Source organism: Ascidiella aspersa, chromosome 1 (assembly GCF_963924565.1).
Source record: "Ascidiella aspersa chromosome 1, kaAscAspe10.2, whole genome shotgun sequence".
Taxonomy (NCBI): Eukaryota; Metazoa; Chordata; class Ascidiacea; order Phlebobranchia; family Ascidiidae; genus Ascidiella; species Ascidiella aspersa.
In genome coordinates this window covers 35,021,032-35,138,214 of record NC_139447.1, presented here as the reverse complement: position 1 = coordinate 35,138,214, position 117,183 = coordinate 35,021,032, and the positions used below count along the sequence as shown (strand labels likewise).

The following is a 117,183-nucleotide window of genomic DNA, read 5'->3' as shown; positions in this document are numbered from 1 at the left end:
TAGGCAAACCATGTTGTCTCACTATTTTATTGTCAAATCACGTCCATTACGTGATTTTAAAGTACAAGTTAAAATAAAGTATATGAAAAATATTAATCCTACATCTTAAAGCAGAACTTGAATGCAGAAACAGAACAAGCACTGATAGCAGCAACTTTATCATAATGACAATGTTGTGTTTGCTACAATATGTGCCTGAAAAATAAAAAGAATGTTATACACCAGGGGTCAACAAACTAAAGCCCGCAGGCATGATCCAGCCTACACATTCTATTCTCACATATTTCCTTATTGTACAGTTTGAAATGTCGACTGTTAAAATGCAGTTAGGTTGTCAGATGCAATCCAAAACTACAACTTCGTAAACTTTTAAACTGAACGACACCTTATTAAAGCTCACTACCGTTTTTGTTGTATATATATATATATATTATTTTTTTGAACGGTTATAATCAAGTATAGTTCGACACAAAATGTTTTTCCGGCCAATACGCGAGACTTTAAAGCTTTGATATGCCTGTATACCCCGAACACGCACAGAACGGATATAGTTTTATTAAAGCTATGCAAAACAAGGCAACGTGAAAGTGTTTGGCAACTCAGCTTATAAACTAAATAACTGGTTTACACATGTCGCTATCGTATGTTTACTTAAGGAATGTACGATACGCGAAGTATACAATAAACAGTACGTCTTAAAAACTGCGAATGACAATACTTTACAACTCGTTCAAACTTTAGTCGTTTTTGTGAAGTTTCGTCTCCATGACAAAACTAAAACTGTGTCGTAACAATTTTAAGTTATTGGGCTCCTCTTAGCTTAGTGTAAATATTTCACGAAGCAAACTCCTTTTTTCGTGTTTTGACACCTTTTTTTCGTGTTTTCTTTGAGGCTATAGCTTAAAGAGCCTTAGGCGGGGAATTGGTACGGAGTTTAGGCGACGGATCATTGCCGAGCCTGCATTGAATGACTTTAATACTTTGCGGGTGACAGGCGGGCGAATCGTCGTTTTGTTTCAAAAACTGGGACACATTGCTGTTTTACTGGTCCGGTTTGTTTAACTCTGTCTGCTCTGATGGAAATGCGCACTGGCGTGATGATGACATCAGAGCTGCCTCTGCAATTTTCAGACATTTGATGTTGCGACTGAGGCGTGCATTGATTGCAATTAAAACTCTCCCGACCCCGAAAAGCGTAACTTATACACTGAATAAAAATTGCACTATTCAGTGTCTAAATATGCCAATGAGTGAGACATTGAGATGTTGTCGACGGCGGTACGTTATACATTCATGACTCGGATTTTTACGTAAAGCCCATGCATCTTGTTTATTAAACCTTATTTGGGGGTAATTTCGTCAACATCTTTTTAGGGTAGTAGTCTTTTTAGGTAGTATTTTTTTCTGTCGCATATCACATACTTTTTTATCGCCCTGGCACCTAATTCGGGATTTTGCAGCATTCCTATATCAGGACTTAGGGCTTTTTAGGTTTTTTTTATACCGTAATTAAGAGAAAACGGTATTTGCCCCTACAATAACGATTAGACTTTTTGTTCCTTGCAAGAAGGTTCCTAACGCAAAAATATACCGTTAAACTATATAGGGCCTTCCCTGAACACTTTTGCTGATTGACCTGAACATTATTACCTTTGCTTCGCATGTATTGTTTAAGTTGCTATACCGCCCACAATCTTACATAAACGAACCTAAACCCAAGGAATTAGAAAGCAGCCAAAAATACTCACTGTTTATCACAGGATTTTCGGCTCGAAGTCTAATACTCTACAAATCCCACCCCAAAAAGTTAAACTTCAGCTTTCATTTGTCTTTTGGGAACGCGTTAAATGCAAAATATATAGCACTACAACATCAGTAGTTATCGACTTTTATTTTACCGAAATGCCCGTCTTACCAAAGGTTCACTTCCAAATACTGCTCAAGACATCGCAGCTGGCCATTTTAGTCCCTAAATTCAGAAAGCACCGAAGTAAGAAATTCCATGTGGGCGGCCACCGCTCCTAATGTAATTTGTTTTGAGCAAAAGAAGAGAAAAACCCGGGAAATAACCGCTCATCTCTTTCTCTTAATATATATATATGTTTGATTTAATTTGTCAGAGGAATGTCATAAGTTTGTCATTCCGTCATATTTGCAAAAAAAACTGAACCAATGTGAGCATTACGAACGGCTTTTTCTATAAACCTAATAAACAAACTCTGCACTATTAGTCGTCAATCTGAAAGGTTATATTTGTGCAATGTCATCTCATTTGCAAAAGTGCACTGTAAACAGATGAAAAGGCGGTTGCAAAGGTTTCCCTACAAATTATCCAACTGTATTGTTAGGCAGGGCCATTTTGTACAAGGCCTATTTCCATTGACGAAAGTATTCGATTACTCCGCGTATAAATCATACTATGGCCAATCCAGTGTTCGGCTTATGCGTTCGTGAAATAGTAGTCATAAATCCGTTTATTTGTTTTGTTACACAACTAAGTCAATCACGTTTTGTCGGACAAGTAGCTAACTCTAATAAAGTTATAGGATTTTTACGTTTTTTATATTATCGTGCTTGGCAAACCTACAAAATTTTGGAACTCAATACACGGGTTTCTTTAGTAATTTTTTTTTATCGAATATTATGGCTTTGATATTTTTATTGAAGCTACAAAATTTTGCTTTTTATAATCGTTTATTTGTCTATAACACAACTAAGTCAGTTACATTTGGTTGGACAAGTATAGCCAACTGTAATGAAGTTACACGATTTTTATTTTTTGTAATATCGTGTTGTATAGACAAACCTACAGGATTTTCCTCTTGCCAATTCAAGCAGTAAAGCTTGTGGCTAAACAAAGCTTGAACGCTCGTTTATAATTCTAGACTCGCGTGCGTTCGACGTGAGAATATTCAAAGTTTAGTGTTGCCCGGATAACCGGAAAATATCAACACACGCGACTACACAATATACTTATGGGTGGTTTGGCGAAAATGCTCGTAAAAACACTTTGGAAAGAGAGTCAAAACACATTATTGCTGTGAACACGTGCACGATAAGCAGGGGAAACGGGTTTATAGCATTCGCGTAAAAATATTTGGTAACATAACATTACAAACATAGTAAGCAAATAACGGATATATTAAACTCGGCAATCCATACAATGAGTTGTTTTTTTCATTCTGCTTTGGCACAGTTTGTATATAAAATTATCGACTATACCTACATAACATACTCCTCATATTCAACGGGTTATTATAAAGTTGAAAAAATATCTGTTTGAATTGCTACAAACGTTTAGAGCAAAGCTAACTTTCTGCGTTTCGTATTCAATTCCGATCTTAATTAAGGCGAAACTATTTTACTCTTCCTACACAATGCATTGCTTTTTTCGCTTTTTTCAATTTTACAAAGCCTATACTTTCAAAATGGCTAACCAAGAGCATTCTGTCGTTGCTGCAAAAGCCGTTAACTGTCAGGTTAGAAACTTCGCCGAATAACACCACGTATATAATGGTATATCCGCCACTCCGTGTCTTTATAGCTTTTGCGTAGGAAAAAATGCCGCCCGTATATGCGTATGTACAGTCAACAAACCAAAAAATGATCACAATCACGTTAAAGCATACAGTCTGCATCATAGCCGCGTTTTTCTAACAACTCTATATAGTCGCGACGTGCAAAAACTGCTGGGTTTGCACTTTTCACTAAAGCTACATTAGGTATTTGAAAGCCTTCAACAAATCGACAACGTAATATACTCGAAGTTTGCAGCAATATCTATCAAAAAGCAGGAATAACACCAAGTAAGAGCCTTGAGGCTTCTGATGGAATTTAACCGGGTGCGAAGTGTGTTCCGAAATGTAGATGGTCGCAAGAAAACATATTGAATAGTATTGCTTTGGCAGGCACCATACGAGGGCTTCATGGCATTATAGAAGGATTATTTTATTTACTATGGAATATATTTATATACTTTCCTATTTTTCAAGGCAAGGCGGTTACAAAATATTGTTTTTCGGCAGCGTAATTATTAATCGACGGCCGCAGGTTGAACACCGCTGTCATAAAGGATAACTATATGTCCATATACTTGTAGTGGTCTACAAACACAAGCATGTTTCTAGATTTACCAAGGGCCGCATGAGAAATAAAAAAAAATGTCTAGGCCCAAGTACAAAAGAGTCTCTAATATAACCTGGCGCATTGAGAACACCCCGAAATAGCAAATTTCTCAACATAATGCCATTTATTTATAAAATCGTAACAAAACGAGTTATGGAGACCATTGGATGCACAATTTGCACATAAACTATACGCTGCACAAATCATGTTAAAGTGTTATAACTATGGGCAGTGGGCACAACAATAAATACTCGGTTATTGTGTTTCATTATATACGTGCTATACCACTTTGACAAAATAATTCCCATAATGAAAATACAACAATGTGCCTTTTGTTTAAAGAATATTTACTTAAAAAGAGCTAAAACATTTACATAATTTTTTAATTTTGGGTTATGCCGGAGTCCACCCCCTGATAAAGTAAGATAAACAAGCCCTATACTCTTGTTTCTACTCTTGTGTTCTAATGTATCTTATTACCGTCTATCTAGTCGACACTATTTTATAACTTCAGACTACAAAAACGTCAAAATGGCGCAAAACATAACGCAAAAAAGCGGGCGTATTTGGCCCAGGTCTGTCCTATGGAATATTCATGAAGAATACGTTATGTCGATTCATAGGCCCTACTAATTTTCAATTAATATAAGTAAAATAAGCAAAATAATCCTACATTTTTGCTAAGCCCTGCAGAATATAACAATCTCGTAATAAGGCTGATAACATATAATTTTACTGCTGTCGTGCCTTACAGAAATATCACCAAATTAAAACCCTGTCATATTGTCCGTCGCGTGCCCTTACAAACGCAACCTACACATTAACATCCGCGCTCAATGTGGGCGTGAACCCAACATGTTATTAACAAGTGATATTTCCACGCCTCGCTATTATCACAATGAACTAACGAGGCAACCCTATGATACGTGAGTTTTCAGTGTTGTAAACAAAAAGTCCCATTCAAGTCATTCGTAAACTAGTTTAAGTTCAATTCTTTCGAATAAGTCACAAGTTCCCAGTCCAAGTCAAGTCATTATTCTTATTATTATAGCAAGTCAACTTCAAGTCAAGTCCTTTCCATTAAAATTAAACTTGAAACTATTAAAACTGGTAAACTCGTCCGATTATGAGCAATAACGCAAGTAAAACATAACGTAAACGCAACATATAGCAAGCAAATTGTTTTAAGTGCAAATATAAGGATAAATACAAAAATTGCAATGAAAGCAATTAATTTTTTACCCAAGTCATTTCGTTAAGACTTGAGTCCAAGTCAAACCTTTTGTTCAAAAGACTTAAGTCAGGTCAACTCATTTTTGCAAAAGAATTGAGTAAAGTAAAGTCATTTAAAAACAATGATTTAAGTGCACTTAGGTCAAGTAATTGGCTTATGCCTAAGCCATTACAACACTGTGAGTTTAAGGTTTTTTATTCTGGCATTATAACACAATGACTGTTTTTAGTTGTTGCAATGGTGTGAACTTTCTTCCAAAAATAGTGATTCGTTTTCAATGGCTATATAATACAGTAATTGTATTGGCGTCAAGTGTGTGCCATTTGTTGTTGCGTATGACGTGCGCCAAAATTTACGCCGCTACATTACGTTAGATTCAGGTAAAGCACAACGACTACATAATGTTATAAAAACGGTTACAAATGCCCTGCAATCATGTTTTTCCATTACATTTATAATATTTCTAACCAAACGTGAAGTAGGCTTTCATTCTAACAAACAAAAATTGCAGAGTTCTTAACTGTTAAGGGAGGGCACAGCGTTTAACTTTGTTTTTAAATCGGCCACAAGCCTATGTTTTTAAAACGAAGTTTCTAATGCTGTCTACAATCCAATTTTGAAACGGATTGTTTATTTACACAGGTCATTCACAGTCTATAAGCCAAAGGAGTGGCAACGAGCCAATTTTATTTGCTCCTAAAGAATGACGTACATTGTGCCCGAATGACACACAGTGTTTCCGCTGCGGACTGTTGTTTCTTCAGATTTATTAAAAAATTGCTGCTCATGTTGTAAAAAACAAAGCCATCTTTACGTTGGTGGCGCAATTGCAATTTTTAGAGGCTGCGTTCGCTTGACAAATTTTGTAAAGTAATTTGACCTTCCTTGACCAATTTTATTAAAACAACTCTTGTTTGTTGTTAGTTAGTCAAACGATTAACCTAAAAACAACATTAAGAAGAAAAGCAAAAACAGCAAAATTTACGTCGAGTCGCATATCGCGTGTCGCTCTCTTGTAATCTTTTTCGCGCTAAACAACAAAACTACTCAACCGTATCACGAATAAAACTTTCCTTACATAAACAATTAAAAGCTTTAACGCTTTTTAAAAAGGACATTTAATCAAATATTCATTGTATAACAATGTCGAAACGGGTTCGTTTCGACGAGGAGTCGATTGCAACGAAAGCCGCGCGATTAGAAGATAATGTTAAGCCCTCCACCTCCAAAGTAAGTTAAAGACCTTAGAATTAAATTCTTTATTTTAAATAAACTTTCAAGTCTATGTTTTATATGTTATGACTAACAGTAGCTCATAAGAACCGTTATAGAACCGTTATACAGCAAACAACTTTATGTACTTTCGTATTTGTAGTAAACTTACATCCCATTGTACTTATTGAGTTATGCATGTTACAAATGACATGTTTTAAAACTTATTCTGTATAAATATTATCGATTTAAAAATCCTATTGTTTTTAGGTTGACCCAACAATTGCTGGCCCAGGTTCAAGGTTTAAGGTAAAGTATTTTGGCGCTCTTTCACTATTGTACGTGAAAAGTTATGCAAAAAAAAAATAAATAATACCGCATACCACAACGCATATTGTTTGGGTTAGCGTTTGGGTGAGGGTGGGTCAAGTTATTATTAATAATAAACATAATATTACTTGACCCACCCTCAACCAACGGCTAACCCGCACCCTAACCCAAACAATATGTGTTGTGGTAAACGGCATTTGAAGAAAACAATTTTTTTATTAATTTTTACTTACAATAGTGAAAGAGCGCCAGTATTTTATTCAAGTAGTTTTTAATAGGTGTTAGCATTTATATGCCAAGTTATCTTATCCAAAAAACACATATCTACATTACTTTAAATTTTGTATACCACATAGCAAAGTTTTAATTCATAAAACAGTTGCCCACTCTGCTGCGTTTCCAGCCATGCATTTTATATAAAAAATTGCCGTTAAATTACACAAACTTTTAATTCAGCAAACAAGAGCCATTTTAATAGTTTTCGGTAATAAGTCATTTTGGATATTTTCTAACCAGTGCAAAAATACTTATTAATCACACAAAAAATTGACCTCTTAGATAACTGGTTTTCGGCTGTTGCACATTATCACTGAAACAAACCATTTAGCATAGTATAACTTACAGTGCCTTTGGGCAATAAAATTGCACACAAATTATGCGCAAACTTGGTCATTAAGTTTTGACACCCTGCCAGAAATCCAGAGTTTCTAAAAAACGCTCTGCACACCCACGTTCGGTGCCTTGGTTTGTAAAATTTGCAAAATTATCTGAAATATGACCGTCCCTATAAATATGTGAAGGAAACACGTTTTTTCTCTTGGTTGTAGGAAGATCACAGTCTTGACAGCGATGAGGAAGATGAAGATCGCAAGAAAAAAGAAGATTATAAGAAGCTCACTGAAGAAGATGTTGAAGGTGGTTATAGTTAATTTATGAGTGTAAAAAAAGTACTTTACCCACTTATAGACGAGGCTTAATTTCTAATTACATTCCAGTTGATTTTGCCTACAAATTTTCGGCTATCTCAAAAACTACCAACCGGAACTCTAAATTCCCAGCTGATTTTTTTTGAAATCCATTTGAAGTGGACTTTATCGGCCCTTTGAAAAGTAGAATTAATTTGTTTGACTACGAAAGGAATATGGTTTGACTGCCTACTGTTTTTGGTAAAGGTTAATTTTTTTTAAGGTTTTACCAGGACTGTAATCTAACTGTCAAAATTCACAGAGTCATAGGCCTTGATCCCAAATCAACCCCTGTATTATTCCTAGTTTTTTTAGCAATGTTATATATATGTCTAACAATGCAACCGTTGTGTTCAAGCTTTTAATTTTTTATTTCTTGATTTCTACACCAATTATTAAAATGTACATCTATTAATTCACCAATTTCCCCCCAAAAGAAAATGCTTACTGTCCGTCACGATGGCAAATGTGACCATGATTTTTTTCAACAGACTAGGCCTGCACGCTTAGAAAATAAACAAGCACCCATTTTTTCCATCATAGGTTATAATGGCGGGGTGCACTTTTGATCTTTATTACACCTAGTCACCCTGATTTTTCCGGCCTACATCCATTCTTGAAGTATATATATATATATATTAATTCACCAATTCCCCCCCAAAAGAAATTGCTTACTGACAGTTAGTTGTGGTTTAACCTTCTCACCAAACCAGTAAATAGTGATTGTCCTTACCCGGTGACTGCCCTCTTAATTTTTTTTTTAAAGTTCTAAATATGTCCAAAAATGCAACCATTTTGTTCAAGCTCTTAATTTTTCATTTCTCAAAATCTACACCAATTATTAAAATATGCATATCTTATTTTGCCAATTTTCCCCCAAGAGAAATTGCTTGCGGACCGTTCAAATGGTTTAACCTTCTCACCAGACCGGTAAATAGGGATTGTTCTTCTCTTGCTGAATTCCAGGTGCTGAAGATGAGGAGAATTACGAAAAGGCTTACGAGGAGGACGAGGGATGCAGGATCACTCCATTCAACCTCAAGGAAGAAATGGAGGAAGGGGACTTTGACACGACCGGCCATTATCACTTTAACAAAGATAAAGAGATCCACGACAACTGGCTCGACAACATCGACTGGGTAACTACAAACATGTTTTCTATTAACATAGACTGGGTAACTACACATTGTGAAATGTTTTCTATTCCTTTACCATCGGCTATATGGGGAGATTCAAGCAATGTTTTTTCTCAACCTTTTTTTTCTGGTCCTGGTGGTACTGGAGCTGGAGCATCTTTTAGTCCTTAATGCAATTTAAAAAAAAATTAACTCAAGTTAAAAAATATTTTGTTGGTTTGGATTATGTTCTCGGTTTCTTGCATATTAAATCATTCTATGCTCTTATATCTGTCGCCTGCGATTTGCATCAGCTAATTTATTTATTTTAAAACCGAGAAAATGAATTTAGAAAACTAAGTGCAGTGTTTTCATTGTGTGTCATTAATGTGGATATATTTAACCGCAACCTCGATAGTATTGCACTTGCATTTTTGTTTCAAGCAGCATAAGACCTAAAAACCTCTTGTATACCATTTGTGTTAAATGTATCACAAGTTAAACCACTGGGCTAGATCAATTAGTAATTCTCTAGAAAACAAGATTGTTCTGATCATCTTAACTTTAATTTGTTTTAAAGGTCAAAATCAAGAAGAAGAAAAACAATGAAAGTGAAGAAATGATGACTGATGATGACAAACCGGTCGACTTTGATGAAGTGAAGGTAGGACTTTGTCATAGATTTAAAGAAAATCTCTAAAATTTAAATCAATAAAATTGGTATCCCTCAAAAAAAATATATGAAAAATGTTTGCAAGGTGTTAATGTCCCTTTTTTCCACAACAACTAAATAAGTTTGGAGCATAATGGTTGGAGGTTGTAGTAGGGCGTAATACGAATATAAAAGCCCAGACAAAAATAATAAGTATCATTTTGAACTTTTCGAATAACTCTTTATTAATTTATGTACGTCTAACTAAATAGTGTTTTTCATAAATGAAAGATTCTTGAAGAAATGGTAAAACTGATGAACAAGGGAGAAACGGTGAGCAAAAGCCTCCGACGCCTCGGCGGATCCGATAAAAACAAGAAGAAATCGAAGCAGAGATCATGGAAGAGAGAGAAGGTTTATGATCTTGAAGCTGACGACGAAGTTCCAAGTATGAGTTGTTGATATTGTAGATTAATATTTATCTGGAAAGCTTCTGAAGTTGTTTAAAAATATATTTTTTGGATGAAAGCTTAAAATTGAGTTCTTAATTGGCTTACACGTTTCATTTGTCATTGAAAATATTCTACAATTTTTTTTGGAATATATATTAAAATAAGTGTATTTGACAGGTTTTTTTTGCCAAAAAATCATGGAACTCTGTCAATAATTTCAAGATTTTTATATTTTGAGGTAATTAAGAAAAAATAAAAGTCATTTTGGCTGTAATTAAGAAATACGAAAAATTATACATTGCAGACTTTTATGGTTAACTTATGTAAATAAGTACCAAGTTGATTTTTACTTGTTTTGCTACGATGGAGACATGGAAAATCCTTCTTATATCAGATTTTCGCTATAATTTTAACAGCTGTGCTCTGATCTTATGTCAATTACTATCGTTGTGTTTAGTGGAGGACAGTGACAAGACTGGAGCTGACGAGGAAGAAATGAAAAATCGATTCCTGCAACTGACGGAGCTTGCGGATCAGATGGCAGGAGCCGGACACTACGACGTCTACACTGACACCTTCGAGAAACTACAGCACAAACTAAACTCGGTGAGAGGGGCTACGGCAGTTTTAGTTTGCCAAAGATTTTTCATTGCCATTGTATTTTTAGTGTGTGGTCATGTTTACCGTTATACCACCTCTACTTTCAAAATTATACCAAATTAATTAGAGTACGTATTTTTTTTTATCAGAAGCACGTAACATTAATGCTCAAACAAATTTGCTAAACAACTGAAAAACAGATGGCTTCTTTAATAGGCAAATATGAGACGCCAACTCTCATTAGTATCAGGTTAACACAGTGTTCTTAACTTATAGCTTACGACCTAAATTTAGCAGCTGTTTAATTTGGCCAGGTCGCCGACTGTACTAGCTCATGGGGTTAGTTTCATTAAGATTGGTTTTAGAAGATTTTTAATTTCGGAAAAGGTTGGGTAAATTCGTAAACATGGTTCGTGTTATTTAAATTCGAATTTATTTATGTTAAGGGCTTATGTTTTGTTAACTTATAAAAAGTTTTTTGGATCGCCAAAGCTTCGCTGTCATACTTAAGCCTAATGTTTGTGTTGCCACAAAAAAGTTGAGGAACCCTGGGTTAACGCATCGTTCAATAAACGCCAACTAATCTAAAAAAAACACTTGCATAAAAAAGTTCTAAACTAGAGTCCTAGTCCGCGCCTCTGTAAAACGATCAGCTTTATTCGCACCACACCTTAACATTTTAAGCAAACCATTTTCTCTCTTAGTTTAAAGTGTCCAAGTCGGCCGACATTCCCGATGACGTCGACTCCGATGACGCACTCGACATTTTCGCCGACAATATCGACTCGGCCAAACTCGACAAACCCGAAAAGAAGGACGAGTCAGAAACAAAAGCCGACAACTCGGGTGAGTAGCAAACGTTCGACACCTGTGTACTGAAATTCAGCGTACATTCTGCGAACAAGCGATTGTCACTTTAAGGGATGACCGATAATATCGGATCGGAGCCGATACCCGATGCCAAGTGCTAGTATCGGTACTCGTCCGATACTAGAGTGGTATCGCTTTCTCTACTGCAGGGGTTCTTAAACTGGGGTCCATGGACCCATTGGGGATACGTGAACTAGTTTTAGGGGGTCCATGGACCCCTTGGGGATACGTGAACTAGTTTTAGGGGGTCCATGAAGGTCTAATCGAAATACCAGTGCCTTTTAAGAAGTAATCAATTTTTTTAAGTAAGGGGTTTAACTAAAAATCAAAGGTTTTTGCACTGAATGCATTTTAACTCTATTTTATTTTTACATTTTGTGGACTGAAAACTACAGATTTCTGAGGTCTATTTGTATTGTGACGCCAATTTATGACGTCGCTTTTAAGAATTTCTGGCCTACCGTGGTCCACACGAAGCAAAAAAATGTTTAGGGGTCCGCGTCAAAAAAAGTTTAAGAACCCCTGCCCTACTGTAATTAACATAAGTTAATTAGAAACCAAGGTCGAAAACCAGAGTGAGTAGCAAACGTTTTACACCTGTGTACTAAAACTCTCAGTGCATTCTGCATATAGTCACTTTTAAGCAGGGCTGCGAAGTCGGTTTGTTTTGCTGGAGTCGGACTCGGGACTCGAGTAAGGCCACGTAAGACTTCCCGAGTCCTTCGTTCTCATGCGCAGTAGGAAATTTCGAAACTGGTATGGCCGCAATTCGTAAATTGTAAAGGTGGAATAGAATATATGCTTGATTATTTTCCAACCATGTATTATGTGTTGGAGTTGTATGACACCCTTATAAGTGGATTGCTGAATATCCACCTAATTTTAGTTGTTGTTAATGGGTGACATACAGGCTGTATAGTCGGACTTGACAAAATCGCACAATTGGCTGGAGACAGACTCGGGTTTTTTTGGGGGGGGGCGGGGGGGGGGGGGGTCGTAATCCGATTCGGGTTAATTTTAACCGACTCCGCAGCCCTGATTAGTGCTTAGTGATGTCCGATAATATCGGATCGTAGCCGATAGCCAATGCCAAGTGGTAGTATCGGTGCTCATCCGATACTATAGTGGTATCACTTCCCATCCTAATTAACTTCGGAGCTTTGTCCATGATTTGCGATCTACCACAGTTATTTCTACATTGAAAGGTGTTATTATCAAACAATGGTAGGTTAACACCTGGAGGTAATTGAACTTCTACCGCAAACGCAAATTATGCCTTAAAAAGTCTGAAAAATTCGTTTCAATTTCACATGTTTTGCTTGTTTGGGTGTAGTAATGACGTCATTCGGTATCAGATCGCGATAATTTTGTCTAAAATATCGGGGATCGAAATGAAACTGTCAAGTATCGGATATTCTAGTTGTAAGCTACTTTTTCATTGACTTGATTGTGGCTCGCACTCTCAATTTGATTTTCTGGCTACGGATTGCAATTGCTCATCTCTCGGATTTTTTGTGCCTTAACCGTCTCACTATAAGGCGCTCGATAAATGATGTTATGCGATCAGACACAGTTGTATCTACCTGGAAAGGTAGTATTACAACTGAAGGTAACTGAACTTCATAACGTTAACGTAAATTGTGCCCTAAAAACCCGGAAAAAATGCAAATACCAATGACGTCATTTCTAGTTGTAAGCTTTTTTTATTAAAAAATGCGATCTGCTTGATCTTCTGGCTACGTTTTTCAGTTGCTGTACCCTCGGATATTTCTGTGTCTTAACCGTCTCACTATAAGGCGCTCGATAAATGATGCTTGTTATTTGCAGGTGGAGGCGACGAAGCAGTGAGATGGGAGTACAAGTGGAGTGAGGAAGACAAAGAGGTCTACGGTCCCTTCACTTGCGACCAGATGACGGTAAGAACCAAGACACTCGGTTTTCGCCTGTTGTTAGATCAATCGCTATAAAGGTTTTTACAGATAAAACCCGCAACGACCGACAGTACAGTGTGTATAAACCTCCTGGTTATCACTGGGTTTTGATTTAACCCTGCCTTTTTTTTCACAGAGCTGGAAAAACGAAGGATTTTTCAACGACAAGGTCAAAGTTCGGAAGTATGGTGGTGGGGATGCCCCTTTCTACAACGCAAAAAGAATAGACTTCGATCTTTATGACTGAAACAAGCAAAACTTTCTCAGTGCCTTGCTTTGATTAATTCATATTCACTGCGTTTGTCACGTGATCGCTACCCGCCCGAGGGCGACTCCTAGCGACAGCGCCAAATCGTGTTTTGTACTTTTGACATTTTGTAAAAACAAAAACGAGCGGATTTCGTGTGGCTTTGTCAAGGTTATGCTATAGGATGTGAACTTAAGTTTATAAGACCTAACAAGGAAGTCTACCATTTGCAATTTTCATCTATTAAAACTAATTTTTTTGTGAAAAAATATAAAGCTCACCTTTTATGTACCAGCTACAGAGTAAAAATTTACAAGTTATTTTTTATAAAAATTATTATTAATTTTTTTACATGACAGGTAATGTACCCTTAAAGTTGCCAAAAATCGCAGCAAAATTTGCTTCCCTTTTCATTACATATATTAGCCTCAAGAATGATCCATAAACCAGAAGTATGTGTGAAACCTTGGAAGATTACTAAACTAAGAAAATGTTGTTGGACAAAATGTGAACATTGTTAGTTTATTGGTAAAGCTTACGCTTACCCTGTATTAACTTACAAGTTTTTTAATTCTTTAAAAACTTTGCTCACATCGCCTTAAGATGTTTATTTCCATAACAAAAAACTGTCGAAGGGAAAACTAAGTAGAATAACGATAAAAATTACTACCATTTTACCTAGATGAAATGTTTATAGTCTCAGTTACTAAAAAAGTAACTTTGTAGCGTTTAAGTCACACGGCGCAATTAACATTCCATAGTATGCATAGTGTCTTTGGTCTTAAACGATTTAATAAAGTAGATTTTTTTGGAGCGTGTGTAGCACTCTGGCCCTATGATGCAACAAACAGCAAAAATAAACCTTAGCCACACCATTTTTAAAATACAACAGTGAATGTACTGTATCACGCGGCCCACGGCTACATTACAAAACTATAACTATTACAAAATAGTCCACGGAACACTAAAAATTGCTCAAAAATCCACAATTGCCGACCACTGGCATACACAAATCAAAAACCTTAGCAAAAAGACGAAAAGCGTATCTTCTTCCCATACGATGCATAAGAAGTAGTTCCTGTAGCTTTGAAGTCGTGTTAAAAAGGGGACCTTTAAATCCGAAGAGGGCGGAGCGTCCCTGTGACGTAACAAAGCCGAGCGACGATCGCGTTTCCCCCCATCTCGGATGTCCGGGGCGATGCGTCGGTGCCGCGAAGTAAATACTGACGAAACAATGGCCGCTATGCACGCGTCACAATACCGTATCTTTCTACGCTGGAACGGGCTGATCTCTTGTCTCGTAGTTTCTCAGCCGAGGTTTAAATGTAGTTAACGGGCAGAATTTTGTGCGTAATAGTTCAAGGTTGTGGCAATGTGAGTTAGACAGAGAAGAAATTAGCACTTATAGTCAAAATAAAGGTATTTAGCAAATGTTACGTTTTAAAAAAACTGTGTTAGGGCTTTTATCGCAATGCTTTGATGGTATAGTCAGCTGTAAAATATTGTTGAACCCCTGACGTAAGTAGGTACACGTGTGAAAGTTTTATTAAATTACAACAGCGGGCATTTAGGGACAAATTAGTCCTCGCGTTTGTGCAAACGTAAGGGGTGTATGTTGCTCGTGCCCAAAATAGTGCCGACTGCCATATGGTTAGTTGGAAATAAAATCACTTGGATGTAGCCTACAAGAATTGTCGAGTGTTTTCTCAACACAGCTTTTTTTTAGATTTTTTTTAGGTTGTTGTGAGTATTGAAAACGTTTATGACATGTATCCAACAGTTATATATTGTTATTTGACTTGTTGCGGTGTGTAGAAAGGAATAGCTTACCCATCTCGAAAGGATTTGCAACCAAAAATTATATTATGCTGTTATAGATTCAAACCTATGACCTCGGCCATGACAGAACTATCGGGCTATCGGGGAAAAATCGCCCAGCACCCTTTATTTCCGTACGCATATCTTGAAGTTTCCATAAGTTAAATCTAACTGTTTGGACGTATAGCTTATTCGGTTGTATTTTTTATGCCTGGAAATTTGTAGGAATAATAAAGCTTTTCATTTAAAGCTGATCTCCGACCAAAACACAATCACAGTCTATGGCAGGGGTCGGCAACCTACGGCCCGCGGGCCGGATCCGGCTCGCCGATGTAATTCATCCGGCCCGCCAGCTTTTCACAAATTAGACACGAGTCGATTTCACATGCTTTTTGACTATTTTAACTACGTAAGTGCAAAAAATTTACGCGCGAACCATCATTCTACGTCCTGTTTGTTTACGTTTTGCTGCTGTGTTTTTCATCAAGGCCAACGCTTCTTTACCGTTGCGCCGTGGAAGGCCGCTAAGTGCGTCACGGAAAACGTATTCAAAATGTTGGAGATATATTTTTTTTACCATTTTTTTTTATTTTCGGCAATGTAATAAAAACTTGCAAGAAATTTAAAAGAAATGCCAGAATACCCTAAAAAAATTCGCTTGACTTAAAAACTAACAAACATCGACCTAGATTAACTTTAAATGTTATCGCGTTTCGTAAAATTACTCCTATTACACTTTTATTAGTAGTATGGATGACGACGTGTGAACTCAAATTTTAAACCAAACCAACGCTTTTTTTCACGTTTTGCGCCAACACTTGACTGCCTTCGTAAACGTAATTAAACACATTATTTTAAGGGCAAAAACGATCCGAGGCCCGGCTGATTTACAGTTGTTCTAACATGAAAATAACACAATTCTTAGTTATCATTTTGTGCGGCCCGCGGAGACCTTTCTGAGTTTGGTTTTGCCCCGCGACTAGAAAAAACTCGCCGACCCCTGGTCTATAGTATATTTAGGACAATAGGAGGTGGGTACATTTCTGGATATCGTCAAGACTATAATTTACGAAAAAAATGCCAGACTCTTATCGGAGGTTTGTCCTTAACGTTAATCACACGACCGCCTGTTTACACCGCTAACGGTCCAAAACCGCCGGATGATTCCATCAGCTATCTCGCATCGGCAACAATTCGCGCCTAAGTCAACAAAAACGACCGCAAAGTGCGTCAAAGGCCCAATACACTTGCTTGCCATCGTCGGTCGGTCGTGTGTCCCAGCATCATCTGCCCTTGTTATGACAAGGCATGTCAACATAGGTGCGCAATGGTCGGCGTGCGGTTTGTTTGGCCTTATGAAGGCCTTCGTATTGTGGTAGCCAGGTTGAGAACGTGATTTTTTTCCAACCGGCAGTCGTCTTTGATCGCGCGAGCTTTTTACAGCTGGTGCGGCTATTTTGTGATTACAGGAAGCTGGTTTTAGCTGTTAGCACAAAAAAGCTTGTATGTAAGGGTGTAAAATATATATCAAAGCCCGTACTGAAGTATATTTAACGCTTTGTAATCAATTCGTATAAACTTTGATTTATTCTAAAAATCATTGTGCCTATAGAAGTCGAAAGGCTTTATGTTAACGGCAAGATTTATCGATTGAACAATTTAATATCGCTTCCGCCAGGTTTATCGATTAAATACAGCGGTACGATTCTAATTGCTTTTACTATTTCGTATTTTTAGTTTGCTATGACGCCGGATATTTAAAACTTTTATAGCTTTAAATCAAGCGTGTGTAATTTACAGCCCACAGTCTAGACTCGTCACGTTTTGCCTTTAAATCCGGCCTTCAGATTGTTCTACAAAACATTTTAAGCTAAATTAGCCTAATTCAGTTACAAATTTCGGTTAGCAGCTTGTTAAAAAGCAGCGAGATACTAAGTTGCAGTATACTTGACAGTATTTGGTTTTCGAAACAGGTGAGCGAAACACACGAAGGTCTACAAAGAATTTGAGTTTCTAAGGTGCTTCTGCCAGCTTGTAAAATAAATAAACTACTCGTCCTATACTCCGAATCTGCTATAAATTGTTTTTCGTCACGATTTATATCTAACTTAGCTGTGTTTTTTGTTCGTTATTAAGAAAATTTAATTTAGTAAATTTATGGGAAAAGTAAGTAAGGATCCCAGAGAAAAGGCCACCGACATTTATGTACAAAACAAAAACTAAGCAATAAATTAAGTTTGCAGCAGTGCAGACATAAAAAAACCTAAGGTAGTTTCCTAGGGGAGGGTTTATGTACTTCCAGGAATTATTTACAATAACTGTTTGCATGTGGGAACTTTGTTGTAAAAAATGCCAGTCGTGATTTTTTTCGCACAGGAGAACCAACAACTGTTTAGTAATTAAGCTGACTATAGGCAAAGGGGCTGTGTGCTTGTAAAAATTATAAGCAGTATTAATCATGGATAAAAAAAAACTGTTTAGCGCTTAACGATTTCTATAGGTCAAGGGGTTGTGTGTTTTTAGAAATTACTAGCAGTTATCAGCCATGGATTTCTCTTCGCACAATAGTACAAAAAAACTGTTTAGTAGCTTAAGCTGTCAAGAAAAGGGCTGTGTGATTCTAGAAATTTCTGGCCAATATATCCGTCATGGATTTGTTGTCGCACACATGTACAAGTATAGTTTAAGCTGTCTATAGGTGAAGGAGTTATGTGCTTAGAAAGTATTAGCAAATATATCGGTCGTGGATTTGTTTTTGCACACATGTTCAACTTTATGTACAAGTTGTAGTGATGATCAACATTTGTTGTTGCATAGCAGCGATTACTCCAATAGCTGTCGTTGAGAGGGGCGTTATGTCGCTCAAGGGTGCTTAACTTTCAATGGAGGTCGCTTTAGCGGTATAAGCCAAAAAGAGATGCGCCGATGATAAGGGTTTCACAATAAATCCCGACCGAATTACAATACTAGTGTTGTTGTGTGAGGTGTTTCGCGCATACAATGGTCGTAGTGGCAGAATGACATCAGGTCTTGCTCGTTCATCATCGTTAATTTGACGATTCAGGACAAAATAGCTTTAAGAACGTTACATGTATACTTCAATGAGTCAGTGTATTTCAGACCGTACTAATTGGGTTAGGCTGATACACATAAATAATATCATATGTATATTAAAAGTTATAAAAGTCAGACATAGTGATTTTGTCGCAAGGTAAATAGGGACAGTTTTTTATTGTTTTTTGTTATTTTCGGCATTTGGGACGCGACAATACAGGATTTTTATACTCTTGATTCCCAGGTCACTCTAAACAAATGAACCACATAGATCAGTCAAGTTTGGTTTATTCATAATTGCATCATAGATTCATTTCAGTGAAGTTTGAAGGCCAAACTGGTCACGGAGTTTCCAAAAATGATGACTTAACTCTCCCTATTAACAAACTGGTTACAGTTCAACCTTAGACGCCGATGGGTCATTAGCTAACATGCCAACCGGCGAGCCAATTTCTGAGTTCCAGACCAAATTGATACCCTTAGTCTGCCCTAAAACGGTCCACTCTTAGTCGCTTTCGATTGCCATAGGATTCGCAAGTCGTATGCGTGATAACAATGGAGGGCATTAGGTTACAATCTGGCCAGCGATATGTGACGACCGCAGTAACCCCTTATTTACAGATACGCTCGACCCGAACTGTTCCTAAAGGCGCATTCGCTACAAAGCGCACCCCTATATACGCTCTCCGCTACTGAACTGTGATTGTATCCTATCGCAAGTTATGGTTGCGCGATTCTAAATTGCGGCTTGGATGTCGCCGGCTCCAACATCAAAGTTACAATTTACTTTCGATTTGCCTGTAAGAATTTTAACTCAATTAGGAAATGCTCACAGCTTATTTTGATTCTATGTTACCTGAAGTCGAATTGGTCATATATTTTGAGAGACATAAAAACGGCGTAGTTATAAGAGTTTTACGTAAACGCAAATCAATCATTTTTAACGCAAATCAAATCATTTCAGTAGCAAAATCTAGAAAACTTTGTAATATTGCAGATTTTAGTCTTTTGCTTTATACACAAATGAATGCCTTTTCAGATATATATTTGTAATTAAACAATTTGTAATTTAAAAACGTATAAGTAAGATTTAAATTTTATATTACATTGTTAGAGGACGCCTAACCCTTCCTGTATGATAAACACGTTGGATCTGTCAATTTTAGGCGTTTTATTGGCATTATTTATTAGCTTTCGTTTTCCCAAAGTGTTAAGTACACAGAGAGCTGTGACTTTATGTGTTGGATTGTTGGTGTACTGTGATATTCGTAGTTGAATGAGAGATTCTGCAGTTAAACGCAGTGTCTGAGTTCATCCGTTTTAATCCTTTTTTTCCCTTATTAACACCACAAAATATTATTACGATAATTTCAGCTGTTTTATAAGAATGAAAACAAACTTAAAGAGTGGTAAACACTGAATTGAAAAACCTACCTGGTGAATTTTGGAAAAATCTACCCTGGTAAAACTTTTCATTCAGCAATGACGTAAACAGAAAAATAAGAATAACCTCAACATATAAATCATGGCGCCAGACGAGGTCGAACACTTTGCGGACAGCCAGTTTGCGGAACAGCTCATGGAATGTGCGGAACACTGTGGACCGAGGCTCCCGCGTCCGCGGAACAGCGGAAGACACAGATCCGCGAGTCCGTTCGCTCCTTGGAACGACGAAGAGAGGATTAGAGAGAAGAAGAGGAGAAACTCGAACCAAAAGGGATCGAAGAAAGTCGGAAGTAAAGAAGGGACGAAAAAGAAGGAACGCAAGGACAACGGAAGAAACGGCGTATCTTTGCGGAAAACGCGGAACTCGCCAACGGAAAGCGGAAGCAATTCCTCTCGAGGTGCGTATGTGGTTAGAAGTTGGTGAAATACTGGCATATAGAAATTTTATCAAAAAAACAAGTCTCAGACGAGAGGCTTTTAAAATATACCTAAAATGTTCAATGAAAGATGCACACACATATGTGTGTTAACCATTGTGATCTAGCCCTTCTGAAGTTGCTTTTTGACCAACGATTACGGCTTACGTATCATTAGTACACCGAAAGCCATCACAAACTCACCGAATCTGTCGATCAATGAAGCAAGCAAGGCAGGCTAGAAAAACAACTAGCCTGTAGTGAGGTTCGAACTTACGACCTCCGGTCATTCCGGGACCGTATACCTAAAGTGAATTATTTTTTCTGAGCGTGTCATCTAAAAAAAATTCCTTTTTTCCCAGGTGCGTATGTGTTTAGAAGTTGGTGAAATACTGGCACACTAAGATATTATGTAGGGAAGAAAAAAGAGACTCTTAAAATACCTATTTGGTTGTTCTTCCTTAGTGTGTCATATAAAACTTACTCGCGTTTGTGTCCTACCTCTAACTTGGCGTATTTTGATTTCCTTCATTTCTACTTTGACCCGCTAAAGCACGGTTGTGCGAAAGCTTGTCAAGTCGTTACATAAACAGTGCACCTGATTTTCAGATTTAAAATTAGTCAAATACGACAAACAAAGATTGTCATAATGGGTGCAGCTAAAAGAATGCTCGCAAAAATACTAGACATATATTTCTTGATGAGCATAAACGTAGTGCCATAAACCTATTTTATTAATTTTGGAAAAGATTAAATATTAAAGAACATGAGATTCACGTGTATCAATTATTTTAAAACACATCGGCTGCGGTTTGGCCTTAATGCCCCAGGGGGAGATGTTCATTGTATTACAATCGCGTAAAGATGTAAAGTCTTATTATAAAATATAACTCTAGAAATGTTTTATTGTTTCTGAAACTGTAAAATTGTTTATTTATTTATTTTGAAATCACAATTGTTTTAATTTTGTTGTAGATAGCAGTCATCAAGTAACATAATGCCAAATACCAAGGAACCGACTGAGTAGCTATGATGCTCATGTGTTTTAGTGTTATAAGATCATATAAACTTTAAGAAGTAGTTAGTAAACGTAAGTTAGTGTAAAAAAAATCACTTCAAAGGTATTTAAAAATAAACAATTTCGTGGCAGGTTCTTTCCAGCACCACAGCGACACCTCGCGGTACATTCGCGAGTATCGAGAAGTCCGGATGCGGATCTCCTCCTGCCACCAAGAGTGCTCCTGCCACGGATGCTTCAACGAGGAGGACGTGATGAGAATCTACAGCAGTTTGGGCATCAATAGCAGCAGCCGCTTTTCGAGGAGATACAAGTGAGTTGGGGTTGGAGGGTTACATTACTTGGAATAAAATGTGCAGAAAAGATATCAATACACTACGCCCCAAGAGGTAAGAAAGAGAGCATAGACTACAGAAAAGTAAAACAAAATAAGACATCCTGAAAAGGAAACAAAACAGCTCATTTTATGAACTTTTAACGGTCGTATGATCTTTGAATGTACCACTAAACCTCAAGTGACGGTTAACAACATTATTACATAAAATGTTGACAATGAAATATCAATAATCTGCAGTCTTTGTCAAAGTTAACATTTTAGTCGAAATGAAACATTTTTGCACAATATTTTTATTATCCACGTTTTGTTTGTACTTCCGTCTTCTCAATTGCAACATGACTGCTCAAAATAAACATTAAGGCGATGTAAGGAGAAGTTAGTGGGAACACAGTACTTTTCAAAGCCGAAATCCCGATGTTAATGTCGTCCAGCATAGGATAATATATAAATATGAAAAGGAAATACAATTATAGAAGATACGAAAGTTTTTCTTTAAGAGTGTATCTTAACTGTGCAACTGGCGTTAAAAAATCCTGATAAGAAAAATAATAAATAAATATCCTTTAACGACAATAGAGGAAAGATAAATTCTGCATTCACCAATAGGTCAGGGTGAAAATATCTAAATAATACAACTCTCATTTTCATTCCGTTTATAATTCAAAGGAAATAGCCTTCTCAAGATAAGCGGATATGCATGTTTAGCGTCAAATAAATCGTACATTGTGTCCTCTAAGTCTAAAACAACTTGAAAAAGATAAGAAAAAGTAATATTTGATATTTTTTGTTTTAAATAACAGAAGAAATTACATACTTTTGAGGATAAAAACATAGTTACTGTTGGTTCATTAAGTGTAGTTGAACACAGAATCCTGACAGCTTTGATCAAGACTGGCAGCCTTGTAATGTCTTGATTTGTTTTACAGACGCTTAAATGCGTCGCCTGAAGAAGATTCTGCCGACTCGTAAGTAATTTCATTCTTACATAAACATATTCTGTTGCACTGTTATGTTTTATATACTTTTTAATAATGTTAAAATATGATGAAAGAGTTATTCGAAACGTTCAAAATAATACCTACGTATGTATTGGCTGTGATATGTTTACTACGACTTTTAAATTACTTTACCGGATACAAACTTACAGGAAACGACAGTATGTTACACGTGTACCGGGGTACAGAATATGCTTTCAAATTCGCCTGTAATTTACATTTATGTAAAAATTCGCTTATAAAAATTGTAATTTGTTTCAATGCCAGTGTCTACAGCGGTGTTTTGCAAACTTTTTTTGGCTCGCGGCCCCTACAGAAATTATAAATAGTTCGCGGCAACCTTGCTCGTATTTCGTTAACTATAACGTTACAATAAACGAGATTGAAACAGCACATTACCGGTATAACAAGATAACAAAAAATGGCACTTTAACGTACACAAAAAATTGTATCAAGAAGCTTACCAATAGAGCAAAAATTGGAATCCCAGGTTGAGAGCCACTGCTCTACACTATATACGACTATACGTGTGTTTATAGATGTAAGCTTAATGCATAGAAGGCGCACCAGTGTCTCGCTAAAAACTCAACAAGTGATATACGAAAACAGAAAGTCTTCTCCGTTGGGTGGCGGTGTTGCGGACGAGGGAGAGAACGACGCCGAGGACCCGGATTTGGAAGACGAGAGAGAGCTGTCAAGTCCCGACGCCAGACTGAGAAGGAACAACCTTAATCTCTCGCCTCTTAGAAAACATGTTCGCCTGCCGGACATGAGCAACTACCCGGTCCAAACAGTTTCAGGTCTGGGAGTAAAGGAGCTCGTTAGACTTGCTACGGCGAGAGGGGAGAGTAGACAACAAGAGAGGGGAAACGGTAAAGTTGCTGGTTTTGTAGCAATGAAAAAATAAAGTATTTAGGTACACTGTGCACGGATCTGCAACGTAGCTTGAAAACGAATGTCGAAAATGGGTCGAGTAAATGGACGTCATTTTAAAACTATATGCACTTGTACCACATTAACTGATGATGATACAAGTAGTGAGTACGTTTTGAATCGTCTTTTTTAAGATATTGTCAATTTTCTCGACCTATTTGGCTTTGACATACATTTTCAAGTTTATATTTATACGTTTAATTGATCTGATTTTGCAGCAAAGTGAAAACCGTGAAAACCTTGTAAGTTTATATTCATCGCAAAACTATTCATTTCTTTGACACAGGATTGAGGACGCCCAAGATCACTTACTCCTCCTCGGGCGACAAACGGAGGCTTTCAGATCTCCCGATCCACCTCCAGGAAAAGACTCTCTGCCGCGTCGTGGAGCTAACGATCCCGGAGCACCTAGGATCGGACACCAGCCACCTGGAAGTGGGAGATAAGGGAGCAGAAAAGGAAGAGGAAAAGAGCAAAGCGCACAGAGAACGGGAAAAGGAAAATCGCGCTTCAGGAGAATTGCAAGAAAGGAGGGTTTCGAGGCTGTCGAAGTTATCGGAGCGTGACGATGACGCGCTAACACTGGCGATCGGGACGAGTCGGAGCTGTCAATCATCGGTCCTCTCGCACGCAGTCAGTCCCCTTTCCGAGTCAGGTCATCTCGCCAAAAGGTCTAACACCGTCCGAGAGATGCTCGCCGCTTCTGTGAGGGAGCTGCAGCCTTTCGAAGGGAATTCACCACACGGGAAATACCTCGGCCACCCCCCGGGCGGCGCCGACGGAACCAAGCCGCTGTTGGCCGAGCCCAGGCCCAAGCAGGTGCTTCCCCTCAAGTCGTACAGGAACCTGGCGTACAAACCGTCGATGCGCAAGTTTTTACAGGTGTGTTTTTCTTGTTTTGATTTCTTAGTATGAAAGGTTGGTACAGCCAAGTATTATGGACTTGACAAATTTTATTGCAAATTACTACAAATATGTGTTGTGCATTAATAGAGTTTTTAATTAGTGCATTGATAGAGTCATTTACGTATCTATCGATTATTGTATTACATGTTTCTTGTTGGTTTATTACGCCTGAAATTTTACATTATTTAGCATTTTCTGTAACTTGTTTTTAAGTCATTTTTCTACTTTTCTGCGCAAAAAAATATGCTTTATCGTATTTGTTTTGCTCAAAGCTAATATTGCACAAAAATCAAAAATGTGAGTGTCGATTAATTTTTTTACTTAAAACACTTGTCATTTGCGCTGACGTTACTTTGAAATATTTTGAAGCTCACCTGTTGCGGCAACATCTTGACCATTTTAATTTTATGTAAGACAAAAACGACATAACCCAAAAATATTCCGAAAAAGCACAATCCTTGAAACACTTTCTGATCTGCTGGAGCATAACAACGGTTTCTCTTATTTCAGGAAATATACACCACAGAGAGCTCCGTGACCACAAGTAACCAGCACCAAGGCTGCCACATCAGCGGCACGCCGTTGCGTCGCCTAAGCACCGATGACGTAACCATTCCTGACGTCACCAGGCGTCGCGTCCCCTCGCCGGGGCCGGGGATCGAACCGCCAACCATCGATCTTCCTCCGGTCCACGACAATCTCTGCGCCGCTCGGCTGCTTAAGAGAGCTCGGCAGCGACAACTGGCGGCAGAAACTTACGAGTCGTTTCGCCGCGTGGTGACGCTCGAGGGCCAGCACCGTCCGAAGCTGGCGATTTTCTCAAAATGTCATACGGTGGTTAAGTCACAAGTTTCAGTGCGAGGTGTCGCTCTCTAAACACGTATTAATGAAGTAAATAGACCCAAAAACGCTAAGCTGCCTTACTTTTGTAGGTTTAATTGAATCGACCTTTTCCAAGGTTTTGTCTCTCGTTTTTCTATATTGCGACATTCCTAATTTTTAAAACAAAAATGTCTGAACTTTGTTTGTCTACTTCCTTCCACAAAATATTTAAGAAAAAACAACAAAAACAAACATATTTTTAAAGAAGTAAAGGATTTGGGATCAGGTTGGTTTAGGTGTAGCTATATTGTTTTAAACTTATGTTTTATTCCCTTCTTTTTACTCTTTATACAATGAGATTTCCTGTGCGTACCCACAGTAAACGGTTTGTGATGTGCCACGATCACACATATTTGTGTTGAAAATACGCAATACATTGCCGGCTTTAAGCCCTATTAATTTTGTTTTAAACCAACCTTAAAAAATATACCTTGTCGAAAATATTATTGCTTGGTTTAATTTATCTTGAAACTTGTGCACTTGATTGAATAAACTTTTCATAATATGAAAAAACTTTGCAATCTTACCAAATGTTCATCAATCTTTCTACGAACCCGGAATTTTTTTGCCAACTAAAACGATTTGCAAACTAATGTTTCTGTCTTATTAATTGAAAGCCCACATGCCTTACTTGAAATACTTTACCGAGTTGTATTGAACACCTTATGAGCCATGTTTTACAACGAAGCCACTTTATTAGTGAAGGGATCATTAATTTTTTTTATAAAGAGACGGATCACTGTAAGGCCTGGCCATCGCTGGCCGGATAACTGTTAGGATTATATTCGCAGGCTGGATATAAAATCATTATCAAACTATCGAACTTGATTAACTTAATTGTCGTTGCACGAAGGAAATGCAACAAAAACTAAAGTAAACTTTAATAAATTGTCGTTCAGTTAGAATTTCGTTAAAATTTAGTTTGGAATTCCATCCGTTTTTTTTAATCTTTATTAAGGAAATAGGTTGCGGGCCGGTTAAATTAACTCTTCGTGCCGATTGGAACCACAGGCTGTAGTTTAGTGACCGCTGATTTAGAGGGTAAACTTTATTTACGGCGAAAGTGCACATGTTTCACAAAATCTGTTTGTATTACATTGTTTTTGTGTTACACAGCCCAGATTTACACATTTTTCGTCTGAAACCAAAAAGTTTTTTTGTAAAACGACTCTAAAAAAATCAGTGAAGATATCAAAATTACGATATCAGCGAGCGGTGGTTTGCCAAATTATATACCCTTGGTTAAAATTCATAGAATTTAGCAAGACGTCCATCATCGTTTTTACACTTTGCTGCAATTAGACATTCTATGTTCATAACCTTGAAGACCCCTGGCCCAAATATCGCGTTTGAGTCTAATCCAACTCGAAGCTCGTATTTGGATAACCCTAGACTTGTTGACAAAACAACAGTTCATATGCATTAATGGTAATCTCTTGTTTTGAAAAAAAAAACAGCAACCAACAGTACAAAGACGGTGGTCAACGTTTAAGCTTCGTTGCACGTGTAATTAGCAAATCAATATTGACAAGGACGCACCAACAGTCACTTTTTAGCAATAAAACCACCGATGTGTGAACGCAGCCAAAGGTATAGTGTAGTTCAACCAACAGCGAACCAAAATGGTCAAAATATTGCGGAAATGAAAATATTTGGCATGCATACAACTTCTGAAAACCGACAGAATTAATTATTTCACTTTTGAATTAAAAGAAGCTGCACCTTTTCGATTGTGTTTTTTAAATGTTGATTAGTTGATTACAAATCTTTTTACGTAAATTTAAGGGCACTATGTACAGATCTGTGATGTAGTTTGATAATAATTCCTACGCCTAATAGGTCGTGTAAATCGACATCATTTTTATACAGACGTTTCGATGCGTACTTTTATCATTACCAGTTAATGTGACTGAAATTTATCCAAACCTCACTTATAAAAGGTGAAACGCAATTCTTATCAATCTGAGTTTCTAATCTTTTAGAGCGTCAATTCGAACCTTCAGGTGTTGAACAGGTTTTAAAGTCAGCTCTTGCGAAGGTTGCTGTTTAATATTTTCGTCATTTTCCTTTAAGTTCCTTTCGATTTTTATGTAATTTGGTAAAATGTTGCCAATAATGGCACAAAAAAGGGTGCTGGCCGTTTCGCAATGGGTCAGGTAAATGGGCCAATCGCCGCTTTCACGTTTAAGCTTGCAACAACAAGGCCCCCCAGCCTGTGGAACAGCTGACACGCAGCCACTGTTTGTACTGCGCGTTTGTTTGCTCGACTATATCGACCTGGGCCAACCACATTTAACCCGTCATTTCATGGCCTTTGGTGGCATAACAACAAGGGGTATACGTACAGGGCAAAAAATCGTTTTTTAGGATTTTTTTGCGCTTTGGTTATTAGTATTAAGTGAATCGGAGAAAAAGTAGTAGTTTTTTTTTATAAAGTTGTTTTAAACGGCGTTTCGTTGATAAGTACCACACGGGTTATCACAAACAACTTACAATTATATCACAAAATTATTCCAGCCGCTTTACATGGTAACTTCGAATAAAGGTTTACATTTTTTTTTACCCTTGACTAAGTTTATGATAGACGACCCATTCTGCACGTTTCTAAACTTTTCCACCTGTTATAGGGGCGCCTTAAGTCAGAGGAAATTAAAAACATGGTTTACAAAACACGCTGATATTTACAGAGTACCCGAGCAAATAAAACAACAATTGATATGTTAGAGGAAAGCCGTGTCGATTCTCACTTTTTCAGATGAATTGTTTCCGATTCCAACAACGAGGTCCCTGGCTTGGTATTGGAAAACACAACTATATATAAGACTCGAAATGTCACGGGATGTAAGGAAGCCGTAAATTCATTTGACCGAAACTTTTCTGGTAATCTGGCGTGGCAAGTTTGAAGAAAAGTTATTCTGGTTCTTGGGCGTCCGGCCGATATGTTTAGACAATGTGTTGTAACTCGAAAACACCGATATAGTTAGTACATATACGTTTTGAAAGTCAATGTCAAACACACCTGGCTTCTTTCTGAAGTTTACTATTTGATCTGTGCCAAACTTTTATTAAAAAAGAAGTGTTTTGTTTCAGGTAATTTACTTTATGGTTTTGCCTTTCAATGCACTTGCAATACCACCTATATAGGGTAACGATTTCGAAATCTTTACTTCAAGCCCTTTCAAACATTCCTTCATAAACAGAGGTTACGAAATTAGCCATGACTGAAAAAGAGAATGTAATGTATATCCCACTAAAAGTGGCTTGTATGGTTTTTGTCGAGATTTGCGCTGTAATACTTTAATAAAATGCGTGAGTGATTTATCAACATTTAAGGGTCCGTGACAAAACACAACATCGTGTAAAAGTCGAATTTAATTATACTAGCTAGAGTAACTAGTACAAAAACAAAATCGTATAATATTGTTCCATTATTTTTCCACAAATAGCCTCTTTGTTTTGTAAATTTCTGGGCATTGAAGAGCTATTTTGAAATTATTTTACGTATAGCTATGAATTTGTGGGGTTCAGACAAACTTCTAACTTTAAAAGAGCTGCACAAAACTTTCTTTCACATTTTGACATTTACAGTACCTGGGCTTGTTTTAAATGGACATCGACAAGGCAAACATAAGCGGCTGGCTAAAGCAACATCAGCAGAACTTGACAAAGCAGAGTGGGCTAAAACAGGATATGCCGAAAATCGACCGGTCCTTTGTGTTAAAAAGGCTCAGTCGAATAAATCCCCTGCCACATTTATGACATATAGATATATATTTTGGCATTCAATTAGTCCATGCACCAATACTAAACCAGCCTTTCTTTGAATTAAATTTACCCCAGGGGTTTACTTGTTTTGGGGAGTAAATGAGCTATCGTTAAAAATATCCACATCGATTGACATTTTTGTTGTGCATTGTCTACTACTTTACTAAACATTGAGCATCTCGTTGCCAAAGAGTAAGGGCAGCCGTTGCATTGAATATAATTGACTTAGCCTACGTTTTTAATATATGAGCACCATTTTTTATATTGGGGGTAAATCTGATAATTATTTTTGTTAAAAGTATTAGGTAAAACATACAAAAAGGGGTTAAAGAACCCATGTACTAAACGATGGGGACGAAGTCCACCTCCTTTCAAATGGCCAAGATAACTGTCCAAAGCATGAAGAGAAGTAGGGACGCCAATAGTCACATAAAGGCGGTAAATGTTCTAAAGTTTTAGGAAACTTCTAGAAAAAGTTAGGCATGCGTCACCAATATTTCGTGATATAGTAAACAGCTGATTTTCTAAAAAAATAAAAAAGGTAAAACTGCGAATAAAGCATACGGTTAAGTAATTGTCGCCGGGTATTTCACCATAATTCTTTACATAATTCAAAAAGTTGTAGCCTACAGCAGAAGCCTTGGGTCTGGGAAAAAGACAGGTTGCCTGTCTAGGATTTCCATGCTAGAAAGGCAAGAAAAATTGTCTTTGATGAGATTCAAAACCACGTCTTGGTTTCCCTATGGGATATTTGCTCTACCAACATATTTTGGTAAATGATGAGGAAAATCGACAAACGTATTTATATTCCAGCAACGTTTTTCATAATACATATATACCCGAAAATTCAGCATAAGCGTAAGGAACTGTAGTGCTAATTTAACAAGTATTACATCTAAAGCAGACGTGGGCAAACTGCTATTCTCTGATAGCCTACATATAATTTTGTTGCTCTTCCGTTTAAAGAGTAATATAAAAGATCAATACAGAGATGAACCTCTTATAACTATATGTTTTGTTTATTAATGTGCTTCTTTGTGACAAATCTAGTTTACCCACAACAAACCATATCACCCTTGTGATGTAGCATTGCAGTTTTGCTGCTTCAAGAATCAAAACATATTAAAAATCAATATTATTCTGCAAATGTTACCATGTTTTCACAATTTCTATTGTGGCCTACAGACCAGCAAGCTCACGTGATGGTGCAAATATAATTTGTTATCCATTTTACAAACTTCAACTTAGTTCATGAGACTCTTTAAACTCTGTCAAAATGTGACTCACGTTTGTAGAAAGTTTTCCAAATCCTGATCTAAAACTTAAAATAGGTATTAACATCTCAGGGTTAGGCCTGCAATCCAGATGAATTTTTTTTATTATGCAGTTATTCAATTGTAATGGGAGGCCTGAAAGCATTTGTAGCCCAGCCGAAATACATCGGTTTGAAAAACATTAGGTATATTGTGGGCGCTTTGTTCTTCAAGACCTTAGATCGAAAACAACCCGCTCCTGACAAAGGAGAGGGCCAGACGAATCCATTTGCTATGCAAACTCAAGCTCATATAGCCCGGTTTATTCGTCTGTGAGAGCCCTACCAGGTCGCAAATGGACCTTTATAGTTAGAGAGCAAATCGAGAGGCGTTTACCGTCAGGGTATATAATTTTATGGGATATTTAAATTCGTGGACTGTTCAATTAAACAGGCGAAAAAGAAGAAGAATTTTATTTCTTCAAATACCCTAAAATACAATTTTGCTGTAAAAAAATAGACATTCTTAGTTTCCTAACTTGATGTTAAGGTCACATAATACAGTTTAAAGATATTAAACAAGTGAACCCGGACTTAAAAATTCAGGTATGCCGAAACCCAGTTGCAGGCATTTTACTACGTGTTTCTTATATACTGGAAAAATTAATTTATGTTTTTTGCCCTTTAATAAGCAGTCAAAATATTCAGTTGTCAGAAGGGGGAATCTTTTGTTTTAGATTTGTTGTCTGCTGAAGATTACTGTCATACACAACTGTTTTATATCATTAGATATTGCTGTGAAAGGTTTATTTTTTATGTTGTTTTAAACTTTGCGATGCTCCTTAAACGATATCGTTCTCTTTCTATTGAATCTATAGCCGCAGTACCTTGACATTACTCCGTTTAAAAACTCCAAATGGATTTTGCTAAATTTTGACAGTTCTAGAATTTTGTAGATTGCGGTTTTGGCAACTCTAGTTTAAACAGCTTGTATCAGGTGTATTAATGACTGATATAAATTATCGCACGCCAGGGGTTAATTTCTGGCAGGGATCTGAAAAAAAATGAAGTGCAACTAAAAAGTTGCCGGATGCAATTCAAAACAAAATTTTGATGTAATTGTCAACTGTACCACAATTTATTTATGGTCCCTACAGTATTTATTGCATATTATTTATTTATATTTCCCTCGTTTACCATTTAAAAAGTTAATGAAATTCGAAAAAAAATTACATCTGGTCCGCAAAAGTTATCTGGCCCGCGACGGTCCGACTCCAGAATAATCTGGCCCTTCATGGAAAAAGTGTGTTGACCCATGATTTAGGGGGGAACACCAGGACATAGCCCCTCCAAACGTATATTGTTTGCCGACCAAGTCCATTATTTACCAAATATTTCGGAAAAATTTCGGAAAATACAGCAAAAAACAGCAAAAATTGTCCGTTTCGAAAAATACTTACGAACTGTGTTTAAAGTAGTGGCGAGAAATAAAAATTATGTTTTAACACAATACAAATGTACATAAAGAAATTCCCTTTCAACGCCAGACGCGAAAACTTTTTTTAACGCCCGACGCGAAACTCAAGTCTCGTGTTTTTTTTTGGTTTTGTCCGTTATTGATCGTTTTAGTCACCTTTTTTGCAAAGATCAGGATCAGTATTCTTTTGTGAAAAACGGTGATTTCCAATGCGGTTTCAGTTACGTGACAATTTCTCTAGCTTTATGCCTGTAAAAACAACCATGTCGACCAACGGTAAAATTCAAATCTGAACGTCTTGTTGATTTAGGGATTTTCACTTACAAAAGTTTAACAAGCTGGGAAAACTTTTTTTTGTTACATTACAACAAAACAAGTGAAAATCAGCATCGAAAACTGGAAAATAAAAGTCATACAGTGTAGGGCAAGTTTATGTCATCAGCTGACATGTACACAGGTTAATCACAGAGATGTTTTTGCCTTTATTTGTTGCTTACGTCAATTTCTGACTTTCTCTTTGTATTGCATCATTTTTACAGCGTTTGCAAGGTATAATATATCTATTTTGGACTTAAGACAGTCTTTGCAGGTTCATTAGTAAAGCAGTTCGCTTTTGTCGTTTTTCAAGTTTACTTTTACCTGTTCAACAAGATTATCTTTAAAACCGGTTAAATTACTGAGAAATTAAATCTTATTTGATTAAACTTCCAGCGGATGTACGTCGGCTTTATTCTAGTGCAGAGTTAATCGCGGTTATTCTGAAAAAAACTAGAGTCAAGTGTCGCAAGTTTTTCCTCGAAATGACGAGCTTTTGCATCCGTTTAAAGGTCAGATATGTTGTGCCGTTGCGTAGAAGTTTTTGTGCAAATGCTGAAAGGTTAAATAGGTCCATGTTGTCCTAAGAAACCTTCGATTTTACAGCGAGTTGTTTCGACGGAGGCAGATCGGCGTAACTGTTGTGTTTTTTACACTGCAATTTAAAATAGAGAAATATTTTGCGAATTTTGTCTTTCAATCGTGAAATAGTAAGTTTAACGTTGTGTAGATATGGGGCATCATTTGCAAACCGAATTCATTATTGGCAGTTAATCACCTCGACTTTAAATGATTTTCAGTTTTGGTAATAGACTAAGCTCGCCGGAATTCGATCTCCTCTTTACGTCATAGAAACGTGCTTACTTATACCAGTGTTGCTCAACCTCTTTTTCGCTGCGATCAAAATACTAAGCAAAAATATACAGCGACGATTTGGCGAACCAATTCTCTTCACCGATTTTATTGTAGGGTTAAAGTGAACAAAACACAAATAAGACAATATCATAAATAAGTTTTCATCGAACTAACATAAGCAATATCCATGTTGCTTCCGCAATTGTCTTAAATTTTGCAAAAATCTTGCTCGGAACCACAAAAAAAATCTAGCCATATGAACTGCTGCAGTCGAAAGCCCAATTTTGAGTCTCAAACAATGATTAAGGAAAGTAGAACTTACAAAACACAATCACATATTTTTTTATGCAAGCTAAAGGCCATGAAACAACCCCCCAAGAAAGCTCAGGGCAGCTCTGAAAACGATCGCAATATCCTATGCAAATGTAAACTATAAACTGAACTCGCAAGAAAAGTCACGAAACGATGAATCAAGCGAACTTACACGAAGTGTAACCACCGATAAAGTCGACTGTTGTGACTATTCGGTCTAGTTTAATCCCCGGATAGCCACAACAAACAAAACTGCTCGGTATACGCGTTCGCAAACATTGACGCGTGGCCTAAGGACCGGAGATGGTTGATTAAAGAGCGAATTTCCGACCGCGACGTTTGTTGACCAGCTTTTCGCTTTGTTTAGGTGCGTTTCGGCGATTGTTTCGCGCTATAGAGACATTTTCACTTTGGGGCATTCGGCACGCTAGGCTGTTTAGTGCAATTAGATAAGAAGTTGCACTGCTACAAAGCTGGAATTTTTACGCAATCCTTGTAGTTGCTTTTGCAATCCAGCGCACACACTTTAAAAAAAACTATTATAAAAAGTATATTTTTTATGAACGTAAAACTTAACGTTCAGCTATATCCAATCTTCGAGCAAAAGGTCTAACTTTTAACGATTTAAATTGCATGATATTATACTCTATAAAAGGAGCCAATATTCGAAGGTAATTTTATTCAGAAAATAATTTCAATAATCGTTTAAAAATTTATAACTGAAAACTTTAAAAGTTTAGAAAAAATTATATCAAGTTAGACCATAATATAGTACTCTGCAATATAAGTTCTCAAACACCAAATATTTTATACGTTAATTTCACGTAGTTTTTTTAGTTTTTGTTTATTATATTTTTTATGCAACTCGAAAACATTGAAAAAACAAAGACACAAAATAGAACATGGACAGATAAAAAACCTTACGGTCATGGGGGTCGAGCTGCCCATAAGATAGAGACCTGAAAATGTTGCACAATCAGGGTTACCACACAATTGCATAAGAAAATTCAAAGACATTAAACGACGTTTTCAATTCAAAAATTGTTTTTTTAGACTAAAAATTTGATCACTCGAGAATTTTTTAAAGTAGTTCGGATTTTTGAATAACACCAAAACAGCATAAAAGTCATTTCTTTAAAAGTTTTTCAACGGCAATTTCAAAACACTTAATTTAAGCTTGACATAATTATTTAACTCAAAGACTAATCAACAACCTTTAGAAAAAACTTTTCAATATGTAAATCAATTTAAAGAATTTCATAGATTGTATGGGAACCATGACAATCGTTGCATTCCCTTTAACGCGCAATCGGGTGTTAAAAATAAAAATAAAAAAGCAACGCGAGCGGTTTCAGGTCCCAATCGGTGCCACTACCGGTCGGTTCCAGGCCGAGTTTACGCATGGCGTGGCGCTAAACACCTCTGATCCGCTCCGGTGTATTGACATAACGACGGTGGTCCTGTTTAGGCCACACATGCAAAGGATTTAGGTGGCGCTCGAATTAGATGGCGGTTTCGAATCGGACAGAGCACATTGGGCGCCTTTGTTACTCTGGGTCGATGCAGAATTCGATCGCCGTTTGTCAGTGTTTCTAGCCAAAACAAAACGAGAAATTTCGGATCGCAGACGGATAAATTTTAATTTGCCGAACCAAAATTGTCCGCGATTCTATTTTTGGTTATTTACGCAACCAGAAAACGATTTGCCAGAAGACAACACACGAAAAAACACGTTACCGTGCTAAAATGGCAAAGACTCATTATCAGTGTTGTAAGCAAGTCGTCAAATCCCAGTCAAGTCATAATAAAATTTTTTATGCGCGAAAATTTAGATAGATAACCCTTTTTTTTCATTTATTCAAAAGACTAAGTTAAGTCAAGTTATTTGTCTGAAAGACTTTAGTCAAGTTAAGTCATTTTGCCCTATCAAGTCGTTTAAAAACAATGACTGATTTAGGTCATTACAAAACTGCTGTTTATTAGTTAGGTCAACTTCAAATCATTGTTTTACGAAAATGGATTAATGTGCTAGTTTTGCTTCAAAGACATCTCAACGTTTAAATACAGCGTTCTTTTACAAAATTTACGAAGTTCAATTTTAGCAGATAAGGCCACCAAATAAGGATCCAAGCCCCACCACGGCATTTAGACCACCATGTTTCACTTTTTCACAGACACGCTCCTTGAGACATATTTTCACTAAACTGAAGTGTCCACGCCCACTTTTCGGCGGATATCTGACCAATCGATCATCGGCACGTTAGACTGGTCGAAAATCGGCACGTCTAGGGTCGAGAAGGTACATAGGCGGAGCCCAATTTACAAGGTACAAAGACGGTTTCTAAATGTAATGCAAAACAACCCCCCCTCCATGCGAAATGCAACCCACAAAATAACTTAACTGAATTACACGCATTTATAGACCTAGAAAGTCTGCCGATTTTTTACAAACAACCGTAAAACATTCATTGAAAACAAATGAGAATATTGTTTTACAAAAAATGGATTAATTGTCTTGTATTACAGAGCGACAATGTAACCAATCGTATCAGCTCTGGTTACTTGTGTTCTGACTTTTACTATAATATAGACAAGAGTTTAAGTTGATGCTAATATTTAAAACAATACAGGATAGATAGCGGAAGATTTACCCAGGAGATAAAAACTTTTACAGTGATATGCTGTAAAATGGTTCTGTACCAAATACTTCCTTTGAAGTAATACCAGTATCTGTCCATCAAACTTTCCCAAGATTTTTGTTGTCTCAGATAACCGCCAAGAACAAACACTACAACAAACAGCATTTTTGTCCAGCTTTAGGTAAATTGAATTTTTAATAAAATCTGGTTAATACGGCCAAAATCAGCATGTTAAAATAACTCAAGTGGAGGTCCATTGTTTGCGTTCCAAATGGGAATAATGATTTCTTGCCAAACAATGGCGATTGTTGACATTTCGTTCTTGAGTTGATTGTTTCAGTTGGTCGCTAAGAAAGCAACAAATATACTGGTAAAGAAAATATTTTCTTAGACAGTGTATGTCTGCTTCTTTCGGCTTTCGCTGAGAGTTTTCAAATGCGTACTCAAAATATATTACAGCTACAGTTTGTGAAGTGCAATTGTTGTTTGTGAAATTGGTCTTCATTTAGAGTTATGCTGAAACGTATATTGACTCGGCATTAATGCTAGCACTAAACTGTTAACATTCGACTGGTACTATAGATGTTTATATAATTGAACATAGATGTGTGTTGGTGTATTTATTTAAACCCCTAGCTGTAACGTAATATGCGTTTATGGGTGTTAGCGATAAAAAAAGCAATTAATGCATTCTCTTTAAAGCAGCAAAAATATTTTTGCCAATTTAAGTAAGGGATTGTAGGGAGAATTGGCTTCACTGTTATAATATTTTGATTATTTTACAGAAAAGAGATTTTGGTATGTTAGCATTTGCTATATGAAACAGAAACAAATAGTTGTTCTTATTGGTGCTGCATAAATTTACTCAAATATACTCAGAGTCAAAATGTATCGCCTATTTACATATAATGGCTAAAGATGTTTGACTATTTCAGATTTATGTTGTGCAGTGCAGTTGTAATGTTGTTGTAGTAAACAACCGTGTAAATGTAAGACAACTGTTGTTAAAAATATAAAGCAGGTTAACGAATGAAACACAGCAAACTTAATGACGTTATCTCAGGATAAGTGCAGCTGAAGAATATTGTAGTATTCATAAATGTAGTATATGGTAACCAGTTTTTTTAACACGGGGATAGTACATAACGTTTTTTCTGAACGGACAGCGGTAAAACCTGAACACTGTGATAGAGTATAAGATTTACTTTTTTGACAAACACACTTGGCTGTGTTCATTTGTGATGTTATAATATATATAACAGCAATCCGTATTTTCTTGACTTAAGTTTAGTGCGGCGCTAAATGTTATACTGTACATACATTTAAAACTGCTTTGTAGTGGAGCAAAAAATCTTAACTAGCGATGTCCGACAATATCGGAATAGAGCCGATACTTGATGCCAAATTATATTATCGGTACTCGTCCGATACTAGATAGTGTTCTACATTTAAGGGAAGTTTCCTAGAAAATGTGACATTGAAAATGGAAGGTAATTAGGCTTTTCAGCGCAAAAGCTATTTTCGGCCCGATATTCTGAAAACCATTACCATCACACTTCTCAGTTCGATCTCTTTTACTTTAGACCTTAGTAATGACGTCATTTGGTATGAGATCGGATCGCGATACTTTTTTCTCAAAATATCGAGTATCTGTATCGTAATGAAATGTCAAGTGTTAGAAATTTTTTAACTTAACTTACAAACAGTTTTAATACCCCAAGTTCGATGGCATGGAAAATAGTGTTTTATTTTCAACTTGACGGAATGCATCATAAATATAAAACAAGCTGAACAAGACAAATATGAAGTAAAAAAAAAATTTGCGACTATTTACACAATGACTGTCTCAAAAATGTACGTACACTCGCCGACTATAATTTTATACAGCGAAAAGGTCGCTGCAATTTACAACTTAAGTGCACTTGGTATTCGTATTAACATACGTCTTTTCAATTTAATTTCATCTTCGCAAATCAGGAAAGTCGCACTTGGAACTTGATAAATACCTCGCCGTTTAAAAACGAAACTCTCTAAAAGTATAACTATGTATGTTTACGTGCGCGTATGAAGAACAGTGAAATAAATACAGCAGCAGAAGGGTGGGCGACAAAAATATCGAAACAACAACAAAACAAACAAAGCGCGGCCTCATCGCCTCATTCTGATCCCGCGAGATCCAGCGTCAGTTGTCAGTACCAGATAGGGGGCGCCATAAAGCGTGACCCCGTTCCTGGCGCAAGAGACAAAGGCCCTCCGCCGCTGGCACAACACGGACATATGGAGGTCCGGAATGGCCCAGGAGGCCAGAGTCGGCAGTTCCCGGTCTCCCCGGCGCCCCTCGGTCAAATTCGCGTCGATGCGTCGATTCTGTGACGAGGCCGTCGCTTTTCCGAGCCCGGTAATGTTGAATACGTAACGCTTGATGACGTGGCTTGACCTCAGGCGCCCTGACCTATTGACCCCTGACTCCTGGTCGCTCAGCTGCTCGTCGGTCCAGTGTTTCGCTGTAGCGACTACAGTCCGACCGTCGGGCGCGCGAAGGAGGAAAGCCAGGATTGTGACGTCACGACGGAAATCGGTGACGCGCGTCCGGTTGATGCGGCCATGACGTCGCGATGATGACGTCATGGGCTGGAAGGCGCCCTCGACGACGAACTGGACGTAGATCTCGGCGAAGCGCAAGCGGACGTTGGCGTCGGCCGCTGTGACGTCAGAAGTGTCGAAGGAAATGACGTTGCGGTGGTTTGCGTCTGTAGAAAGATTAATAATTTAGCGGGTTTAAAAAAGTTTACTCCTTAAGCTTTTGTTGCACCTAAGAGTAAAAAATTAAAACTATATAGCTTAAAATTTTAAGATTAGGGAAAAAAGTTTACTCTTTAAAGCCTTTGTGGCAGCTAGGAGTAAAACAAATAAAGTTATATAGCGGTGTTTTGCGTCTGACCGAAGATTATAAATTTAGCTTCCTTGAAAAAATTGCTCCTAAAGATTTTGTTGAAGCTAAGAGTAAAAAATTAGTTGTGACAGCTCTTCGCAGTGAATGGAGACATGCAAAGTCTAATCCTGGACATTTAAACCTTTTTTCATTTATAATCATCTACTGATTCATAGGATGTGGTGAAACAATGAGAAATTTTCTTTTAAGCGGTTTTACATTCTGTTTGACATTTGTTGCGCGATTATCTCGTCGACACAATAAAGATATCTCGTATAACATATTATATTTAAAAGACAAAAAACTACTTGTGCTTTTGCACGTGACCTTAACTCTCAGTTGAAAAAACGCGAGTTTTGTAGAGAAATTTATATGCTACAAAGTAAAATAAAAATTCACATTCCCTTTTAAAGAAAATGAATGCTGATAATAAGCGTTTCCAAACAGCAAACTATGAATATTGCTTCCTGTACGCTGATGGTACTTAGCTCAGTATTTCCTAGCGTGCCTCTGTTACGCATGGCGGACATGATTCTGCACAAACTGACATAAAACTTAATGAACATTAAACATTAATATTTCTTATTAGGTTGACAGCAATCCCATTAAACAGTGAAAATTGTCTGTAAGAACAGAGAGCTACAAATAAACCAAAATTTTACATTCCTTCTGAAGAGAATGAATGCTGATAATGATCGTTCTCAAACGGCAAACTATGTCAATTGCTTCTTGTCCGCAGACTGCCAAACACTGATCTAATGCAATGGTAATATCATATTTACCTTTCGTTATGATTGGAAGCGGGAAAACAGTGATTGTGTCGCCCGAGGTTGATGGGAATCCGAAAGCGGGAGCGTTAAGTATCGTGCTGTTTGCGATCTCAGTTCGCTGCTGCAACTTCCTCCTGGCCGCTGAGTGTCTTCTCCGCTCCCTCCTTCGCATTTTCCTCCTGCTCTTCCGCCTCTCACTCCGACTGATGCTCCCGGATCTGACGTGGGACTTTTCGGCGCCGTGATAAGCGGTAACGGATGCGACGCCGTGGCCGAAACGTCGCTCGCCGATTTCCAAAGACGCCGGGCTGAGCGGCGAATAGCGGTATGCGCGGACGGAGCTCAGCAGACGTTTGCCGCCCACCGCTCTTGGCGAGTTGCTTCTGCGGGGATACGCGGCCCCAAACGCCGCCAAATCGGCCGCGAAAGTCACGACGGCCAGGCAGAGCGCGCTCCGCAAAATCTCCATCGCGGATCGGCCGCACTATAATCTGATAAGCCGGAATTCGGAAACAATCGATGCTATTGTTGTTTGGCGCGCGAGCTGGATCGAAGCCTGTGGCGTTGACAAACGGATCTCCTCGTTATTCTTCTATATCGCGCGCTCTGTTTGTGACGTAACAATAGCTTGGCGCCCGCCGCAAACCGAGTGGAGCAAAATGGAGGCTCTCAACGCCTATATAGAATCTACAAGTAAAATTTCCCTTTTTCTACGAAAATTTCGTTTTGAAAGCTGAAACAAGTAAAAATGAGAAAGTTAGTGTCGGGATGGTCGACTGGTACTTTAAAGTTGATACACCAATCTTGCTCGATATTGAAGAAATAACGCATTTTTCGGCTGGTCTAATAAGACATTAAGTTCTGGTCGATTCATATGCCTGATGTTGTCTATTCTAGCGATAACAACTTATTTTCTTCTTCCAAATGCTGAATGAAGAAAGCCAAGTTAATGGAAAGTTGATTTTCTCCCTCGCCCGCCATGCCCTTTACTACACGACGTATTGCGGTTGGAGAGACTGATCGTTACAACTGCTTTCCGAGTTCGTGTCACACAATACCTTGTAACGGCTATAGCTTCAAAAGGATTTTGATTTTTAGAAAAACGCGTCAGTTTATGGACATCAAGTGTACACGAACGATCAACACCGTCGATTGTCTCCAATCAATCGTAATGTCTTAACTATACAACGTAACACGGCCAAACCTCAATACACGACATGGGTTCTCAAACTTCTCATACATGTCAAACAATATATAAACCGTTAAATCACACAATTACGTTATTGCGAGTTTTTTTGCATTGCAAATAGCACCTAAATTTTCACGATCTGAAACCACAGAGTCATGAAGTTGTGGTCTTACCTATACAAATTGATAATATACAACAGAGACCTCGCCCAGACACGACATGGTGTAGTTTTAATTTGTGTTCAACTAAAACTCAGAAAACAAGCAATTCACTGTGATATAAACTTAACTATATGAGACAGATCTGATTGTTTAAAATAGTTTGTGTTTTTCTTTATTCGAACACCATTATCCCAAAGCAATTTGTATCAGCGACTAAAAAGTCGAACTGTAGAGCGACTTATAAATATTATAACAAACAAATATTTATATCTATTTGCGCAAATCGACAAAACAAGCCTGCGGTGAGGTTCGAACTCAAGACCTCAGATCATAATATAGAAGTAAATTGTTAAATAACAAAATCGCATTAAAAGCTTGTATTTGCGAAGTAATATGCCTAACCCAGAGCCTTGATTCACAGCACGTCTTAATTATCAGGGATTCGCAATATCACGTAAACGACATCATAAACTAATCAGAAACCTGGGCGGCAACACGAATTACAAACTGCCTTATATAAACCACACCCTTTGCACATATACAGTAGATGGGAGCCGTGCAAAGTGTAATGTGGCGATTTCGTCGATCGGCGTAACGCTTAAATATGCTCCGCGCGACGCAAAAACTCATCGCGATATTATCGCCTAAACACGTCACGACCGCTACCGAAGGAAGCGTGTGGGGGGAGGCGCCGCCACTCTCGATTGTTGACGTAACAAAGGCGAAACCGATAAGCGCAATGGCATGTGTGTGACACTATCACTTGACGTTCACGCCATCAAAATTCTGGCCGCTAAACGCCAGATAGATTCTGGCCGCTAAGTTAGTCACCCTGGTTTGGTCTAAGGTGTTTTTTTACCAGGCCTGTATTTCGCAGTGTTATTTGCTTCTCGAGCACTTACATAACGAGCAATGTAAGCCATTAACCTTGACAACGTTTGGAGAAGTTGTGAAAAGCATAAAAACAAAACGCTTTACTTTGGAGCATATGTAATTAATGTTTGGAGGTTTTAGTAAGACGTAATAAGAATATTAAAACCCATACAGAAGTAGGTATCATTAAAAAAATATGTGGAAAATGAATAAAGAGCTATTTTAAACGTTCAAAATGATACCTACTTCTGCATGGGCGTTGATATTCTTAAGACGTTATATATGTATTCAGTGTTTTTTTAAGGTGTTTTGGGGGGCCGAAACGTTCCCCAAATTTCTCCAGTGGTTTCCCAAATTTTGGACTTGCAACTTTTTGGTATTTAAATGAAACACTTGCGGTCTCTTAAAACTACTTAGCGGTCACTTAAACCAAACTTTAAAAAAAAACCTGTATGTATTAAACAATATTTGGTTCGTTTTTTCGTAAAACTTGTGCTAATTCTACCTGTTCAAACATAGTTTGCAATTCGTTTATGATTCGCGAAATCCTTCATAAAAAAATATCCAGTTCACTGAAACAATCATTTTCAAAGCACAAAAATATCGTTATCGGTAAACTGACAGTCACCCAGTTTTCGCCTGCTTAATGCTTAGCGCTGTCGGTGTGCGGGATTTAGCAACACCTGTTCAGGCGTACAACCGGTTCCCGCGTTATTTCACGCATCTTGATTTGCTGTGATTAGCACCTGGGCATCTATATGGGATGCTTTATCACTGATCCAAGTCTCCGCTGATACACTAAGAGTTTAAGGGCTGATTCAATTGGAATTTTGAGACTATGAGTTAGAAAACAGGGAAACCGTTGTTAATGAGCCGATTATAACGGATTTTACCAATTAATCAGTTGGCATTATTGAGGCGGCCGTCAAAAAAAATTAAACCGCAGATTAAAAACAACATATTTTTCGAAAATATATATTTTTATTAGTGCAAAATTAGGACCCGGCAAATGTACGCACTTCGTTGTGGGTGACAGTTCATTATTTTTTTTTATTAAAGTCTGTCACAAAGTTCTACAAGAAACCATCGCAACGATTACATTGCTTGCGTGCATTATTGACGCCGTAACGCACTCATTGACGCCGTAACGCACTTATTGACGCCGTAACGCGTCTTTTCGTAACTCATTAACGTAAAGTCGAGGGTGATATTGTGGGATTATTGGGTTCATTACATACACTGGGGAGTTTCTTTGGATATGCCCTTTACCGTTGTGATACTTTAAAGCTAAACGAACCAATCTCTTGAAAATGCCATTTTCCAACGCTTAAAATGTCACATTAGAAATAGCGGCATGTGACCTTCCTTACATTTTAAAATGAACTTTACTGTTGAGTCAAAACATGAAGAGCAAGCACGCCAAAACATGGAAAACGATCATTCTTGAAAATGTCAGAATGAACATTTGCGCAATATTTACACGGAAACCTTTACCTTGTTTTAACCTCTTGAAAGAACTCCCCTGAAGTAAAAAACTGAGAAACATATCCAATTTATTTTTGCTAAAAAGGCAATTCAAAGTAAAAAAAATATAAAAGAAGGCAAGTTGGGCCATTTGAGGCCCATAACTCACGTGGGGTTCGAATTTCTGGGTGTAACCCCTTAGACACGTTCCGGAACCACTTTGGGGCGCCCCTGGGTTTCCTAGTTTGGGGACGAGTAGCTCCACTGCAATGCGGAAGCACTTAGACACGCAAATGCCGCCAAACTGCCACTGTGTTGATGCCGTATAGTCATTGAGGGTTTCTCCTAACTGAGAGACAGGACGTGATGTTACCATTCCACCAACTACAGTGAATCAACAGCTTGCTTAAAAAATGTAAAATCGACAAACAATGGCGGGTCGAAATGTCTGGCCACAGCGAAAATGGTGTTAATTAGCTTTTGTTTTCACCTTTTTATTCTACTCAACCTGCTTTAATTATGGGGTCCTATTTCTTAACTTAAGTTAAGAGCATGTCTGAGTCAGATAGCAGCACACTGTAGCATGAAAACTCGCTCTGGCAAACATTTTGACCAGAATGTTTTGTATTTTGCTACTACAATTAACTGCTTCCAGAGTTAGTGACCTTTACCTTAGTTTTTTCGCTTTTACCCAAGTATCACAACTGTATAGCAACTGCAGGATAATACGTAGCGGCCACGCAACCGACTTTGAGGTATCCAAAGTATCAGAACAAATTATAACTTCAGCTTAGCCGGAAGTATTTAAAATTGCAATGCGATTAAAACCACTTAACATACTTATTAGTTAACGGCGTTAATTTGGCCAAGCGTTTTGGCCAAGTGCTTAATTCGTGGTGATGCAGCAATCCAATCAAATATTGCTGATTGTCCGACGGACAATACTTAGTTGCGCATCAATGTTTCCCAATGAATGCAAAAATACATCCAATTAGACTAATGTTGCGGTCTACCTTACCGCAAAACAAATTCAAACTGATAAAACAGGCCTCGTTAACGAATAAACCCAAACCTGCTCAAACTACGTTCCCAACTATGTAAAATTGGTCGATTTAACGTGGATTTTATTCATAAAGACTCACAGAGACTAACAAACACACGGATTGGTTTTGTCGACCACTGCTATTTTTAAAGTGTTTTATATCATTATCATACAGATGTCAAAACTTAAGACTAACTTATCAGGGCGCCTAACTAAAACTGCGATTTTCTCGTTCGTTAGGATAAAGAAGATGTTCCAACCAGCTCGAAAACCGGACTTTTATAGCGACGCGTATTGCTTGGTTTATTTTGGTTGAACCGCGTAATAAAAGACAACATTTCTTTAAATTGAAAATATATTTCCGGGGCTCAATTATAATCTTTGAAGCTTGTTTCGCAAAAATGGTTTATTTGAAGTAGAACCGAATTGAATCAAATGTTCCTTTTATGTGCACGGATCTAATGTTTCGTTTGGCGGAGAATGGCTCTATTGTGGCAGCGGCTATTTATTTGCGTGTGTTTCTCCTGTCCTATTCGAATGCGCTTAGAGTCTTGCAACTAGGCATGGCCGCGCAAAATCGCGATCGCAACAAGGCCCAGCTTTGATGCAGTTTATTTGTTTTCGTTCAACCCCTAATCAAGCAAAACAAGTCATGTTTATCCAGCGAATTTAAACCGTTTTAGTTTCGCGCTCACACAGCGCTATTAATAGCTTTGTTTAAGTGATCTCTTTTAAAATTGGCAAGGCTTGTTTGCAATAGATTATATCGTTGTGCCTTTTTAACTTTGAGGTTGTTCAACGTGTTCGTTTTAAAAAATGTATATTTTTCTGCCCTTATTTTGTGTTTTTGTGTTAAAAAAACGAAATCTGGAAGCGGGGTATTAAACATAGTAAACAATAGCGATGATCGATATTATCGGCTCGGATCCGATACTGATGCCAAGTAATAGTATCGAAACTCGTCCGATACTGGGGTAGGGTGCTATTTTTTCGGACCAAACCAAATCAAACGGCGACTAAGTATGTCCGATAATATCGGATCGGATCGGAGCCGATACCGAAAGCCAAGTGGTGGTATCGATATTCCCCCGATACTAGGGTGGTATCGGCGTCGATCCGATACCAAACTAATACAAGAATTTTAACCATAATTTGCGCTCCAATTAAGCGATTCTATCTTAGGATTAATTTATCAAAAACAGTAGGTTACCAACTGAAGGAAACTTCCTAACGCTGAAGAAAAGTTGTGCATAATAGGTGCAAAACAATGCATTTCAACGATTAAACTTTTTTCTTTTAGCATAGTAATGACGTCATTTATTTAGTTTCGGATCAAATCGCGATACCTTCTCCAGAAAAATATCGGGTATCAGTATCGGAATAAAATGTCGAGTATCGGACATCTCTAGCCGCCCCATGGGTGAAAAACACTGCGGTGTAGATATAGAATAAATAACACAAACAAATATGGGTCGAGTAAATCGACATCATCTTTAGAAGAACGCTTCGATGCGTACAGTTGCATCAGAATCAGTTAGAATTGACTATATTCTATAGTGTAACGTTTTCTTTCAAATTATTTCGATTTACTTGACCGATTTTGACTTGTTATTTATATTCAATTTCTACGATATCTTTACCAAAAACAAGTAAAGCTAAAAACGTATAGTAACTATTTATTTGACGCAACCACGACGCTCTAATTTACATCGAATAAAGCTTATTTCATAAATATCTTAATATAGGATTATTGCGGGCACATTTCGCTGTTTAAGAACCACGCTACAGTTTTGATTGCGATGGACGATATCTTAACACGCTGGCCTGATGTGTATTTATTAGCTTCGCCGCAGACGCTAATAAGAAAACTCCTGCATGAACAGCAACCGCGCCGGCCGCAAGGTCGCCAGGGTTGTACACGTTTCTGCTCCGCTCAGTTTATTTACACCGGAACTTTTGCATGTTTACGGGAATATCGCCTTAGAGCGCCGTAAGAGAAATGAACGTGAACGGTTTGGCGTTCGGCGGCGGTTATAGGATTTTATTTGCGTACACGAAATGCCACTACCGACCAATCTGTTTTGGATCTCTTTATAAGCGCGCCAAACGTAGGTGTGTTGTCTCCCCGTTTCATCTTAAAGTAAACTAAAAATTTAAACGAGAAAATTCGGATACATATGCTTATCAAAACAAATTTGTAATTGTCTATGGTTTCAGAACAAAACGTTTTGGCTTTTTTACGTTTCTAGTTGTTAATTATTATTATCTAAGACTCTAAGTCCAAGTTATAGTAGATAGATAGATAGATAGATTTAACTAGAACGCAATACGAATTTACCAAAAAAATTACAGTTGTTTGTTCCAGGATGCAGCGAAAGACCGTAAGGTACATCGAGTCAACTGCACCCTGAAGTAGGTTTATTCATTTACATACACATTATAAGTACACTGTTATTCTAAAGTTTGAGAAGAAGTACTTTCGTGACCAATTTTTAAGGTTGTGATTTAATTAAACTTATATATGTTTCGGTTTGATTTTACATTCTTTTTCCAAGGTATGACTTTCAAAGGTACAAAAATAAATCTCAAAATCGAAAAAATAGTGTGAAAAACTTAAACGCGTGTGAAACTATAGTGCTAATAAACCCAACTTTTTCCCCTGCTTATTTTGCCATAATTAAACCAAACGCACTGGCGTTAAGCAAGCCTAACGTGCTTTAAAAAACTTTTCAATAAAACGTTTTTAGCGAATTATTTTGATATTTTTAACATATTGTTTAAGCGGTATACGCATGAGTAATGATGCTTAATCAAACACGGGTTTTAATTAAACTTTTTCTTTCAAATTTGTTTGTATTAAAGATAAAACGCGCCGGCTTAAGCAAATCATAAAGATTCGAAAGACGTTTTTCAATTAAACCTTCACACTGCATATATTTTTGCATTTTCACAACCGTAAACCTCAAGACCGGTGTATTCTGACTGATGTATTTTAAAATTTAAATAAAAAAATATGCGAGTCCCTTTTTTGTGCTTAATGCGTCAAATACCATTTAAAATGAAAGTTTTACCAATTTAATGCACTATGTGTCCCGCTTAATATACAGCAGACTTTATAACCGAATTCGATTTAGCGTCTTTTTACAGCCTTTCTATTGTTTTATGTCTCTATATCAAATCATTTATGAATATAGACATTTAGATTTTTGCGCTAAAAAGCAGTCTGCAAGAATTTGTTTTTACATTTCCAAAAGCGTTCAGCAGACGGAATACTACCTCGATGCCGCGCACGTGACACATCTCTCGGCGGCGATTGGTCGAAATTATCGCGAGCTAATCGCCGTTCGAGTCCTAACGCGATAAGTGCTTCCCGTTTACAAATGGGCGGCGCGCCTAATCCGCAGAACCGGAAATCCGGAAAAGGCGGAATCGCGTCCATTGCAATCTCATCTGGTTCGGAATGCTCGCGCGCGCGACGCATCTTCTGTGAGATCACAAACAGCCCTGACGACAGACGACTGCGATAAGGCCAAAGGTGCATTTCCATGAAAGCGATACAATCGCAGTTAATTCCCGAACCGCACTGGGACTGTTTTTTTGAGTTTAGAGCCTCCTGCTGCCGTAAAAACAAATTCAGTAAAAACTGGGAAAAACACACTGATTGGGATCTTTTAAAGCTGCGCCCAGATTTCTGAAGCCATCGCCCCAAACGAAATATTACAAAATGTGATAAGGTAATGGAACTTAATGACGAAAAAACAAAACTTATTGGAAAATGGCTTAAACTATGGAACTTCCAATCAATGTTTTTCGTCACAAACCGGACCCAAATCAAAAAGTCTTACAAGTTACTTAAACGAAATGAGTAACACTTCATTTAAATAGCCCAAAATGTATAGTTTCAACTATCAATTAAAAATGCTTAATTCTAATTTGTTAGCGTTTTCGTTAAAAGACGTTCAGTGAAACTCTTCCAAAATTCGTTGGTCAAGATTTACGGCGAACGCCGACAAATCAGCTAAAAACTTTTGACTTTTTGCATATAGAGCGCTTAAAGAAAAACACATTTAAAACTCGATTTGCCTTCTATCGTGTTTTTAGATTCAAACATTCATGGAACAGAATTGCTGAGGTGTCTTTATTTGCGCTTGTGCGTTAAAGGGAAATGTTTTCAGCCTTTAAAAGCAAACTCATTATTTATTATCTGCGAAGGCAGAGCTGTATCTGTTGATAAACATCTGCGTTATCTGCAGGGTTTATAACTGTTGACAGTGCGGCGGATTATTTATTGTGGAACTCTTTTGTCGATTCTTATTAAGATTAAACCCTCAACCGAAGTGTCTTCATGTTATGGAAGGTGTATGTACGTTTATTTTTAGATTAAACTTGCCCATGGTAAGGGTTTCTAAGTTTCAACAAAACTGCAAAACTTTTAGAATGGAAATAGCGACTAATGACCGGAACACAGCTACCCTTGTCTACACTAAAAAAACACATTGGACAGCCTAAGCCCATATTTCATTGAAATTATAAACACTACTTTCCGGCGTCCATCAGGCAATCTCACCCCGAAACTATCAACTCCTTGTCTTCACAAATAGTTAAGAGTACAACAGCCGTTAAAAATGAACTCTAAAAACACAAACTCTATCGCAGATAGCGCACAACTCATTAAATAGCGATCAGGGGACGTACATCCAGCATCAGTCGGTAGACTGTGAGCTCATTGTGTCCGATCAGGCGAACCTCCTCCGCCCAGTCAATGGCTACAACTAACCGATGGCGAGTAACTGCTGGTGCTCTGATGAGCGCTAAAACAAGTTGACGACTTGAACCTGATGCTGATCTATCATTAGCGAGAGGTTTGGACGGCAGCAACAGCGGCATCACACATAGAGGATGTCTATGCATCCGGAGAGTGTTTGTATGCACAACACAGGACGCCTATCACAGACGGACGTGGCCGCCAGCGCCTGTAAACAGCTTTGAGGCCGCGCGATTTTGCCCGGACAGCATACCGGCATGACGTCATCTTTTAATCTGTAGCGTCACAATGGAGGTGCATTGTTACGCGCAAGTTGGATTTGCTTCGGGATTGCTTTGGGCCCGCGCAAAATCTTGCCGAAAAGGATTGCGGATGTTGACGTTTGTTGAAGGCAATACAAAGGTCGCGAATGAGAAGAAGCGTCGTTTTAATCTCCCAATAAGCGTTAGGTCCGATTTAATTACGGTATTAGTTGGCCACATACGCGGAGAATTTGAGTAATTAAATGATTTTTCGGCGAAGTTGCCTAGCTCTGACAAACTAATACTCGCTTTTTAATGTTTCTTTGCGAAATGATATTCTATTTTTTATTCTGATAATTACCTGGTCACATATGTGAGCTGAGCAACAGACGGCGACTTTCTTCATCGATATTGTCAAGGTTTTTCAGGAATTACGTCAGGGGAGTTAGAATACTGAAAACCAAAGTAACAAATTGGGTGATAGGTTTTCCAAATTTATAACAATTCTTTATTTCTATTTCTTCTGTACAGTTCTTCAGCATTTACACAAATATTGTAATCTAGTAGGGTAATATTCTAAAAAATATTTCCTTATAGTTGATAATTCCTTTAATAAAAAAAAAACAATGTAAAAAATTAACCCAACAGTAAGAACACGTAAGACTACCCGAGTCCGAAGTGCACATGCGCAGTTTAAAATTTCCAAACAGATAGCGCCACAATCTGCAAATTGTTATGGTGGAATTGAATACATGGTTGAATACTTTCCAATCATGTGGTGTGGTTGGATGAGGTGGGTATATCTACCTTAACTAAAATACGTAAAAGGGTAAAATACAGGCTGTAGAGTCGGACTCGACAAAATCGCACATTTGGCCGAAGTCAGACTCGGGACTCGGGTTTATTTATTTGGCCGAAGTCGGCTTCGGCTTATTTTTAACCGACTTTACAACCCTGGCGATAAAGCTGTATAGGCTGCAGATCGAAAAGGCGAGATAGATAGTGCGGAAAACTTTCAAACAATGTTGTGGTTGAGTTGATTGCTATACACCTATCTGTTTTTTACGCGGATGCGCGGAATAACAAGGCTATGGAGTATAAGCGGAAGACACAGAACCCAATGGAGTGCGTTAATTTGGCTATAGGTCGATTTTATTTATTCAACCAAAGTCAACCTCAAGCCTCGGACTTAGGCTGTTTTAAATTTAAGCCGACTTCGCCGACAATTGGTCTTTATTATTTTCCAATATTTTCCAGTTATTTATTTTCCAGTTTTTTGTTCTCATTTGCATCACACAACAATAAAGCAGCCCCCTTAATGATTCGCCAACTTCCTTGGCATTTGGTGATTTTTGTCCAGTAATAATCAATTAACGTCACAACACACGAATGCGTGAGAAATGAAAAGGCAAGATAAAACAAATATAGGATAGCGACGATTTAATAGGAAGGCATCAAATATAGATCTTGATGGCAGTTGGGTTCATCAGGGTACACTTGTGTAATGGAGGTGCGAAACATGGTATTATTAAATTCTTGAGTTAGAATCCAAATAGGATTCCCATTCAAATTTGCCGTTTATTTCGGGTGATTTAAGTCATTTTACCCAAAAGACTTAAGTCAAGTCAGATAATTTGAAAACTATGGGATACGTGCACTCAAGTTAAGTCATGGACTTAAGTAATTGTTACGGAAGGTAAAAAACGAAAATTCAAAGAAAAATACATTGATTTGCTTGAAAAACTGATTTTTCCATATGAAATACTCTGCAGTCTTTGAAGTTTAATTTGGTAGCTTAGATATTTTTAATTAGGGTGGCTCAAACTTTACCTATCCTGTCGGCTTGGAGCGAAAGTCATTCATTTGAATATTGTTGCTTTCAGTTCTTTTTTAAATAAAGAAAACGACGAAAATGGCTAAAGGAAAACAAAATATAGTAGGAAAGGTCTCAGGCAGCTAACGACCATTTACTTTTGTGTATCGCCATACTTCGTCTTTTTAAAGTCGAATATTGCTCGGAAGTTCGCACAGAAGATAACAACGTAAAAAAGCGTAACATAGTTTAGTTTTCTGTCGCATTGTCGCTTGACGGCCTTTGTCACCTCTAGCGGGTAAATAATTTTTAGTTTCTGCCATAGGGTGGCGATATATCGTCATTTATTCGTTATAACTTATCGTGCAATAAGCTTGTCGAAAGAGTGTTGATAAGTGAGTTTTCAGGGAATTTACTGATTGGACATGTTTATAAACTCGAAAAAAATATTTTTTAATCTATTGAAGTAAGCTAACTATCTTTCTACTGTACTAAAATATACAGTAGGATAAATTTGTTAAAGAGGACAAGTTTATAAATCTGTTGTAACTCCAAACGACTTAAATTCAAACTTAATAAGAATGAAACAATTTCTTACATTGACGATTGTAAAGTAACAATTTCGCGTTGTAACGCACCACAGTTTTTCAAACGCTAAACGAACGCCTTTGTTTTGGCGCTGACAAACGAAATTCCCCATCGACTGGTTTTCCGGACGCTTCCTGGAAGACAATAAACAGACAGAACAAAAGGAAATAAAATTCATCAGCACTACTGCTCAGTTATAATATTCGAATACTTTACCGTTGGTATTAATGAAGTGATAGTACAATGATCAGAAACCATTCAGATGTTAGAGTTTAGCAATGTTATTGGCGTTTTCAACTCTTCACTTAGCAATAATATTAGTTTGGATTTAGAGTTACTGGTAATTCTGTTGGTGTAATGTTAAGTAATAATATAAGCGTTAAGCTTTAGAGAACATATTTCTGTTATGCTTAACTATAATAATATTTGTATAAAATACTTCAACTAGTAATGTAAGCGTTACTTCAGTCAAGGAAACCGAAAATATTTAAGTTTGTCAGGTAAGAGAGTTTTAATCATATAAGCTTAATTGATATACTAAGCTTAAGTATTAGCGCGAAGCTTTGGCGATCAAGTTTACTTTACTGAAATTGAACACTGCATAAAAATTGCATAAAGAATTTCGAATTTAAATAATGAGATCATGTTTTCGTATTTGTCCCACAAACGTTAAAGCAATCTCGCCCGAAACAAATCTAAATAAATCTTACTATGTGAACAAGTGCAGTCGGCCAGCCAATCAAATCAAACGGCGACACAATTTTCGCGACTTTTGGTCGAGTGCTTATGACATGTTTATAACCGAACGATATATGGTGTTCCATTTAGCGAATGAGTGAAGAGGTTGTCAAAAGCTTTATTTTGGACCGCTTTTGATTAACTAAACTTTTCGCGACCCTTTTGGTCAGGGCAGGGGCGTATCCCGGATTTTTCTTTGAGGGACCATGGAAGTTTTTATGTAACACGACACAAAGCTAGGTCATGACGTAACGTCACAAAAAGCAATTAATCACAAAAACACTTGTTGGTCTCGAGCAAACCCTATTAATCGTGCGAAGCTCGTGGGGACTTTGAAGTTAAGTATTGCATCTGGTTGTGAGCTACGACATTATGCGTTGGTTAAGTTCTCGAGAAATCTTCGTGATTTTTTCTTCGCTATATTTAAAGTAAACTAACCCGGTGTAGGAATAACCTAACAACTGTAAAAAAAATGACGATTATTGTGTTTCCGGTGGTTGGCGGCAAAGTTAGGTTCCTAACTCGACGGCCACGTACAAAAAGAGTACAACCTCGTCGATCACTATATGTTTGGTTTTATGATGAAATCAATAACACATTCTGAGGGTATCTGTGCTTTAAATTTTTAGAAACTCGCAAATTCTAGAAACTTTAGTTTAGTGGGCAGGCCTTTAGCGGTCGTTTCGATACAAGTGTACGATAAAAGTGCCAATAAATAAAAAGGCTTTTTTCAACCTTGTTGCACAGTTAATGTGTTGTTTAAATCTCGTTTATTGTAAAGCTACAGTTAACCACTCAGCAAAAATACGAGCAAGGGTGCCGCGAACTATTTATAATTTCAGTAGGGGGCCGCAGGCCAAAAAAGGTCGCGAAACACTGCCATAATTGGTAACGTTAACTTGGTTTAACTGCAACAATTCAACCCAATTTTCCTGGAAAACAAATTTGCATACTCGACTGACTGGGAACAGCCGGCGTCATTAGATCACTGTTTTTCTTCCAATAGTATCAACACAATTGCAGCGCTTATCATAGCAGCCCGAATAAACGCACGGCTGTCGTTTCCGCGTGCCGGCTTCATAACCCCCACAATCGACCTGTTCCAAAGAACAATCCAGCGCATTGTTACCGAGTCTATGACGTCAAGATTTCCGTAGCTGGAAGTATTTCTCAGTCGTTATAGCTGTATGCTGTATACATTGTGTATAGACGGCAAATTACCTTGTATTGGGTCTATCCGATCATTGATTAGCCTACTATACAGCAGTGATTCGCAACCTGTGGAACGCCAAGGTGTATTAAGGGTGGTATGCGACCCCTCAAATGTATTTTGGTGTTTTAGCGAAATCAGCGGCTGGCGCTGGCAGTAAGATTTTTTTTATTTTTTGTAAGTAAATTTATGTTCCTTATAAAGTAAATTTGAGCAGATTTGAGTTTTTGTGGGAAATTTAAGTGTTGATGTAAATTTTAATAGTCGACTAGAAAAGGTTGCAAAACACGGCTGTACAGAATGTAATGAGGCAGTAATGGGTGTTACAGCGTTTCTTTAGCTTTTAAAATGGAATGCTTTTAAGCAGTTAGCAAAAAATATTGGGGTGGCTATTCAAACATGCCGTCACAAAAATACGACATATTGTGACATCATTAGACAGGTACCTGAAAAAATTGTTTTGACATTTACGCCCTTGCACAATTGTGCATTTAGCACGGTGAGAAAGCCAAAGCAATATCACGCACTGCTGTACAGGTCTCAAATACATTGTGGCTTGCTAAGCGCGAGCTGTCACACACCTGTGAGTGCAGATGTATATCCGACCAGTGTTGTTTTGTTTTGTATTGCAAACGGACATTTAATCTATTTTGGCACTTAAAAGGAGATTTTTTTTACGTATTTACGAAATGTATGTTAATTGGTGCCGTAGAATTTTTCTTAATTGCTAAAAAGTTTACAGAAAAAAATACAATTGTATCTTGAAAGTTTAGAAGTTGTAGTAAGGTTTTATTTACCATTGAGAAGTAGGTAAAATAGGCTATGTTTAACAATACTTTTTAATTGTAATAAAGTTAGTAAAACTTTTCGAAAGTTTAAAGTGATTTTCGCATTGAGAACTCGTTATAACGGATTCGAAGTAAAGTTCGATACATTTATTGTATAGTGAAGTTAATGGCTTAAAATAAAGACCGAAATACTTCTGGCTTAAACTGCACGACAGATATTTTCCAAAATGTTCCCCGGTGGGATATCCGCAATTGAAAGAAGTGCCCTTCCCTGTTATGGGTCAGGAATCAGGATACTGGGCGAGTCAGTCAAGCAAGATCAGGGAAACTTTACACTTATTGTGTTTGGAGCGGCCACTTTTGTCGGGGTTGGTGATAGTTTAAGCAGAAGATAAACACTAGAGCAAAGTGCATAGAAAGATAGAAATATGTTTACCCAGAAATATGTTTAGCTGTTATGTACAAGAGAGTTTTGGTTTGATCAATGCAATATAGTTTTTAATCAGTGATTCCCAAACTGTGTGCCTCTAGAGATTGTCAAGTGTGCCGCGAAACTTTTTGTAATTTCGGAAGAGAAAGTATTTATATTACCAATGGCATACACGCAAGCATTTTAGACTTAAATACGCACTATCCATTACAAATTAAAAAGACATTTCATATACTTTGACGTGTGTCAATGGCGATTTTAAAGTTACTCTATTGTTGTTCGTTAAAAGCGTACCGCGTACATATTTAGGATTTTTTTAGTGTTGCCGCGATATATAACAAAGTTTGGGAACCACTGTCCCAACCGACTGTTGAAGATAAATGTGTTTACTCTTTCAATCAGCAGCTAGTAACTGCTGTGAAACCTAATATGATCTGCTTTTAAAATCCCTTTTAAGTAGAGTTTTTTGTCGATGCAGTTATGTATATTATTTTCCGGCCTACACAGCGTATAGTTTACAACTAAAAACGTAATGCTATCCTATGAGGAATGTGCATATGTTTGCGGTGATCCGGCCTGTAAAGCCAAACACTAACGGCACAAACATAACGATAGACACGCACCATTGTGTACGTTAAGTGCTTTTTAATATTTGTTTTCCTGTTATGATAAAAACGGAATTTAATTGTTTAAGCACTAAATGCATCGTATTGGCGTAAACGACAACCGTCTAGCCTTAGAAAATGTATTTTTATTGTATTTCTAAAATAGCTCGATGTAATTTTCCAGTGCAAAAATGTGTTTTAACCAACACTGAAAAACATATATAGTCTTTTTATATCCACGGCTAACATGCCTGTGAACTTAACAATATGTTATTCATAACCATAATGACAGGAATGCATTGCGAAAACATTAGGTTTTTATGCCTGTAAATAGAATCCCAAGTATAGCAGCTTAAAATGCCCTTTATTCAATTGTCGGAATGGTCTCTCTTAAGTAAGGCGATTCTTAAACGTTTATTAACGCGCACCCTTAAAAACATTTTTGGGTGACGTCATAAATCGACGTCATAAAACAAAACGACCTGATAAACCTCCTGTTTTAGCGCCAACAAATGTTAAACTAAATCAAGTTTAGAAATACACTCAAGGAGAAGGCACTAAAGTGATTTGTTGATTTAACGATTTTTTTGATAAAAATTATTCTATTTTATTAATTACCCACTAAGAATCAATTCGGCCTCCCCCAGGTTAAGAACCCCTGCTTTAAAGGCAGGCCAATTTCATTTATGGTCACTCAAGCTAGACCAGGGTTTCTTAACAAAGGGTGCGAGATCTGTCCCAAGGGGGTGCGGGGATGTTGAATCAGACACAGAAAATGTAGTGAAATTTATTCCTTTGCTTGGTCAAAGGTAAAACTAACTCGCAATTTAAGAATTGTGTCAATGTGTTATCAGTTAATTGTATAAAAATATAATTAGAATGGTTAGTTATTTAAGCAATTCTAGAAGGGGTGCGAGTATTGGCTGCTGGTATGGTGCATCAAGGCAAAAGGTTAAGAGCCACTAAGCTAGACAAACAGGTGAGCGTATCGTACAGCACCAGTCACAAGTTTGTGGAACTATTTGCGTGAATATAGCAAAAGTCACGAGTTGGAGAACACGAAAGACCACAGAAAAAGTCACGCCGGTTCCTGGTGTGTGCGTGCGTCTGCATTTGGCGCTATTACCGTTTTCTACTTTGTCGATTTCCTTTAAACGCCATGTAAACAGTAAAACCGCGGGTCAAAAGCGTATGCATTGGAGGCCGCTAGTCTGCACTCTGCTTGACAGATAAAAATTTGCGTTTCTACAGCCACATGGCGCATGCGGGGCGAATCCGGAGACGTTATAATAGGCCTTGTCCCCTTCAAACTAAATGTTTTTTACCAACTTTTACTACGTTTGCTATGCTTTACATTAAAATCGAACGTATTCAATTTTCTAGTATGTTTTCCACCGTTGCAAGGCAACCATTTCAAATTAAAGGCATATTGTGACATGCTGCGTCGTATGAATTCATGAACTCCATAAAAAGTGCACTTTCTGCCAATCAATTTTATAAACGCCATTACCTATGTAAAAAATATGCGAACATTATTTATGTGCGCAATTGTCCTTTTAAATTAAAATTGTACGCAACTTAAACTAAACAGACGAAATTGTTTTATTAGCCACTTGCGTATTTATGCACGAATTCGTTGGACAACAGTTTGTGTATTTTTGAAATTAGTTGTTTTGTGACGTTACGCTATGACGTAACATGTTGAAGTCATCTCTGTAAATTGTCAATTCAGTAAGCTTTTTGTGGGGACAAGGACACAAGTGTTAACTTAAGAACCACTACTCGATGATGTATAGATCACAGTGCGAGAGTTGCAAATGAAAGAATGAACCAGGGTAACAATTGGAAAGCACTCGCGCAAATAATGATAAAAAAGCAATTTGGAAATAAAAACCATCGAATTGCGCACTCTATTTAAGTAACCACGAAAGAAATAACGCACGGGGCTTGAATTGATCGGTTACGGCAAAATAAAACGCGAAATTACTGCGGCCCTATAAAGATATAAAAAAAAGCAATTGTCATCACCTAATACAAAAAACAGCCCAGTTGACACAGTCGATGCGGGTCATGTTTTTTTAAGATACGTTATAGTTCGTTAGTTGGTTACTCCCGTAAAAACGTGTCACAGCTAACTTAAAAAAACTACATCTACACCCACGTTAGTAACTGGAATCAGCAGTATCCAAAATTCGAGGCCAGAAACGCTCAGTCATCAACACACTTTGCGTTTGTTTATCGCGTTGAAATATCGTTTCCAGGCGTATCTCGCTCGTTACTCGAATCGGCCATTGATGACAATAAGCCGGTAATAGCCGCCCTAAGACAGACGCATTGTGCTCAGTGCCAGCAATAGGTGTACTCAACAAACACAATTGATTGTTCTGCTTGTGCTGGTCGAACTCTTCTTTGTTTGCGCTTTTCTTGGTTTGTTTTGCCTTTGTTACAAAAAACAGCTTGTGGCAACGCAAACGGTTTTAAAAGTATGTTGTTGTTTCGTGTTACCGAGGGTAATGACTTAAGTTAATGACTTGACTTAAGTGCACTTAAAATGACGTAAGTCTTTTGAACAAAATACCTTGACTTGACTTAAGTGCTTCGGACAAATGACATGACTTGGACTTAATTTAATTATAAGTGTTTGAATGAAAAAAAATTCAATGAAATAAGGGTATTGATTTCAATTTTTCGCACGTAAACCAATTTGCTAGCCATTGCGTTTTTATTATTTTTAGCCACCGACTCCGAAATGAATTTTAAACACCATAATTTAAGCCCATACAGAGGTAGGTAGCATTTTAAACAATATTTTTATATCCATTTTTAACTCTTCTTTATTCTTTTTTTTTGTTTTTTGGACGGTTTTATTTAACGTTTTTTCAATGTACTGCTTTCCACTGATTTATTTTTAATATTTGAAAATGTAAACTTGACACAACACCACGGTCCTTGTTACGATATTAAGTAACACCACATGCGACAGCTCGGGTGGACATATAGTGTCCGCAAAAGCGGCCGTTTGCAGATGGTCATTACTCTTTTAGTGCAACTTTTTGCGACGTGTTTCTAAGCAATTCGAGCAATCTGCAAATATTTCGCTGCCTCTGCACAAAACTATGATAACGTTCCATCAAATGTTTTCGATTGTACGGGCCGCGTTTTTCAAGTATTTCCGGCAAAGATCTTTCGGTATGGGCATGTACTTGTGGCGAAAACTACGCAAATTGTATATGGACGATTGTCTGTTGTCTAACGCCAACCGTGTTTAATTCATTTAGTCAACGTGCTTGTGTAAAAGGCATTACGTTGTTTTCTTCGCAAGGACGGCCAATCAATCAAAACGAGCTGCCTTATAATCTGGAGTTCGCCTACATAGAGTTACAGCGTAAGGGCTTAGTTTGATATAAAGAGGTCGAAAAATTATTACCAGGTTTAGTACCAACTATAGCTGGGTTTGCTTTGCTTAATTGTACAGGTGATAAAATACCCTTTATTTGGTTTAATAGACCCTAATTCTCATTTATATGACAACTCAGAATATGGGCTCGTGCTAAGTAATATGACAAAGCTGTAAGTACTGATTAAGACTACTTATAATACGATTACTTTCCTGCCACAAGAGAGACATAGTTAAGTTTAAAATATTATAAATTAAACTCCCGTTTAATCGAAGTTTAATAGTTTAAAATAATACAAAAAATACGTTAATTTAAGAAAAGTGTTGGAGGAAAAGATTACTGTAGGCCAATAGTGTAAGTTGTATTATTTGGGAAAAAAGTTCAATGAGTATCCTCGATTCAAGTTGGTTGAGTAGGCTGCAAGCGGGCATTTATGATTTTTGTTTGTGGGGGGATATGGAATTTGTTTTAGAGATGACGTCACAAAGTTATAGTTAAACGTGACGTCACACAGTAATGTAAACAATACTACGCACAGTACGTTAATTTTGTGTTTTAGTTTGGCCAGGTGTCGCTTTTAATACAACAGCTATGCTACAAAGATGCAAATAGAGAACCCAGCAACGACTGACCAAGAATAGTGAACTTACACAAGTTATAAAGAAAGGATTGGTGGAAATGTAAAACAAGACGCAGGACGCATAATGACAATTACGGAGAGAGGCAATAATGAAAGGCGAAACGCTAGAAATGCGCAAGGCATTTAATACCATAGAAATCAGAATTAAGATAGAAACATAAATCTTTACAAATAAAGAAACACCTTTTATACCGTAAAATTATTTATTTTCGCGCACTTGAAAAATTAAGCTATCCATCCACCAAGATTAACTAAATGTTTACTTAATGGTGTTTTGGAACACATTTTACATGAAAACAGAAGTTTGTGATTTATTAAGGACCGTAATTACTCGGCCTTAAAATGTTACTAAAACCAACGTTTGCACAGTATGACAAATTTCTAGAGGAAACATTAACACAATGCATTCTGTGAGACATACCAGTAAAGGTACCGGAAAATTGCGGATCGATAAAAGAACAAAACGACCGAAATGCGAAACAAGTCAACGGAGCCGCAAAAATCGAACTAATTTCACGCACTTCATCGAATTGGCCAAGATGCGGTCTGTCGCACAGCAACCAGCGCATCTAAACCGTTGGCGCGGTCAGATAAGGAGGGAGATTAACCGGTATCAGTCGCGCAAGCCCGGCGCTTTGTAGCCTAAAGCGTGTTACGCCGCCGCTGCAGCCCGAACGCCGCTTTTTCTCCGAACCGCGGCAAAACGGGAAAGCTATGGGCGCGGTTTCAGAGTCGCGGCTGCTTGTCGGATGCTGAACGTTCGACGCTTTTTAGTTTTGTGCGCGAAAGGCGACGATGTATGTTGGTGCTTTTTGGAAATGACGTGTATTATAGTTGTGGACGTGAGATGCCGATGGCCTAGTACGTTGTTTTTTACCTTTATCGGCTTGGTTTCAGAGACAATTTATCGGTAATAACGACAGTGCTTGAGAATGGTTGTCACCGTTTTGGTATAATAACGGTTTGTTACCGTTTTGTGGCTATGGAAGTTGAATACAGTTTGCCTTTTCATATAAATTGCTAGTTTTAGTACATTGTAGAAATTGTCAGCGTTTAGTTGTAGAATTTAGTAGCCTACACCTCTATGCAGAAAGCTGCGTTTTTTTTATTTTTAAACATCTACAGAGTTGCTGAAATGTACCGTTCATTCAAGTGTGGCAACTAAAGAAAGATGCCCTTTTTATTGAATTTTTTTCTTTCGCTGATATTTGCCACTTCTTTAGTATTGAAATTATAAAAAAGTTGACATGGCTTTGTCATGAAAGTGCAGAAAGTTTTCATTGTATATCAGTGTCCGTTGTTTTTATATACTTAGAATTATCTTTTTTCAAATAAACTGCCGGAAGGTTGCCCATGTTTTGATATGAATTGGCAGAAAGTTGCCGCTGAATTGTATGAAACATTTTAGAAAGTTGTCTTATTTCGATCGATTAATATAATTACAGAAAGAAGCACTCTTCTTTAGTTCTGCGTGGAAAATAATTAAACGTATTATCCTTAATCTGTACTTTCAGTCTTTCCATGACCTGGTGTCCAACCAGGTAATGAACGGTTGTTGGATCTATTTTTAGCTAAAACAACGGTGTTGAAAGGCCCAATGGAGGGTTCCGTTCAGCGTGACAGGTTTGGATGATTTATCTGTGCTTTTGCGTTGTATAGGTTGCTTCTAAGTTCCACATAAGCAGTCTAGACAGCAAGATTAGGTACGTTTATGCTACTGCATGCCTGAAAATGATTTGCAGAAATGGCACCCTTCGGTTGCAATCTTTTGTCTTGGACGAGTTTAAGTCATTTGTTAGTTGTATACGCAATAAAAGGTTGCTTTTAGTGATTCCGATATTGTAGTTTGAATTCAATTTACGTTTGTTTGTGTTATGTTTAGTTGGAGGACGAATTACCATCAGAAATTGTACAATTTACGTTGTTATTAGTCAGTTTTGTAATACTAATGACTTAATGATTGACTTAAGTGCATCTAAGTCACTTTGTCAAATGACTGGACTTGACCTAAAATCTTTCGGACAAATTACTTGATTTTTAGGCATTTCTTATGAATATTGGGTCATTTATCTCCATTTTTGCACAAACAATTGGCTTGCTATACGTTGCGTTTTTGTTGTTTTTTAGTTGAGTTGTTGCTCATAATCGAACGAGTTTACCAACTTTAATAGCTAACGTTTAATTTTTAATACCTGGACTGGACTTGGGATTGACTTGCTCCTATAATGACTTGACTGGGCCTTTACATTTATTTAAAATGACTTGACTTGGACTGTTAGTTGCTAGTTCGACTTTGCGTCTTTAACTGCGAATATAACGCAATAATCAGTAATGTATGGTAAGGGCAATTAAACGTCAACCGAGATTACTTTAATAGCATTACAATCTGATTGTTGATCAACTTATGACGAACAGTTAATTGCTCAGACTGTGCGGATTACAAAAGCTGACGACGTGTTGGTATTGGCTGAAGTTTGGCAACGTTTAGGAGTAGCACTCTGGTTGTTTTGTACAGTGCTTGGTATTAGTTCGCGATTAACGAGGAAATGAACTTTGCTGTTTTTTGTCATCAGTGGTGTTTCAAGGCATTTGAGGCAAGCATTTTTCACGTGCTGCAACTTGTTAATGGATGAACGATAACGCCAGGGCATTTGCAATTTTAGAAGTGCACTTGTCAACAACCGCCAATGTTTGCAGGATGCAGTATGGAAGTGCGCAGAACAATTTTCGAAAAGCGATTTTTCAAATACCATTTTGTTTTTATCAGGTAATAATAATGTTTAGTAAAGCGATTTAAGTATAAAATAATGTTTAGTAAAGTATAATAATGTTTAGTAAAGCGATTTAAACGTTGTACAGTTTATGCTGTAAGTAGCTGTAGTCGAAATCTCGTATTGTGCAGGCGTATAAAGCAGAAGCATTAACTGCTGAAGTTTGTTCATTTTGTTTTCATTTGTCAATTTACTGCCAGAGCATTGTTTTCACGATTCTATGTTATAATTAGAAAAATAAGTAGATAAATTCTGGTTATGTTTCATCTGGCTCATCGTAATTTATGGGTTTACTGTCTTTTTGTAGAGGTTATACGCTGGCTAAAAGTCGATTTTTGTCATTTTTTTGTGAAAAGAAACCGAAGCAACATGATCTCACGCTCTTGGTGTGTAATTGTGGAAGCACAATGCTGAAAGTCGATTTCTTCGTTTACCGTGGTTCTAAAACGCATTAAAACCGGGTAACGTTTTATCTTTGCTTGTAATTCAGACACCCCCAACGCCTGCGTCACAACCGGCCGTTATAAACTACATTTTAGGACGATTTTAAATAAACTACATTTAACCTGAACAATTTTCTCTAAAACTGGGTTAATTTACCTAGATTTTTACGCGTGAACCAGTTTGGTAAAAATACTTGGTACTATTTTACGCGTAAAACAGTTTTGCTCGAAATTTAATATTTTTGAGTTTGCTATGCAAAATATTGGTCCACATCGAAACGAGATATTGTGCGTTTAGCTCTGCTTTCCACAACTGCGTGGTGCCCATCCTGATCTATACCAGATTAAAAATGGCCTGCTAAACTGACCAAATGGTGTTTCAATTCATGGTTAAAACCCGATTTGTTACCGTCAAGGGCGTTTCACTGCATTAGAAGTAGCAACAACAAAAAGCAGCAACTGCATCAGCCGGCTTCCGCCTTGCTTGTCGTCTGGCATATTTGGCGCGCCAGAAAGCGAATTTCGGGCCCGCTCCAGGCATTACGTCATCCAAAGTTCTTTCCGACCGTCTGGTTTGGCTTTTTGGGCCGTCGACGGGCTACTAGATCGTTTAGCAATTAATCCGACCGCGTTGGGTGCGCGATTGATTGGGCAATATACGGGCAATAGTGCAACTGAGGTCAGGCATATACGATCTCGACGTAAACCCGACGGCTACTTTTTTCTGGCGATTTTTTGTGATGTTTTGCGATCGCGGAGAACCGTTGACGGAAGTGCGTTAGGCAGGCATAATTAAACCCCGCAACCTATTTTTCTTACAGTGTTGGTGTACTGGTTCCTATTGCTGCGGGCCGTTTTTGGTGGGTCACACATTTGTGAGGATTTCTGCAGTTAAAGCCCAGTTACAGCAGCTTTCACGTTGGAAAGTTAAGTGTCAGCGGGTGACTGTTTTGTTTTGCAATTTCACAGGTTAACTAGAAAACCTTTACTTTACAGCATGCTGTAAGTCACGGAGGAGCGTTTTTGATTCAAGATTTCTACCAAGACACAAAATTTAGGATATACTTTGTTAGGCAATAAGTTTTTTTTTGTGAGTCGAAACTCGCTTTCGTTCTATTGAGGTTTTAATAAAACTATTCATGTCAAAAAAGTTTTCATGTACATCGATTGGCGTATATATTTAATTGTAGGTTGGGAAATCAGGTGGCACTTATTAACGACAAATTGTATTAACATCTTGACAAGCTTTCGCACAACCGTGCTTTATCACGTCAAAGCAAAAAAAAAAAACGTTTTTTTCTCGATTTTAATCTAATTTGTCGTTAATGTCACCTGATTTCCGCAAAAGTAGTTTTAGTTTCGTTGCATTTGATGCAAGTTTCTTTTTGAAGGGGTCAAACCTAACGATGATCCGCCAGGGCGCATACCTAGTGTTCTGTGCAGCAGACCATGCGACGAAAGCGTGTTGTTTATAGCTCAACGTAAACGTGCTGCGTCCCAACCAACGCAGTTGCAAAAACAGCCCCGGCTCGCCGCAGTAAACGCCCGAATAACTTGTGGTTACTGAGCCTTGCTGTGTTATGGGTTGTAAGTTGTTGTCCGTTTTACGGAGCATGCTGGCGAGTGCGATTTTCGAATGATGACTAAGAGCTACAAAGCAGAGTTAAAAACACGATAGTTTCGACGCGCCGGTATCAGAACATAGGAATGCTAGGATTGCGGGTACGCTTTTGGGTTTTGGCCGTAGCACACTCTTTTGCTAAAACTAAAGTTTTAAGCAATAATCATTTCATCTCATGGAGAAATTTGTGGGTTTTTTATGCGTTTTTACGGCGGTGTACACTTCGTACATGTGTAGCGACTGAAAAACACGATTTGACAATTCTTTAAACGGCTCTTCCGAGAATCAATTGATTTTGTACTCACATTCTTTACAAACTCGTGAAGCTTCAATAAAACCTAAAACGCCCAAAACGTTAGGAATTATGTTTTCGGTTAGTTTCTTCAAGATCTGATCTTTGCGAAAAACCCGTAGATGTTAAAAAATGTGTAAAGTCAAATAACCGTGAGTCAACCAAGCCTAAAGGTTCTCAGCCTTGGCCTACATTTTCCCTACTTTCACCGACGGTAACTCTAGCTTATGTCTGCTGCACCTTACCCATTTAAAGTGCAATCTTGCCTTAAATCAAGGATGGCTACTGTGCAGTCTTTGGTGGCGATCTAGCACTTTAATTATTGTGTTGTTAAACACAAATTTATGTTTATTAATATGACTCGGTATACCGCCCTTATGACGTCTGTGGCGTTTTTTGGAAATGTGAACATTTGGGGGGGGGGGGGGGGATAACCAGGGGCGGATCCAAGTAGGGGGCACGTGGTCACGCCCCCCTAAAAAAAAACATTAAATTTTCGCCCATTTTTACTAAGCAAATTTAGTATTTTTTGGCGGTCCGCGCGAATCTAGGTTTCTAGAATATCTTAGCCACGTGGTGTGCGCCCCAAAATCCGTATTTAACCTTTCTTAACTATGTAAGTGCAGTTTTTTTCGGAGCTCCGCCCGAATCAAATTATGTTGCTAATATGCCTTCCTATAGCAACATCGAATATAAAAGTTTGGGAAACCATTCGACATGAAATCACGCAAACTATATTTACGCAAAAATGGGTACAGGCCTCATCCACCAAGTTTCTTTGTTTAAACTACTATAAACGTCGCGAAAACGCAGAAAAAAAGTGGCCTCTGTACTCTCCGAAACTTTTTACCGCGCCCCAGTAGGAATACGGGGCGTTTCGAACTAGAGTGCGTCTCGAGTATGTTGTAGAAACAGTGCGTTGCTTGATGCTTGACCTGTTTTCCCGCCGTTACCCGACTGCGCAGAGAGGTAACTTCGCGTTTCGGTCTCGAGACGTTTCCAAGCGAATCTCATTTTGGCGCCTTTCTCTTTCGACCCTCGGTGGAATGTCGTAGCCGGTTTTTTCCTTGGCTCTTTGGCTTTTTGCCAAGTCGACAAAAAAAGCGCATTAGGGCGATTATTTCTCAGCACCCGTTTACAGGTAAAACGGTAGAGGACGTGACGACGGCGGTTTGTTTTGTGTTGATTATATATACGGCGTCGACTCTGTGCCGCGTTTTTTGTTTTGTTCTGTTGTTTAGAAACGATGAATAATGAAGTGTGCACCGAACCTCAAAAACAGAGCGGCCGGTACACTCGTTTCCGCCCTCAGTGCTTAAGTGACTGTTCGGGTATTTTTTTTGTTTTTGGTGGTTACTGTTGTCCTGTTGTTGTTGTAGACAATTTGTTTTTCTACTCGAAGAGACACGTCGAAATTGCGAACAAATTTATCGACCAGAGTTCTAGTGTCTTAGTTTGCATTTCAGTGCTTAAAAACGTTTAGGTAAATACCCAACAATAACTGGTTAGAAAAGTTAAAGAAGGCTAGTTTTGACGATGATATGAGATGATATTATGTGCTTTTCAGTTGTGCGAATTTTCAGGAGATTTTCAAGTGTGTTTATTAATCAATTGATTGCATGTCGCAATATCATAGTTTTTAAAACAAGGATAATTAAAGTTCTTTGCAAAGAAAATGACCCCCAAAAGGTTAGAAACCACTGATTTAATCAATGGACTTACTAACTAGAAGTGATGAATGGCATTTGCAGAAGGCATTGTTCACCATTGCAATTTCCGTCAATTTGTATTTTGCGTTTACGTTGTCACGTATGCGTAGCTCTTTGTATTTTTGAGTAAACAGTCGTGACGCGCAGAATGCAACTCTGGCGGCCCTAAGTGACATTCTTAAACAAATAGGATTTTTGCTTTGGTGCTGTTTTGCTTAACAACGCCAAAACTGACAACTTCAAACTTTTATTACAAATTTCGGTTTTGGTGCTTTTTTCGTTAACACATATCCTATTTAAAAGATAAAAAAATTATTAGTTACAGACTTTGACTTAGTTGCAGGCAGTTCGACAAAGATAAATGCGCATACATACGTGTATAACATCAACACTGCTGAGTGCCTTCTTCAAAGGTTACCGGTATAATAACAACAACGCAATTTCCGATAGACAATACGGCTGCGCACTGCTATTCGAAACTTCACCTATTTTAACATATACATTTAATTTGCACTTTTGTGGCCATTTGAAAGCAATAGGTTCACATTTTCACTAAAAAATTTAAATTTTTGTTCAATGAAAAAATTAAATATTTCAACCTGGTCTTTGCAAAAAGATGAAAAAATACTTCATTGTTTTTTGTTTTGTTTTTTTTGCATTTACTTGAAGTGGGACAAAGGGTGTCCAATTTCCATGGAGCAAATGGTATTACTCGTCCGTTGTTAGGTTGGCAGCGGATCTAGCGATGGTTTGTGATCTAACCATAGATGTGAAAGTAGAAGTTTTTTTTACCGCAGTAATCAATTTTTTTGGGGGGAACGCATGACTTTTTCTATAGATGACGTCACAATGTTACGTCATACCGGAAATGTTAGGAAACAAATCTTAGGAAGTTATCTTTCGGTGTAGTTTACAAATATGCAACTGAAATCTTAGTTTAAAAACACTTAAGGAGATGGAGTGATGGCCTGGTATGAAATGTACAGAGCCTTGTAAATAAGAACATTTTTACCAGTACGGCGTATCTGCAAAACATATTTTACGGAAAGCCGTTCCGGACTGTTTTGGCTTATACTTTTAGAGCAGTGTTTCTTAACCTGGTGAATGGTTCACCCCAGCGTGAACAAAATTTTGGCAGGGGTGAACCAACCAAAAGGGGTGATTAAGGGTGAACCGTCAGAAATGAATGATAGCTCTGCAGTAAATCGACTACTGAATTGTGGTTTTTTTTCGGTGTGTTTTTTGCTAATTGTAACAGTGAAGTTGGTTTGCACCGAGTGTATAAGTGCAAAAATTTGGTGACTGTGTTTTGTGCTTTTGTAGCTTTATATTTTGAGACTCGAGAACTTGTAGATTTGCAATGGTAAAACTTAGCTTGAGTTAATCTTAACAAAAATCAAAACAACCTAAGTCATTTTGTGCCGTTATATATAGACGAGATAGTTTTATCATATCATTAGACAAGGGTGAATGAAATCGGGAGATCGATGCTGGGGGTGAACAAAACTAAAAAAGTTTAAAAAGCACTGCTTTAGACCACTGGGTCCAACCCAGCGTTTTATACCTTGTAAAACACTTCTATTATTTATGATAAGTTATTCGCATTTAAATTTTATCGGTTTTGCTATTTTTGTCACAGTAATCACGTCGGTTGGTATCGGATCATTTTGTCCGATTCATACATCGGGTATCGACCGCGGTATCGCAATAAAAAAGCATCGCTCAGCGCTAAATGTGACAGTATTGTTTTTCAATTAATTTATTCTTCGAAACTGCTTTCAAGACTAATTATATAATCACAAAACGCATATAATGCATTTACAATTATATTTGATCGGTTCCTTTGGTGTAAAGTTTGAAAAGAAATACATGTTCAATTGTTCGTACTGGAAGTTCCTGATAGTTGATTCGGTTAAAAAATATATTTTGATATTTGATTTGCGGAGATTAAAGTTTTATTTTTTTTTGTGACAGTTAATTCCACTTGGCATCGAAGCTATACCACCATTGTGTCGGACTGTTACCAATACTACCACCTGGACAGTTTTCTAGATGTGACAGTTTTCAAATTAATCTAGGCAGAAAATCATTTGCGTCGCGGAACCTCAAATTTAATTTTCACCAGCCGCGCGCAAACGCGTAATTGCGGATCCTTGAAAGGGGCGTCAACATATAAATCGCCCTTAAACAGCAAAGTGTTGACACTCGAAAAAAAAACGTTGGCCGTTCGGCACACGGCATCTGCATTCTGCAAAATGACGGATGTTTTAAAGGCCTTTTGACGATAAAATCAGAGTCAACAGCCAGGCATAATTCGTCCGTTTGGCCACCGCAAATATTGCCGGTCGATTTCTATGAGAAGGCGCGGCGACGTGTTCAAACAAGTTGGCTGGCTTCGCCTCTTTAAGACGTGTTCGCGTTCTAAAGTGTGCTCGTGTGAGTTAGTTCATTAGACGGAAGTGCGCGCGGAGGCCACTTACCGACGCAAAATCTTATTTCGGGACTGAAAAGTTGGCGAGGGGGTGTGTTTCGCAGATAGGACCCAGGGCATTTAATTTTTTTTTTTTTGTAATTTTTTCCTTATAGCCAAGTGAAGATGTTTAAAATAGGTTGTAAAGGATTTCATACGGCGGGCAGTTGGAGTTATTTTTTATTTTATGTTATAACTCATTCGCATAGCTAATCTGCTGTTTCGACGAAGAAGTAAAATAGGTTGTAAAGGATTTTATAAGTCGTAGTTATTTCCATTTGCCATTTCTTTTCCAGTAAAAACTTTATAAAAGAAACTAAACGTTTTTGCTTGTCAATAATGTGGTTCAAGATTAATCACCGGACTTCTGAATGCACGGTGTGCGCTGTTTGATATGTGAACGATTTTTTAAGTTATAGATCCTTAGCTGTAGGGATGTCTGATAATATCGGATCGGAGCCAATACCCGATACCAATTGGTAGTATTGGTAATGGTCCGTTACTAGGGCAGTATGGGCGATCAAATTAATATAGAAATTTCAGCCATGATTTGCCGACGACGGCAGCGATTCTACCTTGATTAGGAAAAAGTTTGTTTAAGTAGTTTAAAAAGTAGTAACTATTTTCTTAAGCAAAAGCAAATTTTGCCCTAATAATCTGTCGCATCTTTTTGTGGAGCTTAAAAGTGTCAGCGTTATAAATCGTAAACTATTTTGATCACCGATTAGGCATTTTCCGAGATTTGAAAATCGAGTTTAGGCGAATTTCCAAGGACATATTGGTGCACAAAAACGAATAAAGAGCCAGATGCTTAAGAAGCCCTATATTAAGTCATGTAAACGTGTCAGCCGTTGATCGAAAGACAAATATTGGCGTGTTCACACTTCGGTGTTAAGGCGCCCGGCGACTAACAGGGACCGGGTGAGAATAAATAATTTATGCGCGCGTGTCGTTGTCCTGGATCGTTCGTTATTGAGAGCGGTGTAGAATAACTCCACCTGGAAAAGGTTTATTGAGGGCGAGCGCGAGGATTGATTAAGTCTGCGCGGTGAAAACAGTCCGTCGGAGAAAGTCGATTTAGCTTTCGCGCGATTGTCACTTTTACCGAAACCTGTCGAAGATTGCAAGTTTACGGCGCAGCAACGTAAAGCAAAACTATATAGTATATGTTTAGTTCACAGTCAGATTAATACCAAAACCCTGCAGAAATAGGTCTATTCCCGACGGAGTAAGGCCAAGACGACGTGGGTTTAGTGCTACCTGGGAAATTAAGTATTAAGTAAGGTAGCTGCGAGGAACTTTAACAATAGACCGAAACTAGAAAAGCAGCAACTTTGGAATAAAGCACAACTTATAGTACATGTGTACTGTGTAGTTAACACGGATTAGGACCTAAACCCGACAGAGTATGGCCAGCTATAGTATGTGTAGTTACAGTCGGATTAAGACATAAACCCTGCAGAATAAAGCTTAAACCCGACAGAAAAAACTAAACGGTCAAAACAAGATCTAAACACCTTATGAAGTAACCCTAAATTAACCTCTTAACCCAGTGTTTCTTAACCTTTTTTACTTGGGGACGCACCTATAGAGACGTATAAAAACGTGGCGGCGCACATTACGAGCGAAGCGAATGCGAAATTTTTGAGGTGTACCGATATTTCTCTTAAATTGCCTGCATTTTTTAATTTCCTGCAGACTTCCAGCCTTTAAATTGCCTGCAGACTTCCAGCCTTTGAGACTAAAAACGTTATTTTGTTCATTAAAGTCTTATTCCGATTAATTTTGGACTTATTTTCGACATGATTTTTTTTTTATCACATTCTGTCTTTGCATTAGTGTTTAGAGTCTTGGCGGTACAAGCTGATTTTAGGACATCAAGTGAAACTATAGTTATCAATCACGTTTTTTTCTTTCCAATTAGACCACCGTTACTGTTTTTCCGGGTTTCCACAATAAAATAACAATATACAAGCACGCTAGCAACATTTCCCGCAATGTACGTAGGTCGAAAACCACAATATTCCTAGAAGTCAATTCCGCGTGGCAAAATGACGCAACTTTCTTCGTTTATTCCCCTGTTTATTACGTCATCAATCGAGCACAAAGGCAATAAAGCGATCGAGGGGTTTTCAAGTGCCAAGTGGTCCTCTCTTCTACGGTAGTGCGTTTCCCTATCGCTTGAGCTGATTATTTTGTTGTGTAGCGCAGAGGAATTGCCAGTGGTGACTGTGACTTGTCTGGAAACATTCAATTGTTTACGTTGGTTCGAGTAAGTCGCGGGCCAGTAATATGAAACTTTCAGTTGGATTTAAAATTTTGGTAAAAACGATTTGAATTTTGGTGGTCTTATTTTGATGTCTGTCGAAGTTGGTTATTGATGTTTTATAAGATACTCTTGATAAAATTTGAGTAATGTGTATGGGCAAAATGTCCCTGAAGACGTTTTTAAAGTTAAAGGTTTTTGAAGTGGATATTATGCCAGGGCGATTATGTTGTATCGAAATTAGGCTTTGCGCAACTTACTTGACTTGAAGAAAATGTAATTTTGCCTTAAAGTCCGTCATGATCGGCTCTGTAACTCATGAGTATTAAAAGCAATAAAAAAACTAACCATTCCGAAAAAAATGTTTAATTGACTTGCGTGAGCAGGTTCTGTGTTTAGCGCAGTATTCACTCGCCAAAAAATGAGCTCGACCGTGTTTAAACTTGTTCGCCGTAGTCTGAACGCAAGGCCCGTGACGTCATTGCTATTTATGACGTCATTTGCGTTAGTCTTCTTTTACCATGTGTCTCGCGAAAATTAACAAGACTTAAAACTCAGAGAACTGATTAAAATTTGACTATTTAACAGTTTTTTAAATGACGACAAATCGAAAACGGTCTTGACAGAGCTAGCAATAAAACAGAAAGTCTGCAGTGTTCCGAAATCAAAGGTGTTTAGTTGTTCACAGCAAAGCTCGAATATTAGAAACTAATTGCGTTGAAAAAAATTGAACTAAAATTTCACTTGCTATCATAACTTAAGCGATTGAACAAAAAAAAAACAAGGTAATGGAAAGAAATATTCACTAATTTTCAACAGAATTTAAAAACATCAAAAAAATTACAGCGACAGCTTTTTCAAAAATTACAACGGCACGCTTTCGAAATGAATCGGCAAATTAAGTCCCGCCTGTATTATTATTCTATATACAATTAGAATAAAATATTGTGTCATCGTGTTAGGACTTGCGCAATGGGACTGTTGCACTCTTTTTCCGCTCGGCGGACGTCTTATTTCCTGCCTTTGGTGCGTACACAATAAAAACCAAAGATCCTTAATATATATTTATTTATTTATATATATGCAAGTATTCTGCAGAGCTTTCTGGCATAAATAGATATTATTTGAATACGAGACTGGTGTTGCCATTATTGGCGTTATAACAATATATTTGTTTGCATTTTAGAAATGACTGACTTTGATTCATTATACCAGGACTTAATGCTAACAGGAAAGTCTCAAGAATGCTTGCTTTTATTTGAGTCAAGTGTGCATTTGATCAGGGGCTACATTGTAATGTAGTGGTGTTCGATAGTATCGGATACTGTGCCGATACTAAGGTGGTATAGGTGCCGATCTAAAACCAAGTTAATGTAGGAATTTTTCAATGCTGTGGTAGAATTCTAGACCAGTGCCAAGGGAATTTGAAACTTGTCTGTAACAGGAATTATGAATGCAATGCAATTACAAAATCCATCCTGTTGCAAAGGGTGGCGAGGCCCATCATGGGATTTTATGTTGGAATCTCTTCGCTCGAACGTAGTAATTCAATCTTGAATTGCAAACTTGTCAAATTTTGAATTGCGAAATAAAAAAGTTAGGTGGTTTAATGATAAAGCAATTTTTGGCTGAATAACCAGCAAACTGCCTTTTCAATTTCATGCATTTTTGCATGGTATTGTTGACGTCATTTGGTATCGGCTCTCTGTCCAAACAATTGGGATCGGTATTGAACTAAAATGTCAAATATCGTACATCCCTATTTGAAAGTAAGCATAAGATTTGCCATCTATACTTGAATCGCGAAATACTGATTCTGAATGCCTCAATGGCCAGCGACACTCGAACAGTGCGCATTGTGCACTTTCGTCACGCGGTAAATTTGCTATAGTCGGCTTGGTGTGACGTAGCTTGGTATGACGTCATTTGCTGTGACGCTTTGTTTCGAATATGTCACTCGTTAAGTATTGTGTCCATTCAATGTCTTTGTAATACTTAAAGAAAACATATGGCTAATTTTACACGGATTTAACCAACATTTTACAATGATTAATTAAGTGACCTTTAATTATTTTTAATGAAAAATCGATGTTTTCGCGCCGTGCTATTTTATCAAACGTTTACCAAGTCTTAAAACCGTCGCATTAGTACAAAGATATTGTGCGGGCAGATAATACCACGTGTTTGTTCAAAGGAACATAGCGTTGTAAAAATGTGTTGTAATTCGTAAACGATAGGCATGTTACATCAGTTACCGTGGCTTACTGCCTTGTTACAACGTGGAATATATATGTATGTATAGTGTGTCACTTTGTAACAGTTAGCAAGCCTGTTATGTGTTTCAAATTGCACGTTGGAAAACTGCAATGTTTTATAATAAACCTAAACCAATAAGTTTGTTTCACTAAATAAAACAACGGGATAATTTTTTTTGTGTTTTACAGTGTATCTATAAGCAAATTAGATGCAGCGTTTGTTCCTAAAATAGGCAGTCAGTTTGTTATGTTAAAAAGAACCTTAAAAGGTTTAAAGATCTAAAAGTATGGAAAATAAAAAAAACTTTGCAGAAACCCAAATTGTTACACGATCAATTCTGATGAAAGAATCCTGTAAAAATTAAACTTAATATAAGAAATAAACTCAATTCCTATAAAATGCCAAACCCCACGTTAATAAATTTATGAATAACTAATTCACTCACCATTACGTCCAAGAAGCAGTGTTGCTGAACGACCAAACATATAATAACCTTGCATTCTGCTGACAGTGCACAGTGCATTTTGTTTTCAAACTTCCAGCGTCAGCCCGTAAGCCAGGCTGCTTTGTCAGCAGGTATGTATGGCTGCGCTGACTTTCCGTTTTTGCATTTAGACGGCGTCTTGTTCCTCAAAACGCAGGTGGCTGGGAGTGGTAGCGTCTGCTTTTAAGCTGCTCACTTTGAGTAACTGCTAGCCTGGCAGCTAGAACAGCGCTAATTGTAGCTTTATTGGCAATCAGAACGCTCGCCGGTTAAACAATGCGCGTAGTAATCAGTGAGCTGCTAATTGTTTTCGTTTGTCTGTGCGACTTTTTACCCGACGGCCTGATCAAGTATGTACAGTTTTGTATAAGGCTCAGTCAGTCTATATTAATTTGCATTCAATATTATACAGTAGTTGCAGCGACATTAGCTTGTATACTGCGACTAGTCGCCTATGTCTTTATTATATTTTACTGCAGCTATATGTTGGTTAACGCAGATTAACTAAGTACAGTCAGGTTTATTCGCAGCAAAAAGATACCAACATTCAGGCGATTGATTATGAGGAAATAACATTGCGTCACAGACTGTTCCATTGCGTAGCTATTCGTGCAGAGATTTTTTCCCAGCTGGCATGTTATTATTTTAGACCGTTGATTAGCTTTAGCGGTCCCAAGATACGAGCATAGGTAAAGTTGCAGTAACTTTGGTCAAGACAACATACAGTGGTGTGAAACACAGCTAAAATATCAATCTAAACCAGCGTACTTTTCGTACAATTTTGCAAACGGCATCTTCGACTTAATAAAGGTGTTACCTTTTGTCAGTTAGGCTACACATATTCTGTATTAGGGATAATCAACCGATGCAAATTTGATTTCGACACCGATATCCGATATTTTGGACAAAAATCAAGCGGTCCGATCAAATACCAAATGACGTCATTTACTGGTTCATACAGGCAAAGTAGAAGTAAATTGAGAGATATTTTGGCATTCTTTGAGAAGTTTAATTGCCTGTACTAGTTAACCTGCGATTTTTTTTAAGTTATGCTTTTATATTGGAACCGCTGCATTGACTTGTGAATCATGGCTGGAAATCCTACATTATTTTGGTATCGGATCGGCACCGAAGTTACCCAAGTATCGATCGAGTACCGATACAACCACTTGGTATCGAATATCGGCTTAAATACTCGGAAGAATAGACGTTGTAGAACAAATTTAATTTATAATAAGCTCAACAGTAAACGAATGTTTGCAAAATTTAGGTTGCAATTTAGATAGAATAAGCATTTTTACAATTGAATTTTTGCTGATGGCCAAGTGGTTGGAAGACACGTTGACTGTTTAATGCAGTGTTTGCAATTTTTTTGGCCTGTGCCACCCTACAGAAGGTATAAATAGTTCGCGGCACCCTTGCTCGTATTTTTGCTGAGTGGTTAACTGTAACGTTACAATAAACGAAATTGACACAGCACACTAATTGTGCAACAAGGTCGGCCTTTTCAAATTTTTGGCACTTTTATCGTACACAAAAAATTCTTAGCTTTCTCAAGAAGCTTACCAATATAGCAAAAATTGGAATCCTAAAGAATTTGAAATATCTCTCGGCACCCTTGAGTGTTAAAAATGGTAGCCTAGAGTTCCGCGGAACCCCGGTTGAGAACCACTGGATTAATGTGAGGTATCCGGGTCGCAACCAACGATGCTACATCCTTCTGCACGGTTGTGGTGATAAGCACGCTTCAGGATGACTCGCATAACGTATCTTCTTCCGGGATGTTGGCCAGGAAGGCGTAGACCTGGTCGTGCCCGGAATGAACCTTCGCTTTTGTTGTGACGTGACATGTTGATGACGTAGACGCACCACAACCGGTTTGAGATGTTTGTTATATTTGTTGTTGTTTGTTTCAGCGAAACAACCGTAGTCCGGAGAATTGTAGATGTCGTCGGATTCTTGCAAACGTTTTGACGGGTATGTGTGAAAATTTCATGACATTAAGTCTCTCACTATTAGAGAGAATATGTTCCGACCTTAAGACACATTCAGAATAACCACTGTGTCAACGTATGTCTATGTTTGGAGCTTAATGGTGCAAAAGCCTAAACAAATTCTCGGATCCCACACCAGCTGTGGTTCTTTTTTTAGGCGTAAAAATCCCGGTCCCGGCGACTCTCAAAAATTTTTTTGTCCCCCTTACGTTTAAAATAAATACGCTTAAAAACGTCACGCGGGCAGTTTCTGAAGTCACGTGTATTAAAAAAACTCAAAATTAAGTTAAATTATTAAACAATTGCAAAGTCCCCTCGATCCCACTTTATTGTCTCTTGAGGGGTCAATGGTCCCGGGTGAGAAACCCTTGGCATTGTATCGTCAGTTATTCCTCGACCGAGTAAAGTACAGTATTTGTAATTAAACATGTTCTCAACTAACCAATTGAATTACGTTTTTTTTAATCAAGGTATTGTATTGAGTAAGATCGTATTACATTTAAATTAAACAAGCTGAAGCTTTTATAGTTCGTATGTTTCAAGCTATTATCTGCTATTTTGAATATGGCAGGTTTATGTTTTCTTTTGTTTTAGACTTACTTTATTTTCTTAGCCTTGGTTCGTTAAACCGGTTTGTTCATATTGCTTTAGAAATTTCCTCATCGGATTAAAACCTACTTATCTAGATAAATTACATCATCGGACGTATAGTGCTACGCTGGTAACTTTCCCGACAACATTGTGACGTCATATTGCGCGGTTTAAGACGCGTTGTCTAACTTTCCGAAAACAACGCGAAAGTACGCTATTAGCGTCAAGCAACCGCACACGGTTCACCGCAGTCAGTCTTTGCAAGTCAAGATGAAAGTCTGTTTTACCGCGGCACCTTGGAAAAAAATCGTTGTTTTTTCTGCTGTTTTAATATTTGCCCTGTTAATAAGCGCGACGTTATTTTAAATATGACAAATATGGTATTTTTATTGTTTCAAAGAAGTCAAAGATGATATTCATTGGCTTATTATGTATTAAACTTTGCCCTTAAATAAGCAGGGCGTTATTGTGACTGGCCAAGGATGGTATTGTTTGCGTTTGTTCTGTGAATGCAGTTAAAGCGTGTTTTGAGTTTAGAAAAGGCAAACGCGTATAAATCTCCGTTAAGGTTAGATTTTTTCAGATTTTTACACTGTTCTGTTTTTATCTATAAACGGTGGGGTAATAAATATAGCCAACTGTACTACGTGTTCTGCTATTTTTGGTTGTTCTTCTCCATTCTGTAAACCAGCTTTTGGGTCCCGACCCTAAATTTTTGGTCGCCTTTTAGTCAGTTGAGTCGCCGACTGAAGTAGTTCACGAACTTCACATGGTTAAGATTTTGTGTCATTAATTGTGAAAAAATATTTTTTGATTTTTCCGAAATTTGAGAAACATTTCAAAAACACGACCAATATTTATTAAATTCAAATTTATTAATGCGATGGTCTTGTTTCTTTTCTGTTTACTTTAAGCTTGCAAAAACTTCGGTGAAGACAATTTGGCTTGCCAAAGCTTCGCTGTAAAACTTAGCTTAAAATTTGTGTCATTGCGAAAAAAGGTAAAATAACACTGCTGTAAACAAAACAGTGCGTGACTTTGACTGATCAAAGATCACTGTTTACCAAAAGCAAGGATGCCGCACCCAAAACATAACTGTACAAGCCGGCAATCATGTTTACCTTTCAGCCCGTCTGGTCTAGCCGGGCTCTTGTAGTGTTTATGTTAAAGTGTTCTTCGGGCTAAGGGAGAACCTTGTTTTGCTTAGAGGTGATTCATCTGCATACAAGTCCCGGTTGACCGGCAGTGGCGTTGTGTCACGTTTATACACCTCGGAGCATTAGGGCGCGCTGGGCTTAAGATTTAAACAGTATTGTGCCAACGCGGTTCCTTTTAATCAGCGGACGTTCTTTGTGCGGCGGATTTGCGCTGAGCTCGATTTCAGGACGAAAAAAATTCGTATCTTGGTAAATGTTTTAAAAACAGTGCTTTCCAAACATCCTTCAAAAGAAATAGCAGGCTTACAGACCCACATATATGTTTTAAATAACCCTCAAAAATAATTTTATGGATGTATGCTTTCGTTGGTGAATACTATAGTGAAATTCAAGTTCAATTTTGTAGTCGAATTTAATTAAGAAAAGTGCCTAAACTTAACAAACTTTTACGTTCAAGAGCTGTTGTCTGAGTTGGAACATGCAAATGTATTTTGTAGTTGCTGGCAAAAAAATTGCTCTCTACCTGGTGGACTTAGTTACCTTAATTATTAAAATGCTATTTTCAAAAATAAATTACCTTTTAGAGTGAAAATCGGTTAAGTAGATTGCAAACTATGACTGAAATACCTGAATTTATTTTGTATGGGAGAGGTGCCGATACAACCCTAGTATCGGAATAGTACCGATAATACCATTTGGAATGGGATAACGGCTCCGATCCATATTATCTGACATCCCTATATTGAAAGGGAAATTTGTATTGTATGATGTGCTTTTCTGTTGCTCCATCAGCGCTCGTACGCCGAATAAATGATTTGCCGCAGCTGGAAATACGCTTTAAAGATTAACCTGCCGTGACCATCGGCAATATGCAAAACGTATTATCGTCAAACGTTTGTGGTTGGATTTTCGACACTCAAAAGCTTTTAACGCCAGAACAGCTCTAGCAAAACCTTTGACCAGACATACATGCGTCTCAACCGAACAGTCTGTGGAAATCGTTTGTTGTGCTATAACGGTGTCTGAAGCTAAAAGAAGTCAAACTGTAAATACTGTTGTAAGGTAAAACACATATTAAGCACAAGCTGGAAGTTATTTGTTGTGTGGGTGGAAAACTTACCAGCAGGACGTTCTATCAACCGTTGGCATTGTTATCGTTTGTAGAACAGGTTGCTGTAGGCATGACTTCAGTTGTAGTAACAAGGCAGGCAAACGTTTTAGGTTGTTGATTTTGTATCTGTAGAACACAGTGCGTTTGTTAATGGACGTATAAGGAAAGTTTGTCTTGTATATAAACCCATTAATTGTTTGTACTCGATATGGGTTATACCGAAGTATCTTGGCCCCTTTTAATGTTTTGATTGTATAGGCTACCGTTTCCGCACTTTGAGCATGGTTTGTGATCTAACTAAGCGTTTTTCAGTTCGAGAGGTAATCGTTTAATAAAATTAGCATATTAATAATAAAATTAATTTGTTTTTCATCGGTAAAACATTGTTGGTGAACAAATGAAAACGATTACCTTTGCTCGTTTTAATTCAATTAATCCAACTTATTCACTTAAATTTAATCATTTAATTTGGTATCGTATCAGATAGGCGGTACTTTTCCCTAAAATATCGGTTATCGGTAGCGGAAGCGATACGTGGTATCGGGCATCCCAATTCCCAAAGGGATTTTGTAAACATGTCACTTCAGCTAAGCGTCAATGTTCGGTATATATTGTATTACGTAAACCACTTAGTCATTAGGTTGGTAGAAGTGCTATATTCACGTATGTTGACACAGGTTTGGCCCAGAAAGGTTTGGTGGGTCCGTATACTTTCCAGGGCGCGACCTTTTTTTGCGGTGACGTATTTTTGCTCGTGTTTCCTCGTGTGACGTAATTTCGTGAAGTTGGAAATGTCTTTATTGCTTAGTGTAGCTTATAATAAATGATTAGCTATTTACGACATGTCAGCGTTTTGATTTCCCTTAAAAATACACTGGGCTAAACAACGGAAATATTTTACTAAAAACACCGGAAATTTTTTGCAAAACTCAATATATTCAATGTTTATCTTTCTACGAACCGGCCTTAACTTAAGCGCTTTTTTCTTTAAGGTAAAGTTGCGCTTAGCGATTTTGTGTTATGAATTAGGTTGATCGTGATTATTGTACATTCGATTAGGTCAAAAGTGCGTACAATGTGTTTTCGTTGTTACATTTAGCAGAAAGTTGCTTCAGCGGTTTTCGATCGAGGCGAAATTGCGATCAGTGTTTTTCACGTTTTTGTGCAGAAAGTAATCTTTGTATATCGTAATTTGGTGTCAGTCAAAATTATCTATGGCGTATGTCTAAGCTCACAATAAAGACGCAAAGGCGCCAGACTATTTAGGAAAGGCAAAGTTTACGGGTTACTCTATTTTCGGCCACGAATATAAGGCTATTTCTACACCTGTGCCACTTTTCTATGGCCAATTTAGATTGTTTTTTCCCCTAACCAGGTGCAGTTTCCAGACTTACAAAATACTTCAAATATAATAATCGGAGGCAGAAACTTAACCGAAAAGTTAACCGTATTCTATTGAGGCGAAATTGCGATCAGTGTTTACTAAGTTTTCGTGCAGGAACTGAGTGGGATCTTTTCACATTGTTTGTGTTGGTCGAAATTGCGTATGGCGTATGTCTAACCTCTCCATAAAGACGCACAGTAGCCAAACGTGGCCATAGACCAGCGTTTCTTAACCTGGGGAAAATTTACCCCGGGACAGAAAAATTGTGCCTGTGCCAGCTGAAGGTATTGGTAGCCTACTTTCCTGGTTTGCATCAACTGCTAATTCTAAGCTATAGCCTAGTAGGCTATTGATTCTTTATCGTCTAGTGTCGATAACGTTATGCTTCACTAATACTGTTTTTTAGATTAAAAGCAAAATTTTTCGTTGCCCAAAGGGCAAAGGCAGCTTTCGCATTGAATATAACTGATGTAATTTGTTATTTTCGTTTTTTTAATGAATAAGCACACTTTTTTATATTGGGGGTAAATTTGAAATTCATCTTTGTTAAAAGGGTAAACCATAAAAACAAAAAAGGTTAGAACCCCTGCCTTAGACAAAGCAGAAACTTAAGTACATTCTCTCTTTTTTTCTCCTTACAGGCCTTAGCAGTAATACACACAGCCCTCATGTTTTAAGCGGCATTGCTAAATAGAAATGTAGCCGGACCCAAAACGCTTAAATGACTGACATCTCCACCAATCGGCTTCTGCCCTGCACCAGATGGGACTTACCCGGCACACGAGGCCACCAGCTGCGCCAGGGCGTCCAGGCCGTCTGGAACGACCGGGTCTCCAAGTGGCCCCTCTGGCGTGTCATGGCCCCCCTACTCCGAATAGCTGTGGCCTCTTGCAGGTGCGTTTTATGTTTGTTTTAAAGGCAGTGGTTTCCAACCAAACTTGGACAACTAGATTTATTTCAGTATTTTAAAACTAGGTTAGAATTAGAATTAGAATTAGATCATTTCAGTTTTTCCTGATTAGATTAGAATTAAAATTAGATCATTTTTGTTTTTTTCAAATTAGATTACAATTCGAATTATCAAATTCTTAAAAAAAAAAGGAATTTTAAGTTTAATTTTTAAGAGTGTGAATGGTAAATACATATGTGCTAAATTTTGTGCCTTTCAGCATAGCTTTTCAGACTGTAAAAAATCACCTACGAGTCTTTTCGACAGAAGAGTTTTAATTCAAATTCTTTGTTTCGATTTAGAGACTAAAAAATGCCATTGGACAAAGTAGCATTATTAGGTAAAATCCGAATTAGATTGGAATAAAAAAAATCAGTTTAAACTTTAAAGGTACATGTTTACAACACTGCTAGCTTGCAACAGACGTTTGTTTTTGCCTTGTTCGTGACCTTTAACCTTTTTTCCCTTGTTCGTGACCCCTTCAAACGCTTACGTTGAACTCTTAAGCAAGTTAACGGCTTACGCGAGTGAAATCATTTAGGCGAGTTGTGAACCGGAAAATTGAACCAGCAAAGCGTGATATGCTTGCTGTTTTTTTTTTTTGCATTTTCGTGCACCTACAGACGTTGAAAAACTAGCATTACTTTATTCCTATAGTATAGTTAGATTAGAATTAAAATTGGAGCTTTTGAGTTTTACGAAATTAGATTGAAAGCTTTGCGAAAACCAGAAATTAAATTAAATCTGAACTAATTTTTGTTTATAAAAAAACAACATTGTTTTTATAAAAAAAAAATACATTTGTTCTTATAGAAATGGGAATGTATAAAATTTTTACAGAAGGTATCGCTTTTTAGGTCAAAATTCACATTCATGACCAAAAGTTGTTTGGACTAAAAATCTGAAAAACGCTTTTCGACAAACTGGCATTTTCGGTAAAAACGGAAATTCGAATTAGATTTAAAACAATTTTTTTGGTAATTTTGGAAAATAAGTTATCTGTTTTACCAATCGGCAGAAACGCAAGCATTTTAAACCGAAATACGCACTATTTTATTACAAATTAATAATATCGAGACATTTACATATTGTTTGTCGCGTGTTAGGGCGATTGTAAAATTACTCTGTTGTTGTTCTCTTAAAAGTGTGTCGCGAAATATTAAAAAAAAACATTAGTGTGCCGCAAGCTTAAAAACTTTGAGAACTACTGACTTAATGAATCAAAATCCAAGCATGACCACAGCGGCTAAAGTTACTGGAAAGGTATTTTGCCTTTAGGGTCGAATTTCATTTTCGGTTTTCGGTGGCCCGCTTTCAAAAGCGGTGTGTCTGCAAAATTGAATGCCGCCCTTTTTCTACCCAAACCACCAGGCGCTTTACAAAGCTATGATTTGCAGCTTCGGTAATCCCTTGATTGCTGTTTTAAACGGCGTTGCTACAACACAGACGCTAACCTTTAAAAGGAGCCTCCGAATTGACGTTTGAAGCTTAAACAATTGACAACAGGCTTTAAAGGCCTATTGTTAACCCAACACATCCAAATTTGGGCAACTTGTTTTAAGTTACTTAGCATTTACAGCGCAAAACAGCAAGGTGTTTGGTGTTTACAGGTCTTGTTCTAATATGCAAATTTCCCGATGTAGTTTTCCCATGCGATATTTTTACCTAATGACGTAGTAAAAGGCCTTTTTGCGTCCTGTTGTAAAGAAAAAAAGTAGTTTCTTTCCGCAAAAACACAACTCGAAATCGAACCATGTTTGGACCTGGCTGGATTCCTTTCTGCTCGATGTTAATATGGAACCAACGAAGCGTTCAACACCAGTCGTGCGTAGCGGATGGAAGCCATTTGTAGAGATTTCTGGCGCGAGGCAACAGACACGAAAGTTTACTTCATTTGTAGCGAGTGCAAGTTCAGACAAAAACGTGCATCCGCCTGAAAAACTGGCTTAGATTTTTTCGACTTCCAAGTTTTGCCAGTAGCACGAAACAAGGGATGAATAACAAAAATTGGGGAGTCCTGTTATAAACCAGGCACATGTAAGACAAGCTTGGTAGCTTTGTTGTCCGAAAGACCAGGGCCAACATTTATGTATTTTCCTCTTCTAAAATTTTCTTAAAACGCAGAGATAAGCACCCGGAAACACATTACGTGTGCTTTTAAAACAGTCTGCTGTCTGGTCTAACTCCGGGCTTTTCAACCTTGCGTAACCCGTTCAAATGTTTTACAACTTTTCGCAAGAATACAGATATAACTTTACTTATAAGAAGTTTTCTTGTCTTGCGCTGTTGTTGAAGTGCAACCGATTAGAGATACCTTTAGGGCAGTAAAACATGATAATTAGGTCCTACCTCATTTCGAATATGAAGTACAATTTACATCAATATGCTACTTTGTGTTAAAAACAACTCGAAACTGATTAAAGAGTTATTCGAAATGTTCAAAATGTTACCTACTTCTGTATATAGGCTTTGATATTCTTACATCTAGCACAAGCTGCAGCCCTGCTTAAGTGTTCCATCGATATGCTGAAATATTTTATTTTTTTATTTTTAACGAATCGACTAATGCAGAAAAGGGTGCATTTGTTTTCCCAGTGTCTGATTTAACTCGTTTCACTTAACATGGCTTTCTCCGACGTAATATGTGGTACTGTGTAGAAGGGCTGCGGAGTCGGACTCGGGACTCGACGGAGTCGGTTTGTTTTGCCGGAGTCGGACTCGGGACTCGGGTAAGACGGCATAAAACTGCCAGAGTCAGACGTGCGCATGTGCAGTATCAAATTTTTAAACTGTTAAGGCGGCAAAATGTAAGTTGTAAAAGTGTAATAGCAAATGGTGAAATATTTTTAAAACATGTAATGCGGGAGGATCAATTATGACACCAATATGAGTGGATTACAGAAAATCCACCTTAATTTAGTTGCGTAAATGGGTAAAATACAGGCTGTATAGTCGGAGCTGGACTCGGGACTTGACAAAATCTTACATTTGGCCGGAGTCGGACTCGGGTGTATTTTTTTGGCCGGAGTCGGACTCGGGTTGTTTTTAACCGACTCCGCAGCCCTGCTGTGTAGTGAGTTTATTAAATGAAAATATCTCGTGAAAATCATTGCTTTGCAGCAGTCTACGATTTTAGTGATGCATTTTATTCCGCCTAAGTTTGCACACTTGTACGTCCTTCAGTTCACACATTTCGCATTACTCCGTCTACCGAATTTCTCAAAACACTAAACCATTTAGGGTGAGCGCGCTTGAACATAAAAACCATGATAGTTTAGCCCATTTGTCAATATATTGCAAGTACTAGGAGTTAGATTTTGCAAAAAATGCATTTGTGGATGTTGTGAACATGCTAAGTAACTCGTAAGGCCACAGCAAGAGAATTTTTTAAACGAAAGTTAATTTGTTTTTATAAAACTACATTTAAAAAATACTTTTTTGTTAAAATCCTAAGGGCTCTTTTCCAACCTATTAAGTTACAACTTGTTGCTTTATAATTACAGCTGCATGCGAGGTCACCACCGCGTATTCAAGCTGAAGAAGAGGCGAGTGGTGTACGGGCTGTCGTTTGTAATGCTCGTCTACATCTTCACCATTAACACCCTTTTTGTTCTCACGCCCATCATTCAGAAAGTCAAGTTTGAGGCCAGGTACGACTCGAAAAACTGGATTTTTTCGTCATATTTTTAAGTTGAAATACAATCAAGATTGCGGCTGGTTTTCCCAAGTTATATTATTAACTGATGATACAAGCTAGTATCGTAACGTCTCAATCAAGATCATGTCGACCTACTCGATCTTTTTGGCTTGCTAGATTATTGGTTTTAGGACTCTTGAATTTGTGAAAAGTTTAATTAATCTTAACTAGAATTACCTTTAATGTTTCCGCAATCACTCTTTTTTTCTTCACTTTTTCAAGTTCAATTACAATCAAAATTCTGCCAAATTTACAAAATTATTAGTTTTAAAACTGTTGAATTTGCGAACAGTGGACTTATCTGAACAGTATTTTCACGATCAGTTTAGATAATGTTTTGCACTTTTGTCTAATAAAATCGCAAACATTTTTTGATGTTTTTAAGTTTATATTTCCTTTGTTTTTTGTTTCTTAGTATATATTTCTAAAATATACATTTTTCGTTGCTTAGTTTGTTTATCTATTTTTATTTTATATTTTTGGGTGGTCTCGGAGTATATTTCTAAAAATATTTTTTGTCTCTCAGTTCGTATTTCCGCACACGCAATTTCCACAGCAACCGTGAACCAGTCATCGACATTTCACTCGACTACGGCGATGAGGTGGACTCGAGGATAGATGAGTAAGTACCCGGGTGAATAGCGAGTAATTTCCGCAATTTTTGCTCGTTTTATGATTTCCAAATCTTGAAAAGCTGTATAGAATCGGCCTAAGTATAAACATATCGCCATCGAATTGAATATTATGAGCTCTCAACATTCAGTAATGAAAATAACTGACACTCCAATTGCAAAACTGATTTGAAAAGGAGAATAACTAACGTTAGAGGCAAATTGTGAAATCCTAATGTCACACTTGTAGAACTTTTTTTTATTATATTTATTAAAAAATCTGATAAGTTATTTTCTGTTGTTGCTCTTGTTCAGCCGTTCTTTGCAGATGAATGAGACTGATGAATAAACTGACATTTATTGGGCTTCAATGGTTGAAGGTTTTGTAATACAGGGATCGGCAACCTTTCGTATGCAGTGTGCCAGTCTATGAATAATGTCAAAATGTCAACAACTCGCGTGCCAAACATTTTTCTATGTTTGATTTTGCACTGGCAAACTCGATTGTCGGTTAAACCTACCGGAGTTGGACTCGAAATGTGCAATTTCATCGAGTCCAGAGTCCGACTCCGCAGCCTTGCTTTGATCTGACATCCAATTTACGAATGATCTGAAATTTAATTTACTATCTTGGGAGACGTAATTAAACCTAATTCCATAAGTTTAATTCTGTAAAGATATTAACCCTACTGAAAAAACGAACTTCACGAACACAATACTGTGCCCGCTTTTTAGGAATATACGCTTTTCAGCCGATACCTAGAAGTTTCACTATCAGTTTCGCTTTTAGCTTGGTTTCTCAGTCGCACAAAAACACACATGCTTACTTTAAATGAAGAATGCCCCGGTTTAACGCAGCAAACATCACGCCACTTTTGGGGCATTATGACGTAATACAAACAGTGAGTCGTAAACAACAAGTTTAACCGGCCACAAAAAATAATGTTGAATACAACAGTTAAACTAATTTTCGACACGAACTGGAAATGGGTGCAACCATTTAGTTAACGCTAATGTCAGTGATGTAATAATAATTTTAATGACGTGGTAGTGATGTAATGGTTGCATTTTCTTAACATAATATAACGTGCGCGTTAAATCATTTGGCGTGCCCTGAAAAACCACCTCGCGTGCCAGGGATTGCCGACCCCTATTGTAAGACTTTGTAAGAATTTCAAAGCCCATACTTGAAGTAGGTAGCATTTTGAACGTTTCAAATATCTCTACATTTTCTTTCAACATCGGATGTTGAGATATTCGAAACGCACATCGGTCAACTATAGGGATTTTTTTTATATGATTTGGTATTGTTTGTGAAATATCGCAACTAGTAAGTATGCAAAGAAACATTTAATAACTTACTGTAGTCAATACTTTGCACTATACAGTGTCATCTCTGATCTTGCACCCCCGAAACAAGAACGACTGTAAAACCTATGACCTTTACAGTGAATAATCCATAGAAATTAAAAAAAAAATGTAAATTGTCTTTATTTGCAATACTTTGCTAAAAACAAAAGAATATAAGGACGCAAGTCACATTTCTTAGAAAAATTAAATACAATAATGTCTGAAAATGCAGACCTGTAATGCAAGGAGATATCCTACTCATGAACATTCAAGCAACTTGCTCAACCGGCAATTCGGATTCGCAGAATTACTTTACGAATTTTTAAACCATTCACCTGTAACCAAAAACCACGGCTGCAAAGCCACACCGTATAGTTCGAGGAACTAACCCATTCAACCGGGGCCGTAGATTGGTTTCTTTTATTTGACAGTTGATTTGTGCATAGACCAACAAATGTAAAATCGCATTTGCACCTTTTTGATAGAAAAAAGAAGCCTATGAAAACTTGAATTGCTTGCGATTTTGAGATGTATTTTAATAATAGGCAAATTTGATATTAAATCATTTAAATATCATTTAAATAAATTAGATTTTAGTGAGGCCGACCTTCTCTTGGCATCTTGCATTTACCTTAGCACAGGGGTCGGGAACATTTTTAACTAAGGAAGCCATAAAAGCCAAATATTTTTGGTTGTATTTCCATGAGAGCCAAATAATACTTTTTTAACATCTAGTTATGGGTGGGCAAAAAATGGTTATTTGAGCAGGGCTTGTTGTCATTTAAAAGACAGAACATTTTATGCACCAAAAGTGAATTAGCTAAGTTTGCACAACTTTGATTTCGGAGTTCCGTTAAAAGAATAGAACCTTGCGGATATTAAGAGATTCCTTCAAACGGGATAACAGTCTCGAAAAAATAATAAGATTTGCGCGATCGCCGAAAATCTGCTACTATGTGTAACGAAAAAGGAAATAAGTTGGGAAAGCGGCCATGGCCGCCTGTTGAGATCATGCTGAGAAATGAAAGCTTAGATTTATTTACAAGCAAGTTACAAGCAAAAGAGGCACATGGCGTCACTAAAAGAAACATAGGTTCCCGACCCCTGCCTTAGCAAGACAAATCAAACAAAAAGTTGACCATACGCCAATCCAACACTCTGTAATTATGAATAACTAGTTAAATATTTACTGGTAAGCGTGTAAACTGCCCCTTCAAAAAACCTTATCAATTTAAAACATTCTGTCATTAAGATGCCAGCCCTGAAGTGCAAGATCGCATAAAGTGCGGTAAAGCGCCCGCTAATTTGCGATATTTTAACAGGTGCGCCCGTCAAAAACCACAAGAGTGGTCAATTTATCTTTCACTCGTCGCGTTTATTTAAAAAAAAAACGGTATTTTGTGCGTTTTTGCCGCCAGCCAGTATTCCGGAGTGGGACCAACGCGGTTTATCAACCGATTAACAATTGCTGAAAGATGTCTTCAAGCTTTTGACTGTTGCCGGGGGCTGGTGGCAGGACAATGGGGGTATTTGCGCGGCTCAGGGCCAACAAAGGCCTCATCGACGCTTAGATGAACATGATCCGGACGGGATTACGTCAAAAAGAAAACTTGGAATTTGTTAATCCGACGTTTTTTGTATTTTTGGCTGGTGGCGGTTAGAGCAGCGGTTCTCAACTAGTGGGCCCTATGGCTCACTGGTGGGCCATAAAATCATTTTAAGGTGGCCGCAGACCAATTTTTTTAAGGTGGGCCACAGACCAGTTTCATTTGTGTCACTATATTTAATTTTACAGGAATGATGGCTTGGGGGAGTGTTCAACCGCAAGTATCTCACTAATGCACGGTTGAATAAATATACTGTTTTGAAATATGTTCTGCTGTTTTTTGTTTTAAACCTAGTTTACAGTTTGTTTCTTTCATAAAACTATTAGGCCACAGATTTTTTTTGCAACGTAAATGGGACACGAAAGAAAAAAAGGTTGAGAACCACTGGGTTAGAGAGAAATGCATTTGCTTGGGTGCTGGACAATGCACTGACCGTTGCAAACTATTTTTTAAACTCCGAGCGTCTAATAAAACGTAGCAACATCCGAACTATTTTTTGCCGGTTTATATAAAAATGGCGTAAAGGTTCTTTGCAAAAAGATGCGCATAACCCGTGTGTTTAAAACAGGCATATATGTAAAAACTCTAGCATTTAGATTCAGATCGATTGCACCGTTGTTTAGGTCAGCAAAATAATTACTTCGGTGTTGTTTCAAGTTTACAGTTTCAAATATTAAAATTTAAAGCAATGGCAAGCAGTAAAGCAAAAAAACGTTACATAAAACCGCAAAAAAAACGAAAAAAAGAGAATAAAGAAGATGTTAAAAAAAAGAGAGAGATGTTTCCAAGTTCAAAATGCTAGCTATACTTCTGTATGGACTGAAAAATTCTTACAACGTATTACCCTATTTTTGATTCTCGACTCGCTTCTCTTCAAGCCTGCATAGCTCAGTTGGTAGAGCGACGGTCCCGGCTTGACCGGAGGTCGCGAGTTTAAACCCTACTGTAGGCTAGTTGTTTTTCTAGCCTGCCCTGATTGCAATTTTGATCGACAAATTCTGAGTCTGCGATGGCTTTCGGTGTACCTACTGCCAGTGTTTTTTTAAGGTGTAAGCGGTTTCCCAAATTTTGGACTTGCAACTTTTTGGTATTTAAATGAAACACTTGCGGTCTCTTAAAACTACTTAGCGGTCACCCAAACCAAACCTTAAAAAAATACTGCGTACTACCCTTTCAATTTTACAAACAAAAAACGCGTTTTGTCTTCAGGTATGAGAGGGTGTTAAAAGCGGCCCCAACCACGGACCTACCCCCTATTTACGCCAGCAACATGAGCGTTCCGCGGCCCCCGATGAAATTTACCCTTAACCCTTGGAGGGTGCTGCAGGACCTCTCAAAACCTGTCAACGGATCCGACTGCGTTCATATGCGACAGGACGAGCTTTACTGTGAGTTGGCTGAAATTCCGGCCTTTGAACAACTTGTCGTTAGCACAGAGTTGTTTTGGGGTCATTTTGTTATTTTTAAACAGTTCATAAGGCGGAAACTGTTAAAATACTGACGATTTATTGCTTTTTGGTTCCGTCAAATACGGCTACCAACCACATGATTTTTAAAGTAGTCCTTGAAAGTTTGCCGAGTTGTGTGCGACACCAACAAAATCTAGAATCTCAATAAATCACAAACTCCAAGTCATTAAAAACTGTTAAACTTAACAAATACAATTCTATTGTTTTCTCTTTGCCAACAAGCGGAATTGTACAAGCTGGGTAGGCGATTTAAAAACAAGCACACCATAAAAAATAGGAAATATGAACGCCATTTTTTGTCCCGGCTCAAATCACACAAATGTGCAGATTCGGTTCAATGAACCTTCATTTCGAAGTTTTCTCAACCCATGAAAATCAATTCAAATCCAAGCGCCATTTTTTGTCCAAATTCACAGGTTTGAATGAATTCAAAGCCAAAAAGGTCAAGTAGATCGACATCATCTTGATTATTAAGACGTTTTGATAAGAGCTTGTAGCATCTTCAGTTAGTGCGACTGAGAAGTAATTCAAGCGAAGGTGACATAAGCTCGCATTGAAACTTCTTAATCAAGATGATGTCGTTCTACTCGACCTTTTTGATTTGCAATTCATTATCAAGCTACATTACAGATCCGTGCATTGTGTACTCAAACAGTACTCCCTTCACACTATTTACAGATCCAAAATGGTCGCTGGTGATCATCCTGAAATCGCGCGGCACCAATTATAAGCGGCGCCAGGCCGTTCGAGCCACCTGGGGCCGGCTCCAGTACCTCAACCAAATCCGGGTCGCTGAGGTATTCATCGTGGGACGCGTGGACGACCCGGATGTCCAGAAGCACTTGGAGGAAGAGAACCGAATATACGGCGACATACTTCAGTACGACGGACCGGACGGTTACAGGTTGGCATTGTTAAACGTAGAATGTACGTCGGATTTTATCAGCTATACAGGCTCAGTGGGGAGCGAGTCGAGAAACAACCATGACCAAAATGCTTGCTATATTCTGTTAGTACAAGCAAGTTTACTTTGAAGGGGATCTACATTATCATATTATTCAATGAAGAAACTTTGATACGTAAGCCGTGATCGTTGGCCAAAAAACAGCTTCAGAAGGTCTACTTAGATCATAGTTGGTAACAAATGTGTGTGTGGATCTCTCATTCTAAAAAACAGACACCGTATAGTTCGAGGAACTAGTCCATTCAACCGTAGCCCATAAATTACTCCTATTTGACACATGTTTTTGCGTATAGCCGACAAACGTAAAACAAGGTTTCCTCCTTTTTTAAAAACGACGTCATTACCATGCTTAAGCCAGCAAATTAGACGAATAGACGAATGACGTCATTACTATGCCTAAGCAAGCAAAATAGACGAATAAACAAATGACGTCATCGCTATGCTCATACAAGCAAAATAGATATCACATCGAAACTTTAAACGATTTTTTTAGGTTATAAGGCCAAAATTATCTTTAGCGTTAGGAGTTACCTCCAGTTCTTAGGCTACATATTTGTAATTTTACCTTTTCAAAATATAATAAATGCGCTTGATGGAAAATCATGGCTGACGGACTCTGGTACCGATATATAGTGCAGAACGTACTGCCGACCTGATACCTTGTAACTTCATTACTATCATCAAATGAGCAAAACTGGTCAATTTGAAACTAAAAAACCTAATGTTTGCCTTTTTATTTTTACATAAAAGTTTCTTTAGCTTTTTGCGGAACCGATACCACCCTACAATCAAACCAATACATCGGTCTACAATTTCTAAAAAGCTCCTTTTTAAAGCGGCTTGACTTGTAATCTTTCGATTTATTAGGGACATATAAATTGCATGACAGCATTTTGAACACTATGATCGGACTAAACGAATAGCTTAGCTGCTTTTAATTTCATGTAACATACCTTTGGAATTTATCAAATATTCTTGGAATGTAGAATTAAGAGAAATCAAGTGACGACATCTCAAAAAAGGTTTTTTTGTGCCTTTTGCCGTGGTCTGCAAATTACCACGGTCGTTTATAAGCTAAATCGAAATCTAACCCGCTTTCTTGTCTTTCTAACACCAAAGTGGCCATATCGTAATTAATTTTAAGCCAAATAAAGTGAAACACTTACCGAAATGCGGGTCTAAAAGTGAACTGTTAATCCTTTTGAATTTCAAAGAAACCCTTTCGTACCACCATGTGAGCAAGATTGGATCCAATATGTGGAGTGAATCCTTGAATTTAGTTGGCAGACAGTGTTAACATTCTGCAGGAATAAAGCAGAAATAAACTTCAGGACACTTTATTCTAGTGAAAATGTTAAACCAAATATTCAACAAATATTAGGCATAACTGTTATAATACGCTGGCAGCCAACTTTCAGTTCAAAATTTATTTTTAACCTATATTGCTGATAGATTCAGCCTTGCAGCGAAACAACAACTTCTTCAGCGCATATAAAGTTAACCAGTTTGTATTTTACCTGTGAAATCGTAATTCCACCGTCTTCCAACCCAATGAAAGATACACACGTACATAAGTGCTCAACGTTGTGATCTAGCCCTTCTGAAGTCGATTTTTGACCAACGATAACGGCTCAGTACAAGCAACTTTACATTAAAGGGAACTTTTTTTGGCCTGCATTGTTTGCATCACTGATCGACAGCCTCGGTTAGTCTGTGATACCTTTTTTTCATATCGTATACAAGTTCAAACAAATCAACTGACTTTAGTATGGCTAAAAGTACAACTGACAGCCGCTAAACACTGCCATCACGGCGACACGTGCATCAAGAGGGCGCGCCGATTGGCAAAATAAGCCTAAATCACCGCCTTAGCGCAGTTTTACCGCGCGTACAAAGTATACACACACACTTACACTTCGTTTGCGCGCCGCAGCCTGAGTTGGACAACTATAGATCATTCTATAGTTTTCTAATTTAATGCGGATATTTCTTATCACGATTTAATTTGTGAATTGCTTACGTGCTCTTATTCTAGTTTTCGATTTCGTGTAAAGTGAATTAAATCTTCGCATTCGTACTTACGCTTAATATTTGAGTCACCACGCAAACGATAAACATTGCTATACATACATTGTAACGTCCACGCCTTAGCAACATACAATCATAAATTTCAAGACTTAGCAAATTTTAACAACGTCATTTTTCCTGAACAGGAACATAGTATTTGAGTAGCCTCGGAAAAAGACGAGAAACACTTCTATATATATTCATCGGGCACTAGGCCATTCCTTATATTTGTTTTGGACGTAAAAGCATTTTTGTTTGCGCTTTGCCCAAATCTTGTTTCTCCATCGAGTGTAAATTGCGAAACACCCTAGTTTCATCCCTGATTAATAGTCGTTGCGATTGTTGTAAGATGCGTAAAAAATCTACACAGTTAAAATTTAACGGCCCGCTGAAAACCTTTGAGTTTGGTTTTTAAAAAAAATGTTGCCCACACCTATGATGAATATCATCACTTGAGCGTACAGTCAAAATGCAATCGTAAATTACAAGACCCCACAATCCCCAATCATTTTAACCAGGTCCTTTTCCCTTCACAGGAACATGCCGATAAAGGTATCGACGGCTATGCAGTGGTCTTCCACACACCTCCCCGACGATTACCTTTACGCGTCGGCCGACGACGACTTCGTAGTTAAGTTTTCGTCGGTCATGGACTTCCTCGAGTACGAGATTAAGACGCAGATCTACTACGAGCGAAAGCTCAGCAGAATCCCCGACATGGCGCAGCTGAGAAGGAGCCTGCCCATCTACTGCATTTACTATGTGGATCGCCAGGTGAATTTGGGCTTTCGTATCTTGGAATGTTTCAAGTTTGATAGCACCTTCTTTGTAGACAAATTATTGCGTGTTTATTTCGCAATTTTAAACAGACGATTTAATAACATTACTATGTGTAGGAATTCCGTTATTCCCAACCTTTTATGGCCTTATGCTCCCTTTTAGTCGATATTCAAATCTAATTTCCCCCCTACGAATAAAGTTTGCTAAAATATATTTTACATTAATATTTTAATGTAATTCTTAGAACTGAGAAATTTTTTCGTACATTCACTATTAGCATTGCTGCCTTAAATACGAGAACTTTCTTTTTCTCAGCTCATATATGGTAAATGCGGCAATAGTAGCAATAGTAGAGAACAAGTAATAGATTAATACTGACACAAATACCACGCTAGTGGGGAATTCCCCCCTGGTTAGGAACCACTGTGTTGGATCTAGATCAGTGCTTTTTATTTTTTGCCGCTGACCTCTAAAAAAGGTCTGGTTCGCGTTAGAGGTCACGTCACGAATGGACCTTATTAAATAAATAAACTTAATAAACCTGTTGTTTTCGGTGCAAAAAATATGAAACTAAGAAATGGAGTCTTTTGTTTTAAAAATTTTGTTCGATTATCCAAAGGCTTTTATTTACGTTTTCCAATAGCTGAAGCCGCATTTATTGTGTTCATTTCCAAACAATCCATTTTTACCCCGCGTTAATATATATACCCTTAACCTAGTGGTTCTCAACCGGGGTGCCGCGGCGCCCTAATGTGCCACTTCTAATGCTCAAGGCTGACGATAGGTATTTGAGAATTTTTAATAATCTTGATTTTTGCTCAATAGGTAAGCTTTTTGATACAACTACTCGTGTACGATTAGAGACCATTATATCAAATGACATTTTCCTACATATTTTAAGTTGATTGTGTTGTTCCAGTTTTATTTATAGCAACATTTCAGTAAAAATCAACGGAAATTTCAGTCGGGGTGCAGCAAATCGATTGATTATTTTTGAGGGGTGCCGTAAGCCATAAAAGGTTGAGAGTCACTGCCTTAACCGAAACCCTTATTTTACTGCTTGTTCAAGTCTTAAAATCCCCTTTTTACCGTCTCAGGTTGAGCCCAACCGCGACAACGAGAGCAAGTGGTATATCTCGCCCGACGAGTACCCAGTCGACCACTACCCTTCCTACTGCGGTGGTGGCTTCTACATAATGCCGGTGGCCATGACGCGCAGCCTCTACGCAATGTCACGCGTCACTCGCCTGCTGCCCATGGATGACGTATGGGTGACGGGCATACTACGTCAGAAGCTGGGCAGGGGCGATAAGAACGTGGTCAAGGCCCGGTGGCCCAAGGACGACCCGGAACCCATCTGGATGCACCTTTGGGGCGACTACGGGCGCCGCAAGAAGGACATCGCGAAATTCCTGCCCTGGGTGCTTGAGAAATGGGAGTGGGACTCGGGACTAGGCGCCAGGCCTCACTGCTTGCGCGCGAAAGTCGCCGAAAAGACGCGAACGGGCGCAAACGCTTCCGAAGCCGATCGCGCGGAAACGGTCGAGACCCGGTAGCGAGCGCTCTTAATAGTGGCAGCTAATGTTGTTGTTTGCTTAAAAATATTTTTTATATGCATTATTCCCACACAAGAAAGCACTGTGACGTCACACGCGCTCCGAGCGGCTCACCAGCGCCACCGAGCGGCAATCCGCTACGCGAGGTCGCGTTTTTTGCACGGCCGGGGTCGCTTTTTGGTCGCTGCTTTATTTGTTTTTGTTCGAGAAACTTCGGCACTTAAATTACCGCAGCACTCTTTAAGTAAGTAGTAGTTTAGTTTCTATACGTCATTCTGGTGCGTAAGTGAAAGGCGCCTCTCGTTCCATCGATGAAACAACTTGTATTTTTTTCAGGTCATTTTATGAATCGCGAACGAACGTGTGACGTCTTAGATACGCATGAGCAGTTTTTTGGTTATTTTTTAGCTTTGCTGTAGAACAGTTGCGTTTTGTTGGGAACCGGAACGTAAGTGGACAATTTAAACCAAAAACGTAGTAAGAATATCAAAGCCCATACATATGTAGGTAGCATTTTTAACGTTTCGAATAACTCTTTCTTTATTTTCAACATGATGTAACGACAACCGCCAACCATTATGCATCTAAATTAAACGCCTTTTTCATCACAAGTGGATCTAACCCTCCCCCGAACATGCTAACTTTAAATTGACCTTCATCAAAAAAAATAAAATTGTTAACTGTAAATAATGTAATGCATAACTTATGTTTGGTTTAAAAAACGGTTAAACAGAGTCAACCATAGAACAAAAGCCTATTTGAGCTGAAATGCAAACTTCAGAAGCGCTTACATAAAATCAAAACTATTATTTCAAGTTCCCCAGAAAGAACTTCCAAAGCGCTTACATAAAATCAAAACTTTTATATCGAATTCCCTATAGACGCACTTTCTTCGGTATGTCCACTCCATATCTCGCTTAAGTTTGGCTTCTAATGGTTTGAAAAAAAAACAGCGCTCCGACGGTACAGCAGTGTTGGAAATGAATCGCTGGACGAAGTGCGACGACCGACCACAGCCACCACAGGGCTCGAAATTAGCGATTGCGCGCAAATCATATAGATTGATGTTGCTTACTTCGAGTTAAGAAACCCATTCGGCAGTAACGTTATATGCAAGTGGCCTTGTTCGTGCGTGAGTGTGCTTTCGACACGTGCATTACTGTGTGTGTGTTTTTCAAAGAGCTTTTAGGGTTTTCGTCGTCGCCTTATTTGTCAGAACCGCGCCGTTTTTTTTTTTTGCTTTTTCGTTTCGTTTTAAAGAGCTGTCGGAATTTTTACACCAGACCTAACCGTCGTTGTTTTGTTGCGCCCTCGCTTCTCTCTCATGCTTCGGTTGCTTTGTACGCTGTAGTGGACTCGTGGTTTTACCGCGCCGTTGGTTTTTTGCGCAAAGGTTGTTTCTTTTGCTTGTACCGTCCGACGATAGGGGATTCCAAATAGGCAGTATCGGAACTACTATATTCTTATACTAGGATAGCATCGTTGTCGAAACAACATTAGTAAAAGTATTTAACTCATAAAAAGCAAACTGGCACGCAATTTTCGACATGGTAAGATATTATTTAAAAAAAAAAAAAACTAAAGTTAACCTAAAAACTAAAGTTATGGCTAACTATGAACTTTGCTGAAGCCCCATAATGAACTATTTGGAGGCTCATCGCATCCCAACTCCCGAAATGTCGGTTGTAGGAATAAAACACAATCTATCTGACGTCATCAGTGACGTAACCTGGTGACGTAACCACGGTGTACGCGATAGGGGATATTTTAAGATAATTACAACCAGACCTAAACCCCATCGCTTAAGTGTGTCATAGAGTTACGTTTTTGTGCTACATAACAAAGAATTCGATCTAACTTCTGCCCGTCTATTCATTCGACATGTTAACTCTCGGTTGGTGCGTAAAGATAAGGTTTACAGCTGTTTCGCAAATTTTCGGTTTAAATCGATTGTTGGCATTTGGTTTAATTGCAACACGAACTTGTGCCATTTCCATTGAATTAATTTTTGAAATTTGCATAGGACGCTATAATTCTTTTTCTTAGGGCGACGTAAAACTACTATGAGACACAAAATACATATTTTTTAACGTATCATTCGCAACAATGTTTGGGTGGCGATTTAACTCTAGCTTAGAAACGCAATAAATGGTTCAGATTGGGAAGCGAAGCAATGTATTGTGTCGTCGTTCGTTCTATGCACTGAGCATTCACAAATCTTGAATGGCACAGCATTGAGCTTGTTTATGAAGCAAAACTGTATCCCGGTCGCCGTGCTGTTTGCGTCAAATATAGTAATACGCTTGACAATGCAATACAAACAACAAATCGTCCAAATACTTTGGCGTTATACAGGAGTCAGTCCTCACCGTAGAACTGCGCAATTGCAAAATGCGATTTGCCTTGCGTGCTAGACAATCGGTTGACAATTTCCCAAAGGTTGTCAAGTAGCTACAATTCGCGTCGCCAAACCAAACGATTTTCTTTTATCACTTTTATTGCGTCGTTTTCAATCGTGTGGGTCGCTTCATTTCTATATTTTGTTGTTGATCGTTCGGTTGACCTTCGACTATAGCGCGCTGTTTCGCTTGTTATCGACAAAAATCAAGTGTTTTTTAAGTGACGCATTTAACACATTCACAAGTATTACACTAGTCGGTAAAATTGTCAAGTCGAGATTCGATTAGACCCTGGAATTCGCAAAACATGTTTTGTCACTAGCAAGGCATTTTAAAATCGGCGGCAGCTCAATTCTTTTTAACACAAACTCGCATTGCGTGCAAGATTTTCTTTCCTTCGTTATTCCGTGAATTTTCACCAGTTCTATTTTGTCGCCAGGCTCTTGGCTTCTATGCGTTCTATTTCACTTTACCTCGATATAACAAAAAGAAAATACAAAGTAACACAAACTCTGGTCGTTAAGTTTGCCTTCAGTTTTAATTGTTGCCTAAAGATCAGTAGTGTTTTAAACAAAGTGAGTAAACTTCCCTCTAATCAACTGGGCCGAGACAATTTAGCGGTCATTGAAGTGTTGTATAATAGTCAGTAAGTCAATTATTGACCTAAGTCAGTGGTCAGCAACCGCCGGTCCGGTCCGTATCAGGGTTCCCAGATTAAATTGTGATTTATAACCAAACTGTACGTAGGAAAAAAGTACAAAAACAATTAATTAAGGCCGGTCCGCGACAAAATTAATTTTCAACCGGCCCGCAGTGCAAAAAAGATTGCCGACCCCTGATCTAAGCGACTGTTTAAAACTTGACTTAATTTTTTTGACTGACTTGACGAACAGAAAGTTTCAGTACTCGCCCGGTCGATGCTAGAGAGGGGTATCGGCGCCGATTCGATACTAAATTATTATGATAATTTCTGCGAGGATTTTCAATCCGACGCAGCTATTCCACTTTAAAAGGTAAATTAATCAAAAACAGTATGGGTTAACAACTTGAGGTAACTGTAGCATGTTACGCTGAAGGAAGCTTTGGCATGACAACAGGAAAAGAAAACCTTTCAAGGTTTCAATTTTAACTATATTTCACAAGTTCGACCATATTAAAAAAAAACGGAAATCACACGCGTGCAGCGTGAAAACTCATCTTTGTATAGTTTGAGATCAGACGCACGGCGCCTTCGGGTTAAGCCGATTTCAACACAATGAGCTCAACATAACTTAGATTTGAGCAGAGGCCTAAATATTTCTACGCAGTTGCAGGCAAGAAATACAGTTTTTAGGGGTACTTGTTTAAGGGACTATAAACCTACTCTTTTAAACTAAAAGTGCCGCGGCCTAAAACTAAAAGTAGGCCATGGGCCAGCCTTTATTCTTCTGCTTATATGTTGCCTACTAGAGGCAGGTAGAAATAAGTTAACTCAGCCTTTAAAACCCAACTAAATTAAAACATTTTTATAAAAAAAAATTACCGGCCATTTCGAACCGATCGATTTGACATAATGAAGTTGCGCCTCGAGGTTTTTCTGGCGTTTTACTTTTATTTTATTTTTTTAAGCACCGTTTTTAACAGCACAAAACCCTGAACTATAGCCTCTAGCAGCCATACTTTTATTTAAAATTTTTTTCAGGATTGTACAAAGCCCACAAACAAGTACGGCAACTAGCATTTTGAATAATTACTTATTTCAGTGCCTTTTCACTGTGTAGAAAATGAATAAAGAGTTATTTGAAACGTTCAAAATGATACCTACTTCTGTATGGGCTTTGATATTCCTACTACGTTCCCTTTAGCGAGTTTTCAAAAATCTACTTTTTTTCAACAACAAAAAAAATTAAACTCTGTACACATATTTTGTTTCCTCTTAACAAAACAGCACATTGTGAAATCATCAACTGTCTTTTTATCTCGAATAATAATAAAACAGCACAAAAAATGTCCGGTTGTCGTTGGTTTAATAGTGGTCAGGAAATTTACACGATTCCATTCTTCTTTTTAATGCAAGCGAAATGAGAGAGAGAGAGAGACAAAAATACTCCTGGAGTAATAATGTGATAGTAGAGACACAGGAACAATATGCCCAATACACGTCACCAACAAATCATACATCCGTGACGCTTGTGACGTCACAAGGCGGGCGAAGGTCATTATTGCGTCACAAACAATACACACACAGCGGGGGGAGCGAGTGAGACGGTATCTGTTCTTTGTAGAGTCGGGCACTACTGCATATTCGAGGCGACACAAATATTGTACAGCAATTAACAGCGACATTTTCCGCTACAATCAGTCCATTCATGACGCCACAATGACCGCAACAAGGGCATTGTTGAAAAGAATCTTTCAAAATGCAATCTAATGTTGTTATTTATATAAGGGTATAAATATCGCCATTGTACAAGAAAAAAAACAAAATTAGGAGATAAATCTGGCGAAAAATCTGAGTGTCAAACCAACTGTTGTGAACTATTCATTGCGAAGAATGCTTAATCTCGAGTTTGTTGATTTCTTTTAATCAGGCAGTAAGTTAGAATCGCGGGAACTGTTGCGTAATAAGGTGGGCACTTTGGGAGTAATAAAGGTGTTAATAGGATAGTGCAAGCTTTTTAACATTAGGAGCGAATATAGGGCGTGCGAAAAACGAACACACACTCACACACACAAACAAACACACAAAAAGTACACGCATGATCAGGGCGTGCCAAATTTGTTCACTTGAAATTTCCTCCTAAAGATTTTGGCCTCTGGTTCGCAAAACTGGGAATGATTTTTTCTAGGGGTGGAAATATTCGTTATTTTGGGGGGCACAGGTACAGTGGCGTAGGGTGAGCTACCTAATGGGGTAAATTAACCCCTACAAAACCATAGGCTTCTTGCAAAAAATAGCTCCGCACATTTTGGAATCAAGCTTTGTGATATTTTGAAAGATTGCCTGAAAAAAGTGAACATAGAGCGGACAAAAATGGGTATATCGTGACGTAATGGGCAACGTGACGTCATGCTGTATCTAGTTGGTGTGCTGACCTAACTCTTCGTCAGGGGTAATATGGCTGGGGCGGGGGTGGTTAGGAACACACAGACACACACGCACACAAAAATGCGAACAGGCATCGGCGACGGAATTAGACGCGGCCCAAACAAACCAAAAAACCTGGTATTTTATATATTTTTTATCATTTTTAAGCGCTGCTTTTTGGGGCCACGTCTAAATCTGGCACCGATCGTATAGTAAAAGGCGAATAGCAATTACACGAACAGATAACATAAGGGGATAAATCTCTTTTTTTGTCACTAAGAAGCTTTCTGGCAAAATGTATAAAATCTTTTTTTCTGTTCGTCGAGAAAAACGCGCGTTTTTTGACGAATTTAGCGAATGAATTTCTTTTTTCAAGTGTAATTGGACATGACTCGGTAAAGAGCTAACGAGATTGTCAGTAGTACACGGCCAGTAAAACTAACGTTTTTACCGGTCGTTCGCTTATAGTGGTCATCATTATGAGCTAGGGATTACTACAAGAAAAATATAAAAAAGAAACGTTTTTTTTACAACCGATGGAGGGTGCAAAGAGAAGGGGGAAAACCCCGTTCTGGCTACAAGGGCCCCCACACAAAAAGAGAAAAAAGAGAGATAACAAAATAGTTTTTTTTTTCACGTTCAAGTTTCTGGATTAGGGTGATAACGACGCAGCTAGCGACTTAGAGCAGAAAAAGAACGAATAAGGTTAAAACCCGCAGTGGATCGAAAAAGACTGTTGACAAAACAATTAGAACCGAAAAAAAAAATTTTTTTTTTGGAAAAAATCCTCTCTCGATTTCCTGCTTAATTCGATCCCGTCTCCTCTCGGAAGAAAAAAGAGGAGCATTTTACTCTTCCTCGCATTCGCCGTCGTCATCGGCCACAACGTCGCCGACGCTCTTCTCCAGTTTGGTGATCCTCCGGTTTTGCTTGCGGACCGTCGCCTTCAGTTTCTTGATGTCTTCCAGAAGTTCTTCGATATTGATTCCCTGAAACAAATTTTATTTTTGATTGTTATTATTTATTTTGGGGCATAATGGTTCGAGGTTGTGGTAAGATGTAGTAAGAATATCAACGCCCATACAAAAGTATAGGTGACACATGTTCGAAATAGATAAACAGATATTCGAAACGTTCAAACCTAAGAGTTCTTCGATTTTGATGCCCTGCTTCACAAGGTTATGGTTTATTATGGTTATTATTTATTTTGGAGCATAATACTTGAAGGTTGTAAGAAGATGTAGTAAGAATATCAAAGCCCATACACGGGTAGGTAGCATTTTGAACGTTTCGAATAACTCTTAAGATAATGGATGGAGGTTGTAGTAAGAATTTCCGAAGCCCATACAGAAGTATTGGTGACATGTGTTCAAAATGAATAAAGAGATATTCGAAAGGTTCAAAGTGCAACCTACACTTCTGTACGGGCTTTCATTCAAAATTAGATCATTTCAGTTTTCTCAAAATTAGATCACAGTTCGGATTATTGATTTTTTTTATAAATCAGAATATAAAACAGACTTCTAACTAGAATTTTATTCACAATCAAGTTAGTTTAAATTGTAATTTATTGACATTAGAATGTAAATGGCAAATATTCCTGTGTTTTTTTAAAACGCTGCGGCATACCCTAAAATTACCTTCAAATCGTGCCGACCAAAGTATTAATTCAAAATTCTTCGCTCTGAGAGACTAAGAAAGTCGTTGGGAAAAGGTAAAATTTTTGGTAAAATCCGAATTAGATTAGAACTAGAATAAGAGCCCACAAGCAGTTCACAAATTAAATTAGAATTAGCCGATTTTTGAAAAAGTATTATTACTCTTATTCAAAAGTATTATTTCAAAATTCTTTGCCTTGACAGAGGGACTTAAAAAGTCGTTGGACAAAGTAGCATTTTTAGTAAAATCCAAAATATTAAAAACTGGAATTAGAGCCAACAAGCAATTCGCAAATTAAATTAGATTTAGAATTAGCCGAATTTTGCTCTTATTCACTAAATTAGAAACATAAATTATCTAGTTATCCAAGTCTGACCGATTGACCTCTTTAGCGATCGTTTCGAAAGATCAAGATCGAAAAAAGTGTTATTTGCAGTGGCACAGAAAACCCACCGGCGGTAAGCTGGTTCCGTTCTCAGGCGCAGCCTGGTATTGCTTGGGACGGGCTGAGAGTTTCGACAAAGTCCTCGTCGGTTTTGACGCCGCAGTAGCATTTGCATTACCACCTTGGCCCGCGGTTTGGTCAAAAACTTTGAAAAACAAAGACAGCGTTATTTAACAAGTAACGAGCTTTGAAATCAGGGCTGCTGGACGAAATGAAAAATAAAAATAAATCCTCAAAAATAACTTCTGTGACCATTTTTAAACTCGAATTGAATTTTAATTATAAACTCTTCTAATAAAATACGTACAAATTGCTTTCTAGCATGTAATTGTAAAAAATTAGCTTAAACAGAATATGATTTATATTAGGAAAAAGGTTTGGGAATTTTCACTAATGTTCAGTTTGTTCAAAAAGTTTGAAAAACAAAAAAACGCTGCTTAACAAGTAATGAGCTTTTAAAACAGGGAGGCTGGACAAGAATTTCTATAAGCAAGTGAAAGGAAATAAACTTAAAGATAGATAGATGGTCGCGCACAACAAATGCAATTAAATATAATTCATACTAGGAAAAAGGGTTAGGAATTTTCACTGATGTGCAGTTGGTTCAAAAATTTGAAAAACAAAGAAACTTTATTTAACAAGTAGTGAGCTTTTAAAAAAGGGGCTGCTGGACGAAAATTTCTATAGGCATGTCATGTGAAAGGTAATAAACTTGAAGATAGATGGTTTGTCCGTGTGGTTTTGTTAAAAAGTTTTTAGCAACTTATGTAACCGCGGACAATAAATAGAATTAAAAATAATTATACTAGGAAAATTTTCTACAAGGTATAGGAATAACCACAACCGACTTTTGTTTTTCGTATGTCGGTTATGTTGGATTACAGTTTAAAACAACTTTTTTTAACAGATGTAAAATTAGCTGTTAAGTGGAAAATAAATTATTCAAAAAGTTGTAGCTAAATCACTCCCAGCTATAACTATTAATTTTTGACAGCAATTTAAATTAGTCTTTCGTTAAATATGGTGCCACGTAATGCCCGCTGCGAATACGTTGTGCATTTTAGGAAATGCCTCCCTTAAATTTCGAATATCGATAAAAGAGTCCACGGGATAAAAAGGTTGAGAACCACTGAGCTAGTAGAAGACCTTATTTGATTGTAAACGATGCTTCATTTTTTTTCATCGGAATTTAATAAAAAACGAAAAAAAATATCGCAATTCGTAAGAACGGAAAATCGAATAATGAAATCGAAAATCGTACAAACGTAAATTGCTTTGCTCAAAACAATGTGGTGCAATTTCTCGGCCGCCCATTTCAAAGTAAATGCTAAGCTTGGACGAAAAAACACAAGTTAAATAAAAACATACTTGGCTTCCATTTCTCCGTTTTGGGTGCGCACGTTTTCCCTCCATTCCATTCCTCCGCCGTCATTGCTGGGTCATAGCTGGGAAAATCTGGGTAAATATCATCCTGGAAGACTTCCGACTAAACAAAAATATTTTTAAGGGGTGTTTTATTAAAAAATAAATAATAAGAGAGAAAACAATTTGTATTGTAAAAGTCTTGCTTCGGAATTGTCGCTAGTTTCGATCGACGTATGTTTTTCTTAATATAATAATTCGAAATTAAGAAAGTATAAATGCCATGGTTAACACACAATAAAAAAAAATTTCCGAAGAAAAAATGAAATGTAAAAGTCTTGCTTCGCTTTTCTCGCTAATTTTACCCAAGTAGTTACGATGAAAGTTTTTTGTATAAATGCCATGGTTATCACAATAAATATTTTTTTCGAAGAAAAAATGAAATGTAACAATCTTGCTTCCCTGTTGTCGCGAATTTCAATAAAGTATAAGTTTAAAAAAATAAACAGGGTTGCCACACAACTTTAAAAGAAAAAATACAAAGACATTTAAAGAAAATGTATAGATTTTCAGAGGCCTAAAGTAGGATAGAATGACGTTTTAATGAATATCATTCAAAACCAAGACAGTGTAAATGAAATAGTTAACACAACAAAAAAATAGCTGAAAATTTGTTTTTAACAGCACTTTTAAACTAAAGCTGGGCACAAAATAAATTGGAAGACTTTAAAAAAAAGAAGCATAGGGTTTTTCGAAGACTTTTCCATACGAGGGTCAATTCAAAGTCTTTGTGATAACCCTGGAATTATTGGATTAGCGAAACACGTCATTAGATTAATTAGTTAAGCGTAAGTATGAACAAAACAAAGCATCTGATCTATTTAATCTGCGTTTTTGAAACAAGCATATAAACCAAACATCTCGCATCGAAATTGTCCTGGATACACAGATATTGGATTGAAAAACAAAAACTGTAAATTTTGCCAAAATATGCATACAATTTAAAAAAATGTTTTGATGAATGCAAAGCTCAAAAAGTAAAATGTTTATTATTGGGTACTACCTTTCTGGGGACAATAAGAGACACCATTTCACAGCTTCCAGTGGTCTGGATCAGTCGATAGAACCTGCACAAAAATAGATCTTTGACGCATTTTGGTATTCACAAGGATCGAACTAAGAACACCGTAAAAATTGTAAAAAAGTCGAAAAACATGTAAAAAAACTCAGAAACAGTGATCATGTAAAAAAATATAATGGCAAAAGTAGCTAAAAAGATGTTGCTTTTTAACGAGGGGGAGGCTGTATAATAATCAAAAAAAGGTTTATGTTGACTACCAATGATACAACAACGTTGAATAGTTTCAGCTGTTTAGTTATTAAAATATATAAATAACAATGTGAACACCACCATTATCTGTGGAATTGATTTAGGAATAGTTACCTCCAAAAACTATAAAGTTTAGACCCAAAAAAAAAGAAGAAAAAGAATTAAAGTAGATCTAACTGTTATCACGATTTTACAACTATTAAAACAGGAAAACCAACAACTTTTTTACATTTTTTAATTGACATATTGTCCCACTCTACATTGTAAGCCTGAAACATCAGGTCTTAACAAAATGTCCACATAAACAAGCTGTCAAAATAAGGGATGTAAGGAAAGGGTCTGTCGCGGAGATTAGGAGCGGAGCCTACATTCTATACAGGAAGTGACCTCTGCTTGTCAAGCAGATTTAGCTGACCGTGCAAAAAAAGGGCTGCCGCTCTTGTGGCTACTATACGCTAGTTTGTCTGGCGGACATTGCGTGTGACATCACACCATTTCCTTGTGGCTTAATTTCCGGAATGATTAGACAGTCTGCACCTTATATGGGCCGGCAGCACCGGCTTGAAAGAAACGGGCTTGTGCGTAGCTGCCGGCAAGAATATTTCCTACTACATGCAAGTCAGTTAGGTAACCTCGGCCCACAAGTATTACACCGTTGGCATCTTTTTTGCATAATGTCGAATCGCAACTAAAAGTGTCAAAAAATAAACCTTGGCAACGGATCAAAAAGTTTTTTGTTTTTGTTTTTAATCAAAAAAAATTTGAAATCACTAATATGCTTAGAAAGTAAACCAACTGAAATCATTCAAAACGTTTGTTCATAATTTATGAACAATAATGGTAAAAAGGGGGTTAATAAAATTGGGCCTGTTCCAATGCTTTGCGTGGGTAAAAGGTTTAAATAAACAAACAAATGAAAAAAAATGGTTAAATAAAACAAATGCCTTGTGCAAGCGAACTTTAAAAAATATAGTTTTGGGATGAACACTTTTTATGGCATTAAAATAAAAATAGTCCAAAGAGTTTCTGCAAGTATTCTCTGGGCCAACCCTAACGAAAACCTTTAAGTATAAATGATATCATTTCCTGTAATTGAAGAATCAGATTTCAATAGTTGCATTTGTGTGCAATTCAAACAGTAGCAAATGGAAATCTGACAATTTTAAGGTAAATTTTTTTTTTGTTTGTTTTAGTTTCAGTTTCTGTTTGACTAAAAACGTCAATACACACCTGGCAATTTCGCAGCTATGGACATCAACCCCGCGTTTGGCCATCCGGGCAACACCGCGCTGACTTTCCTTGCCCATGAAAGTACTGAGATAGTGCACATAGGGATCCTCGTCGTTAATTTCATAGTATCTGATGTTGGAATCGCCCTGAAAAACGAAACTGGTCTTTTCGAGTAACCCAAATCACTAAAAAAAATCTAGGCTATTTCACAAAGGGCAAATTTTCTTGTAGTTGAATTTTGCTGGAACTACAGAGGCTTTGCGGTTCAATGGTGAGAAGCAAATAAATGCTTACTGAAATTTGTGTGGCTAAGTTACATTATCCAACATGCTGATATTTTGCAACTCAGGAAAATGTAAACTAAATGCTCATAGCGACAAAAATATAATTTTTTTTAAATGTGCTCTTAAGCAAAGCTGTAAGGCATTGGTTCTCCACCTGGCTCCTTTAAGTAGATATTTTTAAGTTTGGGGAGGGAATTTATTCCAGGGAGAAATTGGGGAGGAAATTTAATCCAGGGAGAAATTGGGGAGGAACAAAAAGTTATTTAGTCAATTATAATAAAAAGCTTGTTAACTGTAGTTATTGGTATTGTAAAGAATATATTTGGACCATAATCTAAGGCTATTGTTTATTCACAGTTGCAGCCATTTAAAAAATAAACCGCAAGGCAGGCAATTTTATATATAAAATCAATAGATTTGATTTTCTGTCAACAGGGTACATCAAAATAATAAAAAAAGTAGAATACTTGTTACATGTGTTTTTTCTGGGGGGGAATTGACAGTGTTTGGTCTTGAAAGGGAGAAATATGAAAAAAGATTAAAAAGCACTGGTGTAACTTTGAAATGCGGTAGTTACAGTGACATTGCACAACCCAGCCCAATTTGTGAGGTATTTCAAATAACAAAATTGAAAACAAATCGCACTTAACTTTCATTTGTAACACAACATTTTTTAACTATAACCTTATCAGTATACAAAAAGTTTCAATTGGCTTGAATATTATTTTGTATTGGACTAAGTTTCCCCTTTTTGCTTCAAATGCTGTTACAGGATTGCCATATTTTTTTAAAGAACATCTAAAGACATTTATTACAGGATTGCCACACAATTTTATGATGAAAATTTAAAGACATTCATAGACACAATATATAGCATTTTTAAAGACTTAAAAAAACACTTTTTTATGTGATGCGAAAAAAACAGTATAAATGTGCATTAAACACACCAAAAAAATAACTTTTTAAGGAACATACATATAATACTTAAGCTGCACATAAACTAATTCATACTTTGTGGCAACCTTGTATGATAAAAAGTTCCCCTTATTCTGTTAGAAACCTAGTTAAAACCCAAACCGTGCGACATTGATTTAAAAAAGTCTTTTGTTTAGAAGAGCTTTGGCCTGTGTTGTGGGCCCACTTCCGCTTAATTCAAATCTCTTCCTGGCGGTGTGAAACGTAAAGGCAACAGGATAAACGCAAGCACCGCTACTCGTCAGAGTTTAACTAGCGTCCTGTTAGTCAAAGCATTACATCGTGTTTTAGCGAATCAACAGTCGACGAACAGTAGCTGACGCTGACTTTTTTTCTCTGCTTTTATAGTCACAGCAAAGGAATAGAATAGATGGACAGCATGTCACTTCGCAAAATTTGACACTTTTTTGGCTGGGATACAGAATCGACACAAATTTTGTAAAACTAATCACCATACAAACTCATTTTGTAATGCTAAGTTTAATAAAAAAACACATTTTTTTCGTTTTTTTTAGAATCAGTCATTTTAAAAACAACTAAAAAACAGTTTTATGGCCTTTATTAAATATACACTTCTATATGGAAAACTGACGCCAAATATTAGTTGTCATAAATGAAAAAAACGACAAGTCTTTTAAGTTATTTGCATACCAGATTGGTATAAAATTTCCTTAAAAAACACAAAATTACTGTAGAGTGTTGTCTATCACCGCAATAATGTCTTAACTCTTAGGCCTTTCCAGCGCTGATTTATATTGATTTTGCAGGAAATGCTTGAATGGGGAATTTGCCATTGACAGAATGTCCAACTAAACTGACATTATTTGTTTCTTGTCTTTCTGCTGTTGGGGTAATACTGACAGTGAAATCAACTTAAATAAAATATTGTATGTACCGTATGTGGTTCGACAAAAACTGAATGGTAACCCCTGGGTTATGCAACTTTATAGGTGAAAGAAAGGCCATGTGTTGTTATTAAGCGATGACAAAAAAAAAATTCCCTTTGAAATTCTCCCTTGGGTTATTAGGTTAAATTTAAAGTTTAAAATTACAATTTCTAAAATATTTTTCTATTTTTTTAGCACAAACGGTCAAAAGGTATTATTTACCTTTCCGACAATAAAGACTACTCCTGTAGAAGAGTCATAAAATGGATACAGGATTCCGTTGGCTGAATCAACCTCGGCCTCAACCATATTTTCAAGAGTATCCTGCAAAAATAATTAAAAACGTTAACCAACTATTCAATTTTTACATTAAATATGGATAGAAAGGAACACACCAGAATAGTAAGGCATTTTTTTTTTGAAGAAAAATTTTATTTTATTATTTTTTTTTATTGAAGAAAGAGCCCTAAAGTTTGCTCTTTCCAAGAATTCTGTGCAAATGAAATGAATATAAAGCTATATTTATATGCATATGTATATATACTAAGTAAAACGCGTCTTGTACATACAGCTTTCCAAAGAGCATACATTCGCGAGGACATCTTCGAAAATCCAGTGGTAAAGATGTATTTTCCTTGGCTGACAAAAACGCATTTTGATGCCTTCACACTGCCAACGAAATTTTTTTTTTCCTGAAAAAGAAGTGTATCTATATTAGGTAACATCAACATATATATTAAAACCGGATCTGAGAAAAATTTCAATCATAATGTAAAAAGCACTTTAAAATACTCCAAGGTTTATAGTCTGATTTATGTATTTATTTTAAATATTTATAAAAAAAATTAAAAATCGCGCCGTACTTTCCACCCAGGTGCAATTCTAGACTCAATTCTGATTGCAGTTTAAACTGAACAACAATTTCATGAAGCTTTCGATCTTTTTGGCTTTGAAATTAATTATCAAGCTACATTACAGATGCGTGCATAGTGTACCCAAGTATATTGTTCAGGTTTGCCACACGCTTCTATGGAAAACAATCCACATTTAAAGACTTTTTAAAGAAAATTTGTGAGTCTATAAAGGCCAAATTTTTTTGGACCACAAAACATTAAATTGAACCAGTTGACGTTTTTATAATGTTATTAAAAAAAAAACAGTATAAACACCAAGGACAACACAATTTTTTTCAAAAAACAAAAAATTAAAAAAGATGGACATAAAACAAATTCCAAGAATTTTTTTTAAAGCCTATTAAATATGTAAATTAACTCAAAAACATTCAAAGCCTATTAAAGATTAAAAGACTTTGCGGCAACCCTGTCCCAGTTGAATAGTTTTTGTACTTCATCGGTTTAACAACCAAAAATAACCAAGGCAATAAGACATAGTAAGAATAACATATAGAATGGGCCTTAATATTCTTACTACGTCTTACCACAATCTACAACCATTATGCTCCAAGCCCGAGGCTATAAAGTTTGATGCAAAACTTAATATCCAGCCAGCGGTTGTCAATCCTTATGGCTTCACAGCTCATTATGAAGAAGGTTTGTGACCCTCCCGACCCCCCCCAATCTGAGGAAAAAGTAAATGAAATTTAAAATGCGCTTACAGCTAAAACTTTTTCTGCTCTAATATCAATGACACGAAGACACTTGGACTTGGTGGTGACGGCCAACAACGAGCCTTCTTCATTCCAAGATATACTCTGTGGACTGTCACTCCCTGAAAAGTTCATTTCGTGGATGGGAGCTTGGCTCGGAACATCCCACACCACTATTCGCCCGTCGTTACCTGAAGAACAAAGTGAAAGATTAGAATATGTGACTGACCTACAAAAACACACATGGATATATACCATGTTTTTTTAATGGGGGCCATCAACCTCCTATGGGTGACATAAAGCAGTGTTTAGGAGGGGGCAAAAGCATAAAGTATTTTAAATGTCAATCAAACTGAAGTTAGTGGTTTTTATTATAATACCGAAGATCTTCTCTGTGATGATTTGTAACATATTTTTCCCAAGCATATGGGGCCACAAAGAGCGTGTAAAGGCTGAGAGGACCCCAGCCATAAGATCAAAAAATAAGTATACTGTAATCTAGCCCTACTGAACAAGTAGTGACCAGCAACTACAGAAAGATCTATTATGTCATGAGTTGTGCAATTATTTTTTGACTGGGCAAAAAAAGTCAAAATATTGTCAATATTTACACGTTAGGTCAAAATCTTTTAAAATTGTTTCAAGTCAAAATCAATTAAAATGCACAAAAATCAACGACATTTTTCTCTTTAATGCAGGGGTTCTTAAACTGGGGTCCATGGACCCCTTGGGGGTCCGTAAACTAGATTTAGGGGGTCCATGAAGGTACCGCAAACAAAGTTGTGTAAACTTAGCTAACAGTAGAATCCTCTAGCAAAGCTAGCAATTCAGGTCAAATGCTATAAAAAGATCTTCGGCAGCAAAGGTATGGTCAGTAGGGTAAGATCAACATTTATCTTGCAAGGGTCAGCAGGGTGAATTATAATATCATATGTACAGTGCAACAAACTTAGCTAATTCATTTGTTCGTGCTAAGTATGTTTTGTCTTTTAAATGAGAACATAATAAATAGCCCTGTTAAAGTTACTGCTTTTTCCAATATAACTAGAAGTTAAAGAGTATTATATGGCTCCCACGTTTTATCTGCCTTTATTATGATTTGTCTGACTTTATATATATATATATATAGATATATCAGAAAAAGTTGAGTTGTACCGGCAGAAAGAAGCACGTCGTTGGCAGTTGGATGCCACATCACAATTGTGACCCTCTTGTCATGCCTTTTAAGAACAGCGTAAGCGTCATCGTGAGTAAAGGTTCTTTTCAGGCCACCTTCCGGGATTTCCCACACCTGGACAAATAAAAATAAATAAAAATAAAAAGACAAACAGGGAAAGTGGGGCATATGTCCTGGGGTTTAATTAAGTGCATAGCAGCACATCTGTTTTTCTGATTAAAAATTAAATTTTTTAAAAAATATCAACAACCATTTAAATTTTGCCAAGATAGAGTTACTATTTCTGAATGTTGTGATAAAATTGAAAAATATCAAGTTTTCATCAGCCTTAATATATGATGTATGTGAGATGAAAATAAATAAAACATATGTAGCACACCCAACAAATAGTCATGTATAAATTTATGAGATATTCCATGCTACACCATTGTATTTTTGCATTGAGCTTTAGTGCCTGATATTCTTCTATAGAAACATTTAATTAAAAATTGGATATAAAAGTGGCAAAACATGACGCATAAATTGAAAAAAGAACATGGCATAAGTTATTTGATTACAGATTTCACTGAACAAAAGATTGTTTTAACTACATTCAGTATTCATGTGAACTTTCCACGATTGAACAAAGTTTTACAGACACAACGATTTTTAAAAAGTTAAATTTAGTGCGTAGCTCTTTTGGCTCAGCAAATTAGCCTCATAAAAATCTACACAATTGCCTATATGCTTTAAGAAACTAAGATTGTCTAAAACTCTAAAGTAGATAAAAATAGTCCACAATAAAACTGTCTTCATTGTGATAAAACCGATGTTTACCTTAACAGTTGTGTCATCAGAACAACTGGCAATCAGGCTGTCATTAAATGGTGACCAAGCCAAATCGATTACGTCCCCGCTGTGACCATTGACAACGGGCTGATCTAGCGGCAATCTTCCAGTCTGCAAAAAGAAAAAATGTCAAATAAAACCTTATAATTTTGTAGGAACAGTAGGAGTCAGAATTTTAGGCATTTATTGAAAGCGTTCAGCTTTTATTTGTATTCAAATCAGTTAAAATTTAAAGATCTGGTTTGCAATTAACACAATGTAGATTGGGCAAGGGCACAGCATGGGAGTGTCTGGGATACTCGACAACCCCCGCCACCCCTATGCAAACCAAGTAAATGATCTCAGCTGTAACAGGCAATATAATTGCATTTACAACCAAACAGTAATTGCATTTACAGCAAACATTGTATAACTTTTACAAAAATCACGACCTTGGTCAGTTAGCTGATGCATTTGGCAAGGGGGAAAATGTAGCTTAAACATATATTTCGATATAGTAAGAATATTGAACTTGCAATCTATCGACGATGGCTTAGCGCTCTACCCTGGCTCAACATCCATTGCATATTCTAAAAACTATTTAACTTAGTTGGTAAAATATGAGCAGAATTCCTGATAATTTGTGTCTTAAAAAAAAGGCAGTCTGGTATACACGGATTAAATAAAAAATCACTTTTTGCCAGAAAACATTAGCTTCAAGCCTTTCCACATGAGCACATCAAAAAGTGCATCAAAAAGCACACTAAAGTGGATGAATCCATATGACCTACTTGGTGGAAACCCAGTTATGTTCGGTTCTTGCAAGCTGCATTTTTTCTTTTGACTAATGCTTTAGATAACTAACCCACATCATACAATGATTTTTGCATAAGTTAATCAATTTTAATTCTATTCCCTTATACTATCACTTAAAAATTTTTAAAATAAACCACATTCTGATGATCAAATAAACCACATTCTGATGATCAATGTTTTACTGTAATGCAATAAGAGAGCCGACCGTTCTTTTTAAGATTAAGGCTAATTAACGTGTTAAAGATAGCGACCGCTTGACTGAATGGCCGGTGCAAATTTGAGTTCAATATCAACCCGGAATCCCTGAAAAAAAAACATTGACAAAAAACTGAACCCTTACCTGGTTAAGAGGCAAAACAAGAAAGGAGCCACCGCCAGTTCCATCAATGCACATGGCAATATACTGAGGATTAACATCGCACATGTTCGAATCGGCGCTGTTCTTCGACACTTTAATGTTGTTGTAAACCTTTTCCTTGAAAGTCTTGCCAAAAACATGGCGGAACTTGCTGTTACGAACGATGCTCATCTTTGAATTTTTTATGTATAAAGTGGCACACAACAGAGAAAAAAAGCCTAAAAAACAGAGCAAAATGATTTTTCTTTACATTTGCAAAAGTGTCCCAAAACGGTAAAATAATTTAAGATCAGGAAAAAAGAATAAGTATCCATTTTTTTTTTAAGAAAATAGATACCAAATTAAAATTTGCTAAGAGTTAAAATTCAAGAATGGACATTCTCATATAATAATTCCTGTTCATGGGTCAGCACAGTAACAATCAACTAAAAGTATAAAAATAATTAAAAAACACATTTTCGGTTTCTAGTGCTAAAATTATTTTGGTTGGGGTGCAAGTTAGGGTTGGGGTGAGTCAAGTATTATTATATTTATTCGCGTTTAATTTTTACAACTCGTTTTGTTACGGTAAAAAAGAGATGAAATTCTAGACCAGCGCCGAGTGTTTAAATAGTTTTTAAATGAATGCATATTATTTAGGTTTGGGGCGGGTTAGCAGTTGGGTTTGAGTGGGTCAAGTATTGTTATGTTTATTCTTCCTGCTAGTAATTTCAAGTTTGATAACTGATTTCGTAACTGTACCTATAGAAAAGTTAGGATTCCAGACCAGCCCCAATATTTTTGACTGAGGTTAATCATAAAAATAACTAAATATTAACCAATAATCAATTAAGCCAAACTCATACAAACCACATAACAAAACAAAACATTTTTAAAACTACATTCTATAAATTATATAAACACAGAACCGTTGTAGAGTAATACAATAGCAAACTAGCATGGCAATATTTTACAGTAAAAACTGAACCAAATTACATTTAGGATAAGTAAAACACATGGCGCTGGTCTAGCCTACCACTCTTTTTTACAGTAAAGAAACGATTTGTTAAAACTGAAATTGCAATGAAGGAAATAAAGAAATATTGTAGAATAAATATAATAATAACATAATAATACTGGAGGCGCAGGTCTGAATCCTACCACAATCATTAAATCAACGCACAATATTTGGGTAAGGGTGAGAGTTAGCGTTTGGGTGTCGGTGGGTCAAGTATTATTATATTCATTATTTAATAATAATATTTGGGCGCTGGTCTAGAATCCTACCACAATGATTAAATCAACTCACAATATTTGGATTAGGGTGCGAGTTAGCGTTTGGGTGAGGGTGGGTCAAGTATTATTATATTTATTATTTAATATACTTGACCCACCCTAACCCAAAATGCTAACCCGCACCCTAACCCAAATGTTGTGCACTGTGGTAGGATTCTAGACCAGCGCCAATATTTGACCCACCCTAACCCAAACCCGCACCATAACCCAAATATTGTGCGTCGTGGTAGGATTATAGACCAGTGCCATACTTGACCCACCCTCACCCTAACCCTAACCCAAATATTGCGCGTTTATTTAATAATTGTGGTAGGACCAGCGCCCTAAAACAAACTCACTTAAGTGCATAAATTTAATTACGCCCTGGTACTTTTGCGTCGCTAAAGATTGCGTAACGGGCGTAATAAAATTACGTGTAACAGCCAAACCGGGCTACTAAAGCGCAAATTCCTTTCGGTTCGAAGCGGCGATAAAAACTTTTTTTCTGGCGAGAGAAAAGGCGTTTCTTATCTGAAGTCGGTGTCAACTGATGCGGAACTAGTAAAGACTTTTCCGCATTGCGTAAATCTTTCTAGTCGCAACCCCCCTAAAATAAAGTGCAAAGTCACCAAAGCACTTTATTTGCCTACTTTAGGCATTCAATCGCATAAACAAAAGTATTATTTGCAAAATCTGTAGTTTATCACGATGAATAAGAAATTCAGTTTAAAATACTCTTTTAGTAAGTCAGTTTGACACCCTTTAATTAAAAAATATATTTACGCATGGGCGACGCTTAGCGAATACGGAAATAAGGTTATAGAAATAACTTGAAAAATAAGAATATTCATCTGAAAAACAGATTGATTACATAAACCTAGATATTAAAAACTAAAACGACGCCAATGTTGCCATCGTCAGTACTTTCACTAAATGATTTTCTTTTTGTATTTCTATTGTTTAAATACGTAATATATGACAGCTGAAATACGAAACTATTTTCAAGCTGATCTGCATACTAGTTTAACTTTCAAAACAATGACACCTTTTGTAAATTTAAACAATTCTGACACAGGCGTGACATGCGAGGTCATAAAAGTATATCCAATTTGCTTGACAGATTTTGTAATCCACTCATGGAAAAAGGAACAAAAGGAGACATCACCTTTTTTGTGTTGTTTTGCATCGTATGACCACCTCTGATATTACATATTGTGTCCAAACAAAGTTATATCAACAAGCTTTTCTCAATGAAAAAAATTACAAATATATGAATTAGAAATTATAAGTCCAATGATTAACTTTCAAGAACCGCCCGTCGATTACTCAAGCATTGCTTTTTAACCAATAACAAATTGGACTAAGTTTTTTTGCAAATGACTTGACCTGGACTTTCGACAATTCAAAAACACACTGGAGATCAGTGTTATTTTTCTATATGATTAGCCTACATTTTTTAATAGCCTACACTTTTATTTTTTTGCAGGCCACACACAATTGCCTATGAACTTTCGTACCAATATTAGTTTGTACGTTTTTAACGTTTGATTAAAAAAAGTGAAACACGAAAGCCCAAGTTAAGCGCTTTAATCAAAATAAGTGGAACCCTTGGCATCTCGGTTAAGTACTGTTTAATATAAGCTTCCACAATCAATGGCAGGCCAATCGGTTTTGCGATTCACGTGTGTTCCAACAACCAACCAAATCCAACAACCAAGAAAAACATAAGTCTGTATTTTTCGTGAAACAAGCATAGCTAGAAATTTAACAGGTAACGAAAACGGCATAAACGTAGCCAAAAATCATTAAAACTTCCATTACTACGTCGGCTCGTTATCGTATATAGTGCGCAACGTGAGCCGCAGTATACTGGTGTGCCGCGAAGTTCCAGGAGGTATGGCAGTTGTGTTTTTAAGGGTAGTTTTTAATAATCATTCGATTTACGGTAACGCGAAAAACTTTATCTCATCAAGGCAGGTATTTTGACCTTATGCAATATTCCAGGTGTAATTTTATAAACTTTACATATGAATAATCAAAACTTTTTTTCCTATGTTACCTTCTATAACCGGAAATCTAATATAAAATAGTTTTAAAATTGAATCAACTACCATGAACTGCTATAAG

General features: G+C 37.4%; 5 protein-coding genes across 6 annotated transcripts; 3 read left to right on the top strand and 2 right to left on the bottom strand.

Moving 5' to 3' along the window:
* Window positions 1–6,451: 6,451 nt before the first annotated feature.
* Window positions 6,452–13,837, top strand: LOC146170249 (CD2 antigen cytoplasmic tail-binding protein 2-like). 2 transcript variants are annotated; one of them, XM_083389369.1, is made up of 10 exons: window positions 6,452–6,589; window positions 6,842–6,880; window positions 7,729–7,816; window positions 8,833–9,005; window positions 9,562–9,645; window positions 9,925–10,081; window positions 10,543–10,691; window positions 11,390–11,531; window positions 13,383–13,471; window positions 13,623–13,837. In XM_083389369.1, the coding sequence occupies exons 1-10, from the start codon at window positions 6,503–6,505 to the stop codon at window positions 13,731–13,733; spliced, it is 1,119 nt and encodes a 372-aa protein (XP_083245495.1). In that variant the 5' UTR covers window positions 6,452–6,502; the 3' UTR covers window positions 13,734–13,837. The 2 variants fall into 2 exon arrangements, with proteins under 2 accessions (XP_083245495.1, XP_083245496.1); XM_083389370.1 differs by having other exon boundaries at window positions 9,925–10,087.
* A 6,150-nt stretch (window positions 13,838–19,987) lies between these two features.
* Window positions 19,988–26,019, top strand: LOC146170248 (uncharacterized). Its single transcript, XM_083389316.1, has 6 exons — window positions 19,988–20,449; window positions 21,618–21,798; window positions 22,749–22,787; window positions 23,427–23,689; window positions 24,037–24,632; window positions 25,167–26,019. The coding sequence occupies exons 1-6, from the start codon at window positions 20,131–20,133 to the stop codon at window positions 25,530–25,532; spliced, it is 1,764 nt and encodes a 587-aa protein (XP_083245442.1). The 5' UTR covers window positions 19,988–20,130; the 3' UTR covers window positions 25,533–26,019.
* An 11,898-nt stretch (window positions 26,020–37,917) lies between these two features.
* Window positions 37,918–74,191, bottom strand: LOC146170247 (uncharacterized). The gene is made up of 4 exons (XM_083390541.1): window positions 74,075–74,191; window positions 49,953–50,044; window positions 39,868–40,542; window positions 37,918–38,903 (listed from the first exon to the last, which is right to left on the bottom strand). Exons 3-4 carry the CDS (start codon window positions 40,322–40,324, stop codon window positions 38,302–38,304), a joined length of 1,059 nt encoding a protein of 352 aa, XP_083246667.1. The 5' UTR covers window positions 40,325–40,542; window positions 49,953–50,044; window positions 74,075–74,191; the 3' UTR covers window positions 37,918–38,301.
* A 6,806-nt stretch (window positions 74,192–80,997) lies between these two features.
* Window positions 80,998–98,292, top strand: LOC146170246 (uncharacterized). Its single transcript, XM_083382501.1, has 7 exons — window positions 80,998–81,244; window positions 84,803–84,949; window positions 85,523–85,618; window positions 89,774–89,952; window positions 90,712–90,937; window positions 93,601–93,838; window positions 94,942–98,292. The coding sequence occupies exons 1-7, from the start codon at window positions 81,072–81,074 to the stop codon at window positions 95,398–95,400; spliced, it is 1,518 nt and encodes a 505-aa protein (XP_083238627.1). The 5' UTR covers window positions 80,998–81,071; the 3' UTR covers window positions 95,401–98,292.
* A 1,496-nt stretch (window positions 98,293–99,788) lies between these two features.
* On the bottom strand, window positions 99,789–114,016 carry LOC146170245 (coronin-1C-like). Its single transcript, XM_083384408.1, has 11 exons — window positions 113,785–114,016; window positions 112,638–112,760; window positions 111,800–111,935; window positions 110,654–110,835; window positions 109,608–109,730; window positions 109,261–109,362; window positions 106,893–107,038; window positions 105,396–105,459; window positions 104,339–104,456; window positions 102,979–103,115; window positions 99,789–101,855 (listed from the first exon to the last, which is right to left on the bottom strand). The coding sequence occupies exons 1-11, from the start codon at window positions 113,971–113,973 to the stop codon at window positions 101,715–101,717; spliced, it is 1,461 nt and encodes a 486-aa protein (XP_083240534.1). The 5' UTR covers window positions 113,974–114,016; the 3' UTR covers window positions 99,789–101,714.
* Window positions 114,017–117,183: the final 3,167 nt, after the last annotated feature.

Bases quoted from the DNA above. Each gene is read 5' to 3' on its own strand.
- LOC146170249 (XM_083389370.1), top strand. From the start codon at position 6,503: ATGTCGAAACGGGTTCGTTTCGACGAGGAGTCGATTGCAACGAAAGCC. The intron at 6,590-6,841 runs GTAAGTTAAAGA...TATTGTTTTTAG, and splicing joins TTAAGCCCTCCACCTCCAAA to GTTGACCCAACAATTGCTGG. The intron at 13,472-13,622 runs GTAAGAACCAAG...TTTTTTTCACAG, and splicing joins TCACTTGCGACCAGATGACG to AGCTGGAAAAACGAAGGATT.
- LOC146170248 (XM_083389316.1), top strand. From the start codon at position 20,131: ATGGCGCCAGACGAGGTCGAACACTTTGCGGACAGCCAGTTTGCGGAA. The intron at 20,450-21,617 runs GTGCGTATGTGG...ATTTCGTGGCAG, and splicing joins CGGAAGCAATTCCTCTCGAG to GTTCTTTCCAGCACCACAGC. The intron at 21,799-22,748 runs GTGAGTTGGGGT...TTTGTTTTACAG, and splicing joins CGCTTTTCGAGGAGATACAA to ACGCTTAAATGCGTCGCCTG.
- LOC146170247 (XM_083390541.1), bottom strand. From the start codon at position 40,324: ATGGAGATTTTGCGGAGCGCGCTCTGCCTGGCCGTCGTGACTTTCGCG. The intron at 38,904-39,867 runs GTAAATATGATA...ATCTTTCTACAG, and splicing joins GCTTCCAATCATAACGAAAG to ACGCAAACCACCGCAACGTC.
- LOC146170246 (XM_083382501.1), top strand. From the start codon at position 81,072: ATGACTGACATCTCCACCAATCGGCTTCTGCCCTGCACCAGATGGGAC. The intron at 90,938-93,600 runs GTTGGCATTGTT...TTCCCTTCACAG, and splicing joins GACGGACCGGACGGTTACAG to GAACATGCCGATAAAGGTAT. The intron at 93,839-94,941 runs GTGAATTTGGGC...TTACCGTCTCAG, and splicing joins TTTACTATGTGGATCGCCAG to GTTGAGCCCAACCGCGACAA.
- LOC146170245 (XM_083384408.1), bottom strand. From the start codon at position 113,973: ATGAGCATCGTTCGTAACAGCAAGTTCCGCCATGTTTTTGGCAAGACT. The intron at 104,457-105,395 runs GTAGTACCCAAT...ATTTTTGTTTAG, and splicing joins CTCTTATTGTCCCCAGAAAG to TCGGAAGTCTTCCAGGATGA. The intron at 103,116-104,338 runs GTATGTTTTTAT...TGTTTTTCAAAG, and splicing joins AACGGAGAAATGGAAGCCAA to TTTTTGACCAAACCGCGGGC.